The sequence below is a fragment of the Microcebus murinus genome, chromosome 12 (assembly GCF_040939455.1).
Source record: "Microcebus murinus isolate Inina chromosome 12, M.murinus_Inina_mat1.0, whole genome shotgun sequence".
Classification (NCBI taxonomy): Eukaryota; Metazoa; Chordata; class Mammalia; order Primates; family Cheirogaleidae; genus Microcebus; species Microcebus murinus.
The window spans coordinates 14,045,361-14,160,078 of NC_134115.1; the positions used below are offsets into that span (position 1 = coordinate 14,045,361).

At 36.3% G+C, this 114,718-nt stretch overlaps 1 protein-coding gene and 1 pseudogene across 4 annotated transcripts; one reads left to right on the top strand and one right to left on the bottom strand.

The window, feature by feature from the left end:
- Nucleotides 1-5,988: 5,988 nt before the first annotated feature.
- Nucleotides 5,989-86,780, bottom strand: NAA35 (N-alpha-acetyltransferase 35, NatC auxiliary subunit). Of its 4 annotated transcripts, none has more exons than XM_076008567.1 (24): nt 86,682-86,780; nt 85,663-85,791; nt 73,248-73,281; nt 68,032-68,146; nt 66,971-67,045; nt 64,655-64,822; nt 52,392-52,458; nt 52,265-52,308; nt 50,724-50,774; nt 49,980-50,063; nt 48,984-49,098; nt 38,870-38,959; nt 37,862-38,040; nt 34,941-35,000; nt 30,338-30,444; nt 18,676-18,742; nt 16,883-16,981; nt 15,673-15,851; nt 13,009-13,145; nt 12,119-12,186; nt 11,083-11,223; nt 10,581-10,703; nt 7,835-7,915; nt 5,989-6,324 (listed from the first exon to the last, which is right to left on the bottom strand). In XM_076008567.1, exons 2-24 carry the CDS (start codon nt 85,784-85,786, stop codon nt 6,265-6,267), a joined length of 2,268 nt encoding a protein of 755 aa, XP_075864682.1. In that variant the 5' UTR covers nt 85,787-85,791; nt 86,682-86,780; the 3' UTR covers nt 5,989-6,264. The 4 variants fall into 4 exon arrangements, with proteins under 4 accessions (XP_075864682.1, XP_075864681.1, XP_075864680.1 ...); XM_076008566.1 differs by having other exon boundaries at nt 86,678-86,780; XM_076008565.1 differs by having other exon boundaries at nt 86,546-86,780.
- LOC142874267 (CKLF-like MARVEL transmembrane domain-containing protein 3 pseudogene) lies at nt 78,714-79,166 on the top strand (annotated as a pseudogene).
- Nucleotides 86,781-114,718: the final 27,938 nt, after the last annotated feature.

Genomic DNA, 114,718 nt, shown 5'->3' on the forward strand with positions numbered 1-114,718 from the left:
CAACAGTTTCAAACAAGTCTAAATACAAGCTGTTTTATGTGGGAATTTTTAAAAAGACTACTTGTATAATAACCTCTACCATTTTTAATGTACAAAACACTATTAAGTGTCTTGTAACTTGAACATTTGTGGTCTATACTTACTTTGCTTCATATGTATGGGCAAAGCAAAATCTTCTCTAATAAGTACATACTACCAAAAAAAAGCAATGACTGGATTATACATTTCACAAAAAGGGCCCAAACAGAGCTTCACAAGGGCATACCTGTAGCAGAGCACAGTGAGGACAGGTTTGTGTGGACAGATCTGTGCCTACTTTATTACTACAGTAAAAGAAAAACAAGTTAATTGATGTTGAAGGATATATACAGTGTTATAAATTGGGAATGTTTGGAAAGAGAAATGCAATAGTTATTTTTGTCATAGTTTACACATTTTGCGACTCACAAAACTGATTTAAAAATCAAAGGTTAACATTAATTTTGAAAATGACTAATCGTAGTTCCCAATGATAACAATAACTTTAGGTTTGACTTGAGTTGTTGGTTCCTGATATTTGTAGTAAAAAAGGTTCTTACCCACTAAAGAATGACTGGCAAAATCACGTTAATGACTTACTTTCAGTGAGGCTCTCTACAGGGTAAGTGGGGAATCCACAGGATTTGGGATACAGGAGCCTCAGAGATCACTGTGTGTAACTCTCTCATTTTCAGAGAGGAAAACCCACTTAGCCTTAAGAGATAAGCCAGAGTAAGAGTCCTGATATAACTTTGCCTTTTCACTAATTTGTCTCTTTCAACGCAATAGGGAAATGACAGTAATGGAACCTCCAGGGTAATTAATGTATCATGTCTACCTTTATCCAGCACTAAAGCTGCTGCATTATCAACATGTAACATCTGTATCATTTTAAAAAGTAGTTCTGTGAGCTCAACCAACAGTATACAACTGTTTTTCCTATAAAGAACAATCTTGGTTTATCAGTATCCTTGCTCTGGTTTTTTGAGAAGAGATCATTTAAAAGTTATTCTAGAAGTCAACAGGTGACATGTCTGTGACCAAAACAGAGCACCACACTTTCCTTTAAGCTTGGCTTAATGTTTGAATTTTAAACAGAAGTTGCAGGTATTGCATCTTTATTGTTGTAGAAGTTTAGAAATTCAGAGAGCTGTTAGATAATAACTTTACAATTCTCCAAAATCTGATATATTTTCTTAAATGGAAGGCAATATCAGTAATAGACTACAGTACTGGGTCCCCAACCTTTTTGGCCCCAGGGAGCAGTTTCATGGAAGACTGTTGGGGGTGGTTGTTTCGGGATGATTCAAGTACATTTACTGTGCACTTTTATTTCTATTATTACATTGCAATATATAATGAAATAATTATACAACTCACCATAATGCCGGATGTAATGATGCTCTGATGTGACAGGAGGCAGAGCTCAGGCGGTGATGTGCCGATGGGGAGCCGACTATAAATATAGATAAAGCTTCTCTGACTCACCCACTGCTCACCTCCTGTTGTATGGCCGGGTTTCTACCAGGCCACAAATGGGTGGGCAGCCCAGGGGTTGGGGACCACAGGACTCCAGAAAAAACTTAATAGTTGTAAATATGAGTGCTTGGGTGGTCTGGTTTAATATTTCAGAAAAGTCATTTCATTTCTTCAAAAGCAAAAATTTTTTAACACCTTTGATGGATGTTGGATAATGATAATGTTCAGTTTTATTTCCCTAGTTCCCTATTCTCCTTAGATATGGAAGCATTTGATATACCAACTTATTTAATTAATATTGCAAATATCAGACAAATCAATTTCTACCACATTCCCACTTGCCACCTCAAAGTTCCTCTGTACCCTCAGCCATGCTGTGTTCTCACCATGTAGTCTCTCCTGTTAGGGGCCTTGTTTAACGTCATCTATTCAGTTTTCTACTAGGATGACTCTTAGCTATTAGAATGTCTTTTTACATCTTAAAAAAATCCACACTGTGTTAATTAAATGAGTAGGTATTACTGAGTTGACTCCATACTGTCAGGTACTAAGAAAGTGAAGTCCCTTTTCCCATGTTTATACTACAGTTGGGAAGATAAAAACAATGAACTGCAGTCATGTGCCACGTAACAACCTTTCACTCAACGATGGACCACACATAAGATGGTGGGTCCTGTAAGATTATAATGAAGCTGGAAAAAAACACGTTACATGTTTATGATGATGCTGGTGTGAACAAACCTGTCTACTATTTTAAAATTACAAAAAAAAAAAAAATTCAGATTGATATAAAGCAAATATTTTGTACAGCTTTCCAATATTTTTTTAAGCTAAATGGTATTACAAGAGTCAAAAAGTAAAAAAAAATTAAAAAGTTTAAAAACTATTTAGCTAAGGTTAATGTATGATTGAACATTTTTTAATTTTATGTAACAAGTGTGTAGTGCTTATAAAATTTACAGTAGTGTGCAGTAATGTCTTCAGCCTTCATATTTACTCATCACTCCTAGTCACTCACTCAGCAACTTCTAGTCCATTCATAGTAACTGCCCTAAATAGATGTACCATTTTTTTTTATCTTTTATAACACATTTTTACTGTACATTTCTATATTTTGACACACAAATACTATTATGTTACAGCTGCCTATAGTATTCAGTAGTCACACACTGTACAGGTTTGTAGCCTAGTAAGCAGTAGGCTATACCATACAGCTTAGGTATATAAAGGCATTACCATCTAGGTTTGTGTAAGGACACACCGTAATGTTCACACTGTGAGGAAATTGCCCAAGGATACACTTCTCAGCCTTTCTCAGTCCATCGTTAAGGCATACTTGACTGTATTTAAATTAAAACTGTGCTGATTAAGGTGGCATGGCATAAACCAGGAGGAGGACGACTCCTCCCTGGGGACATGTCATTTCAGCTGAAACTTGAAAGATGAGGAGAAACTGGCCAGGAGATGAGACTTGAGAGTCTGAGGGAGGCAATGTGGCTGCAGCCTGAGGGGCCAAAGGAAGAGGGCAGAAATGAAGTAGGAGAGGCAGAAGTGGCCAAACTGGGCATTCCTGGGTAAAGATCAGGTCATTAACAGGAGAACAGTGGACTTTAAGTAGAGTTGTAGGTGATCAAGCTTGGATTTTATGATCTTGTAAGATCATAGCAGCTCCTCCAAGAATAGAGTGGGGCAAGTGTAAGTGTGGGGAAGTAAATTCTTCAAGCCCAGTTGACTTTCCAGCTTTTGCCCCAACTCTTGAAGAAAGCGGTCTTCCTGTTGTCACCAGCAACCTTTTTCTTGCCCAATCCAATGGGCCCATTTTGGTCCTTCTATTATTGGCCTTTTAGCTGCATGTGGCACTCCTTTCTGCTTATTTTCCTGATATGTCTCTTGGAGGGTCTGTGTTTTGTGTTTCCAGTGCCCAGAAGCATAGTCAGAAAAGAACAAGGGAGCAACTGCCTCTCTTAAACTTTTCCACACGGGGTGTGCTTTGCCAATAGTTAATACATTGTCTTAGCCAGAAAAGTCAGTCTGATGCAAATGAAACAGTGAAGCAGACACAGACACTTGGCAAATGGTGGCATGGCATGATTTTGAGATGTTCTTTCTGCAGCCTATACTGTCACCTCAGCAGCCTATCATTCCCCAGCCCACTCTTACAACTTGGACATCCCAAGTCTGTTCCTTGGGACCTATCTCAGGCCCTTACTCTACCAGCTCCCTGGGCAACTGCAATCCCCAGACAAGGTTTTAATTTACATCTTTACAGCCACTTAGTTCTCACTCTTCACCCCCAACTGTACTGTTCAGCTCCAGACCATACTACCTCCCATCTTCACCAGGATGTCCCAAAGACATCTCAACATCTTTATCTCCAAACCTGGTCTTCTATATATTGCCTATATAAGCAAACACGACCACCTTTGTAAAGACCACCATTATATTTTCTCTCTTCCCTGCCTCCCTTTGAACCATTCTCGGGCAAGCTGATCTGATTTGATCTTATGTCCCTGGATAAATGCCTTCAGTAGTATCCACCAATACCTAAGTCCAAATTCTTTGACCTGGCCTCTCTGTATCTTATCCCTCCAACCCCTTTTCCTGCTCTATACTTTAGCCACACTGCCATCTTCTCACCTCCAGACGTGTGGGAATCTGTCTAGGGCTCCCTATACCAGCTAATGCCTCCTGGACCTTTGGGGGTCAGATGAGATTATTTTTCCCATGAGGTTTTTATGTGAGGATCTCAATACCGTAGCATACCGCATTTCCTCAGTGCATTTCAAATACCTGTTTGCTTTCCAGCATTCTTTATAAGATTATAAACTCTGTGAGGGGAGAAACTCTCTTATTTCCCCCATTGCTTTTTTAGTACCTTGAATTGCTTTTTTAGTACCAGAGTTTAAAATTCTAAAAAGGCAGCTCTCTTTTTCTGATTAGATTTCTGATTAGAAACCTATTTTAAAAAGACACAAAAAACTAAAGCTAAAGGAAAATATACAATTCTATCAATATTTGTGAATAAATCTTTTTTTAGTTGACAACAGATTCACTATTGGAACATTCTTTGCTCTTAGGAAGACCCATTCCAAAAAAACAATGTAGGTGTCCTTTAATTATAGAATCTTCAGCTGTACTAGCTGTCCCAGTCATACATAGCAGTTAAAAAATGCCAGAGTACCCTATTAATTGAAACTGATCCCATCATTTAGCAGGGCGCTTGTTGCATTAATTCACATTGGTTTTTTTGTTTTGCTTTCAAGGGGACATAGTTTTTATACTTCCTATCTTGGCCACTAGGAAGAAAGAATAATTTCCCACCTTACTAAAATGTGCCTCGGGCTCTCCTGGTTGTTTGCCATATGTTGATGTTCTTTTATTATCTTCTCTGCTTTTTCTTTTGATTCTTTGTTTCTTCTCTTTCCTATTTCCTACCATTTCTTTGTCTTTTGTTTATTTAAAGCGTTCAGAAATTACCAGTCAGAAACAGTATTTCAGGATGCCTAATGGCGGTTCTTGGATAACATGTGTTACCACTCTTGGAAAAGAGAGCCAAGTACTTCATTACCCTAAAATCTTTTCTACCATGGCAAGCAAGTTCAGTCAGGTTAGCTGCTTTAATGTTACCTATTTCCAGATAAAAGGTCCAATGCCATGTTTTTTAAAGAAAGGTATCAAATCAGAGTTAAGATATTTGCAGTTCAGAACCCTTTTTGCCACAGACAAATAAAAACTCTAACTAGTCTTAGGCCAAGCCACAAAAGCCAATTTAAGTCACAGTTTAAGTCATTTTGCCAGTGGTACTGCCTGCAACACAAGACAAAGGGAAGGCCCCAGAGCTGCCTTGGCAAACACCAGAGCAGAGACAGGAAGAAGAGCAGCAACAAAGGAAGGGTGGGGCCTCAGGCTCTGGGCACTTGCAGGTATGGGTGGATTTAATTCAGTTTTTCAAAGCCAGAGGATAAGAACAGACCCCCATTTGAAAATGTTTCACGGGGTAAACTGAATACAAAGTAAACAAAAAGAAGCATGCCACATAGAAACAAACCTAGATCTAAAAATTTAAGCTATATACATTATTATCTTTCTAACTTTTGAATAACGCCACCAGCAAACGTAATGTGTAATCTTTTAAAAGTGCCCAAAGTCACGGTTAAAGGATGTTTTTTAACCATCTGTATTCTTATATATAATTCATGATGTCATGACACACAAAATCACAATCCCATGTAATTTAGTCTCCCTGTACATTTTAGGGGCTCCATCAAAATCCCTTTTAAATGTATTTTGCCAAAATCTCATACAAGTGTGTAGTAAATCCCTTGATTTGAAACTTCGTTTGGATAATTTGTTTTTGAATTGCTCAAATGTTAAATAGCAACCTTCAGTTCTTAACATGTATCAGCAAAGTGCTATTGTTTTTCATCTCCAGCAGTGCATTTTTTGTCAAGAAATTTATTAACCTTTACAAACACTATTTTCACTCAATCATTCATAAAAAGTGATTTATGATTAAATCTGTAATAAAACCATATAACGTTCATCAATGCATTCAAGATGATCAGTTTCATCCATGGAACATAATAAACCACTTTAAAACAGCAGTTTTCATTCACATCATATAAGGCTGTCAAACTAAAAGTATTCCTTATAATGGGGTGTTATCCAAGAAATCCATTTCACTGCCCATTATGTGGAGACTGGTGCACATACCCTCAGAGTGGGGTCTGCAAACAGATTCTGCCCCTTTATAGTCACCTCAGCCTCTCAAACAAGTTTCACAACAGGAAAATATTTGTGAGCAGAAAAATCAAACTCAGGAGGAACCTGTAAAGAAAAGGAGAAAGTCATTGTATGTACAAATATTATTCAGACAGCAAAATAAAGACATTTTATTTCAGAGTTTCCTGTGTTTTTAGAAATAAGGCAGCATAAAAGAGATTTTTAAAAATTGGCTTAATGACAAAAAAGTGAAGTAACCTGAAGGAAAAAATGATTAACCTGTTTCTGGGTTTATGTACGTCATCAGAAAATATGCTGAGCAGCTGTTTTCTATCTTAAGAAAACAGTTAAAGAAAAATGGACTTAAATTACAGAAAAGGCATTCAATTAGATCAGGGGGTCAACAAAACTTTTAGTTCTAGGTCACTGATAGTACTGAGTGATGAAATAAGAGTCATCAGTAATAAAGCAGGGCAGGAGAGAAAGCAGACAGACAATGGCAAAAACAATGGGAGTGAACAAAGAGCAAGATGCAATGGGCAAATACCACTAAAATGCCTCAATAGCTGGCTTCATACAGAATGCAGAACTTGCTCTGAAATGTCGATCTAATACTGTTGATATAACAACATTATCAAAGAAAACATACAGACTCTCCCACCTTCTGAGCCATTAAAAAGTAGTCATTATACCTTAAAGCAATACAAGTGAATCTACCATTTGATCCAGCAATCCCATTGCTGGGCATCTACCCAAATGATCCAATGACACTCTACAAAAAAGACACCTGCACTCGAATGTTTATAGCAGCACAATTCATAATGGCAAGGCTGTGGAAACAGCCCAAGTGCCCATCAATCCAAGAATGGATTAATAAAATGTGGTATATGTATACCATGGAGTACTATTCGGCTCTAAGAAACAATGGTCATATAGCACATCTTATATTTTCCTGGTTAGAGCTGGAACCCATACTACTAAGTGAAGTATCCCAAGAATGGAAAAACAAGCACCAGATATATTCTCCAGAAAACTGGTATTAACTGAGTAGCACCTAAGTGGACACATAGGTACTACAGTAATAGGGTATTGGGCAGGTGGGAGGGGGGCGGGTATATACATACATAATGAGTGAGATGTGCACCATCTGGGGGATGGTCATGATGGAGACTCAGACTTTTGGGGGGAGGGGGGAAATGGGCATTTATTGAAACCTTAAAATCTGTACCCCCATAATATGCCGAAATTAAAAAAAAAAAAGTAGTCATTAATTATTCATTTACTTTCCCAAAGGCAAATGACTTTTAAAATACATCATACTTCTCCCATAAATTTGTTTTTACACATTTTCTTGTTTACCCCAAGTTATTCAGTAATTTATACAGCGGAAGAGGGAGACATAAAGGCAGATTTCAGAAATTTTAAGTCAACAAAATATAAGTCTCCAGGCAAAATGGCAAATTCTAGTTAATTTGTTTTTTTGCTGAACTTTTTAGGATGATTTTTGTTGAATAGTTTAACTTTTTCTACAATAACATTTATGTATCTTATTGAAAAGAATGTAAAGTTTTACAATATTTTTAAGATCATTCATTTTTCCTTATAATGTACCTACCTTAGATTCCTTTTTGTGTCCTCCTGCCAATAACTTCATAACCACAAAGTTGGGTTTGGCAACCTTTAATATTCTATTGACCTAAAACATGAACAACATAAAACTATCAAAACATCAAATTCATAGTCAAAATTTTTTTTCAATGGTCCTAGTTCTAAGGCAAAAATTTCCTCATATTAACATTATAGATACTAACAGGAACTTCACATAATGGAAGTATTGATATTTTATTAAAGGCAATTTAAAATTGTAAACAAACATTATACTTCTTTTAATAACCTTTGAAACGGCCATCCTATCTTGCTTTCATGAAAACAAAAGAACATCAGCCTACAAAGGTAGCACATATAGCCTCAGAAGCATGGACTTAAGTTAGGCTGTATGTTTTCAATTTCCAGCTTTACCACTTACTAGCTGTGAAACCTGACCAGTTCTCTAACCTCTCTGTTCCTCAGCTTCTTCATCTGTAAAAATGGAGGTGATTACTTTACCTGTCCCACAAAGATATGTGAGGATTAAGTGAATTAATATATAAGATCTTAGAAACATGCCTGGCAAGTAGTAAGTGTTCTTCAAGTGTTATCTGTTATTTCTGACTTAATCATTTGTCTAAAAGGCTTCATTTGAACACTTGAATAACAATGGAATAAAATAGCGTACTTAGAAAGTAATCCAATTAGAAAGAGGTTCCCACTGCCGCCTTATTACTGACCTCCCTCAGGAAACACACTACCTCAAGGTCAGGACCTGCTCTTCAACTCCAGATCAGACAACCACCTGCCTAGATGACAGCTTCATTTGGACATCTAACAGACAACTCAAAAGTAAGCAATAAGCTCCTGCCCTGCCTAGCTGTTTCTTGCCCACATGAATCAATCCATCTGGTTACTCAGGCCAAAAACGCTGAAGTCATTCTTAATACCTCTTTTACATCCCACATCTAATCCATCAGTCAATCCAGATGGCTTGACTTTAAAATCAAGAAAGAATGCAATCACTCCCTTGTCACCTAGATTGCTGCTATGGCCTACTCTGATTGGCTTTCCTGATTCCACCCTTGGCCCCACTACAGTCTGTTTCTGACAATGCCAGAGTGACTCTTTAAAACATGAATCAGATGGGGTCACTCCTCTACTCAAACCCTCCAACAGCTCACCCCCTTGTTCATCCCAATCCAGCCACTGGCTATTCTTCAATTAATCCAGATGCACTTCTGCCTCAGCACCTGTACATATGCAGATCCCTCCATCTAGAAGGCTCTATCCTTGGCTATCCATGAAACTTGCTCTTCACCCTCTAGGATTTGCTAAAGGCCACTTTATTTAGAAATATTTAATCCCCTTTACCTATCACCATTCTCAGCTTGATTTTTCTTCCCAGTAGGACCTTCTATTATACTACATAGTTTATTTGCTGTCTGTAACCCAGTGCCACTCCTTTACCCCCACACAAGGTCTGAGATTTCAGTCTATTTTCTGCTGGGGATACAGTAGGCAATCAATAAAACTTTGTTGAATAAATGAATCATGTTTCCACTAAATGAAATATGCCATCTGCAATTTTTACATTACCTCCTTTTCTTTTATTAGATAGCATATATGATTTTATAAAGAGTCTCTCTCCTATCCCTCTTCCAGGCACAGTGCTTCTCTCCCAAGAAGCAAATACACGAATCAATGCTGATCTATCTCTCCATACATATTTTGTATTCATACAAGATGATACTTACACACATACTAGCCTTCCTTGCCCCCTTTTGATTGAAATGGCACCATACTATGTACATTATTTTGCACTTTGCTTTTTACATATCCTGAAGGACATTCCATTACAGTACATAAAGATCTTTGTCCTTTTTAAGGCTGCATAGTATTCCATCATATGAATGTATCATGATTTACTTATCAGCCCCCCAGCTGACAGACACGACAGCTGCTTCCATTTTTTTGCTATCAGAAATCCTACCACAATGAATACTTATATATTCATCGCTTCCTTCATTTCCTGTATGTGCACATGTGTGCATCTATTAAGATAAATCCCAAGAAGCAGAATTGCTGGGTCTAAGCATAAGCATTTGTAATTTTTGACAGATACTGCTAAACCAGCCCTCCATGAAAGTTGTACCAAAATATACTTCTCAAACTGTGATATATACATGTTACAGGTAACTCTCATTTACAGAATAAATGTATTTCAATAAAAATCGGGATACATGAAATTATCAAAACATGAAAAGCCTGAAACTTAATGTTCTTTTATTTTCACAGTTTATTTTGGTATCTCAAAGTCTTTAAAAGCCTTTACTTAAAATGGTGAAGTGGAATAAGGTTGTTCCTATAATAACTGACCAGATCATTTTTTATATTTAAGACATATAGGTATATTTTAATGTACTATACTATGGATTAAAATAGAATATTTTAAATGTTAACAATTTGAGCTATGGATCACTGTGGCTCTTATTTCTATCCTTTTTACTTACTTTATAATTCTGAGTCTTAATTTTTCTTTGCATTGATTTTCTAAATTTACACAAAGGAGAAATTTACATCACCTATTTCTTAAAATAATTTTAAGTCTGACAAAGCTAGGTTGGCAAAGCTATTTGAAATCCTCGGTAGAAACATGACAAGCTCCATTTATTAATACTATAAAGTTCACTTTTATATTATAATTAACTTTAATACCCTAGTAAGAGATGTATTTCCTGCCAAGCTGTCCCCCTAGAATTACTATGACTCACCTCATGGTCTGGATTTGGGATATTTTCCAGTATCATTTTTGCCTGCTGAAAGTGCTTACTAGCTGCCACATACAGTTCCGGAGACTGAGGAGGAGGGCTATATTTATTGAGGTCAGACATTTCCTACAAAAAGGGGAAAATATTCAAAACATGTTTAATATGAAAAACTCTAATATACTTTTTTAGTCCTTAAAGTTTACATTGACTATGATATACAGACACTGAAACAAACACTCAACATATGTCCCTTTTTCCTATATAATATTCGATTGAGCAAACCTCCTATACCACCTATTATTCTCATAACTTAAATATTAATAACTGTTAGCGTGATTAAGTCCTTCCAACAAAGCCGAATAATTTTCATATTATTTAAAACTGCTATTTTAATCACTATCCCAGTAAGTTTGATTTGACTATTTTAATACGATGGCTGTGTACAAACAGCACATCTCCAGGAAGGTCTAAGACAAAATTTCATGATTTCACTGAGCAGGTTCACCTTGAACTGTAGGTAGTGCACTGGCGGTGGTGTCATCACGCTGTTGAATGGAGCAAACCTGTGCTCATACCGGACTTGTTCACTATCAAGCTCGAACTTGGGTTTTCGTACTTTGCCATCCATGTCAAATGCTACCATGGTCTAAAGGAAAAAGGCAATGACATAAAATAAGAAATCAATATGAAAAAGTAAATACCTCCATTAATACAGAACAGAACACAAGGAACAGTTATTTATATATAGTTAAAACAATTCACAGCTCAGAAATCAGAAATAGGAAGAGAAAAACTGGCTTCTTGGTATTCATTTTTCTTTTATGTGCCATGTTTTACACAAAAAAATCTTCAAGCTCCAGTGTTCAACATATTATTTTTTCCCAGTGAAATTATAGCACACGCACATTATTATTCTGTGTCGCGTATTTTCACAATAGCTTTGAAACCTTCATACAGAACCTTCTGAAGAGACGAGGAACACATAAATTCAAAGCCTAAGCCCTGTTTTTCAAAATAGAAGTCCATGTTCTGCTTTACGCATTTTAATATAAGCTACTTCAAATGATTTCTTAAATTACTAAGTAGAACTTAAGAGTACTACCTCCTGAAAATGCCTGCTTTTGCTTAAACCATTCATTTGAGCCCATCCCCTTCCTAATATACTCCTAAAAAACCCAAACCCTATCTTCTCCATGAAACCTTTCTTGACCATCAATCAGAAGTATTCTCTTCTTTCTCTTAGTACCTGTGCCACACATATATCAACTGGCTTATCATTAACTAGGCACGTGAAACAAGGACCACATCTGATTAGAATTGGTATCCTGCAATGTACTCAGTACAAAGCATCTGACGCGCAGCAAGGTGGTTCAAATGTTTTTTGAACGAATTAATGAAAACAACTAGATTTGAAAAATGGTACTCTTCAAGCAGATGGGAAATGTGAAATTAGAATCTGAAAGAATCACACAAGAGAGTTAATTTTAAATTATTTAATAGCAATATAATTAAAAAGAACCACTTCATTTTCAACAACTTACTTTAAACATTCCAGCACACATGTTCTGATATGCCTGGCTCATTGTGATCTCTCGGCTCAATGGGCGAACTGTAATTAGAAAGAAAATCTTCCATACTCTTTCCTCCTCCCTCTTATGTTATTGCAAGAGAAAATCTAATTTCAAAAAACCTTTCAGCTTGTTTACCAAATTAAAACTTGTTTGTTCCTACAGGCTAACAGTCAAAATCTACAAAGAATAAACGAGTACAACTGAAGCTAAATTGTGTTCTCAAAATAGCTAATATTAAAAATTCTAGTATGAATTTTTAACTTTTTTGGATTCACCATATAGAAACTTAACCTTTTATAGTGGAAACCCATGAATATAGATATTTAATGACCCACCAAACTGCTCAAATCCTAAGTAAACATAAAGTAGCATTTTATAATGATTATAGCAATATCTACAGCCTTCCCTAAACGATCAATAGAGCAGTCCCTTTGAAACATTTCTCTTTCCTTATGGTTTCTGGATGATGCTCTGTGGTGTTCTGTGACCATCTTTCTGTGCCCATTCCAACGCACAGCTCCAGAGCTACTTCCTCCTGAACTGTCAGGCTCAATCAAAACTTAGTGGTCTCTTGCTGTCTTTTTCCCCAATCTATCTTGCTCGCACACTTCACATGGCTACTTTTTGATCTAGGATCCTTGAATACATTGAATAGCAAAGAAATAAAAGCATGGAAAGGAACAAAAAGGCTTATATCACTAATACTGGGGTTCAGTCTCTACCTTATAATTTCTGAAGAAATGACAGATAAGAACTAAAATAGAATCCCTAACTCATTAGTAGCTTTCCATCTATTTATTTGTAAAAATTAAAGTATACTCTAATGTTCATTTCTTAATTTTAAAAATTATCCACAGCACCTTTCTTTTTTTTCTTTGTTTTTTTACTGCTGCGGCCCTTCTGCTGCTCTTCCATTATCCTTTCCTCTGCCATTTGAGAGCCATCAGCACGACTCAATGTTGACATCAACCAGGCATAAAGGAATTCAGAGAGATACCTTAAAGGATAAAAAATGTTAGTTAAGTAAGGGTAGAGGTCGAAGTAAGATAATTTTATCAACACACGTATTAATAATAACGTTTTTATAATGCTTAAGGTTTTTTAAAAACAAATCATCTAGTTAGATAATAAATCTTACAAGAAATAGTACAAAGATTAACTTTTCCTTTCTATATTTTACAACTTTTCAAAAGATTTCTTGATAATTATACATATATGTAAATCAAATGAATGTTCATTAAATCGTTTTTCCTGTATCAAGACACATTTCTCCTTAATCTATTAAGTAAATAATAGCTTTGCCTGTTAATCAAAAAAGAAAAAGTTAAAAAGTTATTGGCATTACATAAAACAATTCTAAAAAATTAAGACCTTCAGACTTATAATTTACTTAAATGTAACCAATAAATGAAATGTACAACATGTACAACAGAATATTCTCCCAGATACTAATTTTTCAGAAGTTTAAAAATATACTCTGCTGTGCCAGAAAATTAGTTCAAATCTAGGATATGAATATATATACTTTGCAATATAATCCATAATAAATAAGAAAGCATATATTTCATATGGAAAGAAAATAATTCCTGGCACTGAATTTAAGATAAGCATTTATTATAGTATCTTTCTGTAGGACACAACTGAATTTTGTCTCCCTACCACAAAAATTTAAGGGTCTATAACCCAAGCTATATCTTAACTCAATGAAGAATTTCTATAGGGAACTAATGGTGGCTTCTACCTTCTGATTATCCAACCTAAGGGCAGATCAATGAGGGGGGCAGATGACAGGATGCAGGCTCTCCTCTCAAATGTCAGGTACTTCAATGAGCTTTTATTAAGTGCTTTATCAAAATACACAATTATATTTAACGAGAGTCCGAATGCTGATATTCTATACCCATGATTCTCACATTATCATCTCTGGGCCAGCAGCAGTATCACCTGGGAACTAGTTAGAAGTGCAAATTATTGGGCCCCATCCTAGACCTAATAGGTAAGGAATTCTAGGAACTAAGCCCAGAAATTTATGTATTAATGTGCTTTCCAAGTGATTATGGTGCATGTTAAAATTTAAGAATCACTTTCCACTGTTGACTTTACAAGGGTCCACATGCTTTAGGGATAATATTCATGAATGACAAAAGCCAAAAGGTTATCTTGGGAAAATGTAGGGAGTCCAGCCTATAATTTTGAAACCAAAAACAGTTCAAAACTAATATGAAGACCACAAGGGTATTTACAGACTAAAATTTGTTAATAAGAAATGAATCTGCTTATGTATGTAGATAAGTTTGTAATGGAGAATTTATCTGAATATTATCCATTTGTTGAATTAAGATACCAATTCTTTGTGCAAAAAGCATATAACAATTATATTTTGAGCTGAGAAATCAAGAGCAAAAGGTTCCAATTATCTGCATCAAACAACAAAAGAAGAACTTGAGCATGTTCCCCTACAAATGAACAGAAATGTCTACCATGAGTTTATAATAAAATGTATCCCAAGTATCTACTGATAAGGGTTATTTGATATTATCTATATAAATGTTGAAGAATACAGCAAAGTAACTTATTCTCATATTACTATAGTGATGCTTAAATTCAGTTTCCATAGCCAAGAGTTATCTGGTTAAGAGCCCTTGTTGCTCACAACAAAACCATGTCAACAACATGGAAGAGAATTACTCTCATTCCTCAAAACAGTGACGTCAGAGAAGATACAATACCTTAATTACTGAGTTAATTTAAATAAGAGTTAAAAAGGTGAACTATATTAAAGTCTAATATACTAAACTTAGGTGTTTGTGATGGGCAACATAGGTCATTATTAGTTTAAAATTACCATCATACTTTGCCAGACTAAAAAGAAGATTCAAGATAACTGAATTAACACTCAATTGTCTTAATTTATTTTCTTTCTATGACAACTTTTCCATGCCTAAAATAGTCTCAAACATCCTTTTACTAGGTTTCTCCATCTCATCCTCAAGTGAAAGGAAAGAACCTTTCTGTTAAAGATGATCTTTTATCAACTCCAAAGCTCCAAGGCAAATCCTCAGGAGCAGTTTGAAATAGTCATGCTCCCAATGATCATCTTGGCCACGATTTCTTCTCAGGAGAAGAAAGATCTGTTTCCCATATAAACTTTAATTCCATCAAGTAGTAACTAGTGCCACTGAAGTCACGACAAAATGTGTTAATTTTTCTCCATAGGAGCAAATAAAAGATAGTCAATTAATCCATTTACTTTGGAGCCACTTTTTATCTCTGATTTTTATATAAATATTCAAATGGATGGAAGAATATATTTGTATGGTATTAAAACACTTTAAGATGTTCAAGATGATCTAGCTCTAATTTTCAATATTTTACCAACTGTCCTATACAATCAAAGGTAAAACACATCAAATAAAATGTACCCTGAAATTACAGTTTTATAGATTCTCTCTTGAGTCTACCCACTTATCTCGACTCTTATCCGCTCTACCCACCACCAATTTTAATGCAAATTGTTCTCTTACCAATATATGTAGTAGTACTCATGCATGCTATAGAGTTCCAATTCAAAGCCACTTAGAAGATACTGTATCATAATTCGAAGGTTATGGTAAAGGACCCAGGTACCTAAACAGGCCAAATGTTGCCTTTGGGGTTCTTGTTTCAACAGCATAGTGTGAAGTGCTGCATCAACCTTCTCTGCCTACCAAAATAAAATGTCATAATATTGTTTTGTTTTTTTAAAGTAATAAGAGAACTTAGAAAAAATGGCTAAAAATAGCAAATAAGCAGAATATTTAAATCTTATCACCCAAAGAACTCGTATTTTCAAATGCATTTTTGGTTAGCTTTACATTCAAAGTTCTCATCTCACAAAGGTTAACATTTACCTAAACAAATCTTAAACTATAAAGACAACCATTTTATTAAAAAAAAAAAAAATCTTTTTTTTTTCTTGTTCTGTTGCCCAGGCTAGAGTGCAGTGGCACAATCACAGCTCACTACAGACAAATTCCTGGGCTCAAGACACCCTTCCCTGCCTCAGCCTCCCAAGTAACTAGGAGTACAGGTAGGCACCACCGTGCCTAGCTAATTTTTAAAAGTTTTTTGTAGAGATGGGGTCTCACTATGTCGCCAAGGCTGGTTTTGAACTCTTGGTGTCAAGTGATCCTCCAGCCTTGGCCTCCTAAATTGATGAGATTACAGGTGTAAGCCTCCACACCCAGCTGACATCCATTTTTAAGAACAAAAACACAAATAACAGGCCTGTCATGGTGGCTCACACCTGTAATACTGGCATTGTGAGCTATGATGATGCCACTGCCCTCTAACCAGGGAGACACAGCAAGACCCTGTCTCAAAAAACAAAACAACATGAATAACCGACTTCAAGCCTTTAGTTATATTATCAATTAATATTGCTCACAAATTAACTTTAGAATCAATACATATTTATTATTTGAAGCTTTCTATAAAACTATTGTGCTATAAACATTTCACAATTTATCCTGATTATCAAAGAAATAATTTAACATATCAGTTTAGATTATAGTTCGGTTTCTTTTTGTAAATTCTCTTTTGTATATAAAAAACTGTTAGATTTTAAGTGAAAAGTAAGCTCATCAAATGGGAAGATTAAATAGTCAAAATACTGTTTCAAAGAATTGTTTTTTAACATCTGGACAAAGTGTGTGAATTGTTTAATTTTAAAAGGGAGAAAAACTTGGCTCTTACCTCATCCTGCAAGGTGGCAAATTCCTCAAGAATATGACCAAGCTTATCTCTCTGTCGAGCTCTGTTATGCCCATGGATCTGAATAAGACTACAGAATGGCTGTAATACACATACAATTTGTCAACTGTAAATATGAAATTTCCCGAGACTAAAGAAAGTTAACATTCCAAGTTCTCAAAATCTGGTTTAAGGGAAAAATATGTTGTATATATAAGAACTGTACATATATATATATATATATATATATATATATATATATATATATACACACACACATTTTTTACAAGGGTGTTTTTAAGGAACTCAACTTCAGAATTTATCAATAACTAAAAAAGAGTGGCCATTGGTAAAACTTGTTTCATATGGCAAAAATATCTTCCTTCAATCTCTAGATATCTTCCTGCAATTTTAAGAAGATAGTTTCTTTTCTGCTTATTTTAAGCCAAAAGCCATGTGCAAGGCTGACATTTATTTATGGCTTTAAATATAGCAGAATGCCTAATAATTATACAGCTGAAGTAATGGATAATACCTGTAGACCCTAAGGTTCTTCTGTTTCTACTCTCTGTATACAATATTCTTATATAAAACACTATAACATTTCACTAATCAGACAACAACATGCTCTCGTTTAAGTATAAATTAGTTTTCTTGAAGTGTAATATTTTATATTTGTATATTTTGACAGGTATTATTTTATTTGATCAGTAACTACCCTATTACACTTAGAGAAAGTATTAGCATTTCACTCTTTATTTTTTTTATTTTTTATTTTTTTTTTGAGACAGAGTCTCACTTTGTTGTCCAGGCTAGAGTGAGTGCCGTGGCGTCAGCCTAGCTCACAGCAACCTCAAACTCCTGGGCTTGAGTGATCCTTCTGCCTCAGCCTCCCGAGTAGCTGGGACTACAGGCATGCGCCACCATGCCCGGCTAATTTTATATATATATATCAGTTGGCCAATTAATTTCTTTCTATTTATAGTAGAGACGGGGTCTCGCTCTTGCTCAGGCTGGTTTTGAACTCCTGACCTTGAGCAATCCGCCCGCCTCGGCCTCCCAAGAGCTAGGATTACAGGCGTGAGCCACAGCGCCCGGCCAGCATTTCACTCTTTAAAAAGTGGAAAATTTATAGAAAGTGATGTGCCTGATGATAAAATGTTAGTGATAAAAATGAAATCTGGTCTTTTTTTGATTCTCCTTTCACCATACCATGCTGCCTTCCTATATATATTGAGTAGCTGGAATTAGGCCCAAAAGAGCTGCCTGTATGAGTTTTCTAAGAGAAATGTTTATATAATTAAATAAGATTGAATTATGATTAATTCAATCCACTACAAGGTTTGCATTTTTCCTAATTACTCAAGACCTGAAAAAAGTTTGTGATCTCATTTAAATTAATAATTTTATCATAATACTATTCATTAATGTATAACAAAGTAAAGTGTATAGGGATGTTACAAATATTCCTTGTTTATAAGGTCAAACACAAAGAATTTTAATATCCATTTACAAAAAAATTTGAGGGAACTGCTGTTTCCCCAGTTGAGGGTCATAACATCCGTATCTGTGGTCCCCACACGCTACTGTGGGAGGTCATCAAGGCTGCCTCTGCAGCTAACAATCTAACAGGAAGACTACAGACTATAAAGCCTAAAGTGTTAAGATAGAAATTTTTTGTTTACTCACTAAAAGTGAGAAATATTAGATTTAAAAAGCATAAATTAATGACACTGAAGGAATTACACCCCACAATTTTTAATATACCCCTCACAAAATCCAATTGTAGCTCTTACCCGAACACAGTGAGTAACAAAGGAGTCGATACAGTCCTTAGCCTGGTGATTATTATATAGGCAGCACCTGTAAGATAATAGTCACATCATCAAAATAAAAATACATGGCCCAGACAAAAGCAGCACTGATTATGGCAGAGATGCCACCAACAAACAGAGAAGGTAAAAGAGGAGAATCAGAACCAATTACTAAGTTGAAGACTATTAGCATTAGATTAAGAACTATTTCATAATTGCTCCGTTGTTCACAAAATAAATATATATTTCCAATTCCTTTAGTTCTATATTTGAACAATTAGAATTGGATCCAATAAGATCAAATTAGCAGGGAGAAAATGAAAGGTCAAAAGCCCCACTTTTTCATGACCCTACTGCAACGTCACATATTTCCCTAAAACTGATTCCCACAAGGATTGTGCTCATAACAGTAATTACAAACAAAAAACGATAGAGAATCCTAATTTTTTCAAGATGTATCCCCATTTCCAACCCTTGGCTATAAATCATCACCTATCCATCCCTCTAACACCTTATCTTCTCTCCTCACAAAGTGGTTTTCATGTGGCATTCCTTACCTGTTAAAAGCAACATTTCATTCCTGAGCATTCTGGGAGGACTTGCTACCTTCCTAGCCCAGACGGAGCTATAGGGACTGAAGTGATGGGAAGATTTTTTTGTGGGAGATCAGTAGTAGCCTTTGCACCAAAGGCAATGAGACAAAGCAGAGACTTTCTTCTGGTGCTTTGATGGGAACTGACAACTTGCTACTCGTAAGTGTTTGCCACAGCTGAGAATCTGACAAGCACCTCAAAGAAAAACACAACCATGGTCTTGCAACAAAAATGACAATGCACCAAGCAGCTAGGAGAAAGAAAAAGAACGCCTGGAACAGGCAGGTGGTGAAACAACTCCTGAAAGGTTCATTACATTACCCCAAAGTAAGAAAATTATTTAAGGAAACACTAAAATAAAGCACTTAAACAGGATATGTGGAATGATAGACAATGGAGGCTCAGAAGAATGGGGAAGCAGGAGGGGGTAGATGATGAGAAATTAACTTAATTGGTACAATGCACATGATTCAGGTGATAAAAACCCTAAAAGTCCTGACTTCACTACTACACAGTCCATCCATGTAACAAAATTACACCCGTACCCCAGAAATTTATACAAATAAAAAAATACTTTCTGGGCTGGGCACAGTGGTTCACACCTGTAATTCTAGCACTTTAGGAGGCCAGGAGTCAAAGACCAGCCTGAGCAACATAGCAAGCCTTTGTCTCTACAAAAAAAAAAAAGAAAAATTAGCCAGGCATGGTAGTGCACACCTGCAGTCCCAGCTACTCGGGATGCTGAGGTATGAAGTTGACTTGAGCCCAGGAGTTTAAGGCTGCAATGAGCTATGATACTGCCACTGCACTCTAGCCCAAACAACAAAGACCTTGTCTCAAAAACAAAACACCCCACAAATTCTGAATCTAAAAAAATGATTTTCAAATTTAAAAATTCAGTTGATGAAAGAAACATGTTCACTAGTAGCCTTAACCATGAAGAGGAAGAACTTTCTCACAACACAGGAAAAATAACAAGGAAATGAATGTCATGAGGAATGTGCAGGACAGATCTAGAAGACCTACTATCCCAGGAGTTCTATAAAAGGAAAAAAATAAAAAACAAAAACAGATGAGGGTAAGCCAATAGTTAAATAAGTAGTAATAGGGAAAAATGATCTGATGAGAAGACTTGAGCTTTAATGACTGAGTTCCACATAGGACTAGTTGAAAATCACACATGAATATTCTGGCAAAACTTCTGACCTCCAAAAATAAAGATAAATTCTATAATGCTTTAGAAGAAAATTTCAAATTACTTACAAAGGGCAGACCACCATCAGATTTCTTATCTGCAACATTAGTGTTTTTAAAACAGTGGAATAACAAAAATGAACTCAGCCATATATATATACAGTCAATTCTCATCATTTGTGGTAGTTATATTCCATAAATTTGCTGAGGACACTGAATCAGCAACTACTGAATCATTGCTCCCAGGGGAAATAAGGAGTTACATTCCCATAAGCCTCTGGTCACAACATTTTCATGAACTGGTCAATACATAACCTTGTCTTGTGTGAATTCCTGTTTAAAGACACCTTATTTAATGTACACTGATGATTCATTAATATCAAAATCACAGTCCAACAGCACTGCAACTCATGCCGGAGTGAAGTTCATTTAATACATATATATTTTCTCCATAAGGCACATCACAGCTCAGGAAGACTACATAGCTTGTCACTATGCTTAAGGACCCTTTAAAATTTTTTTTATTTTAGGAGCACGAGGTCTTGGTAAGTTATTCAGGTTGGACTTGAACTCCCAGGATGAAGCAATCCTCCCACCTCAGCCTCTCAAGTAGCTACGATTACAAGCACACACCATCACACCCAGCAAGGGCCTTTTTTTTTTTTAAACAGTGAACTCAGCACAAACGTAAAAAATATGGCATGAAAGAGAGTTGTTAATAGTATGAGGGCTGAGACCAGAAGGCAGAGCTGCCTTGTTGGACCTCAGCATTTGTTGCTCTGCATGTGTCCATTCTGCAAATGTCTGTAGAGACAGTGAAAGTAGAACAAGTATTAATTTGGGGGTCACAAACAAATTTTAGCGACTAGGCAAATTTGGAAATATAGAATCTGCAAATAATGAGGATCAACTACAGTTAAGCTAAATGGGTTATAATAAGAGTGACGATGTGTAATCTAAGTGCTGAAGAGGATTCATATATATGATATTGTCAAAATTAAAAAGTCTCAAAATAACAAAGGCTAGCTTATGGGAAAATGGGAATTGTTATACAATTTTGTACAAACTGATTCAATTATTTTGGGAAGCAATTTGGCAAAACCAGTAAAGGTGAAGATGCACATACCCTATGATCTAGAAATCTACTTCTCAGTATATATCTTACCTACACAAGGAGACATATTCAAAGATATTCACTATAGCACCAATTTTAATAGCAATAAATTAGCAAAAATTTAAATGTCCAATTATACAGAAATGACAAAATAAACTACAGCATATTAAAATGGTAGATTTTAATGAATAGGTGTGTATGCATCAACCTGAGTAGATATCAAAATCCTAATACTGAATGAAAAAATGTTGCAGAAGGATGAATACAATGTGAAAAAAAATGTACAGCTTAAACAACAAAAATAAATAAATGGGACCTGATCAAATTAAAAAGCTTCTGCACAGCCAAAAAACTGTCATGAGAGCAAACAACCTACAGAATGGAAGAAAATTTTCCCAAGCTACACATATGATAAAGAAAGGGCTGATAACTAGAATCCATTTAGAACTCAGGAAAATCAGCAAGGAAAAATCAAACAACTCTTATCAAAAAGGGGGCAAAGGACATGAACAGAAACTTTTCAAAAGAAGACAGAATAACGGCCAACAAACATTATGAAAAAATGCTCAACATCTCTAATCATCAGGGAAATGCAAATCAAAACCACAATGAGATATCATTTATCACCAGTGAGAATAGTCTTTATTAACAAGTCCCATAACAATAAATGCTGGCATGGATACAGAGAGAGAGAACACTCCTACATTACTGGTAGGACTGCAAACTAGATCCTCTGTGGAAAGTAATATGGAGATACAATAAAGCGATACAAGTGGATCTACCATTTGATCCAGGAATCCCATTACTGAGCATCTACCGAAAAGAACAAAAGACACTCTATAGAAAATACACCTGCACTTGAATGTTTACAGCAGCACAATTCACAATTGCAAAGATGTGGAAACAACCCAAGTGTCCATCAATACATGAGTGGATTAATAAAATGTGGTATATGTATACCATGGAGTACTATTTGGCTATAAGAAACAATGGTGATATAACACCTCTTGTGTTTTGCTGGATAGAGCTGGAACCCATTCTACTAAGTGAAGTATCCCCAAAATGGAAAAATAAACACCACATGTACTCACCAGCAAATTGGTATTAACTGATCAACACCTAAGTGGACATATAGGAATAACATTTATCAGGCATCGGGCAGAAGTGGGGGAGGAGGGGATGGGTATATACATACATAAAGAGTGTGATAAGTACCATCTGCGGGATGGACACGCTTGAAGCTCTGACTCGAGGGGGTAGTGGGGGCAAGGGCAATATACGTAACCTTAACAGTTGTACCCCCATAATATGCTGAAATAAAATAAATTAAATAAAACAAACACACACACAAGCTGGTGCACTGCATGGACACACTCATTTGGTGAAGTGTACCAGCATTCATAGGAGTGATGCACATAAACTACAGTGTCTTGGTTACCTCTAGGACCAGACTGAGAAGAAAAGATGGGTTGGGGAGGAGAATTTGAAATTATAGTCAGCAGTTCTCAATGTATGGCCTATGTTCCCCTGTAGTGGTGGGAGTAACCCTGAGACACCTTTAGCGGGCCACACAAGGTCAAAATAACACTAAGACCTTATTTGCCTTTAGCACTCATTCTCTCACAAGTGTGCAGTGGACATTTCCAGAGGCTATGTGGCATATAATACCATAGAAGATTGAAAACAGAAGCAGGTAAGATCATTCAGCTATTTTCTAGCAAGAAAGATATTAAAGAGATTTGCAAAAATATAAAACAATGCCACTTTTCTCACTAATTTTTCTTAGAAAAATATAATTTTCCATGAATGTTATTTTTATTAACATGTATGAATTTACAATAAGTGATTTAATATTTTTAAAGTACAGACAGCCCCCAGCTTATGATGGTTTAATTTTTTTACTTTACGATGGTGTGAAAGCAATACACATTCAGTAGAAACTACTTCAAGTATACATATGACTATTCTGTTTTTCACTTTCAGTACAGTATTCAATAAATTACATGAGATAATCAACACTTGATTAGAAAATAGGCTTTGTGTTAGATGATTTTGCCCAACTGCAGGTTAACATAAGTGTTCTGAGCCACATTTAAGGCAAGCTAGGCTGAGTTACACTGTACACAAAGTTAGGTATGTTAAACGCACTTTTGATTTATGGTATTTTCAACTTACAATGAGTTTATCAGGATGTAACCCCCATTGTAAGTCAAGGAACATGTGTAATGTTTTAATATCTATTACAGTAGTTATCAATAGGTATGACCCATATAAATAAAAACTGTTTGGTTCCTTAACTACTTTTAAGAATGAAAAGGGGGCCGGGCACGGTGGCTCACACCTGTAATCCTAGCTCTCTGGGAGGCTGAGGTGGGCGGATCATTTGAGCTCAGGAGTTCGAAATCAACCTGAGCAAGAGCGAGACCCTGTCTCTACTATAAATAGAAAGAAATTAATTGGTCAACTAATATATATAGAAAAAATTATCTGGGCATGGTGGCACATGCCTGTAGTCCCAGCTACTCGGGAGGCTGAGGCAGCAGGATTGCTTGAGCCCAGGAGTTTGAGGTTGCTGTGAGCTAGGCTGATGCCACGGCACTCACTCTAGCCTGGGCAGCAAAGTGAGACTCTGTCTCAAAAAAAAAAAAAAAAAAAAGAATGAAAAGGGGTCCTAAGACAAAAAATTTTGAGAACTGCTGCTTTAGATGTATCTCTAACAATTTAATTCTTGATACTCAAGGTTTAGCCCTACTCTGGGAACTTTCAGTTGCAGCTAACTGTCAGGAAGCTCCATTCCTTGATTCTGCATGATCACAACTTCAGTTCATTCATATATATATGTGCACTAATACCACCTCCAAGACGAGGGAGCCAGCATGGTAGGATTTTGGGGGAGGGCTGTCTTTCTGGCTTGCAGATGGCAGCTTTCTCTGTCTTCACACAGCAGAGAGAGAGCCCTCTGGTCTCTTCCACTTCTTATAAAGACATTATTCCAACATGAGGGTTTCACCCTATGACCTCATCCTAAACCTAATTACCTCCCAAAGTCCTTACCTCCAAATATCATCAAAACTGAAGGTTATGGCTTAACCATATTCATTTTGAGGGTACACATATAGACCATAACAGCAGCACAACCAGGTATACAAAATCTTCCAAATTAAAAAAGAGAAAAAAGGAAAATAAAAATTGGATCAAACTAGGAAAAATAAGGAGGAAAATTTGTTTAAAAACAAAACAGTAAACAAAGAGGAAGAAATAAAATGACATAATGTATTTCAACTGTTACACTAAATGTAAATAAGCTGGATTCTGCTTTTAATAGATTTGGAGTAACAATTAAAATAAAATCCAGTAAACACCATTGAAAAGAAACACATTAAAACAGACTGATGATACAAATGGGTTTAAAAATGAAGGAATGAACAATGGGATGGTCAGACATTTTAAAAAGAGAGAAAGCAGGACTGGTAATATTAACATGAAATAAGTAGTACTTAAGAGGCTGAAGTATTAAACATGGCAAAGGGAGATAATCATATAATGATAAAAGGCACAACTGATAAGGTCAGTATAACAGTTTACAATTGTATGCACTAAAGCAGCAACTAAATGTATAAACCAAAATGATTAGCAATACAAGGAAAATTCAGTAAATTTTGGTAGATTTGTTTTATTCACAATTATTGTGTGTGAACATATATACACATACCTAATTATAAATTGTTTGGAATTTGGCAGATCTAATAAGAGAGAAATTGAATAACCCAATTAACAAACTCAATTAAACAGATGAACACTGAACTTTCCTTCCTAAGAGGTAACAATTTGCACTATTTTCTTTTTCTTTTCTTTTGAGATGGGGTTTTGCTCAGGTTGGTCTCAAGCTCCTGGGCTCAAGGAATCCTCCAGATTCAGTCTTCCGAGTAGCTGTGACTACAGGCAGGCACCACCATGCGTGGCTGTACTTTTTTCTTATATGCATAACAGACATACAAGAATCAGCTTAGTCACACAATAAATAAAAATGTTTAAAAAACCCAGTATTGCAATAATTGAGTAAAATCAGAAACAAAGAATAAGAAGTTATTTAAAAAGTCTTTACTTGGAAATTAAAATACTTTAAAAAAATGACTCAGGCTGGGCGTGGCAGCTCACGTCTGTAATCCTAGCACTCTGGGAGGCTGAGGAAGGAGGATTGCTTAAGCTCAGGAGTTCGAAACCAGCCTGAGCAAGAGCAAGACCCCGTCTCTACTAAAAATAGAAAGAAATTAACTGGATTAACTGGCCAACTATAAATATATAGAAAAAATTAGCCAGGCACAGTGGCGCGTGCCTGTAGTCCCAGCTACTCAGGAGGCTGAAACAGAAGGATCGCTTGAGCCCAGGAGTTTGAGGTTGCTGTGAGTTAGGCTGATGCCACGGCACTCTAGTCCTGGCAACACAGTGAGACTCTGTTTCAAAAAACAGATAGAAAGAAAGACAGAAAGAAAGACAACAAAGACAGACAGACAGACAGAAAGAAAGAAAGAAAGACAAGAAAGACAAGACAGACAGACAGAAAGAAAGAAAAAAAAAGACCCTTAGACAAAAAAAGAGAAAATCAAAATAAAAGTTATAATATTCTTGGCAAGCAACAAAAAGATAACTTCCTATTGAAATCTGAACACAGATTTATGCAGATTTATGAGCAAATTTATGAGCTAAATTATGAGCAAAATGGTTAACCTTCAATGTCTCATTCTTAAAAGAAATAACTATTTTAAAGAAAGATGTAAAAGTAACAATGAAAACTCTAAAGAAAACAGGTATGGCTCTAACAATTATTATGGACTACTTATCAAAAACCAAAAACAAACATGATTCCAAGATAAAAATGCAAAGATCATTTCCATTAACATAATGATCAAGCTTGCTATGACCACTGAATGTTGCTATTCAACTCTGTTTCAGAGATTCTAGCAAAGCAATGAGCCAGAATGAAATTTTATGTAATTATTAGAAAATAAAAGATAAAATTATCTTTCGGGAAAAGAGTTTCCAATCATCGTAACAGAAACAACAACAACAAAAATAAAAAACAAAACAAAGAAGAAAAATCCCCAAAACTACCAAGGAATACATTTACCAAGAAATGTATAGGACCCATATGAAGAAAACAACTGAAGGATATAAAATAATATCATGTCCTTTGATTATAGGATTTCAGAGCAAAAAATAAGAACTCTTAACATTAATATTTTTACCAATTAGAATTCCAACCTTTGCAAATTTTGCAGAAAATTATCTTAACATTAATGTAGAAGAATAAATACTAGAGAAGAGCCAAGAAAGTCCTTAAAAAGAATAGTGTACGAGGACATGTCTTAACAGATATTAAAACTTAAGAGAGTCATAATAAAAAAAAATTATCATTGGAACTAAAATCCTAATACATATGGGATTTTTAAGTAAAAGATGCCATTTTAATCCACAGGAAAATAGTGGTTTATACTTCACCCAAAGGGCTAACTATCTAGCATAAAATAAAGTTGAATCTCTATCTTCAAACCATTTTCTGGAAACAATTTCAGAAGGATTAAATTCTAATAAAGCCCTAAAAACCTTTGAAAGAAGATTTAAGTGACTAAAGGTACAACCCATGGGTAGGGGAGAATGATTTACTTCTAAAAAAAAAAAAAAATAGATAAAAGCTATCAAATAGAAAGCAAAAATTTTGATGTAGCAAAGAAAGACTCTTATCTGCAATGCCTATCACAGGTTAATACAGAGGATTAACCTCTTGTAACATACAAGGAGCTCTTAATAAATTTTGCAGAAAAAAGTACATCACTTAATAAAAGTCAATGTGCAAAGAATTTAAATAAGCAATTCACAGAAAAATAATTCTAAATGTCTAATAAATGTTGTAACCCAGTGCTCAAATTAAATTAACAATGAATTATCACTTTTCTCTCAACACGGGAAAATACTAAAAGGACTAATTAACACCTACTGCTGCTGGTCAGGATGTATATGGAAAATGTACTCTTCTATACTGCTGGTGAAAATATAAACTGTTACAATCTGTTTAGAGTTGGCAACATCTATAAACATTAAAACTACACAGAACCCTTTACCCAGTAACCCCACTTCTTAGAATACATTTCTACAGGATGAGCAACACTAATCTGAAAATTCAAAATTTGAAATGCTCTAAAATACACAAATTTTTTGAGTGCCAACATGAGATAGTGACACCTTTGCTTTCTGGTAATTCAATGTACAGAAACTGTTTCATGCACAATATTATTATAAATATTATATAAAATTACTTCAGATGCCTATGAAACATAAATGAATTTCATGGTTAGACACACATCTTGCCCTCGAGATATCTCATTTTGTATATACAAATATTCCAAAATACAAAACACTTCCAATCCAAAGCATTTTGGGTAAGTTATACTTTATTATGAAATATTTGGCAGCCATAGTTAGATCTACCATGAGTAATTTGGGACAGAAAACCACCATGTGTCTCTTTTTTCTTTTTTAACCCATTATTTTTTTCTTTTTTCTTTTGTTTTTTTGAGGCAGAGCCTCACTCTGTTGCCTGAGCTAGTGCCGTGGCATCAGCCTAGCTCACAGCAACCTTAAACTCCTGGGCTCAAGAGATCCTCCTGCCTCAGCCTCCCCAGTAACTGGAACTACAGGCATGTGCCACCACGCCCGGCTAATTTATTTCTATTTTTAACAGAGATGAGATCTTTCACTCTTGCTGAGGCTGGTCTTGAACTCCTGACCTCAAGTGATCCTCCTGCCTTGGCTTCCCAGAGTACTAGGATTACAGGCATGAGCCACTATGCCCACCCCACCATGTGTCTTTGAATGGAAAAAAGATAGCTTTAAAATTAAAATACATTCTTTAAATTAAAAAAATGTAAAAGGCAATTAACAAAAAGTAATTTAAGAGTTCATGATAAAAACAGCCTGATGAGCTGAATGCAGTGGTAGATTCCTGTAGGCCTAGCTATAGGAATACTGAGGTATGAGGATCACTTGAGCCCAGGAATTCATGTCCAGCCTGGCAACACAGTGAGATCCTAGTCTCACACACACCCACACACACACAAACACACACAGCAACAGCAACAACAACAGTCTAATGAATGTGATCTTATATATATACTTACATATACATGTGTATCTTTATACACAAAGATATTTAATAAGATCATCAAAATGCAGCTATCTCAGAGGTAAGATCTGAGGTAATTTTTTTTTTTTACTATCTTTCACATATTTTTCTGCACTGGTTGAAATTTTAATTGTGATCATATATTATTTATATAATCAGTCTTTAAAAAAAGGTAACCTTTTCTCTTTTCTTCCTCTAGTGAATGATATATCACTTTCTATTAATTTTATCTCTGAAATCTTTCTCAAATCTGTCCTCTCCTTTATATTCATAGAGTTTAATTCTTCATCACCTCTAACCTGTACAACTGAATCAGCCTAATTAAATGCTTTGCTTCTATTATCACTCCTTCTCACTAACGGTTTGCTTTCTATTAAGAAGTACACACCATATTATGCCAATTCTCTCCTAAAACACATATGTAGCTCCTCACTGACCACAAAACAAAGAGCAAACCTTACCAAAGCCTTTAAGACTCTCCTCAGTCTCATCCTCAACTATCTCGCCATCAAACTCTCATTTGTTTGTCTATTCATTCAACAAATATTATGTGCTTACTATGTGCCAGATACTATTCTAGCATCTGTGATACATCAGTCAAAACATACATCTATCGTTATAAAACAGTCAAAACTACCTGCGCTGACCTTGTGGAGTTTATGTTCTAATTGAGGGGATGAGGAGAGTAGAAGATTGAAAATAAACATAATAAAGAAATTTATATCCTATGTAAGAAGATAATTGTTTTGGGAGAGAAATGGAGTGCTAGTGGGAGTGGAGGTTGCAATTTTTAAACAGGGTGGCCAGGGTACCTCTCATTGAGATGACACTGAGAAGACTTGAAGATGGTGAGGTAGTCAGCCCTAGGGATGTTTAAGGAAAATGCCCACTATTCTCCACACCATATGTAAACATCCTAAAGAGAGGTCTTTACACAGCATATTCCAAGAATAGCAAGGAGGCCATTGTGATTGAAGCAAAGGAGGTGAGTGCAAGAGCAGTAAGAGATGATGTCAGAAAGGTGACAGGATAGGTGTCTGGACTAGAACATACTGAGCCTCAAAGGTTCAATCATAAAAACTTTGGCTTTTACTGTGAATCAAATGGGGAATGTAACCAACACTGACAAAGCCTGGTTATTTACATCCTCCCAGGGATGGGCCTTATGTGACAAGAATATGGGTAATTTCTCAAACTCCTTGTTCCTTATAAGAACTACTCTGAAGTGTAACCCACACTGTTCTCTAGAGCTCTCCTACAGGACCGAACCAAAGTTACTTTCTGTGGAGCACACCTTAGCATGGCTTGCTTCCTTTTCATGTCCTGCGTGCTAAGAACCCCGCTGGTTTTTCCTGGGAACGCTTTCTAAATTCTAATGCCAATCTCACAAAAACTTTAACCTAAACAATATGTGGCAGAGATCAATTGATTTTAACATGATTAAGTTATTTTTTCTATTGAGACTTGATCCTAAACAATTTTTACACTTAGCTATAAAGAAGGAATACAGACAAGGTGAGCTTTTAAAAACACACACACTATAAGATGTCTTACAATACTTACTTGGGGGAGAGCACCGGAGGACTGACAAAAGACCGAAGTGCATCTTTCACCATGTCTTGCATGAGATGAGTTCCAAAGACCTTTTTGTTATCCACCAGGAAAGTGGTCTTAAAACAAATGTAATATATCAGTAACACTGTCACACAGAGTTGTCACTACTATGACATGAGTATACTTATTATAAATACTACAGACAACACAAGTGATTAAAATACAAAAAGTTAGTAGAAATTTTTAAAAATCACTGATTCCAGAATGGGTGCTACCTATTAATCCTTACTTAAGATATATTCTGATGTGGGAGAATAAAAAAATGTGTAGAAATAAGAATCTCCAAAGTTACAAGTAGTAATATGGAACTGAACTAATCAAGATGAACTGACTAATCTGATTATATCAAAGGAGCTAATATATAAGAAAGAGCTTCACAGATTATAAAATATTAAATGGCTATAAATATTAAGTTATTTGATAATATTTATCTGTAATGAATCCTTTGTAATACAAATTTTGTGGAAATGTAAAAAATATTTAAAATAACAGTCTGTACCTAGCAACTTCGGGATGCCTTTAAAAAAAAATTAAACAGTCTGCACTTATTAATTTGCATTTAATTTCTTCCCCTTAACAACTCTAATAATTTTAATATTTAATATATCATACCTTACTGAATTTCCTAATACTCAGTTTTTAAATATTTTTAATTTATATACAGTAAAACTTACACTTTTTTTAACAGTCCTATGATTCTTACAAATGATAGTTGTTTAACCGGTACCACAATCAAGATACAGCACAACAGTGTAGTAATCAAGCCTTCTCCCTAGCCCAAATCCCTGGCAATATATTATCTACTCCATCTATTAACGAACTCTATTTTGCCATTTCTAAAATATCATCAAAATGAAATCATACAGACTTTGAGTCTAGCTTCTTTCGCCCAGCATAATGCAGTTGAGCTCTTCTGCATTGTCAGTTGTATCAATACTTTGCTTCTTTTTGTTTCTGAGCCACTGTGCACGTGTACCACAGTATGTTTATCCTTTCACCAGTTCAAGACATTTGGGTTGTCTATTTTTGATGATCATTAGCAAAACAGCTCTAAATGCTTACATAGAGGTTTCTAGAATATCAGATTTCACTTAGGCAACCAACTAGGAGTATGATTTGCATGTTTAATTTTATAAGAATGCCAGAGTGTCTCAACCATTTCACATTCCCATCACCAGTACATCCCCACCAGCACTTGGTATTGTCAGATTTCTTTAAAAAAGATATTCTGAAAGGTGGATAGTAGTTCATTGTAGTTTAACTTGCATTTCCCTAATATTAACTATGTTGAATATCCTTTTCATATTGAATTTCAAATTTTTTGCCCATTTTAAAAATTGGGTTGTATGTTTTCTTTTTGAGACAGAGTCTCACTCTATGGCCCAGGCTAGAGTGCCATGGTGTCAGCCTAGCCCACAGCAACCTCAAACTCCTGGGCTCAAGTGATCCTTCTGCCTCAGCCTCCCGAGTAGCTGGGACTACAGGTATGTGCCACTACGCTTGGCTAATTTTTTCTATATTTTTTTAGTTGTCCAGCTAATTTCTTTCTATTTTTAGTAGAGACAGGGTCTCGCTCTTGCTCAGGCTGGTCTTAAACTCCTGACCTTGACCGATCTTCCCGCCTTGGCCTCCCAGAGTGCTAGGATTACAGGCGTGAGCCACCATGCCTGGCCTGTATGTTTTCTTATTATAAAGCTTATAGAATTCTTTGTATGTTCTAGATATAAGTTCTTTGTCAGACACATGATTTACAAATATTTTCTCCAACTTTGCAGCATCTCTTCATTTTCTTCACACTTTCCCTGAATAAAAGTTTTAAATGTATCAATTTATCATTTTTTTTATAAACTGTGCTTTTGATGTCATACCTAAGAACTCTCTTCATTCCCTAAGATTATAAAGATTTTCTCCTATCCTTTCTTCCAAAAGTTTTATAGTTTTGCATTTCTTGCATCCGTTTTTTTATATGCCTGTCCAATTATTCTAGTACCATTTGTTGACAGACTTATCATTTCTTCACTAATTTGCTTTTGTACCTTTGTTAAAAATTGACTATATTATTAATTACTTGACCACTTTAGTGAATAACTGGACCAATTTTTTTAAAAAAGAACTTTTCCGGACTTTCCCCTCAGTTCCACTGATTTGTGTAGCCATCATTTTACTAATATCACACCAGTCTCACAAAAGGTAGTGTGAATTCTCCAACTTTATTCCTTTTTTTTCCCCAAAATCGTTTTAGCTATGCTAGTTCCTTTGCCCTTCCATATAAATTTTAGAATCAGATTGTTGACAGCTACAAAAATTCTTGCTGTGATTTTTGGTTTTTTTTTTTTTTTTTTTTTTTTTTTTTAAGACAGAGTCTCACTTTGTTGCCCAGGCTAGAGTGAGTGCCGTGGCGTCAGCCTGGCTCACAGCAACCTCAATCTCCAGGGCTCAGCGATCCGACTGCCTCAGCCTCCCGAGTAGCTGGGACTACAGGCATGCACCACCATGCCTGGCTAATTTTTTGTATGTATATTTTTAGTTGGTCAATTAATTTATTTCTATTTTTGGTAGAGACGGGGTCTCGCTCAGGCTGGTTTCGAACTCCTGACCTTGCTGTGATTTTGACTAAGACTGCTACGAATCTGTATATCGATTTGCAGAGAACATTTTTTAAAAAATCAGTTCTTCCAATCCATGAACAAAGTATATCTCTTCATTTATTTAGGTCTTCTTTGATTTCTTTCATCAGTACTTTGCAGTTTTTCATCATGCAGGTCCTACATACAAGCTGTTAGATTTATATCTAAGTATTCCATATTTTGATGTTATTGTAAACAGTTTTGTTTTTAAAATTTTGGTTTCCCATTGTATTGCAAGTATATAGAAATACAACTGCTTTTTGTATATTGACCTCATCTTCTGTGATCTCATTAAATTTACTCATCAGTTCTAGGAATTTTTTTTTGTATATTCCTTGGCATTCTACATAAAATCATGGCATCTGTAAATAGACAATATTATTTCTTCTTTTCTAATCTGTATGCCTTTTATTTCTTTTACCTGCATTATTGTGCTAAGATTTCCAATGTTGAGTAAGAATGGAGAATTGTAAGCAGACATCTTTGCTTTCTTCCCAATCTTAGGAGGAAAATATTTAGTCTTTCAGCATTAAGTATGATGTTAAGCTGTAAGTTTTTTGTATGTGCCCTTTATTAGGTTAAGGAAGTTTTCTTCTATTCCCAGTTTTGCTGAGAGTTTTTAATCATGAGTAGATGCTGAATATTGTCAAATGCTTTTCCTGAATCAATTGAGTCTTTAGATTATAAAGTGAATTACACTGACTGATTTTTAAATGTTGAACAAATCTTGCATTCCTGGGATAAATCCCACTTGGTCATGGTGCATTACCTCTTTTTATATATTATTGAATTCAATTTGCTAATACTTTATGGAAGACTTTTATGTCTGTGTTCATAAGGGATACTGGTCTATAGTTTTGTGTTTATGTGTCAGTTTGATTTTGGTATTGAGTTAATATTGGCCTCCTATAGAGTGTTCTTGCCTCTTATATTTTCTGGAAGAGATTATATAGAACTGGCCTGGAGGTTTTTTTGTTAGGAGGTTTTTAACTCTGAGTTCAATTTAATGAATATGAGATTATTCAAATTATCTATTTCTTCTTAAGTGAGTTTGGTAATTTGTATCTTTTAAGGAATTAGTCCATTTTATCTAAATTTCTGAATTTATGGACATAGAGTTATCCATAATATTCCCATATTATTCTTTTAATGTATATAGGAATCTGTAGTGATATCACCTCTTTCATTCATGATATTAGTCATTTCTATATTCTCTCTTTTTCTTATTCTGTCTCACTAGAGGTTCATCAAGCTTATGGACATTTTCAAAGAACAAGCTTTTGGTTGCATTGATTTTCTCTACTGTTTTTCTGCTTAGTAAGTATTTTACTAGTTTCTGCTCTTATCTTCATTATTTACTTCCTTCTTGCTTTGATTTACTCTGTTTTTTCTGGTTTCTTAAAGTGGTAGCTTAAATTACTAATTTCAGACCTTTCTTTAATACAAACATTTAATGCTACAAATTTCCCTCTAAGCATTGTTTTAGTTGTATCTCACAGATTTTGATATATATTCCTTTTCATTCAGTTCAAAATATTTTTTAATTTCCCTGAAGACTTCATCTTTGACCCATAGTTACTGTAAAGAGTGCTGTTTAATTTCCAAATATTTACAGATTTTCCCAGATATCTTTCTTTTACTGCTTACTAGTTTAATTCTAGGACGGTCAGAAAGAAGATACTTTGTATGATTTCAACTGTTTTAAAATTATTAATGTTTGCTTTTTGGCCCAGGATATGATCTTCATGAATTAGTGTCTAACACGCAAAGTCAATACTTCAATTAAAAAACAATAATAACACTAACCGTGGAATATCCTTTAAAAGCATCAATCAATAAAAACAATGTTTTGTTCCATCAATCAATAAAAACAATGTCAGTACACATTTAATGTTTAAAGTATTTTGATACTAAGTAGAACTTACTTGTAACAGAGATCTTGAAAGAACACATGGTGATTGTTCACTAAATTCACAGAAAAAATCCTTAATAGACAGAGAGAAAAAGCCATGTCATTAACAGATTAAATAAAAGCTAAAAACGTTTCCATATAGAGTGTAATTTTTACTAGAACTTCTGGAAATGATATATTACCAAAGTGAAAATTATAATAGATAGTTAAAAGGTCATTTCTACAGAAACTGTTTAATTTTTGTTAAAGATAGGTATCTGGGTTTGGGAACCCCTATGGTATTGCCATAGGCTGATAATGAGAGAATAAAAGATATGGAACTTATAAACTGCTCTTCTGGTAAGAGGGACAGGTACTGCCCAGATGACTATCACTGTGGAAAACATCCCTAGACAGGCAGCAGATTTCCCACTGAGCCCTCAACCTCAGCCTAAGGATCCTCCTGAGCACAGTATTCATCAATAACTCAAAGCTGATATTCAAGATCAATCTATCCAGCACCCCAATTCCATCCAAGAAAGGCAATACTACTTGCTATTTATGCTCAATTCTCATGCACTATAATAAAACAGAAATGTGTAAGAATTATTATTCTAGGGTTTATATGATCATCCTATACTTGCTAGCCAAGTTCCTGGCTCACATTTCTCATCCTCTTTCACCTGCATTATTCTATTAGCTTATTAACACAGGAATGACTTTCATTTGCATCCTTTCACTTCCACACTCAAGAATATACAATGGTTCTAAAATCTAATCACAACTAAACAACACTTAGGTTTTTGCAATTTTTGCTCCATCTTAATTACCCATACCTACTCATCCAAATTCTCAATTCATAACTCAACATGCAGCCACTGCTCTGCCCTTTTTACTGACCCAGTAGTCTATAATTAACCACTCAGACTCCCAGAAAAGTCTGTTCTCCTAAATTTTCATTATCAAACTCATACTCATTTCTCAAGACTAAAATAAAATTCCAATTCTTGTGCTGTACTTTCTTATTCCAATTCACATTGACCTTCTCCTTTTCTAAAATACTGTTGCAGTTACAGACAACTTATGTGTTAGTTTCATCTAACTGGAGGGAGTAAGATGAAAAAATGGAACCTTTTATACTTTTTCTAAATATCATTCCAAATTACCCACCTACATGTCGTTTCATACTTCCTTTGTAAATCTTGGAGAAATATCAATTGCATCATTTTACATACAGATCTAGTTGTAAATTATTAACCTGATCCACATATTGTAAATAAAATTCCAAAATTTAGGTATTTTGATACCTGTGAAAACTTGTATTCATGATAATTCCCATCAAGAATATGCCCAAAATAGCAGTCACTCATTATTATTATTATCATGTTATTTATTAATTAATTAGACACAGGGTCTCACTCTGTCATCCAAGCCAGAGTGCAGTGGAGCTATCATGGGTCACTGTAACTTCCAACTCCTGGACTCAAGCAATCCTCCTGTCTCAGCCTTCCAAGTAGGTAGGACTACAGATGTGTGCCACCACACTTGACTAATTTTAAAATTTTTTGTAAAGATGGAGTCTCATTATGTTGTCCAGGCAGGTCTCAAACTCCTGGCTTTAAGCAACCCTCCTACGTTGGCCTCCCAAAGTGCTGGGATTACAGGAGTGAACCACCATGTCCAGCCAGTTTAATACAGGATTAGGAGTTTTACTGTTAGCTGGGCGCGGTGGCTCACACCTGTAATCCTAGCACTCTGGGAGGCCGAGGCGGGCAGATTGCTCGAGGTCAGGAGTTCAAAACCAGCCTGAGCAAGACCCCGTCTCTACTAAAAATAGAAATTAATTGGACAACTAAAAATATATATATAAAAAATTAGCCGGGCATGGTGGCACAAAACTAGATTTTGTGATCTCAAGGAACACAAGTACAGTGTAAACCTGCAACCAGAAAGGAAGACTTCACAGAGGAAATGAACCAGAGGAAGCAGTTACAAATCTGAGTGTGTTCTTATCTATGCACAGTTACGCAACACCCATTAGTATACCTATTGCCTAAGAATAGTAATATTTTGCATATTATCTACCCTCCTACTAACCTCGTATGCCACTATAACCTTACCAATTAAAAAGCTCGATCCCTGAATATTTTAATATTCCCAAAATAAGCCTTGTTCCTCTATACTGCAATCATAAAAAAGATTAATCCAAAATATGGTAACTTCAAAATGTGTATGCTCTTTAACCCAGCAATTGTCTTTTTCAGAATTTGTCTTAAGGGGGAAGGAAGCACATTGCATAATGATTTACCTACAAATGTGTTCATCTTAGTATTGTCTGTAACAGTGAAACACTGAAAATGACCTAAATATATAATAATTTAATATGAATAAAAAGAAAAAACCTATAATATATGCTGATAATGGAATACCACACAGCCATTAAAATAACATCAAAATGTGTATTCGTTGACATGAAAGATGTCCATCACGCAGAGATTAGAAAAAAAAGGTTACCAAACACCATGATACCATTTTTATATGTAAAAACACTTATATACATACATATGTGTACGTCTATGTGTATTTATGCAAAAGGTTTTGAAAACAGAATCCAGAATTCAAACTCCATTCTTAAAACTTAAAAACTTAAAAACCTCTCTAAAATTTAACTTCTTTATCTCTAAAATGAATAGTATAAAATCCCTGAGGATTAAATAGAATGTATATATGTATGTATACACCACTTAATCTTCCAGCTATCAAAGAAAATAGGTAAGCAGTATTATTATTAATACGTGATCTGTTAAGATCACCCTTGGGACAGCCAGAGTCCAAAATGTGATTAGCTACTCTGTTATTAAATTAAAGTGACTCCATAAATATGTACAATTATTCTGTATCAATTAAAAAGGAAACAAACCAAAGTAATATTCCAGAATAGAGATTTGTACTTACCAGGATACAATGTAAATTCGTTAAATTCACGACCTCACAGACAGTTTTTATTCTATCTATTAATCTGGCAAAATAGTTGACCATTTCTTCCCTTTTAATTATTTTTGCATATCGAGGGAAAGTCGGTGGAAGTAGCCTTTGGTTAACAAGGGGCTCAAAACCCATCATAATTGGATGATCTAAAAAGGGAAAAAAATGTAAGATTTTTCAATGTTTCTCTTAATTTTAAACCACAAATGCTATTAATATAAAAAGAAAAATGCAAGTTTTAAAAACGTTTTCAAATTCTAATCACAAGATCCTCTAAATGGATTTTATAATTTACAATTAATCTATATGTATATTTTTTAAAAATAAAATAAGCAGACTTAGTAACCTAAAATTGTACTTTCTACCTAACATGGTGGTGGTAGTGGAGATGGAGGGAGTTTTCTACCACAAAATCATAAGAATGGGATAAAATAGGGTCAATATTATTATTCTCTCAAAAAAGAGGAAATGCTATATTAACCATGAGATTGTGAAAAAAGGTAAAATGGGAACATAAATAATGTAAACTTCTCTTCCCCTCAATTACTGAACAATAGAATCAATTCAAACTTAGCTATATAATAATTTAGAATCGAAGAGCAACACAGCCTTCAGCCTGTAATGAGTCTGCATGTATTTGGTTCAGAGCTGAGATTACAGAAACCCACAATGCTTTAAAGAAAATATTACAAGAGACGTAAGGGTGAGTTATTCTTTCCCATTCTCTATCCACTGGTGATGTCACTTTTCACAATAGTGCAAAGCTTCAAACCAAATCTTTCTCAACAGGAAATCTAAAATGAGAAAGTGTATCCCTGAAATGAGTCGTTTTAAGAATTTTAGATTCAAAGTTCTCCTGCTGGTCTACAAATAGGTTATAACCTAAGAAAAAATATAGTTTCAGATGTCAATGAAAGATAAAATTAAATAGGTGTCAATTATTAAGAATGAAAAGAGGCAGGGTATGGCAGCTCACACCTGTAATCCTAGCACTCTGGGAGGCCAAGGCAGGAGGATCCTTTGAGCTCAGTTCAGACCAGCCTGAGCAAGAGCGAGACCCTGTCTCTACTAAAAAAAATAGAAAGAAATTAGCTGGACAACTAAAAAATACATATATACATATAAAAAATTAGCTGGGCATGGTGGACCATGCCTGCAGTCCCAGCTATTAGGGAGGCTGAGGCTAGAGGATTGCTTAAGGCCAGGAGTCTGAGATTGCTGTGAGCTAGGCTGATGCCATGGCACTCTTGCCTGGGCAACAGAGTGAGATTCTGTCTCAAAAAAAAAAAAAAAAAAAAGAAAGAATGAAAAGAATGACCCATTATCCTTACAATTGCTTAAGCTAGAACCCTCTCTTCTTACCCTTCATTGCTTTATTTAATCAATAAGTCTCAAGGATTCTAATTCCTAATGTCTATTGAATCTGTCCTTCCTCTTCATTCCTACTACCACAGCAATAGCCTAACTGCATTGCCTGCTCTCTCATTAAATTAATCGTGTACATTGCCACCTCGATTGTTTTATCTAAAACACAGCCTGACTTCATTCTCCTAATCCAAAAATTTTATTGACTCTCTATTACACACAGTATAGGTAGGACACGATAAGCAAGCACAATGATTCACAAATGTCACACTCTCTATGCTTCTTTACTTTTACATGAACTATTTTCTCTACCTGTAAAACCTACCCCTTATTCTTAGCCTGGTAAACTCCACACAGCTTGAATGCTCTCTCCTCAGTCCTTCCATAGTATTTTGTACATACACTGCCACACTGTGTGGGGCTACATCACTTGACCCTCTCTCTGAGCTCTTTTGAAAGCAGGAATTTGGCTTCATTTAGAACTAGCATAAAAGTAGTAGTGCTAGCTAATGCTATAAGAAGCTTCTTTACCATACCAATATCGGTACATTTTGGCCTTTAATGATAAACGCATAGAATCCAGATGCTTAAATAGTACATTACTCTTATTTTCCCACTAAGTATTCAAACGTGCATATAAAATTATTATCCAGGAATACTTTTATTCTTAATATATACATTTTTAGGTCTTATACCACAAGTAGAAAATTAAATGGATAATAGCCATTCATGAAAACCTTTATTACCAGGGAAATATGTAAATATTAATGGGAAATGAATATCTTCTGTACTACATTTTTATAGAAATTAAAAATTATAATATAAAGCAATATTAATGTCTGAAACTAATTCAGCTGTCCTGCACATTGCAGAGTATTTAGCAGTTATCTCTGACCTCTTCTCTCTAGGTGCCAGTAGCATCCTTTATTGTTAAAACCTTTATTGTGAAAATTGAATACACATCCAGACATTGTCAAATAGCCCTGGGAGGCCCCAGTTGAGAAAGACTGGTCTAGACAAATACAATAAACAATTATAATTCACTATGAATAAGCCCAGTATGTAACAAGAACACCTAATCCCTGGAAAAATTAGGGAAAGACTTCCTAGAAGCAATGTCTAAGGAAAGACCTAAATGATGAGTAGTCATTCCAAGGACAAAATATTAGTCAGGACAAAGTTTTCCAAGCATATTAAAAGCCTAGAAGACAGAGAATATAACTCTTTTTTCCTCATGTAGCTGCAATTTTCCAAGCCCTAACTTCTCCAAACACAGCAAGTAAAAATAGATGCATACAAATAGATTGGAAACAAAGTTTCTGTGTATAAACTAAGAGGATATCTGTATGCTCCTCTCCATTCTCTACATACATTTAAAATTTCTCCCTGCATTTTTCTGAACATTGTCCATGTTAATGGTCAAAGTGGTTCCTAATAGCCATTTTCAGAGTCCAACACCTTAACCACTCAGCCATGACAGCCATACTAATGAGCTATTTTTAAATCTCAGCTGTTGTTGAATTTCAGGGTCTTAGTAACCATATTATACAAGGCATCATAAGTTGCTTGACTAGAAAAGAGGGTAAGAACCAAGATATAATAAAAGATCAAAGCTGGCAACCATGGAACTTTCTGTCTCTATAGTCTTTCCTACTTTTAAACAAGAAATCATACATTCATACTCTTTTATATATGGCTTATTTTGCTCAACATGTTTCCATGATTTATTCATTATGTTGCATGTATCAGTACTTCATTTCTTTTGATTGCTGGTATTTCATTGTATGGATATATCATCATTTTTCTATTCACATATCAAAACCATCAACATATTACTGACCTAACTTTTTGCTTTAAGGTGAACTTTGTTTTTCTTTGGACACGATCTCAAACTTACAGTAGAGTTGCAACTGTAGTCAATACCAAATCACCCTCTATTATGTTCAATGTTATTCAAAAACATACGCTTATATAATCACAATACAACCATCAGAATAGGAAACTGATCAATTATCATCACCTAATCCTCAGACTTCATTCAAGTTTTACAAACTGTTCCTCATATCTATGTCAAAAATCACAATATCATATCCATGTCAGAATCACAAAATCATTCTTACCCTCCTTTAACCTGGAACAGTTCTTGAGTCTTTCCTTGACTCCCATGATACTGACATCTTTGAAAACTAACAGACCAGTAATTCTAGATACGGCCTTTTAATGTGGGTTTGTCTTGTTTCCTCATGATCAGATACAAATTATGAATATATAACAGAAGTGATGCTATATTCTCACCACATCTTATCAGCAAAGATTTGACTCACTGTTAGTGATGTTAACTTTTATCCCTTGATTAAGGTGATGTCCAATAGGCCACTTCACTGTAGCTACTCTACTCCTTTCACCTTTGTAATTAATAAATATTTGTGGGTTTTGGGGTTCACCCACATAAGTATTGCTCATCATCATTAAACTGTCCACTCATTCATTTACTCACAACAGATGGGACGGCTTCCTCTTTTAGTCAACAAGTTATGATCTGTCAGAACTATTTACTTTGATACTCAAGTTTCCCCAAATTTGGCCTGTGTGAGTACCTATCTAAGCTACTGTCTATGTCCAATTGATATGTTCCTATCATTTTTTGAGTATTTATTCACTTTTGGAATAAGATGTTCTAGGCTCACATTGTTCTTATCTTGCCCAGCCATGGAATCAGCCAGTTCTCCAAGATGCCCTAGTTCCATTTAGTGGACAGTGGTATTTAGTAAACAAGAGGTGGATGCTAGCATGCTTACTTCTAGTGGGGTATTACCATTCCCAGGCTCTCTAAATGACAGATCTAGAAAGTTACGTGGTTATATGGATATACATATGTTTACATACATATACATATTTACATGTTTATATCAATCTACATATTAGAAGCTATGAACTTATATCCATACCTTCAATTTGAATCCAGTACCACACAGTTCAATCTAGTCTTCTCCCTTTCAGTTCTCCAACTCAGTATCTCAGCTCCCCAATTCTGAGAAACTTGGCACTCCATAATTCTCAGTTCATTTATATATGAGATCAATTCCCCTATACGTAATCAGTCTTTGTATTAGTTTCTAGGGGTGCTGTAACAAATTACCACAATTGGGTGGATTAAAACAACATTTATTCTCTCATGAAAGTTCAACATCAGTTTCAGCAGGCTGAAAACAAGATGTTAGCAGGGAAGCACTCCATCCAGAGGTTCTGGAGGAATCTCTTCCTTGCCTCTTCCAGCTTCTCATGGCACTTGGCATGCCTTCCCTTGTAATTGCAATATGCCAATCTCTCCCTCTGTCTTCACGTCACCTTCTCCTTTTCTGTATGTGTCAAATCTTCATCCAATTTAGAAGGACACTTATGATGATATTTAGGACCCCCCCCCCATATAATCCAAGATTATCTCAGCATAAGTACCTCAACCTAATCCCATCTGTAAAGATCCTTTCCCCAAATAAAGTAATAATTACAAGTCTTAAGAATTAGGTCTTGGATATTTTGGGGCCGTCATTCAGCCCACTACAATCTCCTATTACTGATATGCCAAGGCTCTAAGACTTCTACTCCGTTTGGAATGTCATCTCTGAAAAGACACTCTCGTCACCCTATCTAAGTTCTGGTATGGTACCTCATGCCAGGACATCTTTCTGCACAGAAGTTTTTCCTCACTCTGCTTAGGCTGCAATTACCCACACTGGACCAACCTTTCCACTCAAACACCCTCATCTTCCTGCTTATGCTTTGACATCCCATACTGTCCTGTCCTCTCCTCTTTCACAGACACCTCTTCATTTATGATATGACATCCTATACTCTTTTCAACATGCTTAGGCTCTGAAACCCTGCATCAGGGCACCCCCATATAAAGATGCCCTCTTTACTTGGATTGGGTCTCCCTGCACACAGCTGCCTACATGAATCTACCTTGGTTCCAGCATTCTATGGCAGACCTCTCCAACACTGAGTATGTCCTTCTTACCCTGCCTGGGCTCCCATACCCCATACTTCCCTCTTCTCCATGCTTTAGCACCTTCAGGCTCCAAAACCCAGCACTAGGCTGCCTTCCCATAGACACTCCTTTCTCGCCCTACTTAGGCTCTTAACACAGAGTGCCAGGTTGCTACCACCATATGGTTCCCCCCTCTCAATCCTGTCTAGGCTTAGGCACCCCAAGTTCAGCTTCCCTCCTGTGTGGATACCCTTCTCACCTCACTTGGGAAATAGTGAATCCAGCTGTGTTGAATGCTGACATGAAAAACTCTGAAGCAAGGATAATTGTAGCTTTAGATCTTAAGTACTTTACTAGGCTATACTATATCTTACTATCAATAATTCTTCATCAATTTTCCAAGAAACATATTATAGACTTTCAATTATACCAATGGATTTAGTTTTCTTCTTTCTAGAAATATCTAAAATTTTCAACATTTTTTTCCTGTTCCATTAAATAGTTCACTTCTTAAGGGACATCAATTATGAGTATATCAAATCTTCTTTGACTGTTATTTTCTAATACTTTAAATCTCTTTTGTTCACGTCCATCTTGCTTGGTTTATTTCTTCAATCCTGATCTCTATATCCTTTACAGTTTTGTTGAGGTCTTCATTTTCAGGAATTTTTTTCTCCATTGTTTTCCTGAACTCTGCCTGATCACTTTTTTTTTTTTTTTTTTTTTTGAGACAGAATCTCCGTTCTCTCGCCCTGGGTAGAATGCAGTGGCATCATCACAGCTCACAGCAATCTCAAACTCCTGGACTCAAGAGATTCTAAATGTTTATAGCAGCACAATTCACAATTGCAAAGATATGGAAACAACCCAATTGCCCATCAATACATGAGTGGATTAATAAAATGTGGTATATATATATACCATGGAGTACTATTCAGCTATAAGAAACAATGGTGATACAGCACCTCTTGTATTTTCCTGGATAGAACTAGAACCCATTCTACTAAGTGAAGTATCCCAAGAATGGAAAAATAAATACCACATGTACTCACCAGCAAACTGGTTTCACTGATCAACACCTAAGTGGACATATAGGAATACCATTTATCAGGTGTCAGGCAAATAGGAGGTGAGGAGGGGATAGGAATATACATACATAATGAGTGCAATGCGCACCATCTGCGGGACGGACACGCTTGAAGCTCTGACGGGGGGGGGGGGGCGCCAAGGCAACATATGTAACCTACATATTTGTACCTCCATAATATGCTGAAATAAAAAAAGAGAGAGAGAGAGATCCTCCTGCCTCACCCTCCCCAGTAGCTGGGTCTACAGGTGCTCACCACCACACCCAGCTAATCTTTTCTAATTTTAGTAGAGATGGGGTTTGGCTCTTGCTCAGGCTGCTTTGGATTGTCTGACCTCAATCAATCCTCTCGCCTCAGCCTTCCAGAGAACCAGGATTACAGGCGTGAAGCACCGTGCCTGGGCTGCCTACTTACTTTTATTACTCATCTTCTGTTATTATTTCTTCCTTTAGTCCTAATATGTTTGCTTTCTGCTCTTCTTCTATAGAGGCCATTTTTAATAAATTCTTTGGTATTTGCAGAAAAATGCTCCTGGTCTATGTTTTTGTTTTCTTTAGGGTTTTGTTTTGTTTGTTTTTTGTTAGGCTGTGGAAAAGTAACTACAGTTTTAGCATTGTTGAAATTTGCCTTTTGGTGTTAGAATACATTCTTAAATAAATGTGGTTATGTTATACATCATTTTCACGTGCATTTCCCACTTCATGTTGTTTTGCTAATGACTAATTACTTGCTATTTATTCTATATTTATTTTAGACTATGGAAATGATGTTAGACAAAAAGCAAAGTCAGGCGTTTTTATTATTCGAGTTCAAAATGGGTCATAAAGCAGCACAGACAACTTGCAACATCAACAACACATTTGGCCCAGGAACTGCTAATGAACATACAATGCAGTAGTGGTTCAAGAAGTTTTGCAAAGGAGACAAGAACCTTAAAGGTGAGGAGCACAGTGGCCAGCCATCAAAAGTTGACAACGTCCAATTAAGAGCAATCATCGAAGCTGATCCCCTTACAACTATACAAGAAGCTGCTAAAGAATCAATGTCAACCATTCTACAGTCAATCAGCATTGGAAGCAAAGTGGAAAGGTGAAAAAGCAGTTCTGGACTCAGAATACTTTCAACTTTTTTCTCATTTTTTGTCTCATTTTTAGCTCTCCTTTAAGATTGCCACAACTCTGTATTCTAAACTTTCTATTTATGTCATTTCTGCTCTTATACTTTCAATCTCAAAGAACATATTCCCTTTTGTATGCATCTTTTTCTTGTTTTATGTATTCATTTTTCTCATTTCCTTTAAGGTTTGCTTTCTTGTTTTTTTCTCTTTCTTTCAGGCTAGGGATTTCCAACTTTGACTATATACTCAGATTCGAAACTGAAACACAAAAAACCCCACTAAGAGCTCTGTGAATACGGACCAAGCCTAAGCCAAGTCATTTTACCTGGAGAACTGCTGATGTCAGTAAATTTAGATTTCGTTATTGTTTTTCTCCACCTCTTATGGAGATGGAGATAATCAGCTTGTCAGATTTCCCTAAGAATAATCTTCTACACGTTTAAGTGGAGTGCATAAACCTGGCTACATTGTTTTGGAAGCTAAATGGAGGGGAGAGAAGCAGGGAAAAGAGTAGGTCCCAACAGTAAGTATTTAAACTTTGATTCCATTCTCTCATATCGAGTATCCTTCAACTGGGCCTCATATCACCTCAGCCTAGAATCCCTCTGGTTCCCTCACTCAGAGAATAAACTTTAAGTATTCTGAGGTTCAGGAATGTCACTCAACAAAACAGGGGGAGGAAATCTCAGCTTCTAAACTGATTTTCAACCAGTTCTTCATGTCTTTGGCTAAATTTTCATCCCCCTTTCCAAAGGCATTTGGTAAACTAATAATGAAGCCTTTCAGTTTAAATTACAGTTTAAACTAATAATGAAGCCTACAGTTTAAGCTGAGTTGTCTTTGACTTCCCCTATGAGTGGCTAAGAATTCAGTTATTTGGAGACAGCTAAGTCAATGTCTTTCTCTTCTCCAGCTTCTAAAATTTTGTTGTTATTGTCTCCTTTCCCTGTCTTTTTTATCTTTACCAATTATGCCTAGTACTTTTAAAAAGTCACTTCTTTATTATCCATTGGAGTTTTCAGAAAATAAATGTGTTCAATCCACCAACTTTCATCCACTATCTTTTAATTTATTTTAAAAACATAAGTTCTCTTGAAAGTATGTGTGTCAGATTTGAAAATTTATTCCAAAAGTATCTACTAATTCCAGGCAACATAAATTTAAATACATTTTGAAATTTCCATTAGCAATTGTTAAAGATGCTTATAATCTAAAGGGTAAACTAGACCTAATTCACAGGTAACTATGAAACAACATGGGAGAAATATATTTTGACAAGGATAACTAGGAAAATCTCATTGGGGGAGATGATATAAACATCATTTTAAAGGATGAGCTATAATTCCAGACATAAAAGTGTAAAATTCAAGACAGCATAAGGAAAAAAAAACAGCAACATCTGTTTCACTGGATCTTCTTCTTCCTTTGTTTCTTCAACAGAGATTTAACCCAAGGTTCTGAACCCAGTAAGCCCTGAGTAATCACATCCACTCCTTCAATTTGAATAAGCACTTAATATGAAAATGACTCCAAAATTTATTTCCATCCATTTTCCAGAGCCAAACATTTACTTTACTAGTGAATTGCTTCACATCACCACATCAAAAAATCCTATTATCTGAGCAGCCCTCCTTACCCTCCTCTCAATCATTTCTGCCTTCTGCATCTTCATTAAAATATTACCATTCACTGAGTGAGCCCATCAGCAAAGTTAAATTCTTCCTATTTTCTCCCTTAACACCACTGTCTCCAATTCCTACAGAATATACACCTTTACAATGAGAAGCTAAAATGAATCCTCAGTGATTTCAAGGTTTATGTAGTCATTCTTGTCACTAGCTGGAGTTGTAATAATAGTAAGGCAGCAAAATGAGTTATCTGAGACCAAAACTAATCTACACTATTATTTTTGCATCATTCATCTTAGAATAGACATTACAAAATCCTAACTTTTTAGTTATAGGACTCTATGGCTTTATGATTAAGGGATAATTACAAAGTTAAATTAAGCCAGCTATAAGGTATTACACAGAAAACTAAGCACAGAGTGAATATTCTTTAAGTTTAAAATTTCACTTTCTTAGTCAAAGGTTACATTTTTTAAAAGTTTATTCAAGCCACAGTTTATATGTAAACTATTTCCTGAAGCTTACTTGTAAGCATACAATAAACCCAGAGAAACTGTGGAGAACATACACAATTTTTAGCACTGGTTTGAAATACAGGGAAGCCACAACCTGTAGCTACTAATGATCCTATGGTAATTATCATCTCAGAGTTTGCTTGATTGTAAATATAAAGAACAGTTCACAGTAGTCAGATATGACAAAAAGAAACATAAGATACCAGTAATCTGGAAGACTGTTTTGTGTCATTAATATCTTATTTGGATATTATCCAACAAATAAATTACTTTGAAGCCATGTATTATACAGTGGTTTTCATGAACGTATTCTTGCACTAGATTTCAAAGTATTTAAGAGTTGTGGATATTTTACACCTCTATGTAAACATGCACTATTGGTTGCTATGCTACGCATCACAACTTTTTTATGTCTCATGGTGACAGAATGCCACCTAGTCACTCATCTCATAAACATATTCCCTCTCCTGGGGCAAAAGAGAAAATGTTAATGAATTAATACAAATTAAGCATAATTACTAGACACATTCAAATTGATAATACTGATTTCCTAACCCAAATTACCTTCTGGACTGCTCCGTTTTTCCTTGAGTAAGGAAGGAAAAATTCATAGGAAAGGAAACATAACTCCTGTCCCTAAATGGAAGGGAGAGGTGGAAAGGGAAAAGGGTGGGAATCAGAAAAAACTTGCCTTCCTGGTGGGAAGATCAACAACTGGGAAACACTAAAGAATATAAATATCACCTCATTTTGATTAGTTCTAAGGGTAATCAAAACTGCTACACACTATTTAAAATGTTAACCCAATTGTAAATTTTATAATAAAATACACTATTCCTTTTACTTTAAGACATATTTTATAAACAAAATATGAGTACCAACAACATGCCAAACACCGTAGAGATACAAAAAACAAGACAGTCCCTGGCCTTAAAAGTATTCAAAATCTCATGTAAGGATGAATGGGTAAATAATTACAATACAGTGTACTAAAAAAAATGTTATAACAGAGGCATGTATGAGTGCAATGAGGCCACAGAGGGAATACCTAGGTCTGCCTAATGGAGACAGGGTAGACTGCAATGGGAGTCATGATCTCTCAGACAAAAGTAAAGAAGAGAGGTGATTAAAAAAGAAGTTACTGCTGACATCACATCACGAATACAAGACAGAGTCTGAACAGTAAATTACAGAATATGGCCAAGTTCTATAGTATTGTTCTTCAGTATAGAATAAATTTTAAAAGAGGGGAGCATAGACTCTATATACGTCTCTAGAGTAAAACATTCCAAGGTCCAGGCAGACTGACAACTGAAATTTTAGAATAAACCAAACACTATGTATTTTAGATGGGAAAGAAGAAAAAGAGTAGGAGAAATATGAAAAATTACCTCCTTTTGTAGTATCATTCTGGGCCTGGATGCCATGATGCAATGAATTATGAATGGCAGAAAGAAGATCTGCTGCTTGAACCATCAATTTTTGAGCTTCTGCAACAGCACTGGTCTAGCAAATAAATCACCAAAAACATTCTTACATATTCTTTCACTGAAAGATATACATTAAATAGGAAAATCCTATAAACAATAATGAAATTAAATGCTTGCTATAATGACATTGGTTTTCACAAACTATTAGCTTAATACAGGATGCCCAGATCCTGTTAGGATAGAAACTTTTTTATTCTCATCTATATCTTGTAGGATCCATCAAAGAGAAAAAAGAACTATTTCTGGTTTATTTTATTTATCTTATTTTTTATAATAAAAACCAGAGATGTAGTCAAGTGGAAAATGGGAAATATATCAATAAGTCTACTATGTCATTAATCAAGGTGGGGAAAAAACAAGAAAAAAACTGAATTATTGAAATCAGAGCAATGGTAAAGGCTGGATCTCTATTTACCACTTATTAACTATTCACAAATTAGTCTGTAACTCACTTAATACAAAAATACACAAAAGAAAAAATGTTCCCTATCTAGGGCTTGCTTTTGATTCTATACAAATCCAATATTTACTTGAAAAATAAGCCTACTAAAATTCTCATTATAATTCTCATTATTCTTACTTTCTACTGAAGGGAAAGAACAGGCCTACCTAAAATTCTTATTTTTACTTTCTTCTTTTCAATTCACAAAATATGACAACCCACAAGCTATTTCAGCTTCCACTGTTTTATTTACTAATAAGTAATAGAACATAAAATTCATGTGACTTCTTGAGAAAATCATCAGGGTTATTCTGGTGTAAATAGATCAAATCCTGAGTACTGTGTATTTGAGATTAGGAGTACTTTAATGGAAAAGTCTCACAACAGCTTCAATAAGGCATTCCATCCAAAAATCACTAAAATAGATATAGACAAATTATAGTAAATGCCCTTACCTCTTTCTTAGTAAAGGCTATAAGCACTGTCAGCAACACTCGAGTAAATTTCACTCTGCTGAATACTGCTAAACACTGTTGGTGCTAAAAAACAAGAAACGACTAGAAGTTAAAAGATGCAAAAACTGCCAAAGGAATTTTATTTTAAAATATATTATTTTAACTCCTAAATCTCAATGTTAGTAACTTATTACATGGCATATATCTTCACTTAAAGGCATTTAAATTCCTGAAAAACAAGTTGTAGAAAACAACAAAACAAAGCCTATACTTTTGAAATAGAAATATGAAGAAAAGTTTCTATCGATATCAACAGGACTGATATTTTAAGTCAAAAGTTATACTATCATTTCACAAAAGCACATTTAATTAGCATTTTAAAAAGGACTGATTAAAAAGTGCTTTAAGCAGAGTCAGAAAATTTACGATCTAACAGAGGTTCAGCAACTTTTGATACTGTGGAAGTTCTTGAGCTTTGCCAACCTTCAATGCATCATCTGTAAAAGATCAATTTTTTCTTCCTACCTCACAGGAATATTGAAGAGTTTTGAAATCATGTATTTGAAAGAGATGCATTATCATTCTATCAAAATAAATACAAGGGAAATAAAATCCCTTGCAATGTCTAATTTTTAAAGAAATACCTTAAAAAGGGCTTCCATAAATTATAACGCAGTTCATAAAACTACAACATTAAGAGGTAGACTTCTCTGATATTATCTACCAGAAAATAAGTTCAATTACTTCTAGTTCAACTTCTGGATCTCTTTCTTCTCCTTGTCGACTTCTAGTACTCTAAAATTTTAAGAAAGGTGAATTAAAATAAATATAAACCTGGAAAAGTATCAGATTATAAATATACAAGGTAACGTACTTAATTTATTAAGTATACACAAGAATTTATTTTTAGGAAAATGTGTAGAGAAAAAATCCTGTGTCCTGTATTTATTTTCCTCCTATTAATGCCATATACAAAAAGTTTATTTTGATATAAATTATAACGATCATGCAATCAGTTATTGAAACAGCATAAGCAAAACAATAAAATAAGTATTATAAAAGCATATAACACAGAGTACACTTTCCTTTAAAACTATCTAATTATTGAAATTCCTGATGCTCTCAAAACTAACCCTGTTAGAAAAAAATAATAATCTTTACAAAAATCACATCATAAAAATAAAGTTACTTGACCTGATTTACACTAAAATGCAAGGCATCTTGTTAATACAAGTGATATAGTTGACAATTTTATTTGACAAAATAAGGGCAGTGCCTCAGGAAGATCTGGTAAAAGATGCTGGTTCTAAACCTGGAGCTGCCACTTACTAAGTACATGCCCTTAAGACTCAAACACAGGTTACTTAACTCCTTTGAGTTGTATTTTCCTAATCTGAAAGTGGGGCACTGTGCATTTAATTGCCTAACTCACTAAATGATGTAAAAATAAAGAGAATAACAAAGTTTCTTTGACAACCATACTCCTATACAAATCTAAAAAAATAGTAAAAATATAATTTTTTCCCTTTTCAATCTCTATGAAAAACAAATCATCAAGGTCACATAGCTGAAGGATGTCATCTAGAAAGAAGGTTTTTACCAGATTTAGGATATTACCATTTACTGAGCTCACCTACTGTGTTCTAAACACTGTATCAGCTAGTAAAGACACAAAGGTGAAGAAGACAATCCTTACCTTTGAGGGACTTAAAACTCTAATGGGAGAAAAATACAATTCTTCAAATAGCATACTAAAAGTCTTAAACATTGGCAAAAATTAAAAGAATTTGAAGAGTTAAATTTTTAATACACTTAGCTCTTTGTATTTGAGGGTTGGATTCAACCAACTGCCAACCAAAAATATTCAGGGAAAAAAACAATACAGTAAAAAATAATACAAATTTAAAAACACAGTATAACAACTATTTACACAGCATTTACCTTGTAGTAGGCATTATAAGTAATCTAGAGATGATTTAAAGTATATGGGAAGGTTATATGCAAATATGAAGCCACTTTTTACAAGGGACTTGAGCATTATCAGATGTTGGTATCCTTAAAGGTCATAGAACTAATACCCCAAGGATACTAAGGGAATGACTGTATTTGAAAATGACATTAATTTATCAGAAACTTCTCCAGCAGCATTCAAATTCATTACAGAAAAGGCTCAGCATATAAAGGAGATAGGTGGTTCTATATAAACTATCTGTAATCAGTTAAAATTAATCTAACATTTAAGGGAATACCAAAACCCTACACCAAAAAAAAGAAAAGCAATATACCTTTACTCTTCGTTGCATGTCATCCTCCACATCTTTTAGCATGCCTAGAAAGAGAAAGAGTAGTAAGTTTAAAAAGGAAATAAATCAAAATGTAAAACTTGTGAATTATCTTTATAAATGATTTTACCTGTAACTCGAAGATCTGTCACACTGTTAGCCATTTTAAATCCATAAGTCATTGACTGAAAATCTTCCTATACAAAGATGGAATAATTAGGCCTTTGAACAATAGCAAAACTTTTTATATTTTTCTTATAAAATCACTAATTAATAAGAAAACAGAAACGAAATGTCATCCTGCTGGTCTAAATACTGCTATTATACATCCAAGCTTTCCTTATAGGCCTACACTTAAAACACCATACTCTATTGCCATCTCTGTCCTTAATTTCAATTGCTTCTCCTTAGGCAATTTAAATATACCTGGATTTAATACGTTCATTTTGAAAATAAGGCTAATGCTTATGAAAATATCACAAAGTAGTAATTTCTACTTACAAACTATTCTCACATTCACAGATGAGCAATATATAATAATAATTACTATTTAATGATAGGGTTGTAAGATTTAGATAAGACTTATTTCAAAAATTACTCAATGCCTGCTTACATACTATTAGGCTACAAAGGTTAAGCCTTCTCAAATAGAATTACTCAAAGTGATACAAAACCATGTTCTACTGTAAGGAAAAAAAGAATTATTCATACATATACCCCTACCCTCCAAATCATTTTTTAAATAATTTCACTGCTGAGTCATTAACAAATTAAGTGGTTTGCTGGACTCGCTCTGAAGAAAATAAATTTATTAATAATATCTGGCTGATTGAATTAAGAAGTCATAAGCTCCACCAAAGGAATGTTTCTACCATATTATAATTCCTATAATAATGTAAATAAAAACCTAATAGAATAGAATAATAGGTAGCTACAGAAGAAGCCAGAACTATAGCAAAATTTCTGTATTCTTAACAAAAACAGTGAGCATTGAATTGATGTCAAGTACTATTAATGTATCTCACAAACAGAAAGAAAAAAAATCACAATGTCCATAGTTTCAACTCATTTATGGTCAGTATATGATTCACATGACTCGGTCTTTTAAAACTCTCAAGTTATATAACAGAGCTATAAGCTTATCATCCTCTACATCAGGCATCCTCAAACTACACACCTAGCACATTTATTCAGCCCTCCGGGTGTTTTTGCCACCGCTACCTGTCCTGCTTAGCAGCTGACTTGTCCTGGGCCCACAGTGCTCACTCTTCAACGGTCTGAAGGACAATGAACTGGCCCCCTGTTTAAAAAGTTTGAAGACCCCTGCTCTAGATAAAGTTTATATCTACTTGGACATCAAACAGGATGCTCAAATTTTACTTCTCCAAAAAGGAACTCCTGATGTCCACTTTCTAGTATTATCCAACCATTAAAGGCACTACCATCTATCTACAGTGGCTCAGGCTGAAAACCTGGGCTTCAGTTCCTCTTGTTTTCCCACATCCCATACGAAATCCATCAGAAAACCCTGCAAGCTCTATCTTCAAATTCTAATTTAACCACTTTTTGTCCTTTCACAGCTATCTCTAGTTTAAATCGCCACCCTCTCTCACTCCTTAACAAACTCCAGACAAGTCTCTTACCTGCTACACCTGTCCTGCTATAATTTATTCACCACCAGAAGGCAGATGGATTACTTTAAAATAAGTCAGATCATGTCACTTCCCAACTCAAAACCCTTCAATAGTTTCCTACCTCACAGTAAAATCCCAAAGTCTAACATGGCCTCTACAGCCCTGTATCATGTGACTCTGGTATCCCTCTCCAACCTTGTTTCTACCACTCTTCTCCATGTTCACTACACTACACTACACAGGCCTTGTTGCTATGGTTCAAATCTACCAACCACATTCTCTTCTCAGGAACTTTTTACTTGCTGACCTCCACCCCAAAGTGATTTTCTTCAAAATATTCACAAGGCTCCATCTCTTACTATATTCCAGCTTCTGTTCTAAAGTCAAGTCTTCACATAGTTTTCTTTGTGCATTCTACGACACACCCTCTACTGTTTTATATCTCCTTATCCTGCTTTACTTTTCTTCATGGAACTTATTACCATCTGACGTGATATATGTATTTGTTTACATATATATTATTTGTCCCAAAGAATGTATATTCATTCCATGAGATTAGGGCTTAATTTTATTCACTGCTTTATCTCTAGGGCTTAGAATAGTGCTTAGCACAGAGTACTTACTGTTCAATAAATGTTTGTTGAACGAATGACTGACATACTCCAGGGCAGGGGTCATAAATGCAAAAAGCAGGTTACCTTCCTAAGTACATCTCACTAAATACAAGATACATTGGGGAGTGGTAAAGACTGGCAAATCAGAACGCATGTTTCATCTGAAGGGAGACAACCACTACTTGCTCTGTTGCAGCCATGAATGTATACAGGGCCAGTGTGGTCAGATTTCCTAATTTTTCAGAAGAAAAATCTAGGTTTTTCTTGCTTAATGTAAAATCTTCCAATTAAAAAAAAAACTTGGAGAACATTGTGTAGACAAAGAACAAAGTAAAAATACTTATATATCCTACCTGTGAAATGTTAGTTTCCCAAGAAGGGTCTAAGGAAAACTATCTTGCTGGAGACAATCAGAGGTTCTATGTGATGCATACAAGCCTCAGTAACAAAAATTTAACATAAGTCACTGGAGGACTGAGAGCAGGGGAGTCATGTAAACAAACTGCTACCATTAAAAGATCATTCTTGAAGATTTTTGATTTGAGGACAGTTGTCAGAGTAAAACTAGAGAGACCAGCTATTGAACTATATCCAACAGTTCAAGCAGGAGCTGAAGTGATTTAGATTGGGATTTTAACAGGAGGGATGGTAAGAAGTTGTTGAAATCAGGATATATTTAAAAGGTAAAGCCAATATGATATGCTGATGAAGTGAATGTGGGTATGAGGTACAATTAGGCATCATTTTTAGGTTTTTGGTCTGAGCAACTGATAAATGAGGGTAACATTTCCTTAAATAAGACAGGCCTTAGAAGGAGCAGGTTTAAGAGCAGAAATGGAGTACAATTTTGGTTACATTAAGTATGCAATTTCTTTGGTCATCCAAGTGAAGATTTCAGTAAGACACTTGAGTCTGGAAGTCAGAAAGAAATCAGGACTGGAAATGTAAATCTGGATCTCCTCAGCATATAGTTGGTATTAAAAGCCAGAGAACTAGAGGAAATCAACCTAGGGAGACAGTATAGGGAAGACAGGGAGCCCAGGAGTAAAGCAAGCACAGGACCTGAACTAACCAGTGAGGAAGAAAGAAATCCAAGACTGTGGTATCAAGAAGATGGAGAAAAAAGTATTTCAAAGAGCAATCAACTGGGTCAATAATGCTCATAGGTTGAAGAGGGAGGGGTGAGTAGACTAGATTTAGTAAGATGAGTAAAGACCAGTTTCTCTGTAATGGTGGTGAAGAATGGCCATTTGGAGTAGGTAAGGAGACAGTGAAAGAGAAAGTAAAATTAGCAAATACTATTAAAAACAGCTAATTCAAGAAGTTTTCTGTGGAGGGTTGCAGATAAATGGGACTATAGATATAAGCAACTATGAGATCTAGGAAACTGTGATGTTTTAAAATGAATGATATTAAAGCATGTTTATATGCCAATAAGAATAATCTAGTAGTGAAGGAGAGGCTAGTAATGCAATACAAAAAAAGGTTTATTAACTGCAGTAGGCAAGAGAGGATGGAATCTAGAACACAAGTGGAGGGGCTGAGTTTAGACTCTTACAGGGATACTTTCATTTTAAGAGGACATAAGACAGAGTACACGGACGTCAATAGACAGGTTAGCACTTTTGATAGTGAGCAGATGAGGCATTTCTAATATTAACATCTGGCTGCAGCTAATATTTCAATAATGTAGAAGGCAAGTTGAAGGTGAGAAGAGTTGGCATTGTAGGTGTGAGAAATAAAAATGGAAAAGTCACTTCAGAGACTAGAGAAATAAATCCACTGCAAAAGTATAGGATGGGATTGCCTCCAGTGTTGACTGCTCATCTGAAATTTGCAGTCATAAAATTAAACTGAGAATAGACACATATGTGAGTTTTCTACAGCAGCTTCTGCTGGGTACAAGCACAGAATAGGCAGATAATTGTGGTTTTGCCAGGTAAGTAACACAAATGATGAGTGAGCCAAGGAAGATAAGGGTGTTTGAGTGATTTAAAGCAATGGACCATGAAAATTAGGACACAAAGAGAGTAACAGAAAGTAATAAAGTGACAGCATCCATGAATTGGAGGTCTCTGTGGAACTGAAGGATACTGGGATTAGGGGAAATCAGAATAAGTAAGTCAGACAGTAAGGATAGCAATCAAAGGGTAGCATGGATGAAATTAAGATTTTGAGGTAAGTAGATTAGTGGGGAAAAAATGTCCATCTATCCCCTCATTCCTAAACCATTTTCTGAGCACCCTATGGTGGCTGGTATGGGCTAGATACCAGGAATATAGTATTAAAATACAAGCACTGCCATTAACCAGAGGAGACATCTATGTTATCAGCTAAGGCCCACATTGTTTATTGTATTTTACAGTGTCTCTGCAACACTGCCAAGATATAACTGCAGAAAGTTCAGGGATACTTAAGGTTCTATAAAGTAATGCACTTAAAACAACGCAGCACAGCAAGGATATGTAGATTAGTAAAATATTTACAATCATAACTGAAAGAGAATACCCCTCGCTACCAGTATGAACAGAGAATGTGATTCTACTGGAACAATAATCTTGATGGTAATAATAATGTAATATTCTAATAAAGAAAAATTGTTCAATTCCTCTAAAACTTACATATTAAGATATACTGGCTGAGATTTATCATTGCTTTAAAAATTCATTTCACAGATAAAATACTTTGAATAAAGATTTCAGGGGCTCCTGAAATAATTCAATTCATTCAACCAAAATGTGAGTGCCCACTACAGACCAGATATTGGGTAGCATATTAAGGGTACAAGTAAGGGTAAAACAGGCACATATGATATTTTAGATTAAGATGTGAAGCAATTAAATGTCCATTAATAAGTGGTTTGTAATTTACTCTATATACAATGGAATACTAATAGCTAACATTATGTTTACTCTGTGCCAGGTACTGTTCTAACCATTTTACTTGTATTAACTTTGTTATCCTCACAACAATGCTCTGAGGTGAGTACTATCACAAACTATATTTTATAAAGGAAAAAAAACTAAGGCATAGTAAGGTTAAATTCCCCAAAACTACAAAGTTTGGAAGTGACAGCCAGAATTTAAATCTAGGTGGTCTCCCTTCCCAGAGGCCATACTTTAACATTCATTTTGAGAAAAATTTCGGATCATAAAGTTACAAAAATAGTAAAGATAAGTCCCATTTCCCTTCACCCATATCACCCAAATGATAACATTTTTACATTTCCATTATAATTCTCTACTTTTTTTCAGAAACCTTTAAGACTAAATTGTAGACTATGATACCCCCTACCTCTAAATACTTTAGTGTGATTTCCTAAACACAAAATCCCCCTCTCACATAACCATGATTTAATTATCAATCAGGAAATTCACGTATATTTAATCTCCTTTAATCTGGAGCAGTTCTGTCCTTATCTTTCATGCTTGACATTTTGAAACAGTACAAGGCAAAGTAATTTTGTAGTATATCCCTCAATTTGGGCTTGCTTGATTTTCTTCAAGATTAAATTCGAGTTATACCATATTTGGTAGGAATACCACAGGAGTGATGTTCTATCCTCCTTAGAGCAGTCTATAGGGAGGCACATGATATCAATTTGTCCCATTACTGGTAATACCAGCCACTTGGCTACGTTGGTGTCTGCCAAGTTTCTCTACCATAAAGTTATCATTTTTCCTTTTGTAATTAAGAAATATCTTGTAGGAAGGAGACTAAGTACATACCCTAGAGACTAAGTACATATCCTGTGTCTCACTGTACTTCTGTAGTTTTAGGCATCCTTTGATGATTCTTGCCAGAAATAATTATTCAAAAACTGTACTTTTCACACAATGGTATGTACCCCTCAGCCCCCCAAAAAGGAAGAGAAATCTACCTACATGTGCTGATATGTACAAAAAGCCTGTTCTCTATTATTCAGAGAATATTTGGAAAGATACCAAATGGATAGCAATGTTTACTCTTTATGAGGAGAACCAGGAACTACAGTTAAAACATGTATAAGTTAAAAATATGTTCAGCTACAAAAATCCAACTACAGTGACTTAATTGATGCAGACTTTTATCATGCAAATGAAAAGAATATAAGAAGCAATCTTCCTTTCAGCTCCACCATCCTGAGCTCTTAAATTCTTTCACAAAATGAAGCAGTACTTGCAGACATCACATCCATGTTCAAGAAAAATGGCAAGAAAGGGGGTGGACCATACCATTGTCATTTAACTTGGCACACTATTAAGAATAAAATGGGATACTATTAACAATTACACAAGGACAAAAGGTGCCAAGCAGGACTGATCCGTGGAAACCAAATGTGTAGCTCCATACATAACAGAAGAACATGCTAAGGGTGGGCAGAAAAGAAAACTGAAGTCTGTCTGGACAAGTCAGAGAGTGGGATCCTAGTTTAAAAATAAATAGGACTTTGCCCTGAAAGGATACATGGAAGAGAAAAGGAGTAAAAGTCAGAGGTAACATCCTCAGAGAAAGCACTGGATAGTGAAAAAGAGTAACATATTTAGGAACAGCTAAACTATAAAATGTGAAATGGAGAAGAAAGATAAGCAATAAAGTTAGGGCCAGATAATGAACAGAATTACTCTAAGAGTTTTGAATTTTATCATGTAGACAGTAGAAATGTTGGACTTCTGGATTAATGTTGTATTTCCACAACACCTTGTGAAATCATCTATCTAAATCATTGCTATCTAAAATGATAGCAAAGGAATTAAAATTTAAATCCCAGCTGGGTAGAGTGGCTCATGCCTAGGATCACTTGAAGCCAGGAGTTCAAGACCAGCCTGAGCAACACAGTAAGACCTTGTCTCTACAAAAAATAGAAAAATTAGCCTAGTACAGTGGCACATTCCCATAGTCCCAGCTACTTGGGAGGCTGAGGTGGGAGGACTGCTTGAGCCCAGGAGTTCAAGGCTACAATGAGCTATTACCGCACCACTGCACTCTAACCTGGATGACAAGAGCAAGACCCGTCTCAAAAAAAAAAAAAAAAAAAATTAAAAAATTAAAAAAATTAAATCCCCCAGGGACAAAGACAATAAACAAGATATATAAAGCAATTTTTGGAAGACACAAAGATAACTGACTTAGAGTGAAATGAACTAAACAGATACCAATAAAAAGCAAGGACAAAGAAAACACTCAGGAATTAAGAGATGTCAGATACATTTTAAGGTTGAGGTGTGGGGCTATAAGTAGCTGGACATCTAAGCAAGGAGCTCTCAAGACTCCCTCCCATCCTCATTCTGCACAGCAAAGTCATATGCCTACCATTTTATTGCCAGCACCTGCTAAACGCCTGACACATGCTAAGTAAATGAATAAATAAGATAGCATAGATCACTGACAGGCAAACTTTTTCTTAAAAGGCCAGATACTATATATTTCTTGCTTTGTAGGCCAAGTGGCAAAATGGAGGATACTGTAGGTATTTACATAATCATTTAAATGTAGCCATTTAAAAATGCAAAAACCATTCTTAGCTCAAGAGCCATAATAAACATAAGCAGCAGGGTGTATTGGCCTGCAGGCTATAGTTTGCTGATCTTTGGTTCATAGGACCTCAGAAGAGCTCAGATATTCAGTATGAAAGAAAGAGAAGGGTAAAGGATGACTCTAAAGTTTTTGGTCTGTACCAATTAGAAGAATGAAGGAGTTTTATCTGCTGAGATTGAGAAGATTATAAAAGGAAAAAGTTGGAGGCAAGAGAAAAGTCAGTAGCTCAGTTTTAGAAATGTTAAGTTTAAGATAGATATCCAAGTGGAGAAGGAGAATAGGTGGTGGCATGTATGAGTATGAGGTTCAAGGAACAAAGTCTAGGTTGATGATGTAACTTTGAGCTTTATTCGACACAGAATTTAAGAATATGAAACTGCATGAAATCATTAAGAGAGTGAGTATACATAAAGAAGAGGTGTAAATAGAAAAGAGGTGTAAAACTGAGCCTGAGCCACATCAATGTTTAGGCCTATTTTGTGCAATATAGCAGCTATTATACCACGTAACAACTACTGAGTACTTGAAATGTGGCTACTTCAAACTGAGATGTGCTGTAAGTGTAAAGTACACACCAGGTTTAGAATACTTAGTACAAAAGAAAAATGCAAAATATCTCATTAATATTTTTAAATCTTTTATTAATAATATTAAATATTGACTATTTTAAATTTAAATATTTTAGATATATTAAGCTACATAACATATGCTATTAAAACTGATTTTACCCATGATTACTAGAATATTAAATTAAACTATGTATGTGGCTTACACTATAGTTCTATTGTACAGTGCTGGGTTAGAGAATGAAATGACAAGAACTACCAGTGAGGTAGGAAACCAGGGTAGAAAGACATCTTAAAGTCAAGGAAAGAATTTGTTTTGAGGATTGAGTGAAAACTATGTCAGAATCTGCTGATAATTCGAGTTTCAGACCAAACCTTAACCACAGGGCTTAGTAACATTGACATCTTTGATGACCACAACATTGCTGTTATGGTGAAAGAAGGGTTCAAAGGTTAATTAGAGCAGATTCAATAGAGAAAAAGATGAGAGAAACAAAGACAGTGGGTTTGAACACCTCTTTTAAGGATCTGGCTGAAAAGAAGATTAAGATATGGGCAGAAGATGAAGGATAATATTATGCTAAGAAATGGTTGTTTTAACAAGAGAAACAAAAAGTATGTTTGTATGCTGATGTGAATGATTAATAAGGAGGCAAATTCATTATGCAAAGACAGACGGGAGAATTGCTATAGCAATGTCTTTAAATATAAAACAGGGCATGAGATCAATGCACAAGCAGAAGGAATCACCCTTAGAAGTACAGAAGGTTCATCTATGTAACAGAAACACAGGAGAACACAGGACATGTAATCTAATAAGTGGGAAGACTGCTTCTATTTTGGCAGTATAATAGGAAGGTAGGTCATGTGCTTAAAGTGAGGAGAGTGGAAGTGTTGGATATAGTAAGAGAGTGGGAGTAAAAAAACTAGGGAAATGTAATGACTGCCAGGTAGCACTCAATGCCCACTTGAAGTTAGTGGTCATAAATTGGAAGTAGGACCAACCAGTATGAATGTGTATTTCTCCAGTTGCAGTGAAAAGGGCAGGTTTAAAGGCAGAGTAAGCAAAGGGTTGGATTTAAGTAGGACTGAGGTACAATAAGGGAAGAGAGGAAGGGAGTTGAAAGTATATGCAAGGGAGTGATTATAATAAAGGAAAATGGTATTTATATTTGAAGAAGAAAGACAAGAAGCTAGTAATAATAGAGAAAAGATGATATGATGAATGAATTGAAGTTCGGGAGAGAATGAAGAACTGTAGGAGTCAGAGTACAATCTATAAACAGAGGTGGTGGTCAGAGAAAGGGATACTTCACACAGATCATTAAAGGGTTGCAATGCTCAAATCTAAGATACGGTCATTAAAAAGAGAAATTCTAGACTGAATCCTGCACATAAGGGGAAAGATGCTACGAAGGATTGGGTCAACTGAAAGAAATGGAATGTGAATAGTGATTACAGATTTATTGAGGCTAACGACTGTGTTGTGGTTGTGTAGGAAAGTACCCTTTTTCTTAACAGAGGTACACTGAGATATTAGGGGGAAGGAGGTCATAATGTATGCAACTTCCCAATGGTTAAGGTAAAAAAGATACACACGGGGGGGGGGAGTAAAAAAGCAAATAGGGCAATATGTTAGCAACAGCTGCATCTCCCTAAGAAATACAGTGTTCTCTATGCTGTTACTGTAATTGCTCTGTTTGGTTGAAATTATTTCCCAATAAAATTTTTTAAAAAAGATTAAGGGAAACAATAACTGCTCATATCATTCTCACACACACACACACAAAGTATGTGAGTATTTGTTTTCCCATCCTTATCAATCTGATGCATTATAAGAAATTCCTAATCTTTGCTAACAACGGGTAAAAAAACAGTATCTCATAGTTTTATATTTCTCTTAAGTGAGGTTAAATATCTTTTCTTATGTCTAAAGGCCATTTTACTTTCTATAAACTATCTTCTGTTTTTTAGTAACTTTCTTATACTTAAAATATTTCATCTATCTGGAATTTATTTTGAAGTGAAATGATAAGAAAGTAATTTTCAAGTATGCTAATCAATTGTTCCAGCACTATTTGTTAAAAGAATCCTTTTTCTGCCTTACTGATTTTGATGTCCTTTTAGGTGTATTTTGAGAATATAAGTATTTAAAATAATCTGTATTTCTTTATTCATTAACTCAAACTAATCTTTTTATAAAATTCTATCCAGTGGAAAAGAGTTTTCATAATGACACCCACATCAATTGGTTATTTGGTAGCTAAATAAGCCATGAGTCTATAAAAAGTAGACAGTACAGGTGGCGGGCAGGCAGGAGGGGGGAGGGAGGAGGAGAAGGGTGTATACTTACATAATGTGTGCGGTGCGCACCACCTGGGGATTGGACATTGCTTGCATCTCTGGCATGTCGGGGGGAGGGAGGGGTGGCAGGGGCAATATATGTAACCCTAATAATATTTGTACCCCCATAATATGATGAAATAAAAGAGGGGAAAAAGTAGACAGTATTCCATAAACAATTCAGATGGCATACATTCAAATGTGGACAACCATGTTGAGTATATCTTTAATTATTCTCACATATATAATATAAATTTAGAAAAGATTTGCATACTATCCAATGAATCAGTACTGGAACCAAGATATTTATTTTGGATCAGTAATTTACCAGTTTCCACAAATGGAAGAATTTAACAAAAATATTAGTTATTAATAATTTCAAATGCTATTACATTTTCCCTTAAAATTATCAGCATCTGAAAGCTTATTTTTTATGGTAAGAGGAAAAAAATCTTTCTATGTCTAAAACTCATACCACTTCCTCAGGTGATATACTTAAAACAAACCGGAAGAACTGTTTTAGTTTTTGTTGTTGTTGTTTTTTTAAAAAATAGATTTAAGGAGTACAAGTTAAATTCTGTTACATGTATAACATATGAACAGGTAACATGTGTTATATATAAATGAATAACAATGAAGTCTGTGCTTTTAGTGTGTCCATCACCCAAATAGGGTACATTGTACCCAATAGGTAATTTTTCATCCCTCATCCTCTTCTACCCTCACCCCTTTTCAGTCTCTAGGGTCCATTACACCACTCTGTGTCCTTGCATAGCCACAGCTCAGCTCCCACTTATAAGTAAGAACATGCAGCTTTTATTTTTCTATTCCTGAGTTACTTCACTTAGGATAATGGAAACTGGAGAAAAATGTTATATTCTAAAATATTCTTCATATCTTTCTTTCCCTTAGCCCTCTCTTATTCAAAGACTGAAAGTACAGCCTTTTTGTCTTATAATTTGTAAGAGACTTGAGGGCAAGAGCTATCTCTTCTATTTTTTCTGTGAAACCCCACAATATCCAAAACAGTACTCTGTACATAATGGATTTTCAATAAATGAGGGTACTAACAGAAAGAATATACACTAAAATCAAAGCCTTTCTCAGACAAAACTGGATTACTTTAGCCAATATATTTGTAAACAGCAATAGCATCACTTTTAAAAACTATTTTTGCAACCTTAAACACTTTAAGCAGCAGAAATAAAAATATGTACACAATGGAATATTATGTACATATTTAATATAAGAAATGATATTGATCTAGCACCTCTTATATTTTCCTGGATTGAGCTTGAGCCCATTATCCGAAGAGAGGTGACACAGACCAGAATAGGCTCCACATGTACTCGCCATCAAATTGGCACTGGCTGATTAACACTATGGTGCTCACATGGTAGTAATATTCTCCAGGGATCAGGGGGTTGTGGAGGGGTAAATTCACAACTAAAGGACACAGTGAGCATTGCAGAGGGGAAGGGCATGCCTCTTAACCCTCACTAGGGAGAGGCAAAGACTTAAAATGTAACCAAAATGTTTGTACTCTAATAATACCCTGAAATAATAATTAAAAAAAAGACAAGAGGAAAACAAGTAAAATAAAAACTGTTTTTAACTGTACATGTGGATAAAAATATGTATCATAAAATCATTTAAATACATCAGAGTGAATAAGGTGGTCAATGAACTTCAGGAATACTTATAATCACAAAATCTTACCTCTTCAAAAACAGCAGCTTTATTTACTTTTTCCCTTGCAATGTCACAGATTTTCAAGATTCCCAGAGCAAAAGCTTTCATGGCAGGATCTTCTATAAAGTCTGGATTATGAATGTAAAGGCACGTGAATACTGTCTGTGCCAAGGAATGGCCTTCTAACCACGTTATCTATTAAGAAATAAAAGAGTGTATATATTTAAGGTAATACACAGTCTGCACAGTCTAAGTTTATCTTAAAGTCACTGATCCAAATAAGCATAAGATTAATCACAAGAGTTAAAAGATGATTAAAGGGCAAGTCAGAAATGACAAGTTAGAATTTACTTCCATTGACTAAAGTTGTCCAAGAATCATATACTATAAATGATACATTATCTATAGGAAGCTTTCTCATATATTAATCAGTTTGTAATATATTTGGAGACTAATGAAGTTAGAGAACCTCCTTACATAGGCATCCAAAAGCAATCAATTCCACAGTGTAGTTAATTAAAGTCCATCAATTAGGAAATACACAATTTAAATCTAGGTCCTCAGCCACTCATTCAATTCTTCTTTTTTATCCCCATCATACTGCCAACAGCATTAACTCTCACTTAGACTATTGCCAAGAAACTATGCAATAGTTTTCCTATATCCTATCTCTAATTTAATACCCCCAATCAGAGAGATCTTTCTAAAACACTAAGATAATCATTAAATGCCATTTTACTGAGTAGCTACCATATGCTTGGCACCATGTTCCAGAGGATGGGAATACCGATAGCCAATAGCCAAAATGGAGTAACTACTATGTCCCAAGTTTTACGCTAGGTATTTTTATGTCTTATCTCATTTTTTCCTTAGTGTGAGAAGGGTATTTTTCTTTTACATGTAAAGAAACAGTGAGAGTTATTTAATTATTCATTTGCCCAAGTTTATACAGTTGTAATTTATACTAAAGGCCAAGATTTCTGCAAGATGAAAACAAGATACATGCTACAGTATTAAAAAATGAGAAATGGGCATGAAAAATATAATTAAGGCGTGTTTTTGGTATAACTAGTATGCAGAAGACAGACCTTTCTCACCAAAACCAACTGCCTATTAAAGCCTAAAGTCTTAGATACAATACCAAGAGTCTCATAGAATAGTTCCTCAATTTTGGCAAAAGCCCTTCCTCTATTTACCCTCCCTTCCTTCTCCACTACTCTCACACTCCTCCCACTTGGCTCCTTGCCAGACATCAGCCATAAATAGCTGTTCCTGATTCCTCAAACTGAACATTTTCACAATGCCATGCCTATACCATATTTGCCTGCAATACTGTTAACCTTCCTGTCATGTTCTTCAGTACCTCATATCAGTATCACCTCCCTTCTATACCCTTTCTTATCCTCCCAGACATAATTAACTCCTATTACCACAGCACCACTATTAATGCATTTATATGCTAACAGAATTGTTTCTTTACATGTCTGTCCCCAGCAATCCTCCAATTTCCTTCCCTACCCAACTAGGACTGTGAATTGTTAAAAGATAATAAAAAAGACATCTTAGATGGAAAGAGACAACTTTGGAGGATAAGGGATCAAAGATTCAGATTCTGGCTAGGCCCCTTCCTAGCAATGTAACACTAGGCAGATAATATAGATTAACTAATAGAGGTGATAAGACCTAAGTGAAAATTATACAAGTAAAACACCTAATAAAACTACTGTACACATATTGGCAATAAATAAATAAATGCTGAATGAACAAATGAATAAATTTTACATATAACTAAGAATGATGATTTAATGTTAATTTAAAAAGAAAGGAATAAGAAAGTAGAGGAGGGAAAAAAGCGGTATAAATGAGAATTTTTCCACAATTAAACAACACTGTGTCTAGGGAAGACATATAACCAGCAAATACAAATCACTAAAAGATTTTCTTCACAGAAGATGGTGAGTTTACTTCTTCAATTTATCCTAGACTAGAAAAAATCTCTCCAAAGCCATTCCAAAGTTCCCTTTGTTTCAATTCCATGCTTATTTATGGAACCTTCCAATTACAGATTTATTTCCTAGGTAACTTGAGAACAAAAAGGGTATTATAAATAATGGTTACAATATTATCTTCATTGAAAAGAAGAAAATGAGAACCTAAGATTATGTAAATGAAAAGATGAAATCTTTCCTGTGGCATAACCTGGCCTGCTAATCTTATCTGCTTAATCTTACTAGGCTCAGTATTATGTATTCATACTCAACATTGGTGTATATGCTTTTAAATTCCAAGATTTAGGAAAGTCATAGTTTTTAAATAAACCAATAGTCTTATTTTCATTCTTACCAAACAGCAAAAACATGTATCCATTATCCCTATCAGTTCAGGCAAGGTGAGGTCTTTAATTTTAATGGTGCCATCCTAAAAAGGGGAGGAGGGGGAATACGACATATAAGCAGAAATCCTTAAAAATTTATGTTTACTATGCACAGCAGCATTTTGGTTTTCAAATAATATTTTAAAATAGTTATTCTAAGAAAAAGTAATCTCATCACCTGATAAAGCTAAGATACCAAATTAACTCTGTATTCTTAAAGCCATTATATCTTTTTTAAAAATGTTATTTTTAACTGACAATTAAATAATACACCTTAAACAGGTCTTCAATAAGAAAAACCAAAGCCTCTCTAAATTGAAATAGTAAAGACCTTATAATAATGAAAAGTCAAACCAACAAGTATTTTAAAAAGCACAATTCAAATCGGTTTTAAGTAGTAATAAAAATGAATCATTTTAATGACCCAAAACTACTCATAAAAAAAAAACCCAAACATTTAAAAAAAAAACACTTCCCTTAAGTTGGTTAACTATACTGCCTGTAAATTTTATTTACACAAGCTATTTGCTTAGCAATACTTCTTCAAAAAATATGCAAAATTATGCTCTATAGCAACTACAAAGGAATTTCTAAATCAATACTCATTGAATACATTTTAAATTCACTACTACAAACCTTTTACTTAATATATCCAGCCATATAATACCATTCTTGTTATATTAACAATGGCTGGATACTTTCCGGACAGCCCTTGTATTGGCACACAAAATTTAATCCCTATACCAATTATCCTGTATTTGAATATACAGTAAAATGTTTTCAAAAATTAATTTAAAAAAATGCAATGCACAAATGCACAAACTTAGAGCAAGTTTTTAATGAAGACCTCACACAATATCTGGATTTTAATAGATAGAGATATGTAACTAAAGGTTATAACCAATTCTTGTTTGTATACTTAAGATGCTTTTAAGGAAATACAATTTAATATACTGTTTGACTTCATTACATTACATTTTAACATATAAAATAACAAAAAATAAAACACAAAAAGTACATTGTTGACTACCTTAATAGCTTGTTCAAAATTGAGAACTTTTCGATTAACTTGGTTTCCGATCATGCCAGCATCCATCTTGGGATCCATCATTTCAATAGCAGACATTGCTTCAAAAAGACCAAACCTGCAAATAAAATAATTAACCTCCAAAATTGTTTTTGAACCAGTAAATCTACTTTCCACAATGGCACAAAAATGATGATAGTACTTTTTAAAACTACAGTATTCTATGTATTTAGTCTTCCCAACTTGCTAACACTATTTCAATTAATCATCCTTAAACATAAAAATTCTTTCATGTACTTCCCACTCAAGTTATGTTTTTCATGCTTTCTTCAAAAAGGTTGCACGTTAGAAACTTTTGGAAAAAAGAGATTAACTGATTTATAATAGATTTCACTTTGCCTTCCTTAAATAATTTTCTCTAACATTCAGAAAATCATATTTGGAATAATCATTATCAAATGTAACTTTTACATTTTTTCATTTTCTTTATATCTTAAAAGTACAATAATCTGCCACATTACAGTCTACAAAACCCAAAATTTTGGCAATTACAAAATGAAAAATGATCCTGAAATCTTGATAGCCTGTACTTGTGGATAATTCATCATTAAAGCAGAGAGTTGTGATGCACTGTGGACTGACTACTAAGTATGTCATTAACTGAGACATGCCTCAAGAAATGGGAGAGGAAAAGGAAAGGCTAAAAGAAAGTTTGACTAAGCATCAAGCTACTGACTTTATATTTTGCTTGGTCTAAGCTATTAGACTACCAAGAAAATAAAGACATTACACTGTGTGTCCTCATCACACTAAATCATCTCTCTCAGATAAAAAGCAGCAATGAGACATCAAAAAGAGCTTTAACGAGACCGACTCTCTTTCCCTGCAATCCCTCTAATTTCCTAATGCTTCAATTTAAGATATTCTGATATGATTACAGGATATTAAAGACAATTCTCATCTAATCAAAATCTAAATGGTATTCTTCAAAGAGACTGCCAAGCTAAAAGAGATAATATTAAAGAATGGAAAAGAGAATTTTGTCAGTAAAAACAACAGAGATTCACCGATGATACCAGATATTGGTATTTTATTCTGGTGGTTTATTATATTCACCATTATATTATATTCACTAGACTATTACATTCTAGTGGTTTATTATATTAACCATGATACCAGAAAGCTATAATAATTAAAAGCATTCTAAATAGATCAATGGAAAAGAATATAAATAGTTCACATCCACATTTCTGTGGGAACTATGTATGATAAAGGTAGAATTTCAAATCAGTGGAAAAACAGTGGATTAGTTGATAAATACTGTCGAGATAAACAACTAACCACCTGGAAACAGTTAAATTTTTGATTTACACAATATGAAAAAATAAACTCCAGGCAGATTTAAGTTCTAAAGCTAAAACAAGTAAACACACACCAAACTACTCTTGTATAATTTACAAAGCCATAAAGGAAAAAGCTGATAGCTGCAACTGTGGAAATATTTTAAATTTATATATAATAGTAAACTATAGTTAGTTAAAACAGTTAATATCCAGAATATATAACTAACTCATACAAATAAACGTGGCAAAAATTCCAAAGAAAAACATACAGAGGGCATAAATGAACAATTCGCAGAACAGAAAATACAAACTCATTAACAAAAAGATGAAAAGCTGCTCAAATTCAGATATACAATCAGGTAATGTAAAACAAGATGATGAGGCTTTTTTTTGGCCATGAGATAGGGAAACTTTTTTTAAAAAAATCTAGTCTACTCTCGTACACTGTTGGTAGGAGTATAAATTGATAGACTTTTTCAAAGAAAATTTGGCTGAACCCATTAAAATATAAAACACTCAAACCCTTTGAGTCGGTCATTTGATGTCTAGGTTTCTATTCTGTAAAATTCTTTGCACACGTATAGGAGGTTTGTATAAATTATCAATGTCTCCAATCTTCTCATGTTATCAAGAAATGTTGCAATCTAAATGTCCATCAATAGGGACCATAACAGAATAAATTACATTTAAAAAAAATACAACAGTTAAAGTGAACAAGGTAGAGCTATTACAGACTAACATAAAAAATCTTCAAGATACAATAAATGGGAATAGAATTTACAGAATACCATATATTCCTTTTTATAATTAATCATTTTTACGATGTTTATTCATATAATTATAATTTTTAAAAGATCTAGAAGCACACGCAACAATCTGATAACTCATAACAGTGATTATTTCTGGGCAAACAGGGATCATACAGGTGTTAGGGGAAGTTTTTGCTTCCTCTCTGATGTCTGAATTTTTAAAAAACAAAGTATCCATTTTTTACTTACGAAAACCACTAAAAAAAGTTTTTATGGCACAATTAATATTCTATACCATTAGGTATTTGCCTAATTAGTAAAACTGTTACAGAAACTATAATAGCATTAAGTTAGCAACTTCATCCATTCAAGAAATATTGAGCACGTACTATGTTCTAGGCACTTGAGATACACGAGTGAGCAAAACAAATCTGCCCGCCTCATGGAGCTTACTACATCCCAGTGGGAGGAAGCAAACAATAAAGATAGGTAAATTATATAGTATGTTAGAAGACTGCATATGCTAGGAAGATAGGGAGAAAAAAAATAACAGGCTAAAGGAGATATGGATTGGAAAGATATAACTTTATTTTTTATTTTTTTTGAGACAGAGTCTCACTTTGTTACCCAGGCTAGAAGTGAGTGCCGTAGCATCAGCCCAGCTCACAGCAACCTCAAACTCCTGGGCTCAAGCAATCCTGCTGCCTCAGCCTCCCGAATAGCTGAGACTACAGGCAAGCACCACCACGCCTGGCTAATTTTTTCTATATATTTTTAGCTGGCCAATTAATATCTTTCTATTTTTAGTAGAGACGGGGTCTCGCTCTTGCTCAGGCTGGTTTTTAACTCCTGACCTTGAGCAATCTGCCCGCCTCAGCCTCCCAGAGTACTAGGATTACAGGCGTGAGCCACCACGCCGTCCAAGGATACAACTTTTAATAGATGGTCAGATAGGATGCTGGCAATCATGTTCTCTGGGCTCAGAGCCTAAAACCTTGGGGAAATGAAGGGGGCTAGGTCCCTCTAGTTGTCCTCTCTAAAGCTTTGTTCCATAGCCAGAAACAACGGTCTTTCCTGCATTAGTCTATGGTTTGGTTTCATTATGTCCTTCCTACAACTGCCTGTATCATTAAAATGATGATCCACAGTGATTCTCAAAGTGGATCACCAGCATCAATCGCACCTGTGAATTTGTTAGATTCAAATTCTATGGTCCCATACTAGACCTCCTAAATAAAGAACTATCAGGGTGGGACCCAGCAATCCAAGTTTTAAAAAACCCTCCAGATGAATCTGGTACACACTAAAATTTGAGAAGAACTGAATTTCAGGTTCTACCTTCCCCTTCTCCCTAACCAAAACGTCCAATCTGGTCCACTCACTAATTCAAAATTTCATATTCTTAATCTTAAAAATTGAGCCTGGCCATAGTAGCATAGAAACTGGGGCTACCTATGGGAATATAAACATAATCAAGCATTTCCCTTTATTTTGCTTTTCCAGGATGCTATGGTTTGGATATAGTTTGTCTCCACTAAAATTCATGTTGAAACTTAATCCCCAATGTGGCATTTTGCAGAGGTGGGGTCTAGTGTTGGGAGGTGGAGCCTAGTGGGAGGTGTTTGGGCTGTGGGGGCACATCCCTCATGAAAAGATCAATGCCCTCATGAACAGATTAGTGCTTGAGTTGTTGCTCTCTCAGGAACTCATTACATACAGTTGACCCTTGAAAACCATGTGTTTCAACTACATGGGTCCATTTATATGTGCATTTTCTTGTACCTCTGCCACCCATGAGACAGCAAGACCAATCCTCTCCTCTTCCTCCTCCTGAGCCTATTCAATGTGAAAATGAGGACCCTTATGATCCACTTCCACTTAATGAACAGTAAATATATTATCTCTTATGATTTTAACATTTTCTTTCTCTAGCTTATTTATCATAAGGATATAGTATATAATACATGTAACATACAAAATTTGGGTTAATTGGCTGTTATATGAGTTAAGTCTTCTGGTCAACATTAGCCTGCCAGTAGTTAATTTTTTGAGACAAAAAAAGTTACATGTGGGTTTCGGACTGCACACAAGGAGGGGCCGTTAGGTCCCCTAACTCTTTTGTTGTTCAAGGGTCAACTGTAGTTCTCAAGAGAGCAGGTTGCTGAAAAGAGTCTCACTTCCTCAGTTTCTCTCCCTTGCCTCCTCCCTCTCCATGTGATCTCTTTGCACATGCTACTCCTCTCTGCTCCCATCCTACTTTTCAACATGAGTTAAAGCTGCCTGAGGCCCTTACCAGAGACAGCCACCCTATCTTGAAACTTCCAGCCACCAGAATCGTGAGCCAAATAATCCTCTTTTCTTTCTAAACTACACAGTCTCAGGTATTCTGTTATAGCAAAACTAAACAGAGTAAGGCACAGAAATTCTCATTTACTTTTATCCAAGCACTTAGTCACCTGATCTCTGGTCATCAACTAATCTACTTCATATGACATACAACTGATACCTTTTCTTCAAGAAATTCCACATTCAGTATTTACACACCTTCAAAGAAAGGACCATAAGTCAGTTTCCCTAGCTACAGCCATTTCATATCACAAGTTGGGTCAGCTGCCCCAAAATAGCTCACCACAGTTAAAAAATATATTTATAGGCCGGGCGCGGTAGCTCACGCCTGTAATCCTAGCTCTCTGGGAGGCCGAGGCGGGCGGATTGCTCGAGGTCAGGAGTTCAAAACCACCCTGAGCAAGAGCGAGACCCTGTCTCTACTATAAATAGAAAGAAATTAATTGGCCAACTAATATATTTAGAAAAAATTAGCCGGGCATGGTGGCACATGCCTGTAGTCCCAGCTACTCGGGAGGCTGAGGCAGAAGGATTGCTTGAGCCCAGGAGTTTGAGGTTGCTGTGAGCTAGGCTGACGCCATGGCACTCACTCTAGCCTGGGCCACAAAGTGAGACTCTGTCTCAAAAAAAAAAAAAAAAAAAATATTTATAATTGGTTTTATTTTTACAGGTTTGAAATGTAAATTTTACTCTGATTCGTTCAAGGAATACTACTCTACATGAGGATAAAACAGATTGAAACATTACACTATACCATTTCAAGGAATACATAAATACTTACAGCTTATCATGAAGCAGTTCTCCCAACTTTAATTCTAAAAGGAACAAAGAGAAAAATCCTTTGAATAATACTGCATTTATGTTTAACTTTTAATTCTTAAGAAAGAGACATCAGCACCTGAAAAAATGTTTCTACATTACTTTAAAATTCATTTTCTAAGAAATGGTTATTTCTATTTCTATTTGATTACTAATATAATGCTTTCTATACAGTAATACTAAGAATAAATCAAGCAGTTTAGGAAAAAAAAGAAACTTTTGAGAATTAACAAGTGACCCATCACAGACAACAATATTCCAATCCGAATTACCAACCTCATTTTTAAAAAAATCTCTAGTATATTTCCCCAAGTAAACTTTTCTATAGAACCCATGGCTAGTTCTCAAGTTGTTTTTAGAACACTTGGTATCATGAGATTAGATCATGATACTAGCAACAGTGTCAAAACCATTTTTTAAAATTCCGTTTTATTTAAATCACGTAGAAAACACTTGAGTGAACAGCTAATCAAAACAGTGCTCATTCCCTGTAAGCAACAGTCATCAACCTTAGCTGCATATTAGAATCAAATGGGGAACTTTCTAAATCCCCATGTCCAAGCAGCACCCCAAACCAATGAAATCTAGGAATGGGACATATGTGGTGGTTTTAAAGCACTCCAGATGATTTTAATGTGCAGGTCAGTTGGGAGCCACTGCTATAACATGTAGAGCAGACTCAATATTGATGATCAAATCCTGTAGAAAGTGTAAAGAAGCGATTTTCAGAACTTTACCCAATCCTAGGCTGATCGTAAGTTAAATAACACTAATTTTTAAAAGTTCCAGGTACCAAAATAGATAAATGAGAATCATATATCAAAATATGATAATAAAGCATTACTAGAACATACACTAATAACCCAGTGATTCTCCAAGAGTGGTCTGGGAACATAGGAGTTTGTGATATTAAAATTACTTTCGTAATAATACTAAAATGGTCTGTCTTTTCCACTGTGTTGAAATTTGCACCAAGGATGCAAAAACAATGGAGGGGAAGGAAACAAAAACAAGTAATAGTGGGTAAAATTACTGCAAATTTAGCACAAATTAAGACAGTGGCCCCGAGCTAAACTAATAAGTGTACTCATCACTTGCAAACACTTGCAGTTTAAAAAGACAAACTTTTTTTCAATCTCACTTAAGAATGTCCCAGAGATCACTATTCATTAAGGAAATTAAAACCATACTGGTACTACCTCACACCCATTAGGATGGCTACTACAAAAAAATTAATGAGTATATGGAGAAACTGGAACCCCTGTACACTGTTGGTGGGATTGTACAGCCCCTGTGGAACATAGTATGGCAGTTCCTTAAAAAATACAAAGAGAACTACCATATGATGAAGCCAATTCAAATTCTGAGCATATACACAGAAGAACTGAAAGCAGGGTCTCAAAGAGATATTTGTACACCCATGTTGACGGCAGCCTTATTCACAATAGCTAAAACATGGAAGCAATGCAAGTGACCATCCATGAAAAGATAAGCAAAATGTGGTATACATATGAATGGAATATTATTCAGTCTTAAAAAGGGAGGGAATTTTGACATATAATATGGATGAACCTTGAAGACATTATGCTAAGTGAAAAGAGTAGTCACAAAAAGAAAAATACTGTATGACTCCACTTATATAAGGTACTCAACATAATCAAGAATCAAGAGACAGACTGCAGAATAGCAGCTGCCAAGGAATGGGGAGAGGAAAATATGAGCAGTTACTGTGTAAGGGACAGAGTTTCAGTTTCAAAGATGAAAAGAGTTATGGAAATGGATGGTGGTGATGGTTGCACATTATGAATAGATTAAACACCACTGAACTGGACACTTAAAAATGGTTAAGATAATAACTTTTATGTTAGGTGTATTTTAACACAATAAAAACAATGGAAAAACAAAGAAGAATGTCCTTGGTGAAGCAGTAAAAAGTATTAATCTCAAGGCCAGAAACAGCATGTGGCAAGTGAGGCACTTACAAAACAAAATGTAAGGAGGCATTCATTTTCAGTTCCTGCCTTCTTCAATTCTGCACCAGATGCTGCACTCGACTTCACCCTAGTACTAGCCCTGATTAATCTTATTAAATTTCAACCTTTGAGAACATGTCTTTTTAATATTCTATTTGACAAAATGGGAAGCTCACATAAACACTTCTGTTGCACACCAAAATAAGATGGCTATCTCAAGGAAATGCACTTGCACAATTAACATGGAACACTATTTTTACTTGAAAAAATGGACAAACTATAGTTATTCAGACTCAGAAAGGGTTTTTTTCCCAAAAAATAAATGAGTTTGTCACTTTAAGAAAAATAACTGAAAGTGTTTGTTACCAATGATAAAATCTGAACTTTCAAGCAAAAACTTAAAATTTTGGAAAACATGTATCTGCTACTATAAGTCTGACAGTTTCCCAATACTAAGAAGACATTTCTGTATTGGTGGCAATATTAACAAATGTGCTTTTTAATACTGAATAATGAAATGCGTTAACATTTGGAAGATCTGCATAACTCACTGAACCAGTATTTTCCAAATGGCAACAATGCATGTTACAAAATCAGGCATGGAGTAAAGATCCATTCAAAGTTCAAGACAGAGCAATGAGTTTTAATCCAACAGAGCAGGAAAAGTCCACATTGATAGGTTTCAGGTTCCCCACTGCAACTAACCTTTAAGAAACTACCACCTGTCAAGTTTTTGAGGTAGTATCAAAGAAGAATATCCACAATTATCTGAAAATACTCCTTCATTTTCAATGTATTTGGTGAACCCATATTTACTTAATATACTTCAACCAAAACAACATGTGGCAACCGACTGAATTACAGAAGCAGATTTGAGATTCAGTTGCCCTCTGTTATGGTAGAGTTAAAGAGATGTGCAAAAATGTAAAACTACTCTTCAAAATTATTTGTTTTGGAAAATACATTCATTTTTCAATACAAAATGTTATTTATGGCCGGGCGCGGTGGCTCACGCCTGTAATCCTAGCTCTCTGGGAGGCCGAGGCGGGCGGATTGCTCGAGGTCAGGAGTTCGAAACCAGCCTGAGCAAGAGCGAGACCCCGTCTCTACTATAAATAGAAAGAAACTAATTGGCCAACTAATATATATAGAAAAAATGAGCCGGGCATGGTGGCACATGCCTGTAGTCCCAGCTACTTGGGAGGCTGAGACAGAAGGATCGCTTGAGCCCAGGAGTTTGAGGTTGCTGTGAGCTAGGCTGACGCCACGGCACTCACTCTAGCCTGGGCAACAAAGCGAGACTCTGTCTCAAAAAAAAAAAAAAAAAATGTTATTTATGTTAACATGCAATGGTTTACTACCATTGTTTTTAACTAAATTAATAGTTTTTAAACTTCTCAGTTTTAAATTCTAATATAGTAAACACCTGTATATATAAAATATACACATAGAAAGTAATTCTAAAGAGTATAATGGGGTCCAGAGACCAAAAAGTTTGAGAATTGCTGTAATAATTTATCATATATTTAAGGTAGCTAGGGGTACCAAATAGCTTCATCAAACTTAAAAACACTCCACACATCTAGAAGCAAGTCAGCCACATTTGGCCTGTCAAATGAAGGGCTGAACTAGATGATTCAAAATTTCTTAGAACTCCAGTAATCAGACCTCTCACTCACAAAACTATGGACAGTAAACTCTAAGATTTACTCACAGAGTGGAGTACAAGCACCCCCACTGCATGATCTTGTATAGCACTATAGAAGTGCATAAATTGGGCCTTATCCAATTGGGAAGTAGTCCTCAAAAAATTTAGTGAGAAGGATGTTTCATATTATCATTAGCCGTCAGAGCAATGACATCATCATATATCATGTAGCCTCTGGAAAACTCTACTATATACTAATAAGAGAATGAGAATCAAAAAGGGCAAGTAACCTCTTAGTATTACCATAAAAAGAGCTTCAACTTTGCAAACCCTGTGAAATGGTCTTGGGGATCCCAATAACCCCAGAGCACACCAAACCACTGAACTAAGAGTAACACAATGATTTTTTAAAAAGTTACTTCTACTTTTAAATTAAAGCTTTAAGTAGGCTCAACAGTACATGGTTTAAACCACTCAAAGAGAAAAACTAGGTATGAGGAAAACAGCTCAAATCATAGTTGTAATAATTCAAAATTTTCTGGCAATCTTGACAATAAATTATCTTTTTAATTTCATCTTTACTCTTACATGAGGCATGAAGAGATCTCATATAAGGGATGTATAGATCTGTGTAAGTATAAATTTAACTTCATTTTGTGGGTTACAGAATTTCATGAAATCTTACTAGGGACATCCTTTGTTTTCCCTTGGAAATAAACAATCATAACTTTTGAATACAGTTTGGATATGCAGCAGTGTCAAGCATTTAAAGAATACGATCATTTTCCTGAAGAATTGTAATCTAATAGCACAGAGAAAAAAAACATGCAAATAGGTGACACTGTAAATGCATTTTACCATCTTATAAATGAGAAGATCATTTGTAAACTGGTGTTACAGATCTTTGAAAAGATTTTTACACATAACATTATAAATGATTAAGTTCCCAACTATGGTCCCTATAAAGGCCCTGTTTAATCTATAACCGAAATCCTATCCGCTGTAATAGTGATATTTAAACAGAACAATTAAAGTTTATTCCTGGGTAAAGGTGATCAACTAAATACATGCAACTATCTTTAATTCTCTTCTGAAATTCCATTAAAACGAGGGATTTTTTTTAATCAAAGGCATAACCTCCAAAAAGGAGGAAAAAAAGGAGCAGAAAAACAAATAACAGCAATAAAATAGGAGAAAGTTGAAAAAAAGACAAGTAGTTTCTTAGTAGATACATAAAAATTGAAGCCTACAACTAGCAGTGGAGAAAACCCAAAACCAGCCTGATTTAGCACTTGCTTCTGAAAATGAGTGTAATGGGGGGCTAAAATAGAGGACTGAGCAGTCAAATTCCCCAGAGCCCTGTCTAAATGTATGCCCCTCCTGCACCCTGTGTAATCCTGAAGACTTTCTTTGGAGACTGTAAAACAAAAAGTTCCCAAGGGACATCAGGTAATTTGAAGGCCAGGGTACAACAGTGGAAAGAGGAGGCACTAAGTAAACATGTGAAAACTCCAGACCTCTTCCCCTACTTAACTGCTAAGTCATGGGCAGTCAAGCCTCTTCAACCTCAAGGCAGGAGGTTAGACTCTTAATAATTCATTTTTGCCACTTCCCTCCCCGGCACAGGGCGAGAGGAAGGGAGGCCGAGCCTGGGTCTGCAGCCGCCGCCATGTGGCCCCCAGACCCCGGCCCGGCCCCGCGGTCCCGGACTCCGCGCCCTGCCGCCGGCGCGCGCCATCCTCTGCTCGCTCAAAGGCCACCTCCTGCTGGCGGAGTCAGCTCTGTCCTTCATCACCTTCATCTGCTATGTGGCATCCTCAGCGTCTGCCTTCTTCACAGCGCCTCTCCTGGAGTTCCTGCTGGCCCTGTACTTCCTGTTCGCTGATGCCATGCAGCTGAACGACAAGTGGCAGGGCTTGTGCTGGCCCATGATGGACTTCCTGTGCTGTGTCACTGCTGCGCTTATCTACTTCGCCATCTCCATCACCGCCGTCGCCAAATACTCAGACGGGGCTTCCAAGGCAGCTGGCATGTTTGGATTCTTTGCCACCACCGTGTTTACTATTGACTTCTACCTGATCGTTAATGATGTAGCCAAATTCCTCAAACAAGGGGACTCCACAGATGAGACCACAGCACACAAGACAGAAGAAGAGAGCTCAGACTCGGACTCAGACTGAAGTCCTAGCCGTGTCCTGGCAACCCGAGCCACATGGAGCCTCCACCCTGCACCTTCCTGACATGGCTGCCTGGGGACGCAGCACGTCGGAAAGGAGGCTGTGACTTCTCCAGCAGCTGCTGTCGCTGGGTGCCTGCCCACAGCCTCAAGGTCACACCTGAGCCCAGCATGCGAGACTGATCCTTGGCTTGGCACTGTTAACCACTCTGCACCCGTGGGTACCTTGAATAGTCCTCCCCTTCTCCCAGTTTCTGTCCCCCAGACCTTAAGCCCTTTAACCTCTGCCAAAAACAAGCACAAGCAGCAGTTGACAGAGCCTACTGCCACCTGCTGCCGTCAGCAGTTCATGCTGTAAAGTGGGGAGTGTGTGTGTGTGGGGGGGTGTCACCTATGTTTTGCCAACAGGGACAAATACAAAAACCCCCACAGGGCTGCAGTTTTCGTATGCACGTGGTGCTCCTGCTCACGCCACGCACTTGGTCGAGAAGGACTGTCGTGATAACTTTTGTTCAAGGAGCACCGGTTCCCTCTTCCTTCTAGAAGCAGGGAGAAAACTGACCTTTGCCTTATCTGAGAGAGAGGGTCTCAGCGCCCATACCCGATGCCTCACACCCTGGGAAACCATGTCGTCTTCGAGTGAGGTGGCCATTCTGGGCCTGAGACTGACTGAAAGAAGAGCTCGAAAACTAGCTTCCCAGGTCCAAAAGACAGAGGGTCCCAAACAATGATGCAGCAGTGACAGTGTCACGGGTGGCTGGGCGGGCCCAGCAAACCCTCTAGACACCAGAGCAGGTCTCCTGACCACCTCACAAGGTGAGACGAGCCTTTTATGTTCATCTAAGGACTTACACTGTGTATCTATAATGAGATTTTGTAACTTTTTATGGTTTTTTAATATATATATACACACAAAAGCAGCTTCTTAACAATTGGCATTTCCTGTGACCCTAGACCTCATGAACAAACCAGAGTTCTGGATCCATGTTTTGGGCATTTGTAACCTTCCTCTCTTGCATGTGAATCCCCTACCCTGAAAAAAGCCATAACAGATTAAAAAAAAAATTCATTTTTAAAACAAATATATATACTTAGCACCTACAAATGTTCTGGGGTGAAAGGCAGCAGAACATAAAGGAAGAGCAACAAGAAGCTTAAGCAGCCCAGATTTACTTTACTTTCTTTTTTTTTTTTTTGAGACAGAGTTTCACTCTGTTGCCCTGAGTAGAGTGCCGTGGAGTCAGCCTATCTCATGGCAACCTCAAACTCCTGGGCTCAAGCCATCCTCCTGCCTCAGCCTCATGAGTAGCTGGGACTACAGGCGTACGCAACAACATACGCTAATTTTTCTATTTTTTGTAGAGATGAGGTCTCACTCTTGCTCAGGCTGGTCTCGAACTCCTGAGCTGAAGTGACCCTCCCACCTCAGCCTCCCAGAGTGCTAGGATTACAGGTGTGAGACCACCGCACCTGGTCAGCAGCCCAGATTTTAGAAGAGGGAAGAGAAAGCAATAAAAAGAATTATCCTGAAGAACTAGGCAAGAGCTGAAGAAACTGGATGGATAAGGGGGGCCTTAAAGAATGATATGGGTTATAAAGACTAAGGAAGAATGAACTAAGCCATCAAAGAAAGAAGAAAATTGAATGAGAGGACAGGCCCATATCCTCCTAGACTAGAGCATAAAAAGAATGAAGTTAGGACAGCAAACCTTGGATTACTTCTGGGCTCTAGATACTCGCTGGTATAATCATCCTAGGAGAGGATGTTGGCTATCCACAGTGTGGAAGAAAGGAATCTAGTAGGCAGGAGGAAGACCAGTGTATGTTATATGATCACTTATGTTTAACTGTAATTTCTAAGTTGTGGGTTTATAATTCAGAAAGCATCTAAACATGGAAAACCAAATAAAATATGAAGATCAGAGACTTTTCTTTTCTAAGTACAGAGTAATTTCTCATACCTCCAAAAGCCAAAGAGATCATGAGGTAACACAATGCAAAATAGAGCAGAGTTCTAGATGTGAAAGGGGCCCATAACTCTTGAAACTCTACAAGTGAGTGAGTAGAGTGAGTGAGTGAGTAGACCCTTTTTCTGAGTTCCTTACTGGCTCTAGGTCATTAGAGGTCCCCCACAGAGTCTTTCATAGGGTACCAAAGATGGCAAAGAGGAAGAAAGAACAGAGAAGAGTACAAATAAATGGGAGAACAATTCTTAAGAAAGGAGGAACCATGTAAATAATTTTTTTAAAAAGGGGTTTCAGTCTACTAATATAAAGCATCCACCCAAACAGGATCCAAAATGAGAAAAAGCAGAAAGGCCTTTTAAAAATATGTAATATATACTTTGTCGGTAGTTTTTAAAAAAAAAAAAAAATATGTAATATATATATATATATATATACACACACACACACACACACACACATAGGCAGGGCATGAAGGCTCACACCTGTAGTCCCAGCATTTTGGAAGGCCAAGGTGGGAAGAATACCTGAGGTCAGGAGTTAGAGACCAGCCTGAACAAGACAGTGAGACCTTATCTCTACAAAATATTAAAAAATTAGCTGGTCATGGTGGCACACGCCTGTAGTTCCAACTACTCAGGAAGCTGAGGCAGGAGGATCACTTGAGCCCAGGAGTTTGAGGTTGCAGTGAGCTATGATGATGCCACTGTACTCTAGCCCAAGCAATAGAATGAGACCTAGTCTAAAAAATAATTTAAAAATTATCTTTCTCTTCAGAGACTTTGCTTTGTACAGGTAAAAAATGAGATGGTTTAAATTAGGCAAGTTTCCTAGAAAAAGGAAAGCCTAGAGGTATTACTTAAAATAGTCACATGTTGCCTATCAGGCAAAATTAACAGTGATGGCATCATATATTCAAAATAATTTGGAAAAGAAAAAACACAAGAGCCTCAAGAACAGTTATAGGAAAAGTGGAGAGGATGTGTGCCACCCGCCTAACAGGAAATAAAAGAAATGATGAAAGTTAGAAGTTTGTATATGATCTAGGACTTTGAAAAGCACTAAAAGAATAAGTAAAGATGTGCATGAAAAACAACTTTGTCATCAGTACGCATATTATTTTATGATAGCAAAAAAAAAAATCAGAGCCTAGACAAATGTCATCACACAGTCACCAAAGAGGAGAGACTACTGTGACAGTTAAAGAAAAGGATGTAATCGTATCTGTTTTAAATGTTGTTTTTTAGAAAGTCCTAGAACAGCAGTCTAAACTATAATTAGACTATAATCTGATTATTTTGAGAAGGGAAAACAAATTATTAATACCACAAGCTCAAGAGCTACCAATAGTCTTTAGTCCTAAATCTATACATAAAGATGATTTAATTCTATACTAACTTTTTAGTTCCAAGAAATACACGTCACATTTGTGCCACTTGACACCATGTAAGAGTTAATAGGATGGGATGATGTTGGCAATAAAATGATATGACACCCCTTCTCAACAACTGAAGCAGGAATTAAACTGTATCTCTTACTCAAGGTTCCTTCCACAAAGAAATAAGCCTAATTTATGATGATATAACAATGATGCCAACCTAAAGCACCTCTGCACGCCAGTACTCTAAACTGCTTTCTTGAGTTCAATTCTCCTTACAACTCAAAAAATGAAAGGATATATATATATATATATGTATATATGAAAGCAAGCAGCAGCACTAAAATCAAGAGGACCTCTAATGTCATATTTAGCTGACACTAAATTCTGAAGATGGTCTTTAAACTGTGGTATGCACAACCACGGGTGTACATCATGTCCCAGGGTACTAAGACAGGATAAAAAAAACTGTACAGCTGCCTAGTGCCAATTCAGGAGGGAAAGACCTTTAACATAAATGAAAATATGGTGTAAAATGCAAATTTTTCCATGAATTTCTAAGATAAAACAAGCAATTACAAGGATATCTTGTGCTTATGAATGAGCTGCTTTGAACTACACCCACAAGATTTGGGAAGGGGAGGTTGAGGAGTGTATGTGCTCATTCTCTTCTGCTGTCAATCAGGGAAATGTTTAAGAAACACATCCTCTCTCATCTCCCTTTTACCACTCCAGCATTCACCAGTTAAGCCACGTGAACTTTCTTTGTCCTTATAGTAACCCTTCTATTTCATTCTACCACTCCTAGTCCGAGGCCATAACACTTCAATTGGGCTAAATGTCTCTAAGGTTACCGACTCTCTTCATCCTAATCCATCACAAATTATGCTGGCATATTAATCTTCTTCATATACTTTCCACACTGAATTAAACAAATCCCTGAGTAATAACAGCTTCAAGTACCTACTATAGACTGAGTACTTTACCACCTCATTTAATCCCCAAAATGTTAAAAAGTAGAAGCTCAAAATATTTTACAGAGGAGAAAACTAAGACTCAGATTAAACTATCCAAGGAAACTAAGCTAGTAAGTGACAGAGTTGAGACTCCAGCCTCTGTCTAACTACAAAAGCTTACTATGAAGCTACTCTCTCCAAGCCATTATACTGAATGTCAAGGAATACACTTTCAATCTTATGCTCAAAACCATTAAAGACCTCCCGCCACCCATAAAACAAGCTCAAACTAAAAACACACACACACAAAAAAACAAACCAACAAAACCAGTGGCACTGAAAACCCTCTACAATTCCTAGCATTGAAAATTGTTCAAGCAGAATTATTCACTGTTCCTAAAACATAAAATTTTGCTGAACTCTAGCTTATATAGTTCATTTCAGTCTAGAATAATTCCATCACCTTCACTTATAGAAATTCAATCTCTCCTTTAAGGCTCAACTCAAACCATATATCCTTCATAAAACCTTACCCATTCAGGCTACGAAAACAGCCCTCCAATTTAAATCACTTAAAATCAGCACAAGATGACAGATACGATCCACTTAATAGTCCAAGATTTCTGAGGACGAAAATTACACCGTAAATTCTCTCTACCTTAGATGGACACATACAGGCAGTCACCCAACCTCAAGTCTAATGTTCTTTCCACTATCTCACTAAGGCATACTTTAACTAGACATGTATTTCAAAACAGTCAAAGGGTAGGCACATGATTTATTATTTTGCTTATACTTGGCATGCTTTCTTTCCACCTGCAGCTGCTCTACGTCTTCACCCTTCTCCTTCAGAGCACTATTCAAACATACCCCACCTCACTATCACCAAGACCTAAGATCTTTGGGAAAATGAAGCCATCAGGTGTGAATTCCTCCACCATTCCTTCCTAGCCACTTAAAAATACACCTGTATCTTCACCATCCTAACCTTAGTTTCTCTTGTTTCAGTGTGTCCCTATGGTTCTCCCCAAGTTAATTTCTCTACTTAAAAATAAATAAATAAAAAAGAGAACAAAAAACAAAAGAAAAAACCCAAAAGAGTAATTTCTCTACCATGTTCTTGATCCCATCCTCTCTTTAAAGTTCAAGCTTTGACTCTATTATTTGTTCCTTTCTCTTATCTTCAGTATTTCCCTAAAGCTCTTTCCCTTCAAACAACAATATGTTCATTTCTCCAATCATTTATTCTCATTCATTGAACTTGATAATATGTGCCAGGCACTGTTCTATGTGCTAGGGTTACAGACATGATCCCTGCCCACGCAGAGCTTATGTTTCAGTGGATGAGGATGACAATACCCAAGAAATAACTGAAAATAATGATTTCTGACAAAGATAAGCACTACAAAGAAAATAAAACAGGTTGTCAACTGAGGTGGAGTTAGAGAGAAGAGAATGAGTGGGTGAATCCACTTAGAGTAGTTGTTTTGAGGTCTTCAGTGGGGAAATAACATTTAAGTGGTCAAGAAGGAGCCAGCTGTGCGAAGGACCAGGGCAAAGCAATTTAACACAGAGAAAACAAAATCCAAGAACCACATAGGAGTGTAGAGTGAGGAGACCAAAATGATCTTGTGACTGGAATATAACCAGCCTTATAGGGCAGCAGTAGAAAAATGAATGTGAGGGGTAGGGAGGGACCAGATTTTATAGGCCATGGGGAAGCAGTTTGGATTTTACCTGCAACATAGAGCCTCTGGAGTATCTTAAAAAGGAACGATGTGATCTGAGAATTTTCAAACCTCAAGTATACAAAAATACTACCATCTTTAGGTCAATATAATTAGTGTTTGTTTCTACAGTCAGAAATTACTGCTGTGTGCCCTCTAACCTGTCAAAGTTAGAACAGTTTAATTAGAAAAAATGCCTATGAGAGAATAGCTTGAGCCCAGGAGTTCGAAGTTTCAGTGAGCTGTGATTGCACAACCACTGCACTCTAGCCTGGGTGACAGAGAGTGACTCTGCCTCCCCCCCCCACACACACACACAAAAAAAGAAAGCCTCAACTTGTGTATTTAATGCTATATGAAAAAAAATCAAAATAACACTGGCTTTAAACAAAACTTAAAATTAGAGGGTAAAGGCAATTGTGGTTAACAAACTTGTTAAACCACACTTACCTGTTGATTTATTTTCACTTATTGAGGTAAGTTTAGAAATCACCATCATGATTTTATTTTACCCTTCTGAGATTTTGAACTTCTAATCCAAAATTTCAAACTCACCTCGACATGCTTCTTCAAAATCTTGGGTAATGTCCACCCAGCTTGTATTGCTTTTTTCCATTTTTTCTGGCATACTGAGCTCCCATCCTGAATCATCATCATCCACAGAAGCTTTCATAACCATTATGCCTGTAAAATTAACAATGATGTAAGAGAAAGGACGAAGCTTTCAGGGCAAGAGTATTTGCAATAATGTGTCTTTAAGTATTGGATGAAAGTCTTACTAAACTCTTTAAGCAGAACTCTTCTGTGTCTGAGGACCGTATTGAAAAAAAATTACTTTAATGCAATTAAATCTCACGTTAATTAACACTTCTACTGCTTATTTACCAATAGCTCACCACATATCAGGGCTCATAAAAAGTTTGCCTTCCCTCTATTTAAGAAAAATCAGAAACCATCCCACCACTAGCCCAAGAAGAACCAACTCCAGAGCTTCCAACTTTCAATATCGGCCACGAATGTCCAAGGCACTATTCGAGTCCCCTCTGGCGGCCCAGGACCCCATGTGGCAACTACTCAAGTCAAGGTGGCCTTTCACCTGGCCAGAGCTCGCTTGGCCAACCTTTTCCGGTCCGGGGCAGGATTCAAGCATAGCCTTGCAGGAGGTGGGTAGTGGAGGGGGACGAGGTGCGGACGCGCACCGCAGGGTCCCACCAGCCGGACCCAGGGCCGGGGCGCACCTGAGGCGAGGAGCCGCTCCACCTCTACCCCGCCTAGGTCAGCCTGGCCCAGCCCCGGCCCCACAAGGCGCGGAAGCAAGGACAGGGCTGTCTCCGCGAGGGAGGGCGGGCACGCCCGGCGCTGGGTCGTCGCCCCGGTAACAGCAGGCAAGGCCCGGGCCTTGGCGAACAGTGGGCACCGGGGAGCCCAAGGCTCCTACCTGAGGCACTGCAGGAGGGCCGGGGCCGCAGGGTGACCTGGCGTCCCCAGGGTCCGCCACACGCACTGGGGGCCGCGGCTCTCGGACACGCGAGCGAGAGGGTCTCAATGGCTCCGCAGGGGCGGTCCCTACCTACTTCTCCCGTGGTCACCCGCGCCGCCACGCACCGTCCGAACCACGGAAATAACGACGCCGCCTCAGCCGCCGCCGCCCCCTCCCCTCTCAGCCCAGCCCGACCGGCCGCGTGCGCGCATGCGTACGCCCAGAGCGCGCGACACCGCCCCCTCTCCCTTACTCCTGGGGACTTCGCGCTCCCGGGCCACACCCCCTCCCTCGCTACCACCTCCGTTCGGCCGACGGCAGCCGCCTTCTCTTCTCGCGGGATTACAGCCAACCGCGAGACCGGAAACTAACTTCGCACCCCACCCTCCGTCCCAGTCCCGAGTTGGGGGCGGGTCCCAGCAAGAGGCGGAGCCTGGGGCTGCAGAGACCGCCCTGTCCTGCGTGGCTCCCTGGGAAATTCTTAGAAAGGTGACGCGAAGGCGGAAGGAAGCAATAGAGGTTCGCGTAGACTTTACTGGTTGCAAAGGTGAATTAAAAGCCCGGCTGGGAGATCTCTGTACAGCTAGTGCTTCCTGACAATGGATTTTTGTTTCCTAGACAGTGCCTGGGGGGTTCGCGATGGAAAAATAGAAACAATATCTGCAGAATAAAGCCAGCCATTTTCTTTCAGATTCTTACATGTCTTAGATTTTCTTAAAATGTATTATAGAATAAGTTTTTAAAATGGGGTTACATAATAGACGGGCACAGGTAAGAAGCACATCTTTATCACTACATACCCTTTAGAATGGCCAAAATTTTAAAATTAATACCAAATGTTGGCAAGGACTTAGAGTGACTGGACCTCTCATATGTAGATGGTGGGAATGCAAAATGGGACAACCACTTTAGAAAAACATCTTTTCTTGTTTTAATTTAGTTTTAATTTTTTTTTAAGACGTGGTCTTGCTGTGTTGTCGAGGCTACATGCAAATTCCCTAGCTTAAGGGATCCTCCTGCCTCAGCCTCAGCCTTCCCAGTAGCTAGAATTATAGGCATGTGCCACTGTGCCCAAGCAACTATCTTTTCTTATAATCATATACTTATCATATGATTCAGTAAGTCCATTCCTAAGACTTACATTCCTATATACCTAGGAATGAAAACATACATTCACACAGAGGCCCATACATTCATGTTCATAGCAGCTTTGTTTTGTTTTTTTTTTAATTTTTTTTTATTTTGGCATATTATGGGGGTACAGATTTTAAGGTTTCAATAAATGCCCATTTCCCCCCCTCCCAGCTTTGTTTTTAATAATTGAAAACTGGAGACAACCCAAATGTCCATTCATCAAATGGTGAATGAACAAACAACTTATGGGCATATCCATATAATGTAAGAAATACTAGTCATCAATGAACAGGGATGAACTGCATGATTCTGAACTGATTCAACAGGATTGAATCTCAAAACTGCGTTGAGCAAAAGAAACCAGATGCAAAAGAATATGATTCCATTTACATGAAACTCTTGAAAAGACATCTATAGTGTTTTTTCATGTGCTTATTAGCCATTTATAGATCTCATTTGGAGAATGCCAGTTTTTGTTTTGTTTTGTTTTTGCCCATGTTTATGTTGGGTTACTTGTCTATTATTGAGTTGGGATTGTTCTTTATATACACTACCTAAAAATACTCCATTAGATATATGATTTGAAATATATTCTCTTTCATTCTTTGGGTTGTCTTTTAACTTTCTTAAAAGCTAATTTTTCTATTTTCAGTATAGATGGGGTCTCACTGCTCTTGCTCAGGTTGGTCTCCAACTCCTGAGCTCAAGCAATCCTCCCACCTTGGCCTGCTAGAGTGCTAGGATTCCAGGTGTAAGCCACCACATGACTTTATCAGCCATCAGGAAAATACAAATAAAAACCACAATGAATACCACTTCACACCATAAAAGAGATCCATAATAACAACTGTTGGTGAGGATGTGGAGAAATTGGAACCCTCATATATTGCAGAGAAGAATGTAAAATGGTACAGCTGCTTTGGAAACAGTCTAGCTGTTCTTCCACAGGCTAAACATATATTACCCTATGACCAGCTCCTATTCCACTCTTAGGTATATACCTAAGAGAAATGAAAACTTACGTTCACACAGTGTGTACAAAATTGTTCTTTTCAAAGACAAAGTATATTTAACATGGTTTAATTGAGCAAAGAATGATTTGCAAATTGGGCAGCCCCCAGAACCAGAACAGGTTGAGAGCAACTCTGGGGATGCCACACAATTGGATAAAATCTATGGACAGAAAAAGGAAAGTGACATACAGAAAACAGAAGTGAGGTACAGAAACAGCTAGCTTGGGGTCAAGGCTCACTATTTGCTTTATTTAAAGAATGTTTGAACAGTTGGCTGCCTGTGATTGGCTGAAATGCTGATTGGTACAAGAGTAGGTTATAATATGTTCATACATCCAGTTAGTTTATAGTTCACGCTATGTTCACTACATACTCAGAAACCTTTAGGCCAAACTTAAAATATGTAAGGAGGCAGCGTTAGCTTAAACTTTCTTTTTCTTTTTAAAATTTTTATTAGTTTTTCATAGAGATAGTGTTTCACTATGTTGCCCAGCCCGGACTTGAACTCCTGGCCTCAAGCAATCCTCCTGCCTCAGCCTCCCAAGTACCTGGGACTACAGGTATGTGCCACTATGCCTGGCTCTAGTCTAAACTTAATTTAACAGTTCATAGCAGCATTATTAATAATAGCCAAAAAATGGAAACAACCCAAATGTCTATCAACTGATGAATCGATAAATAAAATGTGGTATATTCATACAATAGAATATTATTTGGCAATAAAAAGAAATTAAGTATTGTTATATGCCATAACATGAATGAACCTTGAAAACATTGTGTTCAGAGGAGAAGCCAGTCACAAAAGACCACGTGATTGTATGATTCTATTGATAATATCCAGAATAGGCAAATCTATAAAGACAAAAAATAGAACGGGCGCCGTGGCTCACGCCTGTAATCCTAGCACTCTGGGAGGCCGAGGCGGGCGGATTGCTCGAGATCAGGAGTTCAAAACCAGCCTGAGCAAGAGTGAGACCCCGTCTCTACTATAAATAGAAAGGTATTAATTGGCCAACTAATATATATATAGAAAAAATTAGCCGAGCATAGTGGTGCATGCCTGTAGTCCCAGCTACTCGGGATGCTGAGGCAGCAGGATTGCTTGAGCCCAGGAGTTTGAGGTTGCTGTGAGCCAGGCTGACGCCATGGCACTCACTCTAGCCTGGGCAACAAAGAGAGACTCTGTCTCAAAAATAAATAAATAAATAAATAAACAAACAAAAATAAATAAAAAAAATAAACAAACAAAAATAGATTAGTGGTTGCCTAGCGCTAAGGGGCATTGACAGTTGGGAATGATGGGTAAAGGGTATAGGATTTCTTTGTAAGGCAATTTAAATGTTCTAAAATTGATTGTGGTGGTGATTGCACAAATCTGCATATGCTATAAGCCCTTGAATTGTACACCTTCAATGGGTGAACTGTATGGTATGGAAAAAAGAATTTGGGGTAGTTGAGGGTAGAAATGGGGAGTAAGTGGTCACAAGGGATCTTCTTAGGTTGGTTACAGCTTCACAACTCTGTAAATTTACTAAAAATTATTGATAAAGCGGCACAGGGCAGGAGAAGATGGAAAAGACATCACAGTTATGAGGTGAACTAGCACCTCTTCTATTCTAATAAGGACACATTATTACTAGGGTTTTTAGCAGATTAAATTGTGAATATTTGTTTTCAAGTGAGTTTTTCCACAAATCTACTAGACTGGGAGCCAGGAAAGCAGAGCTTTTCAAACAGAATCCCCCAGGGGGCTTGTTAACATAGAGACTCCTGGCCCTTCTCCCCAGATCCTGATTCTGCAGGTCTAGGGTGAGACCCATGACTTTGCATTTCTCACAAGTTCCCAGGCAATACCTTGCTTCAGACCACATTTGAGTGCTGTGCTAAGAAGGCAGAATCCAGCCACGTGTTTAATAAGCACTCAATTTGTTCAAGACGCTACCATTAACGACTTAGAGAAGAAGGAACACAATCTGTTTTTAACAGGTTCATAGTCTTGTAGGAGCAAAAATATATGTAGAGAATTTCTGTCTTTTGTCTACTTTAAATTTATTAAAGAGAGAAAACTCAGATAAATAGGATAAAGATAAGCTATAAAAATCAATAGAATATTTTAGACCAAGACATTTGCATCCAAGCCATGTATGTGTATATATATATATATATATATGTATATATATATATACACACACACACATATATGGAGTCTTTAGCTTTCTCTATATATAAGGTCATATCATCTGCAAACAAGCACAATTTGACATCTCCCCTTTTGATTTGGATGCCCTTTATTTCTCTTCTGATCTTTGTAGCTAGAATTTCTAGTACTATGTTGAATAACAGTGGTGGAAGTGGGCATCTTTGTCTCGTTTCAAATCTTCAAGGAAAGGCTTTCAGTTTTTCCCTGTTCAATATGATACCAGCTATGGGTGTATCATACAGGGCTTGTATTGTGTTACATTATATTCCTTCTATACCCAGTTTTTGGAGATATTTTATCATGAAGTGATGTTGAATTTTATCAGATGCTTTTCAGCATCAATTGAAATGATCATTTGATTTTTGTCCTTCATTCTGTTGATATGATGTGTCACATTGATTGATTTGTGTATGTTGAACCATCCTTGCATGCCTGGATGAATCACACTTGATCATGATGAATAATCTTTTTAATATTAGTTGTTGAATTTGGTTTGCTAGTATTTTTGTTAGGATTTTTGTATCTATGTTTGTCAGAGATATTAGCCTATAGTTTTATTTTTTTTGTCTGCAAACCCAATATATTTTTTTTAGCTTTCTTTTTCTTTTTCTCTTCTTATTTCATCATATTATGGGGATACAAATATTGTTAAGGTTACATATATTGCCCTTGCCATCCCTCCCCCCACCACCATGTCAGAGCTTCAAGCATGTCCATCCTCCAGGTGGTGTGCATTGCACTCATTACCTAAGTATAAACCCATCCTCTCCTCCCCCCTCCCACCTGCCTGCCACCTGATAAACGTTTTTTTTGTTTTGTTATGCTTTTTGGGTTTTTTTTTTTTATATTTTGGTTAGATTTTATATCTTTGCCTCTCACTTAGAAAGATTAGAGGTAAGCCCTCCCCCTCCACAATGCTCACCATATCTCTAAGATGTGGGTCTCCCCTGACCCCCGAATCCCTGGTGAGCACTACCACCATTTGAGCACCATAGTTTTAATCAGTCAGTACCAATTTGATGGCAAGTACATGTGGAGCCCATTTTCCTGATCTTGTGTTGCCTCACTTTGGGTAACAGGCTTAAGCTTAATCCAGGATAGCATAGACGGTGCTAGTTTGCTGTCATTTCTTAGAATTGAGTAATATTCCATTGTAAATATATACCAAATTTTGATTATCCACTCATGAATTGATGGGCATTTGGGTTGTTTCCATGTCTTTGCAATAGTGAATTGTGCTGCCATAAACATTCAGGTGCAGATGTCTTTATAATAGAATGTCTTATGCATTTTTGGGTAGATGCCTAACAATGCTATTGCTGGGTCGAATGGTATTTCTATTTCTAGCTGTTTGAGGTATCTCCAAATTATTTTCCAGAAAGGTTGCACTAATTTGCAGTCCCACCAGCAGTGTAAAAGTGTTCCTGTCTCTCCACATCCTCGCCAGCATTTGTTGTTTTGGAATTTCCTGATACAGGCTATTCTCACTGGGGTTAGGTGGTATCTCATTGTGGTTTTGATTTGCATTTCTCTGATGATTAGAGATGTTGAGCCTTTTTTATATGTTCTCAGGTCATTATTGTGTCTTCTTTGGAGAAGTTTCTGTTCATTTCCATTGCCCATTTCTTGATGGGGTTGTTTGCTTTTTTCTTGTTAATTCTTTTATGTTCTAGATAGATTCTTGTTATCAGACCTTTATCAGAGGAGTATAGAGCAAATACTTTCTCCCATTCTGTTGGTTGTCTATTTGCTCTAATGATTGTTTCCTTGGCTGTGCAGAAACTGTTTGATTTGATCAGATCCCATTGATGCTGTGGTGATTGCCTTGGGGGGTCTTCCTCAAAAATTCTTTGCCTAGACCAATGTCTGATAGGGTTTTCCCAACATCTTCTTCTAGGATTCTTAAGATTTCATGCCTTAGGTTTAAATCTGTTATCCATCTTGAGTGAATTTTTGTGAGAGGTATGAGGTAGGGATCCTGATTCAATCTTCTGCATGTAGCTATCCAGTTTTCCCAGCACCATTTATTGAAGAGAGATTCTTTTCCCCATTGTATATTTTTGTCTGCTTTATCAAAGATTAGGTTACCGTATGCTGATGGTTTCATCTCTGGTATCTCACTTCTAGTCCAAACATTAATTCTTCTGTTCTTATGCCAGTACCAGCTTATTTAACTACTATTGCTTTATAGTACAGCTTGAAGTCAGGAAGACTGATGCCTACCAGTTTATTGTTTTACTTAAGATTGCTTTGGCTATATGAGGTTTTTTCTGGTTCCAACAAAAGTGAAGAATTATTCTTTCTAGATCTGTAAAGAATGCTGGTGGTACTTTGATGGGAATTGCATTAATTCTGTAGATCACTTTAGGTAATATTGACATTTTAACAATATCGATTCTACCAATCCATGAACAAGGTAGATTTTTCCATCTTTTATATCATCTGCAATTTCTTTTTTTAGTGTTTCGTAGTTCTCCTTATATAAATCTTTTATATCTTTCATTAGATATACTCCTAGATATTTAATTTTCTTTGGGGCTATAGTGAAGGGTATTGAGTTTTTTATTTGAGTTTCTACTTGATGGTTCTTGGTATATATGAATGCTTCTGATTTATGTATATTGATTTTGTAACCTGAGACTTTACCGAATTCATTTATCAAATCTAGGAGTCTCTTGGATAAATCCATCAGGTTTTCTAGGTATAATATCATATCATAGACAAAGAGCGAGATTTTGATCTCATCTGCCCCCACTTGGATGCCCTTAATACCCCTCTCTTGCCTGATTGCTATAGCTAGGACTTCGAGCACTAAGTTGAGTAGAAGAGGAGATAGTGGGCATCCTTGTCTAGTTCCGGTTCAAAGAGGCAATAATTTCAATTTTTCCCCATTCAGAATGATATTAGCACTGGGTTTGTCATAAATGGATTTGATAAGTTTAAGGTATAAGCTGTCTATGCCTATTTTGTTAAGAGTTTTTATCATAAAGGTGTATTGGACTTTTTCAAATGCTTTCTCTGCATCTATTGACAGAATCATATGGTCTTTGTTCTTGTTTTTATTTATGAGGTGAATTGAATTTATAGACTTGTGTATGTTGAACCAGCCTTGCATCCCTGGAATAAAGCCCACCTGGTCATGGTGAATCATTTCTTTGGTGTGCTGCTGAATTCTATTTGCTAAAATTTTATTTAGAATTTTTGTATGTATATTCATGAGGGATATTGGTATGTAATTCTCTTTTTTTGTTGCATCCTTTCCTGGCTTTGGTATCAAAGTGATACTGACTTTGTAGAAGGAGTTAGGAAGGATACCTTCCTTCTCAATGGTGTGGAATAGTTTCTGTAGTATCGGTATGAGTTCATCTTTGTATTATGCAAACTCAATATATTTTTAATGAATACACTTTTTGCTTAAATCAGCAAAGGTCAGTTTCTGTCACTTATAACCAAGAATCATGGCTGATTGTATTCTTCCTTATGTTGAGGTTGTAATGGGTTGGAAAGCAACTCAGTTTCTGATGAAAACATGGGGAAGATAATAATAAAAATCACTTTTTGGCATGATTAGAAAGATTAAATAAGATCATATATGAAAAGGTGGAAATATAAAGAATTTGTAACAATGCCTGGCACATAATAGATGCCTAAAACTTGGCCCTTGGGGATGGTTGTATGGGAAAGGAGAAGTGAGAGATCATAGCCAGTGGTGGGATTCTAAAGAGTCAACCAAGAAAAGGGCCAGAAGTCACCTCCCTGAGGCTATGGGTACACTCACTGATATTCACAACAGGGAATGGATGAGGGGACCAAATACACTGTGCCAGAGAGGGGTATAAAAAGGTCTCCAAACCAAGAGATGGAAAGTACATCTTGAAAATTCAGCCACAAAGCTTATCAGACAAAAGGAGCAGGAACACACAGAAAGAAAGCAAAATATATATTCTGGGCAACTCCTAGAAACATTGCTAACTGCAGCCTACCCTCATGTACTAATTGCAATATGAAATGGAGTTGGATTGCCTGTTTTTAAAAGGCATGTATGAGACAAACTGAATAAATTCATAATTAAGAGTGGAAACTAGTGGAAATTATGTTTAATCAATCACTAAAAGGAATTCTGTGTCCCTTTTCAAAACCTTTGTTTCTACAAAAGCAGTGATGTGCAACCTTGACTGCACATTGAAATCACCTAGAGAGCTTTTAAAACATACAGATGCTTGGATCCTACTTCCAAAGACCCTGATTTAATCAATCAGGGTGCAGCCAAGGCACAGGCTTCTCTAGTGTTTCTAATACTCAGCCAAGGGTGAGAACCATTTGTGAAAGTCTTCATACTCTTCCATGCTCAGTTTTTATGAAGGAAAAAAATCCAACCAACCAAATAAAAACCAATTTTTTTCAAAGAATCTAGTATTCAAAAATTTATAAGTAGGTGGTTAAAAATAACTTTCATATGAGGCTATAAAAGTGTCAAAAGAAAATTTATTTGGAAGGTTGCATTGGAGAGATTTGTTCTGTGAGTCCCATCCCCAGAATGGAGAGAGAAGAGATACCTTCCCCTTCACCTTAACTAAGACAAGGGGTGTCAGCAGGACTACTTAGAGAGTTTGTATTCATCCTACATAGCCAGGGAGACACAGGGGCCTGGTACTTGACAGCTGGACTATTTTAAAGGTAGAGGTAGATTCACTACTCCAATGTTGAGAGGCCAGGAGAAGTTGCTTTGAGATGGGTCTGAACTTCCAGTTTGTTAGAGTAAAGGATACCTGAGCAGACTATTCAGGACAGACAAATTTACATGGCCCCGAAGGCTCGTTCCCTCTGACTTTTCATTGGCTTAGTAAGGGGCTGGCTTACCAGGTCTGAGTTCACTCAATCGGAAAATAGGCCAATAGCTGACAACTGATCTCAGATGACTTCCTCTATCTAATAAGGCCCAGTCAGACATTTTACATCATAATGTGGGCACAAAGTTGATCCCTGTCCCTATTTTCCTATGAATATAGAGTATATAGGAGTGTAGCTCCTCACTACTGGAACATGACCATGCTGCGTTCAGTCCACCTGTGTTCGGTGGACCATTCCTGGAGGAATCATGAGAGCATTGGAGGAATCAGAGCACATCTGTGCTCTGCTTATATATTTATTATATATTTATTACATAAGAAATATTTATATAATATTTATATTTCTTATATAAGTGTTAGATTTCTCTTAATAAGTGTTATTTTATATTTCTGTCTTGTGGCATTGATGGAGTGCATGTATCCATGCCACCTTTGCAAAATGGCCACCAAGAAGAGAGAGATGATCTGGAGATTTTTTAAATCTCACCCAAGAAGGACCATTTGGGAGAGCCACAGGATCCTAATGGAAAGATTCTCTATGGAGTAGTATCAACTGGAAGACTAGGAGCTGAAGGGGCAGCAGCAAGTCAGAGGAAACTCTAGGGCTCCTATCATGGAAAGTACCATCGAATGTTCCCAATGGAAATCTTCTGAATAACCTCCCACCCCACTAAACACATATACATAACATAACAGCTTTAAACACTTGCTGGGCTCAGGAAACACCATTTTACAATACCAGTCAGAACATGCCTGGTCCTTTTTACCTCCTTTCCCTCTCCCTTCTTAGAGGAAGCCACACTTAACAAGATAGATGGGTGAGAAAGTGAGCACAGAGAAAGGAAAGATCATGGCCCCTTCCCTGAGTCCTGCCTGTAGAAGGTCCCATAGAGGGAAAGGGAGAGATTTTAACTTAATTCAAATTCAAAACTTTTATAATAACATACTTTTAGTTACAGAACTGAGATTCTGTTTTTACTCAATGTGACCAAGATATTTTTATTGCCTGAAAGTAAGAGAAATGTCATGGCAATGCCTAAATTTTCAAGTAGGAGCAGAAAAATACTTTCCCACTGAATAAATTTAAAGGGAGTGGAAGTCAAGAAAGAATGACAGAGAAAAAGAAAGAAAGAAAGAAAGAAAGAAAGAAAGAAAGAAAGAAAGGAAGGAAGGAAGGAAGGAAGGAAGGAAGGAAGGAAGGAAGGAAGGAAGGAAGGAAGGAAGGAAGGAAGGAGAGAGAGAGAGAAAAGGACGGAAGGAAGGTAGGAAGAAAGAAAGCTTTTCTGATTACATTCTTTGAATCAAGTTTCCTTGATTCAAGATACTGGTTATACTACTTTATACTCATCAGACTGGAAAAACTTAGAGTATCAGATAACACAAAATATTGGAGAGAATATAAGAAAATGGAGCCCTCATACTTTTCTGGGAGAATCGTTCAGTGACACTCATTCCGGAGAGTGATCTGGGAGTACTATTTAGATATGTGTACTATGTTCCCTGTGACCTAACAACCCCATATTGAGTATACCGGAGGAACATGCACACACGTCCCAAAGGCATGTTCATTGTAGCATTGTTCAGGATGCCCAGCAAGTGTAGGGAATAAATAAGTAAAAGAGAGTCTAGCTTCCAGCCACCGTATGGAAGGCACTCAGGGAGTAAAGTGATATACTCAAAGTCTGTTGAATCAGGCAATCTGCAGTATCCGCCCATCATTTAAGTCTGGTTTAAACTAAAATTCTTAAGATCATACAACAATATCTAAAGAACCTTAGAGGACATCTGACTTCTGGAGTCCATGTCAGATCTAACTAGACACTGGCAGGGTACTGTGTATTTCTCCAAACAACAAACCTCTATACTATAACTTAAAAATTTTTTTAATACCGGCCAGGCTCAGTGGCTCACGCCTGTAATCCTAGCGCTGTGGGAGGCCGAGGCAGGAGGATCATTTGAGCTCAGGGGTTCAAGCCAGCCTGAGCAAGAGCGAGACCCCATCTCTACTAAAAATAGAAAGAAATTAATTGGCCAACTAAAAATATACAGGAAAAATTAGCCGTGCATGGTGGTGCATACCTGTAGTCCCAGCTACTCGGGAGGCTGAGGCAGGAGGATCACTTGAGCCCAGGAATTTGAGGTTGCTGTGAGCTAGGCTGATGCCACGGCACTCTAGCCCAGACAACAAAGTGAGACTCTGTCTCAAAAAAAAAATTTAACACCAATAAGGTGATCAGTGACTTGGTTCTACTTTTCATATAGGTTCTACATTTTGTACTTACCTTTTTATAGTTGTGCTGTCTATATTTTCAGAGCACATTGCTGCCATGTATTTTGCCATTTCCCTTGTAAGCATCACTTTGTTTTAGTTCTACAGATAATGGACCCTTAAAACTTGCTGTGGGCTTTATGTTTTATGTCAATATGTCTCTTCTTTCTGTTTGTCTGAAGCTCATTATCTCCTAGGTTTCTCAAGAGAGATCATTGAAATATTTTCCAAGTGTGTTGCATGGCCTTTATTCTTTTTGTAAAGGCCATGCAATTAGGTAAAATTCACATAATAAAAAATTCACCATTAAAATGGGAACAATTCAGTGGCCTTTAATACAATCATAGTGTTGTTCAACCACCACATCTATCTAGTTCTAAAACATTTTCATTACCCCCAAAGGAAACTTTGTCTCCACTAAGCAGTTATTCACCATCCCTACTCCCCCCACCAGCACCCCTCCTCACTAGCTCCTGGCAAACGCCAATCTGCTTTCTATTTCTATGGATGTTTCATATAAATGGAATCATACAGGATGTGAATTTTTTGTGTCTGGCTTATTTCACTTATCATAATGTTTTTGTGGTTCATCCATGTTGTAGCACCTATCAGTACTTCGTTCCTTTAATAATATTCCCTTGTATAGATATACCACATTTTGTCTATCCATTTCTTAATGGATCTGGTGCTCATTTTTAAGTGAAGTGAGGTGTCCTGTAATTGTGAGAGGAAGGATCAGCCAGGACAGATTTTCTGGTGTCTCAGCTGAAGAGTTTCCTCTACTGATGTTGTCATTAAGTGATCACAAATATGACCTCATACTTTTTGTCTACCTCCTCTGTTCTCCTCCCCAACTTTTATTGGAATCTTTTTACATTTGCCCTGTATTGGTTTCCCATTACTGCTGAAACAAATTAATGCAAAGTTAGTGGCTTACCACAATAGAAATGCATTCTCTTAGAGTTTGGAGGCCAGAAGTCAAAATAAGTCTTATTGGGCTAAAAATTAGTGTGTCTGCAGGGCTACACTGGTGCTGGAGGCCCTAGAAGAATATTTCCTTTCCTTTTACATCAAGTATACTGAGATATTGACTGCAACATTGTTTTCAATAATGGAAACTTTGAAAAATCAAGGGTATAATCTACCAATAGATTCTTCTCTCACAAAGACATCATAGGCCTTTCTTTTGCTTTCTTGCAAAGTTAAAAATCTGCAATAAGGGCAGTTCCAATTCCTGGGCTTATTTGAGGTGCAATTTCTTTCTCACCAACTTATGTCAAAACTTCTTCATATCCATTTCTCCTGGGAGTTCCAGTACTGAATTTAGAGACATAGTGTCCATTCTCTCTAAGAAGTCGTCCTTTTCAGGCTTAAACCACAGTATCTATTTTTTTTGCCTGTTGTGTAAGACCAAGAAATGACTTAAGATTTCTCTCTTATACTTAGAAGGACCACGATTTATCATCCAAACCAGGACATGTTTGAAAATGAAAGGTATTACATTAATAATTATCAGAGGACAATAAGTGAAAATTAAGAATTATGTGAGGCAAACTGATATGATTGGTCAACTTATTTATATACAATTAACCAGTCCAGGACCAACCAGAGACTGCGATGGTGGGACAACTCTTGAGCCCGTTGACAATCGGCATGAATCCTGTGTTACAACCTTCACAGTTCCCTACTTGGTTCTGAAAGTATAATAAAATTAGGGACAGCTGATTTGCTTTGAGGAACACAAAGAAAGAGAAAAGCAGCTGTCTTGTGATTTAAAAGCAGCAAATGTTTTCCTCCATCAATAAGTAGTTTTTTTAGAAAATGTAAATTACCAAATTTCAAAAGTAAAAATCAGAATGTACCAATAACCAATGCACCAATACCAGTTTCCTACCTCTGACATAAAAGTCCCGGGCACAGATTTTTTTAATTAAATAACTAACTCTGAGAGGTTTTGCTTTATTTAAATACTTTTATTTTAAAAGTTAACATTGAATAATTATAATTTACATTTTTCCCTTTAATTGTCTTACATGAGGAGTAATTTACATTGAGTTAAATACAAAAATCTTAAGCTCACAATCTGATGCATTTTGACAAACAGATACCAAAATTAACCTTACGTTCAACCCACACCCATATCAACATACAAACTATTCCCATCACCCCAGAGAGTTCCTATGTGCCCCTTCCAGCCAATTGCTACCTACTACCAGCAGTAGTAGATTCAGATTCCTATTACAATACATTTTTGCATTTGCTTCTGCCAGAACTTCATATAAAGGAAATCACATATTGTACATTAATACTCTTTTGTGTTTGGCTTCTTTTGCTTAGCATAATGTTTTTGAAATTCGTCCATGTTGCTGCATGTAGCCAGTGGTACAATTCTTTTCTATTACTGAGTAGTTTTCCATTTTATAACTATACCACAATTTCTTTATCCTTTCTCCTATTGGTGGACCTTTGGGTTGTTTCCGGTTTTTGGATATTATAAATGAGCCTGCTATAAACATTATTATACAGTAGTTTGTTTGTGGACATATGTTTTCCTTTCTCTTGAATAAATACCTAAGAATGGGATTCATGTGTTTATGAACATATACCCTGATAACAACCTTGGTACATTTTTGAAATTCCAGTGTGTTCATCTTTATCTTTTAATTGGAGTGTTTAGCTTTCACATTTAATGTAATTATTAATGTGCCTGGGTTTAAATCTACCATTGCTATTCATTTCTATTTGTCCCATGTGTTCTTTGTTCTTCTGGTTTTTTTTCCTGTCTTCTTTCGTGTTAATCAAGATTTTTGTTTTTGTTTTTAGGATTCCATTTTATCACCTCCACTTTATATATATATACATATATATATATTTTCCCACTATCATGATATATGTATGTCATACATATATCCTTGAGTTATTTCTATAATTGTTGTTCTAAAAATTATAATATGAATCTCTAACTTATGTTTGCCTTCAAATAATATTAGACTACTTCACAAACAATGTAAAAACATCTCCTCTCACCTTTATCCTCTATTGTTAGGTATTATAAATCCTACAATATATTGTATAGTTTAAAACCCTATCATATATTGATACATTATAATTTTTATTGAAAAATCAATAATCTTTTCTAGAAATTAAAAAATATGTGATATACTTAAATATTTAATTAAAAGGTTTAAAAAATATTTATATACTTATTTACTTTTTCTGATACTCCTCATACCTTCTTGCTGATTAGAGCTTCCATTTGCTATCATTGCCCTTCAAACCGAAAGAGCTTCCCTTAGTATGCTTATAGTACCTGTCTGGGGACAAATTCTTTCAGTTTCTGTTTGTAAAGGTTTTTATTTTATTTTATTTTATTTTATTTTTTGAAACAGAGTCTTACTCGGTTGTCCAGGCTGCAGTGCAGTGGTTTCATCATAGCTCACTGCAGCTTCAAACTCTTGGCCTCAAGTGACCCTCTTGCCTCAGCCTCCCAATTTTACCTTAAGTTTTGAAGAGTATTTCCACTGGATTCAGAATTCTAGGTTCAGGTTTGTTTTCCTTTCTTCTTTTGACATTTTAAAGATATGCATTATCTTCTCACCTCCATTCCTTTTGATGAGAAATCAGCCAAAATTCTTGTCATTACCCCCTGTTTAAGACTCTGAATCTGTGAGTGCTTCCCCCAATCCCATCAATTTTGGAAAATTCTTGGCCATTATCTCTTCAAGTATTTCTTCTTCCCCATTCTGATTCTCCTCTCCTTCTTGAATTCCAACTGTAAGTATATTAGATGATTTGATTTTAACTCACAGGTCTCAAGGGCTTTGTTCAGTTTTTTCACTCATTTTTCTTTTTACATTTTAGTTGAGATACTTTGTGTTTAAGTTCACTGATCATTTCTTCTACTTTGTCAAGTCTTCTATTAAGCCTAACTGATAAAAATCTTAATTTCTAATATTGTATTTTTCAGTCCTAGCATTTCCATTTGCATCTTTTCTGTAATTTTCATTTTTAGGATGAAACTCCCTACCTGCATGTTATTATCCACCTTTCCTCCCCAGCTGTCCAGTCTTTCAATATATATACTATTGTTATTGTAAAGTCCCTGTCTACAAATTCCAATATCTTGTACATTTGTGAGTCTGTTTCTATTAACTATCCCATTTTCCTGCTTCTTTATGTGTCTTATACTTACAGCAGCCCCAGCAAACCTATAGGCTGCCTATTTTTCAACTGATTCAAAACTCTCGTGGGGGAGAAGTGTGCTGTTCACTAGGTGCACAAAAATTCCCCAACTACATGGCAAATAGTAGTACTCAATAAATATTTGTGAAATGAGAACTTTAACATCTTGTTAATAAGAAAAATCTAAAATTATAAATTGCTTTTCTGATATTTGTTCTGAACTTGTTTGCTCAACAGTATAATATCCTTAGAGGAGTTTAAACTGTGGCATTAACATTATTTGTAGCTACTTCTGTGGTTGACTGAGTTGGCCTTGGGAGAGCAGTTTGTGCCACACTGATAAGGGGAAACACAGGGCCTGAATCATTGCATGGGAAGGTAGGTGGCTGTATTGACCATAGATCCAAACTCAGATGACCTTCACATTTCCACACAGGAGGTAGAGTAACTTACAGTTTAAAAGCACAGCCCTGAAATCATAGTGCCTTGGTTTGAATACTGCCTCCAAAACTGAGTGACCCTTGCAAATTACTTAACGTTCTCGTGTCTTAATTTCTTTATTGAAAAATGGGATGATGTTAGGGCTTTGGTGAGGACCAAGTGGATAGAACATGTAAAGCACTTAGGACATCAAATGGCATGTGGTAAGTAACAAATGTTAGCAGTTGAAATTCTGAGGGATTTAACAAATAGCACTTCTCTTTCCTGCTTACATTCTGAATCATTTCAGATATAAAATGGTAGAATCAGCAGACAAAACATCAAAGTAACACCTGTGTTATTGATAAAGCTAGGTTGAAGAATTTAGCTTATCAACAGGGCTAACAGGGTCCTGAACTCTTTATTGCAGTGGTCCTCAGAATGTGTTCCATTGTCATTGGTCTCACCTGGGCACTTGTTGGAAATGCAAATTTTGGTGCCTCATATCAAATATACTGAATCAGAAACACTGGGAGTGGGGCCAGCAATCTGTTTTCATAAGCTCTGTGAGTTTGGCAACCACCACCAGTCTAGAGCTTGGGAAAACCCACTCTAAAGAAAGATTGTCAGATCAGAAGCCCTTTCTTATGGTCCAGATGGAGGCGATAGCAAAGAGGAGGAAGTGACATTTAACGAGAACATGGTCAAGAATGTTCCCAAACTGACAAAAGATGTCAAGCAAGAATAGGAAGTAATGAGTAGAGGCAGCCCTTTGAGGGATTTTCCTATAAAGGGGAAAATGAAATGGGATGGTTGACTGAGGGGCATGTGGAGTCAATATGAAAGTTATAAATGGGATTGGCTGGGTAATTTCTTCATGGATTTATGTATCTATCAATTAAAGATGACTCCTAGGGAAATAATTCCTATAATTTAGAATTTTTGTGGGTACAGCTTTAGCAATAGCATCATCAAAAGAAGGATGCATGAGTTCAGGAGTGAAAATCGTTCAAGAAATTAAGTTTGTTGATGGCCAGATACTTTACATATATTTATTTAAGATTCATAAGTTTATAAATACATGTAATTATCTCCATTTTATAGAGATTAGGTAACAGGCCCCAAACTGAGAGTAGAAAATTTAAACCAGGCATTCTGACTTTCCATGTAGTTACTTTTACACATATCAGGTCTCCTCCTATAAAATAGAGTTTAAAAGACTCTCAGGTATCAATGTCTGATACCTAAGAATCTGTATATACTTCAGCAGAAGGAATATAAATATTAAGACAAACCATTTTTATTCACTGGAAGATAAATCAAGATCAGAAGCAGCATATTGTTATTACAGAATCACAAGATCTCAGATATCAAATGTCACATGAAATGATATCAGCGTGACTGACCAGGCCTATCGCTGTCATTTTTTTTTTCCTTCAGAAAATCCGGAAGGAATCAAAGACTTATTGGATTGGATAAAGGGTATTTTTTTAAATACATGAAGAAAGGACAATGTTTTATTCCTCTTGGAGTTTGGGATCCCAGATAGGCCCTATTTGGTTAATGAGAGATCTGTGTGTTATGTAGAGGAGAAACCTACAAAAGCAGCTCCGTCCATGGTACAAACCCTCCTGGGGTAAAGAGTCCACTTGGAGCCCAGCTCTTCTTACCACTGCTCCTAGAGGGGAAAGCTGGGAAAGTTGCACATGCAGAGAAGCCTCTCACAAACTGACGTGATGGGAGGTAAACCAGTTCAGTGAAAATTATGTTAGGGAAGGCCCAACATGAGGTCCCAACATTTCATTTTAGACATACTGCTACGCCTCCTTTGAAGAATCTTATTCGGAGATTTGATGCTACTTAGTTGGTTGTATAGGCAAAGGTCTATTTCCTCTTCAGCCACTTCCTGGGGCCTCCAAAAGGGTTTCTCAACTGCAAGACACTGACAAAGGAGAGAAAAAGAAATGATCAGATTGCCACCCCACTACTGTCCCCAACCCGACCTTTCTACTACCTTTGAAGTTGTACCTGTTGGGGAAAAACCTCAGGCAGCAGATTTTCAGGTTGGGTATGTTGAGAAGATAGAGAGGATCAACTCCACTCCTAGCAGAAAATGGCACAGTGTCCCACCCAGGTGGGGTCTTCTTGAAGGCAGTGGGAGTAGGATAAAAACCATGAAGCACTCTGTTCTTGCCTGTATCTCAAGGCTGGACCAAGTTCTTGTGGTGATGCCCATAGCTCAGTTCATTACCCAGAAGGTGGGGTCCAAGTGTGGAATAGGGATCACCTCAGGGTACGTAGTGTCAAGGGCACTGGTTTTGAGTCTGACACTGATGACCTGAGTGTCCTTGGGTAATTTATTTGTTGAATGAAGAAATAATTGCTATTTCACTCCCCAGCTCTTGCCTCCCATCCTCCCCTCAAGAAACAAGCTGAAAATGAAGAGACACTTTGGCATGGGTCCTGGCAGTACTAATCTCATGGCACAAAAGAGAGAGCCAAGGAACATGCCAAATGAAATGGAGTCAGAGGGTTACAAGTGAGTGTGACAAGGTATGAAGTGGGCAAAAGGGCAAGAATTTGTGGTAATTCTGAAGTTTAAGTGCAACATCTGCATAAAAAGTTTGTGCATGGGTATGTCTGAAATGTTAAAAATGGCCAGTACAATAAGTTCTTTTGGAGATTGAGGTATGGCACAAAATGGAATTTTGGCCTATAGAAATACAAGATTCCTCTGTTTAATGACTTAGAAGGTAAATGTTTATCTGATACCTTGAAAGCATTTAAAAAGAATTTTAAAAATGCAAAGGTTTGTCCGGTATATTGAGAAAGAAATTCATGGTGGTAGCCATGTAAACCATTTTTGGTTCTCTTTTTAAATCTTGGTGTTTTTTATGTCAGTTAAAGTAAGTTTGTTTGTTTGTTTGTTTGTTTGTTTGTTTTGAAGTAGGGTCTCACTCTACCACCCAGGCTGGGGTGCAGTGGCATGATGATATTTCATTGCAACCCCCAACTCCTGAGCTTAAGCAATCCTCCTGCCTCAGCCTCCTTGGTAGCTACGACTACAGGTGCACATCACCACACCTGGCTAATTTTTATTTATTTTTATTTTTTTTGTAGAGAGAGGGTCTTACTATGTTGTCCAGGCTGCTCTCAAAGTAATCCTCTCAACTTGGCCTCCAAAAGTGCTGAAATTACAGGTATGAGCCACTGTGCCCAGCCAACTTTAGAATAATTTACAGTAGGCAGTAACGTTTTTGAAGTTCCTTGTCCAAAGTCAAAGATCTTTTGGCCTCTGTATTAAAAATATCAAATGGTCTTAACCAATTAATCAAAATTAATCTCACCAATAATGGCACAAACCAACATTATGTGCTTCCTGATATGATGTGCCAAGAATATAACATCATTTCCATGGTACTCCTGCCAAAGACACATAGCTTGAATTTAATCACAAAAAAACATCAGATATAACCCGAATAAGATACATTCCACCAAAAAAACTGGTCTGTACCATTCAAATGTCAAAATCATGAAACACCAAAAAAGGCTAAGGAACTGTTCCAGATTAAAGGAGATATGGCAACTAAATATAACGTGTGATCCTAGACTGGATCCTGGACTGGGGGAAACAGCTATAAAGGACCTCATTAGGATAATTATCAAAAGTCAAATATGGACTTTGGATTAAATAATATTATTGCATCAATGCTAATTTTCCTGATTTTAATTACTGGATTGTGATTACATAAAAGAATATCCTGGTTCATAAGAAATAGACACTGAAATATTTAGGAATAAAGAAGCATGATGTCTGCATTTTTCTCAAATGATTCAGAGGAAAAATAAAGTAAGTGTGTGTGTATGTGTGTGTATGAGAGAGAGAGATTGTGAACTAACAAGTGGATTAAAATAGAAGCAATTGGTGAATCTGGTTAAAAGATTACAGGTGTTTTCTGTAATATTGTTGGAATTTTTCTGCAACTTTGGAAATTATATAAAAATAAAAAGCTACCAAGAAAATGAATTCCACATTCCATCCCCTCCCACAAATAACTTCAGAATGAACCCACAAAATGAATTTAAATTTGAAGATGTCAAAGAGGAGAAGAGCCTTGGCCATTTTAAAAAAAAACAAAAAAGATTTAATTAAAGTTACAGATAGTTTGGAACCACTGAAACGACATCAGAGCTCTATTTTTCAAAATGTTCTGTGGAGGTGGAAGTGGCCACTGGGGGCCTAACTCAAGAGACATCTTGTCCTCCCTTGTTTAGGACAAAGAGGGACCTCACACTACTCCCCTGTGTCTGGGATTCCTGCTTACTACTTGTAGAAGTTGGGTAAGAAATAAGACACACACAAAAATAATCTACAAAACTACCTGAACAACATTGTTGGGGAGGAAAAACTTTTCCTCTGCCCTTTAGGCTAAGTGTTTGGGAGCCTGTGAATTAAACTGACAAAAGACAGATTAACAGGAAAGAGAGAAACAGAAAAACAAAAACAGGTTTATTCATATGCATAGCATAAGGGAGCTAAAAAAAACATTAACTAGCTCACTAAATGATTAAATTTATAAGCTTATATAGCAAACTTAGTAAGGAAAAGAAGGAGGAAGAAAAGACTTCTATGGGAAGAACAAATAGGTTTCTTTAGGAAAGACATATGGGCTTCTTCTGGGAGATCAGAAAGATTGTGATAATGTTTGTTTATATAAGGGCAAGTGGCCTTTCATCTTCTTCATGGCCATGAAACTATCCGCAGAGAGGGAATTTATGGCAGTCTCACTTCTAAGGAGTTGCTTTTAGTTAGATAAGGGAAGCTCTGAAAAGGCTTCTTTTTGTATCCATTGAATTTCAAATATCTTCAGCTTAAAATAATCTTCACACTAACTCTGGGGTTCTGAGTGGGTCCCTACAGCATGCTAAAAAGCCAAAACGGCTAGAAAAAGAGATATATAACAAAAGAAAAAATTACAGAACAGATGTAAAAAAGTAAGATGATAAAAGACAGGCAAAATTTTAATTTTAAAATCGAAGATATGTAAAAGGGAGAATAAAATAAACTGATTATATGCTACTAATAAAAATAAGATAAAACAATAAAAACTAGACAATGTAAAAGCAACAGCATTGAAAGTCAATAAACTAAATGAACATAGAAATAATAAAAGAGAATAGCTCCAGCTATGAGTGTGTACAGAAAAAGAAAAAACAGACTGCAATACACTGCCAAAAGAATGTGATATGGATCTAGGGATTAACAGGTTGTTCCTTTGGAGCAACCAGCAGTTTAAATGGTCTTCCATTCCACGTTCTTTGGGAATATGGGGTCATTGAAGGGGCAAGTCTAGAATTTGAAGCTTTAGGACATAGAAAAGCAGCCATTCATCCAGATAGTTCCTTCAAAGGGTTAGAAAATGTTTAATCATAATATCTGTCTAACACATTATCGTGATATCTGAAATTTCTTTCTGGCTGGGTTAATGAATTCCAGCATGTTATACAGAGCAGTAGGCCTGAATCTAGGCTTAATCTATTATTATGTAATGGTTTGCAAATGCACCATATACTTACAGACGTGAGACAAGTTAGAATGGGAACAAAACTTTTATAGAAATGATAAAAAATGGTTTAATTGGTAATGTATTAATATCTTGAAACATATTAATAAAACTAAAAATGTGAAAACTTTATCTTATGTTGAATAAGATTGAGGTTATCATTTCATTTAAGCATCAAATCACAGAATCAATAAAGAATAAGTCAAGTATTGATTCTTGCAGGATAGTAGGGGGATGCCATCCTTCATAATTGACTTTCACAGCACAAGTATTTCTGCAAAATACTTAGAGACATTATCAGATTCTCAAGAGGCCTTTTAAAATTTTTTGATGGTTAACTCATTCTCTTTCGAAGCTCCTCCTATATCTTAGTCATCCTCATTATATTTTTCCCTCATTTATTAACTGTCCTAGATATACCATATCATGTGTCATCTCTCTTTTTATTAAACAAATTTTGCTTTCCTTCACAATCTTGCTACTGAAAGAGTTAAATAATGAGTATTCAGAAAATACATTTGGTAAATAACAAGTGCTTAGAAAATATTTTGAACAATGGCACATGTACTTCTGTTTTGAGTATATGACAAAGTCACAGTTTACAGCAGGAGCAGATGGAAATGTTTAACAAATGGAAATGTGTCTGAGACCTGGGAAAAAACAGCTATTGTCCACTTTCCTGTTGTTGGTAAACAACTTGTATCCCAACTTGAAGTCAAATAAGAAAGCAGCCAAAGACATTCATATTTGGACAGAGAGCACTTGATGAGGCCACAGTAATTAAAATTGACTAGTCAAACAAGAAATAGAAGTTAGCAATTCTTACTTCTTCCTTAAATCCTCAGTGACTCCTAATACAGACATCAGACTATAGCATCTTCAAGAAGATGCTAAACTTGTCCACATTTTGCATGACAAATTAACATCTATAGTCGAAGTATTTTATTGTAAATGTGACAGTTTCTCAATTAAGCAATTTTTGTGGTGCCAACCAGCTATAAGTAATAAGTCATTGTGCTAGTGCTACAGAGTTATTTGCCATACATTATTTCTATCGGAGCAAATAAAGACTTTTGTGCATATGGCCACCTCCCATGCATCATTTCAGTCTCTGCTCAAATATTACCTTCTCAAAGACTGCACTAACTCATATTGTACTCCTACATCACTGTCTATATTATCATCCTGTGCCATTGCCTTACCACTATTGGAAATTATCTCGTTCATTCATTTGGTTAATTTCTACCTCCCCCTAAGAATGTAATCTCCACAAGGGCAAGGACTGTGGCACAAGGACTGTGCCCATCTTGGTCATTACTATATCCCCAATGCCTAGAGCAGTGTACCTGGTACACATCACATTTGTCGAACAAATTAATAAATTATGAAGTCTCAAAGGTATAGTCAGCTAAATTATCACAGAAGAGACTGAGTCTCAAGGTTTCATTGAAATATTTGCACTAAAAGATTAATTTGCAAAATATTGATGTACAATTATTTATAGAAGGCAATGCAGACATCGGATACATGATCTTTTCTAACCCCAAGATTCCATTATTCAAATATCTGTTGTCAGCTCTTGAGATAGCTTCCTTGTATTGATGATAGGTAAATTTGGAGTATGTACCAACATTTGCATGGAAACCTAGCATTCTATTTCTTGGAAATTTATATGCTGTCCAAAGGTAGGAGACTAGACAGAAAATATGTGGCTTGAATGAGAATTGCTTTAACTAGAGGCAATTTTTATTCTTAAAGCCAACAAAAGTTACACATTCATCTTACACTAGAAATGGAATTCTCTCTCTCTTTCTTTTTCCTTTTTCTTTTCTTTTCTTTTTTTTTTTTTTTTTTGAGACAGTCTTGCTCTGTTGCTCTGGCTAGAGCACAGCCGCATGATCGTAGTTCACTGTAACCTCAAACTTCTGGGTGAAGGCAATCCTCTTGCCTCAGCCTCCTGAGTAGGGCCACTATGCCTGGCTAATTACAGGCCTCAGCCACCACACCTGACTAATGTTTTCTATTTTTAGTAGAGATGGGGTCTTGCTCTTGCTCAGGTTGTTTTCGAACTCCTGACCTCAAGGGATCCTCCTGCCTCATCCTCCCAGAGTGCTAGGATTATAGGCACGAGCCACTGCGCCCAGACTGAAATCTTCTTTTCAACCATCCTATGTTTGGAAGAGAATCCACATGACTAAGACAAATGTACATGTCTAAGAATATTGAAATCCCATGGTAAAATCAATGTTGCATTTTCAGTAATTGTTTCTCTTTTTAGTATACATTGTAAATTTTAGTATATATGATAGGCTGGGTTGTCAAAAATATTTTTGTTTTTAAAAACACCTCAATAACTAAGAAATAAATATGGAAAAATACTACTGCTCATATTATATAGCTAGCTTTTACATATTCCTGATCAAAGGTAGGAGTAGCATAAATTAATGAAAACCACATCCCATCCCTTAGTTTATTCATTAGTTCCAGCTTCTCTTTACTAAACCTCTTATTGGACAGCGAGTGAAATATCGAATCATGCAGTTTATGTTTTACCATTTGTGAAAATTAGCTTAGGTTGATTTTCAGCTAGAAATGTTCCTGAATGTCCTTTCCCTTTGGTAGACTCTCTACCTTTTACTCTTCCTTTGGTGGTTGCCTTAGAGATTACAACATGCAACTTTTGGCTTGTCAATGTCTCATGTTAACTTGCCCTTTTACTCTTTTCCAGTACAACAGGAGATTTTTAGAGCCCTGTAACTCCATACACCGCCTTCCTAAACTATATAAATTGTGGTCTTTCCTTGTATTAATATTTAATTTTATAGACATTTTCAACTGCACAAGACCTTATTTTTGTTTTATGTAGTTAACTATTCATTTAGATTCACTAGCTGCTATGGTCTGAATGTCTCCCCCAGAATTCATGTGGAAAATTTAATCTCTGATTCAACAGTGTTGGCCTTTGGGGAGGACTTTAGGTGAAGGAACTAACCCTATAAAATGGGCTTGTTGGAGTAGGTTCTCTCTCTCTTGTCCTTCTGCATTCTTTTTCTGCATAATGAGGTCTCGCTATGTTGCCTAGGCTGGCCTCAAACTCTAGTACTCAAGCAATCCTCCTGCCTCAGCCTCCTGAGTAGCTGGGACTACAGGTGTGCACCACTACACCCAGTTTCTTCTGCCTTCTGCTACATGAGGACATAGCAAGAAGGATCTCATCAGACCAGATGCTGGTGCCGTGGACTTCTCAGCCTCCAGAACTGTGAGGAAATAAATTTCTGTTCTTTTTAATTACTCAGTCTCAGGTCTTCTGTTATAGCAACACAAATAGACTAAGACAGTAGCATAATTATTATTTTCATTGTTCTTCATTCCTTTCTGTATCTCTGACCTTCTTCATGGACTCATTTTCTTTTTGCCCAAACAATACCTTTTACTATTTGTAGTGTGGGCTTGCTGGCAATGAATTCTTACTCTATTTTTTCTTGAAAATGTCTTTGTTTCTACTTCATTCCTAAAGGATATTTTTACTATTTGCAAATTTTGCCAAGTAACTAAGGCAGGTATTATCTTTCAATAAATTGAAGGTGCCACTTCATTGTCTTGTGGCTTTCATTGCTTCTATTAAGAAATAAGCTATCATTTCAGTTGTTGTTCCTTTTACTATGATCTGCCTTTTTTCCTCCAGCTCAAGAGAGTTTCTCTTTTTCTTTTGTTTTCAGCAGTTTTACTCCAATGTGCCTAGATAGGTTTTCCTTTTCCTATCCTGTTTGAGGCTTGCAGGGCTACTTAAATTGGTTGGACTGATGTTTGTACATTTATTTCTTGCATTACTCCAGATATATGCACTAGCCTTGTTGCCAATATTCATGTTAACTTCTGCTCTGTCTTGTATGGTGGCTGCTCCTGATTCCCTATTACATTTGAGCATAATCTGCCTGTATTTTATCTCATGCACCTGCTATGTACTCTCATCTTCTTCCCCAAGGCTTTCCCAGTGTGGCTGAGGCATGAGATACCATGGTACACTCTCACTGCTATAGGTACACAATCTTGAAGTGTGAGATGTGTCACCTCATGTAGCGGACACTGCTCAGTGGAAGAGGGGAATTGGTGGGTAATTTTCTCTCCCTTCCTCCTCAGAACCAGATTGTGTAAGTAGCAGTTGCTCATATGTCTTCTCTGATGATGCCTCATGAGATAAGATAAACTTGCCACAAGTGTGTTGCCACATTGGTACAACACATTCTTCTTCTTATTATTATTTCAGCACATTATGGGGGTACAAATGTTTAGGTTACGTGTGTTGCCTTCCCCCCCTGACCCCCCAGAGTCAGAGATTCAAGCGTGTCCATCTCCCAGATGGTGTGCATCACACTCATTATGTATGTATATACCCATTCCCTCCTCCCCTCTCCCATCTGCCCAACACCCGATAAATGTTATTCCTATATGTCCACTTTATCTGTTAATACCAATTTGCTTGTGAGTACATGTGGTGCTTACTTTTCCATTCTTGGGATACTTCACTTAGTAGAATAGTTTCCAGCTCTATCCAGGAAAATACAAGAGGTGCTATATCACCATTGTTTCTTATAGCTGAATAGTACTCCATGGTATACATGTACCACATTTTATTAATCCACTTATGTACTGATGGGCACTTGGGTTGTTTCCACATCTTTGCAATTGTGAATTGTGCCGCTATAAACATTCGAGTGCAGGTGTCTTTCTTACAGAGTGTCTTTTGTTCTTTTGGGTAGATGCCCAGTAATGGGATTGCTGGATCAATGGTAGCTCTACTTGTATTGGTTTAAGGTATCTCCATATTGCTTTCCACAGAGGTTGTACTAGTTTGCAGTCCCACCAGCAGTGAAGGAGTGTCCCCATCTCTCTGCATCCGCGCCAACATTTATTGTTTTGGGACTTGTTAATAAGGGCCATTCTCACTGGAGATGGGTGATATCTCATTGTGGTTTTGATTTGCATTTCCCTAATGATTAGAGATGTTAAGCATTTTTTCATATGTTTGGGTACAATACATTCTTTATACTTGTATTACTTCCTTCTCCATCTCACAGCACCTTTACTTCACTCCTATACTTTACTCTCCAGTAAAATGATAATATGCATAAGCTTTTGCCTTATGCTCTGAGTTTTAGGGGATCTGGGCTATGACAATGTTTTAATCAGTTTAGAAAATTTTCAGCTATAATCTATTCATATACTTCTTGTGACCCACTCCTTCTTTCCTTTCCTTTCCTTCCAAAACTCCAATGAAATGCATGTTAGTTTTTTCCACCATATCATCTGGGTTTATTTTCCTCTGTTTTGTAATTTTTTCCTATTTGTTCTCCATGCTTCATTCTAGATATCTTCTTCTGTCCTATCTTATAGCAATTCTCCTTTCAGCTCTACTATATCTGACATTAAACCCTTCCACTGCATTCTTATTTTCAGTTACCATAATTTTTTCACTTCTAAAATTTCTGAGTACTTCTTTTTAAAATCTTTTATATCATTTCCTCATGGTTTTCAGTTTTCTGCTGAATTTTCTATCTTAAATTTTGTTTACTTGGATATAGTAATCACAGTTACCTTAATATCTAGATCTGTTAGTTCCAGCATCTGGAATGCCTATAGATTGAGTGAGCTTTATCACTTATGATTCCTACTGGTCTTCATGTTGTCTCATCTCCTCACATGCCTGGCTCCCTTTGAGTGTGTGATGGACATCTTATTTGAAAGACTGTTCACATAATTTGAACCCTAGGATGTATCTTTCCCTAGAAGAGATTTTCAGGTGTTTTTATCAGGTGTGTATGAGCACTGTCATCATGGGTTACCTTAGTCCAATTTCAAAGATAGAATTTTATGGGCCGCCCAGGTAACTGTAAGCTGGGCTTCTATATGAGACAGGACTGTTTTTCTTTGGTTCACCCTTACTCCTGGGGTATCATCATTTAGGTAAAAGTGGGGTGGTTTGATAGAACCTTTCCTTTAGTGTGTCCTGGACTCCAACTTACAAAAAGGCTATCAAAAGAACTTCCTCATCCTTTCAGCTGAAAAATGTCCTCATTGGAAATAACCCCAACTGCCAGGATTCTTATCTTCTGGATTTTGCTAAATTCTAAATTAAATGAAAAACACATTGTCAAATTATGTGCCGGCAGAGTTAAGCTGGCAATGATCCTTTTATGTATTGATAAAGAAATCAGATAAGTAGTTTTATGCTTTAGGAATACAGAGACATTCCCAAAAGAAGCTGCCACATTGCAGCTTCAACTCAACATTATGCCTAGTGCTACAATTTATCAGGTAAAAAAAGTAATCAAAAGCATAGATTATTTTCGAGATTATTTTCAAAGGATATAACAATAATTTATATTGTATGTTTCACAAGAATTCAGGTCAAATAATGTTTTCTGGAAAACTTTACGTTAATAGAGGACAAAATGCATAGATAACATTAATGCAAATTCACACAAGTATCAATCTCACA

Excerpts from the sequence above, each read along its gene's own strand:
- NAA35 (XM_076008567.1), bottom strand. The coding sequence starts at position 85,786 with ATGGTTATGAAAGCTTCTGTGGATGATGATGATTCAGGATGGGAGCTC. Across the intron at positions 73,282-85,662 it reads TTTTGAAGAAGCATGTCGAG|AATTAAAGTTGGGAGAACTG; the intron begins GTGAGTTTGAAA and ends TGTTCCTTTTAG. Across the intron at positions 50,064-50,723 it reads ATCCAGAAGTTGAACTAGAA|CACCAACAGTGTTTAGCAGT; the intron begins GTAATTGAACTT and ends CTTGTTTTTTAG.